The sequence below is a fragment of the Callithrix jacchus genome, chromosome X, assembly GCF_049354715.1.
Source record: "Callithrix jacchus isolate 240 chromosome X, calJac240_pri, whole genome shotgun sequence".
Classification (NCBI taxonomy): domain Eukaryota; kingdom Metazoa; phylum Chordata; class Mammalia; order Primates; family Cebidae; genus Callithrix; species Callithrix jacchus.
Window position 1 is genome coordinate 24,420,061 of NC_133524.1, and position 134,058 is coordinate 24,554,118.

General features: G+C 45.0%; 3 protein-coding genes and 1 long non-coding RNA gene across 6 annotated transcripts; 2 read left to right on the forward strand and 2 right to left on the reverse strand.

The window, feature by feature from the left end:
- Nucleotides 1-17,622: 17,622 nt before the first annotated feature.
- On the reverse strand, nt 17,623-61,373 carry ACOT9 (acyl-CoA thioesterase 9). Of its 2 annotated transcripts, XM_003735703.6 has the most exons (16): nt 61,210-61,373; nt 54,031-54,128; nt 51,794-51,820; nt 50,649-50,694; nt 48,053-48,223; nt 47,764-47,801; nt 37,236-37,319; nt 36,425-36,528; nt 27,080-27,153; nt 22,080-22,147; nt 20,995-21,106; nt 20,124-20,214; nt 19,890-19,975; nt 18,764-18,851; nt 18,464-18,614; nt 17,623-18,080 (listed from the first exon to the last, which is right to left on the reverse strand). In XM_003735703.6, exons 1-16 carry the CDS (start codon nt 61,227-61,229, stop codon nt 17,974-17,976), a joined length of 1,365 nt encoding a protein of 454 aa, XP_003735751.1. In that variant the 5' UTR covers nt 61,230-61,373; the 3' UTR covers nt 17,623-17,973. The 2 variants fall into 2 exon arrangements, with proteins under 2 accessions (XP_003735751.1, XP_008987326.1); XM_008989078.5 differs by lacking the exon at nt 51,794-51,820.
- Nucleotides 61,374-71,219: 9,846 nt separating this feature from the next.
- LOC108589872 (uncharacterized) lies at nt 71,220-83,991 on the reverse strand. Of its 2 annotated transcripts, none has more exons than XR_001909179.4 (3): nt 82,774-83,991; nt 79,768-79,906; nt 71,220-71,339 (listed from the first exon to the last, which is right to left on the reverse strand). It is a non-coding gene; the product is annotated as an uncharacterized LOC108589872 (long non-coding RNA). The 2 variants fall into 2 exon arrangements; XR_001909180.4 differs by having other exon boundaries at nt 79,764-79,906.
- Nucleotides 83,992-96,745: 12,754 nt separating this feature from the next.
- On the forward strand, nt 96,746-96,942 carry LOC144581000 (uncharacterized). The gene has a single exon (XM_078362543.1). It carries the CDS (start codon nt 96,853-96,855, stop codon nt 96,940-96,942), a length of 90 nt encoding a protein of 29 aa, XP_078218669.1. The 5' UTR covers nt 96,746-96,852.
- Nucleotides 96,746-99,796, forward strand: SAT1 (spermidine/spermine N1-acetyltransferase 1). The gene is made up of 6 exons (XM_002762726.6): nt 96,746-96,992; nt 97,270-97,321; nt 97,412-97,495; nt 98,912-99,013; nt 99,107-99,147; nt 99,272-99,796. Exons 1-6 carry the CDS (start codon nt 96,927-96,929, stop codon nt 99,440-99,442), a joined length of 516 nt encoding a protein of 171 aa, XP_002762772.3. The 5' UTR covers nt 96,746-96,926; the 3' UTR covers nt 99,443-99,796.
- The last annotated feature ends 34,262 nt before the right edge of the window (nt 99,797-134,058 follow it).

The following is a 134,058-nucleotide window of genomic DNA, read 5'->3' on the forward strand; positions in this document are numbered from 1 at the left end:
TTGCACCCAGGCAGGCTAATGCTTGTTTCTGAACTCTTAACATTCCACTGGAGGGTATGGCTCACCCTCTCCATACCTTTAAGGGTGATGGTAAAGAACAGGTTGTGAGCACACTCGCCTTCCACGGTAATAGGAACAGCTGACCCCATGGCCCACTGCTCTGTAATAACAGAAAACCTCCCCCTACCCATCTCTTAATTTACATTTTCAACTTGTACCAAATTTATAAGTAACAAGGTACATATTTATATTTAGTTTGACAAAATTTAAATCCTTAAAATATATATAACTGGGCGGACATGGTGGCTCAGGCCTGTAAATCCCAGCACTTTGGGAGGCTGAGGCAGCTGGATCACCTGAGGTCAGGTGCAGTCCTCCTGCCTCAGTCTCCGAAGTCGCTGGGACTACAGGTATGCACCAGCATCTTTTTTTTTTTTTTTTTTTTTTAATAGATGGGGTTTCACCATATTGTTCAGGCTGGTCTTGAACTCCCGACCTCAGGTGATCCACCCACCTTGGCCTCTCCAAAATGGTTGGATTACAGGCGTGAGCCACCATGCCTGGCCTACATCTTCTTAATAGTTTGCATTCTTTGGAGCCTCTCTAGCCTCCTGTTCATTTTAGTATGGTTTACAAGGACAGCTATGTGTAGGTCCACTCAAAAAAAACAGTCACTAATGTTTCATTCAACATTTAGCAACTATTGACCACCTAAACACTTGGCACACATCAATGACCAAATGACAAATATATGCCATCAAGGAGCTCAGTATTTGATTACCAAAGCAGGTGCTCATAGAATAGTAATTTCTTGGTACCCACAAGTAAGTGAATATATACACCCTGACTCACCACTTTTTTGTTTTTAAGACTGAGCCTCACGTTGTCACCCAGGCTGGAGTGCAGTGGCATAATCTTGGCTCACTACAACCTCCACCTCCTGGGTTCCAGTTATTCTCCTGCCTCAGCCTCCCGAGTAGCTGGGATTACAAGCGTGTGCCTCCATGCATGGCTAATTTTTGTATTTTTAGTAGAGACAGGGTTTCACCATCTTGCTCAGGCTGCTGTTGAACTCCTGACCTCAAGTGATCCACCCACCTCAGCCTCCCAAAGTGCTGGGATTACAGTCCTGGGCCATTGCGCCTGGCCTCTCACCACTTTTCATATTAGCTGACTAAATAGCTTCCGAATAAAAGCACCCCTTTTGTCAGTGCCTTTTTTATAAACTATCCCTTCAAAGAGCTGACTTCTGAAAGTCCGTAAGTCCAACTTACAGCTTAAAAATAGTCTCATGTGGCCACTTACAAAGACTGGAAAAAGAGTTGAGAAAGGATATTCCTTGCCCTACTGGAGAGGATAGACCCTGGGCCTAACCAGGAGGCAGCTACTAGAGACCTATTCCCAGAAGATGCTGACCTACCATAATCTAGAGCAGTGCTTCTCAACGGGGAGGAGTGGGGATTTTGCCCGCAAAATACATGGCAGTATCTGGGATGTTTTTAATTGTCAAAACAATACTACTGGCATCTGGTGGGTAGAAGCCAGGGGTGCTGCTAAACATCCTACAATGCACCAGACAGTCCCACAACAAAGAATTATCTGGTTCAAGATGTTGATTGTGGTAATGTTGAGGAAAACCCACTCTAGAGACTAAGGAAAGGAGGAGACCAGTATGGTGTAGTAGCTGCCTGTGCAGCAGGAGGTCAGAACAATGCCACGACAGTAGGCACTTACCCACAATAACAGATCAAGAGATGACCTGCCCGCAAACATTTAAATAATAGTAAATAAGGCCGGGCACAGTGGCGCACACCTGTAATCCCAGCACTTTGGGAGGGCGAAGTAGGTGGATCACCTGAGGTCAGGAGTTCAAGACCAGCCTGGCCAACATGGTGAAACTCTGTCTCTACTAAAAACACAAAAAGTAGCCAGGCCTGGTGGTGGATGCCTATAATCCCAACTGCTGGAGAGGCTGAGGCAGGAGAACTGCTTGAACCCAGGAGGCAGAGGTTGCAGTGAGCAGAGATCATGCTACTGCACTTCAGCCTCAGCAAGAGAGTGAGACTCTGTCTCAAAAAAAAAAAAAAAAAAAAGTAAATAAGGCCGAGTATGGTAGCTCACGCCTGTAATCCCAGCACTTTGGGAGGCTAAGGCGGGCACATTGCCTGAGGTCAGAAGTTCAAGACCAGCCTGACCAACATGGATAAACCCCTTCTCTACTAAAAATACAGAAAAAAAAAAAAAGCTGGGCGTGGTGGCACGTGTCTGTAATCCCAGCTACTCAGGAGGTTGAGGCAGGACAATCGCTTGAACCCAGGAGGCGGAGGTTGCAGTGAGCCAACATCGCTGCCACTTCACTCCAGCCTGGGTGACACAGCAAGACTCCGCCTCAAAAAAAAATGAATAAATAGGTGACCGGCTGGGCACAGTGTCACACACTTGTAATCCCAGCACTTTGGGAGGCTGAGGTGGGTGGATCACCTGAGGTCAGGAGTTAGAGACCAGCCTAACATGGTAAAACCCTGTCTCCACCAAAAATAAAAAAAATTATCTGGGCATGGTGCCAGGCACCTGTAATCCCAGCTACTTGGGAGGCTGAGGCAGGAGAATCGCTTGAACCTGGGAGGCAGAGATTACAGTGAGCCAAGATCATGCCACTGCACTCCAACCTTGATTAAAGAACAAGACTCTCAAAAAAAAAAAAGTTTCATAAAGGTTTCTGTGGTAGGAGGGAATATATATACACATATCTGTGTATTTGTGTATCTATATATTCACATACATATGTAGGGTTGAAAAGCTTTTTACATCTGGGTGCAGTGGCTCATGCCTATAATCCCAGCACTTTGGGAGGCTGAGGCAGAAAGGTCATTTGAGCCCAAGAGTTGAGAACAGCCTGGACAATATGGTCAGACCTTATCTCTACAAAATGTACAAAAATTAGCCAGGTGTGGTGTCCTGTACTTGTAGTCCCAGTTGTTCCTGAGCCTGAGGCAGGAGGATCACTTAAGCACAAAAGGTCAAGCCTTTAGTGAGCTGTGATCGCACCACTGCACTCCAGCCTGGGCAGCAAAACAAGACCCTGTTTTAAAAAAAAAAAAAAAGAAAGAAAGAAAAAGAAAAACTGTTTTTCCTCCGTTCTCACACGACAACAATCAATACAGAAGACTTCTGCGACCGAATGTGTAGGGATGTTCCCCACCAACAGGCAAGTGGATGCCAGCCAGGAATCTTCTGATCCAATTCAATTCTGATGCTGTCCACCTGGATATAGCATCAAATACCACAGGTTGAGGGCTCAGTGCCACAAGACTGTCCCCACTTCAGACACCAGCTCCCAAGTGCAGACCTCTGGAACTTCTGACTGACTGACTTCAATTGGAATTCCCATAACCCACTCTTTTTTTTTTTTTTTTTTGAGATGGAGTTTCGCTCTTGTTACCCAGGCTGGAATGCAATGGTGCGATCTTGGCTCACCGCAACCTCCGCTTCCTGGGTTCAGGCAATTCTCCTGCCTCAGCCTCCTGAGTAGCTGGGATTACAGGTGCCTGGCACCATGCCCAGCTAATTTTTTGTATTTTTAGTAGAGACAGGTTTTCACCATGTTGACCAGGATGGTCTCGATCTCTTGACCTTGTGATCCACCCACCTCGGCCTCCCAAAGTGCTGGGATTACAGGCGTGAGCCACTGCGCCTGTCCCCATAACCCACTCTTTAGGCTCAATTCTTTTGCTAGAACAGCTCACAAAACTCAGGGAAACACCTACTTACATTTGCCAGTTTCTTATAAAGTCTATCTTGAAGGATTCGAATTAACAGCCAGGTGAAGGGGTGCAAGGGTGAAGTGTGGAAAGGTCCTAAGTTCAGGAGCTTCCATTCCCGTAGAGTTGGGGTGCACCACCACCCCAGCACATGGATGAATCCTTGTTCACCTTCCTGTAAGCCTCCACCAGTTCAGCTGCCCAGAAGCTCTCTGTACCTAGTCCTCTTGAGCCTTTTATGGAGACTTCATTGGATAGGCATGATTGAAGCATAGACAACCGTGTCAAAATGTGATTGGTTTGTTTCTCGGCCTTCTGGCCAAGATCAAGTGCAAAATGTGATTGGACAAAAAGGATATGATTTAATGCTAATAGACTGAGTGGGGAATCCTAGCAAGGCCTGTCTGTTCAGATTCCTCTTGGCCTCTCTGTATAGCACTCTGTATCGGCCCTCTCTGGGTAGAGGGCAGGACCCTTTCTAAAACGGGGGTCTTATGACCTACAATCAGACAAGGTAGCTCAGAGCATTTCTTTATGACCAGCTCCAAGATACAAAGGCGGGGGTAGATTATATTTTCAGTGTCTATGCCTGCCTTGGAGAGAAAAAGGAGCAGGTGAAAAGGAAAAGTATGAGAAGGTCAGAGAGAGAGACTGTTTTCCGAGACATGCTTCTGAAACCTACAGCACCCACACGTTAAAAGCAAAGACGGTCCTTTACTTTGATCGCTCTGAAACACTTCCAAAGCCGCTTTAGCAACCAAGGACTAAAGAAAAAATACTTTAACAAAAGATATGCTTATTGTTTAATCACTTAAGAAATAACAAGGGCTATGGGAGTTATAAGCCAGGAACCATGGACAAAAACATATATATATATATATACGCACACACACAGACACTTCTATAGACTATTTTTTTACCTAGCTTCTAAAAAGAAAAGAAAATGTTTATCATAGTTATTATGTATTTAGTTTCAGATAGCAAAGCAATTTTTACCAATCCTATTACTAACATAATTTTAGCATAATATTTTACATTTATGTAAAATGCTAAAAATATATTTTATTTATTTTGAGACAGATTCTTGCTCTGTCACCCAGGCTGGAGTGCAGTGGCATGATCTCAGCTCACTGCAGCCTCCACCTCCCAGGTTCAAGCAATTCTCCTGCCTCAGTCTCCCAAGTACCTGGGATTACAAGCAAGTACCACTCTGGCTAATTTTTCTATTTTTAGTAGAGGCAGGGTTTCACCATGTTGGCCAGGCTGACCTCAAGTGAACAGCCTGCCTTAGCCTCCCAAAGTGCTAGGATTACAGGCATCAGCCACTGTGCACAGCCCAAAAATATATTTTAAAAGAGCCTCCATCCTGAGGCTTAAGCCTACAGTTGTTTGTTTTGAGACGGAGTCTTGCTCTGTTGCCCAGGTTGGAGTGCAATGGCACAGTTTCGACTTACTGACACCTCTGCCTCCCGGCAGAGTGATTCTGCTGCCTCAGCCTCCTGAGTAGCTGAGATTACAAGCAACTGCCACCACACCCAGCTAATTTTTGTATTTTTAGTATAGACGGGGTTTCACCATGTTGGCCAGGCTGGTCTCGATCTCCTCACCTTGTGATTCACCCACCTCAGTCTCCCAAAATGCTGGGATTACAGGCATGAGCCACCATGCCCAGCCTTATAATCTTTTTTATTAACAAATTCAAAAGCCAACTCAAACACCCAAATTCACCTAAATCTTACAGTTGTTCATACAAAAAAAATATTTATTACCTAAATATGTGCAAGGGACTTTGCTAGACAATAGGAATAAAAAGATCTGATGCAATTCCTTCCCTCAAAAAGCCCACAGTCTCATAAGTGAAATAAACATGTAAGAAAAGGAAATATGGCTAGGCACAGTGGCTTACGCCTGAAATCCCAATACTGGGAGGCCAAGGTGGGTGGATCACTTGAGCCCAGGAGTTCAAGATCAGCCTGGGCAACATAGTGAAACTCTGTCTCCACAAAATATTTTAAAATTAGCCAGGCAAAGTGGTGCACACCTGTAGTCCCAGCTACTTTGGAGGCTGAGGCAGGAGGATCACTGGAGCCCGAGGGTGGTTGAGGCTGCAGTGAGCCATGATTGCACCACTGCACTTTAGCCTGAGTGACACAGTGAGACTCTGTCTCAAATAAATAAATTAAATAATAAAAATTTTAAAAAGGAATTGCAATACAGTGGAATAAATGCTAAAAATGCCAGCTCCTCTGGAGGCTCTATGGGGAGCACAAACAACAACAAGAAAAAGCAGGGACGGGATGAGGAAGGTTTCACAGGGAAGAGGAGGTGTATACGCATTTCTCCACTGAAGGCCGTATCACATGCAAGTAGTCCTTACGTAACGAGACAGTACTTATCACCCAATATCAAGAGACCAAGCACTGAATGGTCTTACTGTGTCATGATTATCTACTGGGAAATGGCACATACTTTAGAGTTGATTGGCTAGGGTTAGGGGTCCAATGTGGGGCCAAGGCCAGATGGAAGTTTTAAGATTTGAAGGCCAGGCATGGTGCCTGTGGTCCCAGCTCCTTGGGAGGCTGAAATGGGAGGATCACTTGAGCCCAGGAAGTCCAGGCTGCAGTGAGACATGATCGAGCCACTGCACTCCAGCCTAGGTGACAGAATGAGACCCTGTCTTGAATTAAAAAAAAAAAAAAAAAGAATGGAATCTGTAGTCTTGATTTCATTAACTTCAAGCTCTGGTCTTTTGTGCAGTTCACTCTACTCTGGACTTCAGAAACAGGATTTGCAGGTTGTGTTAGAAAGTACACTGCACTATAACGCAAAGGCCACGAGGTGGCATCCAGCCCATGGAAATCAACAGCGACTTGCTAAGTGTGTGGGGCGTGGGGGGGGGGGAGGGCGGGGGGGGGGAGGGGAGGCGCCTTTCAGGCTAAACTGAAAGAACAATAACAGTCGAACTAACTTTTTTTTTAATTTAATGTATTAACAGGAAAAAACTTAGAAATTCAGGACTATTCAAAAGTAAGCACAGCTTAAGTAGGTATCTTAACTGATACTGGGTGTACTCCTTCCATCCGTGATGGAAGGTCTAACGTTTTAACCCTAACACATGTAGAGGCACATTTTACATTGTGACCCAGTACACACATAGATGTGCATACCATGCACATACATAACGTGTCACACAACACTTAACATTACTATCCATGATGCATTCTGATGGTTTTCTTTTTTTTTTTTGAGACGGAGTTTCGCTCTTGTTACCCAGGCTGGAGTGCAATGGCGCGATCTCGGCTCACCGCAACCTCCGCCTCCCGGGTTCAGGCAATTCTCCTGCCTCAGCCTCCCGAGTAGCTGGGATTACAGGCATGCACCACCATGCCCAGCTAATTTTTTGTATTTTTAGTAGAGACGGGGTTTCACCATGTTGACCCGGATGGTCTCGATCTCTTGACCTCGTGATCTACCCGCCTTGGCCTCCCAAAGTGCTGGGATTACAGGCGTGAGCCACCGCGCCCGGCCGGTTTTTCTTTTTTTAAATGTTCAAGCCCACTCAATTTTATGACCCACTAATTTCAAGTCCATGGTTAGAAAAAAAAATACATATATATACACACACACACACACACACACACTTTTTTTTGAGACAGAGTCTCCCTCTGTTGCCCAGGCTGGAGTGCAGTGGTGTGATCTGGGCTCACTGCAGCCTCTGCCCACCACATTCAAGTGATTCTCCTGCCTCAGCCTCCTGAGTAGCTGGGAGTACAAGCGCACACCACCATGCCCAGCTAATTTTTTGTATTTTTAGTAGAGACAGGGTTTCACCATGTTGATCAGGATGGTCTTGACCTCCTGACCTCATGATCTGCCAGCCTCATCCTCCCAAAGTGATGGGATTACAGGCAGGAGCCACTGTACCTGGCCATATATTGACACATTTTTAAGAAAATATATATTAAACATGTATAAAATCAGGGTACAACAATACCTTATCACATGTAATTTTCATTCTACTACCATTATTGTTTTGCTCATTTGTTTTAGCCATACTCTTCCTTCTATTACAGGTGCACAATTTCTGTGGCACAAAAACCAGAATTTCTTTACCCGTTCTTTGGTTACTATAATCCCATTTCTCTGTGTTATTAATTCCTCCATGCTTCTGGTTTACTTAGTGGTTTTCAGGAGGGCCTGTTTCATTGTGAGGCTCCCTTTTTTTTTTTTTTTTTAGCTTAATTCACAAACCCAATACCTGAATCAAGTGAAGAAAGAACATAGGCCTAAATCAGAAGACTGTGAAATGAGAAAAATGTTCCTTCTTTTACTGCGGAAGAAACAAGACATTAAGAGATCAATCCTTCACCCAACAATTGGAACTAGCTGGTTGCAGAAGCAGGCAAGATTTCATAGGTATAGATGTTCAGGCCAGGACTGCTTCTGGGTCTTTTAGTCCAGAGATGGGTTTGGGGTCTTTTTTTTTTTTTGAGATGGACTTTTGCTCTTGCTGCCCAGGCTGGAGTGCAATGGCCCAATCTTGGCTCACCGCAACCTCTGCCTCCCAGGTTCAAGTGATTCTCCTGCCTCAGCCTCCCCAGTAGCTGGGATTACAGGCATGTGCCACCACACCCAGCTAACTTTTTTGTTTATTTTTAGTAGAAACAGGGTTTCTCCATGTTGGTCAGGCTGGTCTCGCACTCCCGGCCTCAGGTGATCCACCTACCTCAGCCTCCCAAAATGCTGGGATTACAGGCAAGAACCACCGCGCCCCGCCAGGTTTAGGAGTCTTTAGCATATCACTCTGCCTGCCCAGAAACCCATATGCTGGACAAAAAGATGCCATATCTACTTCAGATTGATCCCCTTAAATCAAAATAATCTCATGACACAACAGTTTCATCTAGAAGCAATGTAATTAGCCAAGACCCCCTGAAATCCATTTGTGAACTTGCCTAATGCCTACCAGTTTTTTGAGACAGAATCTTGCTGTGTTGCCCAGGCTTGAGTGTAGAGCATAATGGTGTGATCACAGCTCACTGCAGCCTCAACCTCCTGACAATCCACCCTCCTCTGCCTCCTGAGTAGCTGGGACTAAATGTGCGTGCCACCATACCTGGCTAGTTTTTTCACTTTTTGTGGAAATGGGGTTTTGCCATGTTGGCCAGGAAGTCTTGAACTCCTGGGCTCCAGAGATCCTCCCGCCTCAGCCTCCTAAAGTGCTAGGATTACAGGCATGAGCCATGACATCCAGCTCTAATCCCTACTTTTAACTCTTCTTTTCTGTTTCCCATTTTATAAGTAAATTCATTATTTAGTGCCAACAGAAGAGAAAGAAAACACAAGTCAGTCAGGCATCATGGCTCACGTCTGTAATCTCAGCACTTTGGGAGGTCGAGGTGGGCAGATTACCTGAGGTCAGGAGTTCAAGACCAGCCTGGCCAACATGGTGAGACCATGTCTCTACTAAAACTACAAAAATTAGTCAGGCATGGAGTTAGGCACCTGTAATCCCAGCTACTCGGGAGGCTGAGGTGGAAGAACTGTTTGAACCCAGGGGGCAGAGGTTTCAGTGGTCACGCCACTATACTTCAGCCTGGGTGACAAAGTGAGACTCCATCTCAAAAAAAAAAAAGAAAAGAAAACATAAGTCAATTTAGAGAGTCAATTACAACTGTAGCAAAAGTTTTATTCTTTTTTTGAGATGGAGCTTTTGCTCTTGTTGCCCAGGTGGAGTACAGTGGCACGATCTTGGCTCACTACAACCTCTGCCTCCCAGGTTCAAGCAATTCTCCTGCCTCAGCCTCTCGAGTAGCTGGGATCACAGGCATGCACCACCATGCCCAGCTAATTTTTTTTTTTTTTTTCAGTAGAGACAGGGTTTCGCCATGTTGGACAGGCTGGTTTCAAACTACTGACCTCAAGTGATCCACCCACCTCGGCCTCCCAAAGTGCTGGGATTACAGGTGTGAGCCACCACGCCTGGCCTGCAAAAGTTTTATTCTAAGAGGAAATAAACCAAATGCCCAGAATATTTCAGCCATCATTCATTCTTGTGGTTGAGGCTTGACTACATTCTGATCCATATAAATACATGCCATTAGTTAACACTTTAACAGCTGAGAAAATATGTCAGAAATGTGACAAAGGACCAAAATTCTAGACCCAGCCTTGCCTATCCCACTTATATAGTTACAGATTAGGCTTTAGGAAGTCACTTTCCCTCTCAGGCCTGTTTCCTCATCTGTAAAACATAAGTAATAATAGTACTGATCTCAAAGAATTACTGTAAGGATTAAATGAGAGTATACATTTTAGTGTCATTAGTACTGTGCCTGACACATAGTAAGAATCCAATCAATGTGTGTTACCCACATATAAAAATGATTATGGTTACATCTTTTTTTTTTTTTTTGAGACAGGGTCTCCCTCTGTTGCCAAGGCTGGAGTGCAATGGTGCAATCTTGGCTCACTGCCACCTCTGCCTCCCCAGCTCAAGCAATTCTCTCACCTCAACCTCCCAAGTAGCTGAGACTACAGGCGCATACTACCATGCCCAGCTAATTTTTCTATTTTTTGTAGAGTAAGGGTTTCACCATGTTGCCCAAGCTGGTTTCAAACTCCTGAACTCAAGCAATGCACCAACCTCAGCTCATCCAAGTGCTGAGATTATAGGCGTTTCACCATGTTAGCCAGGCTGCTCTTGAACTCCTGACCTCAAGTTATCCACCCGCCTCGGCCTCCCAATGTAATGGGATTACAGGCATGAGCCACCATGCTCGGCACTTCTTATTATTTTTTTAGAGACAGGGTCTCACTCTGTTGCCCAGGTTGAAATGCAGTAGCACTATCACAACTCATTGCAGCCTCAAACTCCTGGGCTCAAACAATCATCCTGCCTCAGCCTCCCAGGTAGCTGGGACTACAGGCATGTGCCACCACAACTGGCTAATTTTTTATTTTCTGTAGAGATAGGGTCTCACTATGTTGCCAGGCTGGTCTTGAACTCCTGGCCTCAGGCAATCCTCCTTCATCGGCCTCCCAAAGTGCTTAATAGGGATCTCTTAATCACCTCATCGGCGGCCTTTTCCCAGTACTCATCCTTACCACCTTCAGTGACACCAATGATCCCTCCATGAAAATGGCTTTGAAAGGATGGAAGGTGGTGGTGTCAAGACCTGGGAATCTGGCTGCTCTTAGAGTCCTCAAGCCAACATTAAAAAAATCCAAGGCCAGGCGTGGTGGCTCACGCCTGTAATCCCAACACTTTGGGAGGCCCGAGTAGGCGGATCACTTGAGGTTAGGAGTTCAAGACCAGCCTGGCCAACATGGTAAAACCCCATCTTTACTAAAAATACAAAAATTAGCTGCGCGTGGTGGTGGGTGCCTATAATCCAGCTACTTGGGAGGCTGAGGCAGGAAAATCACTTGAACCCAGGAGGCAGAGATTGCAGTGAGCTGAGACTATGCCAATGCACTCCGGCCTGGGCAACAGAGCAAGACTGTCTCATTTTGTCTCAAAATTTAAAAAAATGAAAGAAAGAAATCCAACCAGCCTGGTAGCCAGCCACCTCAGCCACCCCCAGCTGAGGCACCAGATGGCCCAGCCCCAGATGAACTTGCAGATAAACAGAGCTGAGTGACCTCAGCCAATGCCACATGGAACAGAACCTCCCAGGTAAGCCCAGCCCTCCCACAGAATCAAGTATGTCTTTAGAAAGATAAACTGCATGAACTAATTAAAAATAAAGATTAAAATGTTGAAATTCCAGGGGAGATGGGTGAAACTTCATTTCTCCAGGAGTCAAGTGTTTGGCTCCATTCAAAGAGGTGCAAGAAAGCAGACTGGATCAGAGCGAACATGGGTACCAAATGGGACGTGCTGACAGAATATTTGGGTGACCACAGAACCACATGGACATGCCCAACACAGTGTAAAGCATACTAGAATGAAGTAAACTCTTCAAAAGAAACCAGTGATAAGGCCAGGCATGGTGGCTCACACCTGTAATCCCAGAACTTTGGGAGGCCGAGGCGGGTAGATCACGAGGTCAAGAGATTGAGACCATCCTGGTCAACATGGTGAAACCCCATCTCTACTAAAAATACAAAAACTTAGCTGGGCATGGTGGCGTGTGCCTGTAATCCCAGCTTCTCAGGAGGCTGAGGCAGGAGAATTGCCTGAACCCAGGAGGCGGAGGTTGTCATGAGCCGAGATCACTCCATTGCACTCCAGCCTGGGTAACAAGAGCAAAACTCCGTCTCAAAAAAAGAAAAAAAAAAGAAACCAGTGATAAAGACATCATCCTCAAAGACTACACATTGAAGAAGTATGGAGGCAAAAACTAAGAACTTGGTAATAAATGCCTGAAGTAAAACTGGGATCTCAGCAGAGACTATTTAATATAAAACAATGTCCAACTCACAAGAGGAAGATATATGCTAGAAGTTAGCAGTGCTGGTACTGGTTAAAAATTCTCTTTATTTTTTTTTTTCAGATGCTTTCTCACTCTGTCACCCAGGCTGGAGTGCAATGGCACGATCTCAGCTCACTCACTGCAACCTCCGCCTCCAGAGTTCAAGTGATTCTCATGCCTTAGCCTCCCGAGTAGCTGGGATTACAGGCACCCATCATCATATCCAGCTAATTTTTGTATTTATAGTAGAGATGGGATTTTACCATGTTAGCCAGGCTGGTCTTGAACTGACGGCAGATGATCCACCCACCTCAGCCTCCCAAAGTGCTCGGATTACAGGTGTGAGCCACCGTGCCCGGCCAAAAATTCTCCTTTATTCTTTAAGGGAGGACATAACACTAATAATCCAGAACCTAGTGTATATCATTGCTTCATCTCATCTTCTTAAAGTCCTGTATTAAAAACAAAAACCTCTAGGTTTTTTTTTTTTTTTTAAGATAAGAGTCTCAATCTGTCCCCCGAGATCTGCACGATCTCGGCTCACTGCAACCTCCTCCTCCCAGGTTCAAGCGATTCCCCTGCCTCAGCCTCCTGAGTAGCTGGGATTACAAGCACCTGCCACTACGCCCAGCTAATTTTTTTTGTATTTTTAGTATAGACAGGTTTTCACCATGTTGGCCAGGCTGGTCTTGAACACCTGACCTCATAATTCACCTGCCTCCACCTCCCAAAGTGCTGGGGTTACAGGCATGCGCCACCACCCCCAGCCTGACCTCTAGCTCTTATATCTGTGTTGGTAGATGACAGATTTGGGGTGAAGATTCTGGTATCCAAACTTACATATACAATTTAACAAAAAGACAATAAGCAATTTAATTTCAATCTCAGTAGAATTCAAAGAAAGGCAATTAACAAATTCAGTTTTCTTTTCTTTTGGGGGGAGGGGACAGGGTTTCACTTGTTGCTCAGGCTGGAGTGCAGTGGCCCTATCTTGGCTCACTACAGCCTCAAACTCTTGGACTCAAGCGATTCTCCCACTTCAGCCTCCTGAGTAGCTGGAACTACAGGTGTGCACCATCACACTGAGAGGAGTTAGCTAGCTTTTCCTTAGGTAGACGGCAAGGGAAGGGTCCCCAGAGATCCCCCAACCCACAGGTCAGTGCCTCATCCCCACATAACAACATAAAAAGCAGCCTGGGGGGGAAAAAATCAAGCTGCAGGCACCGATAAAGGAACTAGCACAGGGTGGTGGTGTGCCTGGAGACAAGCCCGCAGCTGCACAGATAGAATCTCCAGCCCACTCAGATAAAAATTTGCACAAACCTCCGGCTCACTCTTTGTATCATCAGCGGGCTCCCAGGAAGAGGTTTCTTCTCCTTTTGCAGGCATGAACACGGTGGGCTCCAGTAGGCACTCCTGGACTGGGAGCTCGGTTTCTACTAATCATTTCAGCCCGTTCGGTCTGGGGCCAAGCTTTCACTTCTGAAAGGTCCTGATAGGTCCCGGGTTAAGCTGAGTAGCCCCAGTGAATCACCACTTCAGCTGATTGCTCCCGGGCCAAGCTGAATCGCTTTCTCCAAGACAGCCCGAATACTAAGCAAATTCCTTCCCCTTCAGTCCGCAAAAACCTCCGACCCCAACCTCATAGTGGCAACCCATTCAGGCCCCTCCTCTCCGCTGTAGAGAGCTTTCTTCTTTTGCTTATTAAACTTTCACTTCAACCTCACCCTTTGTGTTCACGCTCCGGAGACAACTCCAGGTACTATCTCAGACAACCAGAGATTGCTACATTTCAGTGCATTGGTGAGACTATACCACCTCGCTAATTTTTGTATTTTTTGTAGAGACAGGTTTTCACCCTGTTGCCCAGGCTGGTCTCGAACTCCTGACCTCAAGTGATCTGCCCACCTTGGTCTCCCAATGTGTTGGAATTACAGGTGTGAGCCACCACATCCAGCAGAATGTCATTTTTCACCTATCAAAATGGCAAAGATATTTTTAAAAGAAAAGATAAAATTTGGCAAAGTTAAGGGAAATTGATGCTAAGTGAATGTGTGAAAGTGTTCTGAAGGCTTACATGAAATACATATTCAAAGCCTTCAACGTCTACCTATTTGACCTAAATACCTCACTTTATATTTTTCCAAAGAAAATAAAGGTCAAATGTTTTAGTGTTTAGGATATTTCCTGCAACATTGTTTATAATAGCAAAAAATAAAATTCTAGAAAAAGCTTCAGTGTATAGCAACAAATGGTTAAATATATAATGTATAATCTTTATAATAGCATGCAGCAGGTCTCTCCTTTTTTTTCCTTTTTTTTTTTTTTTTTTTATGAGATGAAGTTTCGCTCTTGTCCAAGCTGAAGTGCAATGGCATAATCTCGGCTCACTGCAACCTCCACCTCCCAGGTTCAAGTGATTCTCCTGCCTCAGCCTGCCGAGTAGCTGGGATTACAGGCATGCACCACCATGCCCGGCTAATTTTTTTGTGTGTATTTTTAGTTGAAATGGGGTTTCACCATGTTAGGCTGGTCTCGAACTCCTGACCTTAGGTGATCCGCCCACTTCGGCCTTCCCAAAGTGCTGGGATTACAGGCATGAGCCACCATGCCCAGCCTCAGTAGGTCTCTTAACTCCACTTAACACCTTCAGAAAATTCCCCAGGGCCCATCCCTCCCCATTAGTCACCTCCCACCATGTCATAGGTGGATATGCAAAATGCTGTATCGAAGGGCCAGGTAGATCTCAGAATGACATTACGGCATGGAGAGACAAGCTACTACTAGTACAGCACATGCTTGATTCCATGGGTTCAGATGCATGCTTCCAAGAGATAGTTGTGTTTGCTCCTGTGACTATTTCATGCCAGAGGTGCTTATTGACACTGTGATTTAAACATGACATAAACTAATATTAAAAAATTGTTTGAGAAGACAGGGTCTTACTCTGTCACCAAGGCTGGAGTGCAGTGGCATGATTATACCTCACTGCAGATTCAAACTCCTGGACTCAAGCAATCCACTCACCTCAGCCTCCTAACTGGGACTACAGGTGCACACCACCATGGTCCGCTAATTTTTTAACTTTTTGTACAGAGAGGGTCTTGCTATGTTTCACAGGCTGGCCTCAAGCAATCCTCCCACCTCAGTCTCCCAAAGTGCTGGGATTCTATGACCCGCCACTGTGCCTGGCCTAAAATTTTTTTGTTAAAGATGCTTCTCACCAGTCGGGGGCAGTGGCTCACCAGTCTGTAATCACACGACTTTGGGAGGCCAACGTGGGTGGATCACCTGAGGTCCAAAGTTCGAGACCAGCCTGGCCAACATGGTGAAACCTTATCTCTACTAAAACTACAAAAATTAGCCGAGCATGGTGGTGCACACCTTTAATCCTAGGCACTCGGGAGGCTGAGGGAGAATTGCTTGAACCCAGGAGGCAGTGGCTGCAGTGAGCCAAGATTGTGTCACTGCACTCCAGCCAGGGTTACAGAGTGAAACTACATCTCAAAAAAAAAAAGAAAGAAAGAAAGAAAGGCCAGGCGCGGTGGCTCATGCCTGTAATCCCAGCACTTTGGGAGGCTGAGGTGGACGGATCACAAGGTCAGGAGTTCAAGGCCAGTCTGACCAACATGGTAAAACCCCGTCTCTACTAAAAGTACAAAAAAAAAAATTAGCTGGGCATGGTAGTGTGCACCTGTAATCCCAGCTACTCTGGAGGCTGAGGCAGGAGAATCACCCAGGAGGTGGAGGTTGCAGTAAGCAGAGACTGCACCACCGCACTACAGCCTGAGTGACAGAGGCGGACTGTCTCAAAAAAAAAAAAAAAAGCTTTCCACCTAATTCTGAGGCAGAGCCAAGTTTGTGACCACTAATAAAGAACCCACAGTAAACATTACCTCCTTGGGAGCACCTTTTTCAGAGATGATTTTTTTCTTCTATGTAGCCTGTTTTGTATCTTCTGAACTTGATCAAGTTACCTTCCTGTCAAGAAAGAAACGGTCTTGACCTCAAATTAATGGGAATGCCTCCCTTGGGCTTCCTAGGTGACACTGTTTTTAGGTATGACCTCCCTCGCTCTATTCCTTGAAAGCAGTACAGGTACTGGGCAGAGGTGCCCTGGACCCACGCTGCCTGGTTTTGAAACCCAGCATCTCCACGTGTTATATATCAGACCTTGAGTAAGGTACTTAAGCTCTCCGTGCTTCAGTTTCCTGAGTGGCCTAACACTGAGAGGGGCTTACAGAACCTGCCCATTAGTGTTGATTGGAAGAAGTAAAGGTGCTCACACCTGCCAAGTGCTGAGGCTAGGGCCTACCTATCACATGGCAATGCTCCGGAAGCACAAGCGGCTATGATTATTGTGGTTCCTATTTTGTTTAATCAGATATATCCTGCCTAGCCACTAGCAGAATGTGCTTAATAGCTGTCTGGTGAATGAAAGAATGACCAAATGGTCCCGTTTCCTGATCTAGATCATCTCTAAACACTGCCTCATGGTATGGCTTCAGACCTAAAGTTTCCCACAAATCTTTACAGATGCCGTATCTTTTGTTAAATCCCTTCACCCCAACTTTTCATCAACGCTCTGACAACAAATGCTGGGAAACAGGGAAGCAAAGGAATCATGTACAGCTGATGGGATTTCAGACAACATAGAGGAACTGGTTAGGCTTAAAGAATGTCATCCAAATGCCCTGGCAGGAAACCTTGTGTACCGACAGTTCCAATGTGTGTAAGAAAAGAATGCATTCAATGATATAAAAAGGCATTCTGGCTGGGCATGGTGGCTCACACCTGTAATCACAGTACTTTGGGAGGCCAAGGCAGGAGGATCAGCAGGTCAAGCGATGGAGACCATCCTGGCCAACATGGTGAAACCCCATCTCTACTAAAAATACAAAAATTTGCTGGGCATGGTGGCGTGCACCTGTAGTCCCAGCTACTTGGGAGGCTGAGGCAGAATTGCTTGAACCCAGGAGGTGGAGGTTGCAGTGAGCCCAGATCGCAACATTACACTCCAGCCTGGCGACAGAGTGAGACTCGGTCTCAATCAATCAATAAAGGCATTCTGTCCTGAATCTTTTTTTTGGGGGGGGGATGGAGTCTCAGTCTGCCGCCTAGGCTGTAGTGCAGTGGCGTGATCTCAGCTCACTGCAACCTCCACCTCCTGGGTTCAAGAGATTCTCCTGCATCAGCCTCCCAAGTAGGTGGGACTACAGGCACCCACCACCAAGCCCAACTAGTATGTTTGTATTTTTAGTAGAGATGGGGTTTCACCGTGTTAGCCAGGGTGGTCTTGATCTCCTGATCTCGTGATCTGCCCAACTCAGTATCCCAAGGTACTGGGATTACATGTGTGAGCCACTGTGCCTGGCCTCTCAATTTTTTTTTAAGCAGATGGGAGGCAACATGGTAGGTTCATAATTAAAACTGTTTTGGAAGTATTTATTGTTTATTTATTTATTTTTATTTTTATTTTTTTTTTTATTTTTAAGACGGGGTTTCACCATGTTGGTCAGGCTGGTCTTGAACTCCCGACCTCAGGTGATCTGTCAACCTTGGCCTCCAAAGTGCTTGGATTACAGGCGTGAGCCACCATTCCCGGCTGGAAGTATTTATTGTTTAATAGTTCTTTCTCCCCTCAGCCCCATCCAACCACTCTCTCTTTCTGTTCTGATCATCCTAAAGGCTGAATCCATTCTCCTCCTGTATGGAGAATGAGAAGCAATACTAAAACCAATACATATGATCGGGTCTTCATCAGATATCATGTCGCTGCAGGTGGAGTGCCAGTTTCAACACGTGTGGCTTTCCTTGGACTCCAAAAAGTAGTCCTTTCTCAAGGTCACTGGGCCACTCATGGAGCTGAAATGCCGCTGCCCATCTAAGTACAACATGGACTCTGAAACACAAGAAAGAGAACCCTGGAGAAATGTGTAGCACCTTAGAAAACATCCTATCATCATAGAGATATGAGACTACTTGGGAACACTGAGAAAGAATGAGATGCACTGTTGGGCTGAGGGTGCCACATTCCCATGGGAGCAGGCATGACTCCTGGCCCCTTCCTCTGGCTGGATCAGCTTTTGACTACCAGTGGCTGCTTGCCTGCCTGAGAGCCACAGGTATCTTTGGCCTTCAGGGCGGCTGAATCTGAAATGCAAAAACTCCCAAAGACATGCGCTTGGGCTGACAGGCATCGATACACTTCCTACAATTCAAAAGGAGAAAAATGTCCTCAGAAGTTCTTCCCTTTGTTAGGGACAAGCAATAATCACTGCTTACCTCCATATGTTTTGGGGAAAACCAATGGCACTTCTTTTTCTGACATGAAAGTGAAATGGAAGACATTGGTGGTTGTATGAGTTTTCTCCTGCAGAGAGGCCACTTCACTGTGTACTCTGACTTGAATGTAATTATTCTGCGTAAAGCATACCTAACAGATTACAGACACTACAGTCGGTCAACTGCATGAGGAAGGGGAAAAGGCAGTCATAAGAGAAAACAGTAGCTTTTGGACATGAAAACTTCCAGGCTCAAATGGAAAAAAAAAAAGTTGTATTTCATCTCTCATCACACACCTACCTGCGAAGAAAGAAAAAGCAAGGAGCCAACCTCAACGGGTTTCTGAAACATGATGTCATCTACTGCTACCACAAATGGTCGAGAACCACTGTTGGGGGAAAAGACAGAATTGGGGATAAACTGCAAAATTCCGATGACCTCAATTTTTTCCCCTAACAACTAACTGAAGCGAAATAAAAAGAACGAAGAATAAAGTTAGGGAAGAAGGAAATGACCCTACCACTGAGAAACAGTAAAGAGATGCCATTGTGACCACATTAGGACCAAAATAACGATATCTTCTCCCTTCTACATATCATCACTATATTTTCTGAGTGGGTTTTTTCATGTACGAACTTACAAAGTCAGAGCAACACCTACTTTTTTTTTAGACGGAACTTTGCTCTTGTTTCCCAGGCTAGAGTGCAATGGCTTGATCTCAGCTCACCGCAACCTCTGCCTCCTGGGTTCAAGCGATTCTTCTGCCTCAGCCTCCTGAGTAGCTGGGATTACAGGCATGTGCCACCATGCCTGGCTAATTTTGTATTTTTAGTAGAGACAGGGTTTATCCATGCTGGTCAGGCTGTTCTCAAATTCCTGACCTAAGGTGATCTGCCTGCCTCCACCTCCCAAAGTGCAGGGATTACAGATGTGAGCCACCACACCTGGCTGAGAGCAACAACCTTCTAAAATGAAGATCAAACTCAGCTGGTATGAGTGTGGTATTCAATTTAAAAACATAACATAGGCCGGGCATGGTGGCTCACGCCTGTAATCCCAGCACTTTGGGAAGCCAAGGCAGGCGAATCACCTGAGGTCGGGAATTCAAGACCAGGCTGACCAACATGGAGAAATCCCCATCTCTACTAAAAATACAAAATTCACCGGGCATGGTGGTGGGCACCTGTATTCCCAGCTACTTGGGAGGCTGAGGCAGGAGAATCATTTGAACCCTGGAGGCAGAGGTTGTGGTAAGCCTTGATCATACCACTGCGCTCCAGACTGGGCAACAAGAGTGAAACTGTCTCAAAAAAAAAAAAACCATAACATATTCCCACACACACCAAGACTGGTCCAAAATGTTTAAATTCAGTGGGGTGATATAAATTGCTTCTCAGAAGTTAAGGCTGCCTTACATGTAACTCACCCAAAGCTACAAGCAGTAGCCCATGCAAGTTCATATGCTTTCCTCATAAGGAAACCACCAAAGATCCGATTGAAAATGTTCCGCTCCTACAGGACATAAAATAAGTATCAATGAATACAAACTTATGGCCACCTTTGCATACAGAACAGAGGCCAGTTTAAAGGTGTGTCAAATCTTGGACAAATATCATGAATGGAAGCTATCCTATTCAGATTTCTCACTAAATTATAATACCTGAGGGTGGCAAATTTCCAAGCTCTTCAGTTTTGAATTCTCCATCCACACTGCATTAGGGGGCAAAACTCGACTTCGAAAACTTAGAGTCCTGTACAAATGAATATTTGTTAAACCCTGTTAATGCCATGGTTCTGCTGTTGAAAACTAAAAACATTTGTAAGCCACTCCCAATATACTCAGGCAACCATGGCTTTGGAGAAGGCTAAGGTGTAGGCCTGGCACAGTGGCTCATGCCTGGAATCCCAGCACTTTGAGAGGCTGAAGCAGGCAGATCACCTGAGGTGAGGAATTCGAGACCAGCCTGGCCAACATGGTAAAACCCCATCTCTACTAAAAATATTTTTAAAAATAGGCAGGCATGGTGGCAGGCACCTGTAATCCCAACTACTTTGGGGTGGGGGTGCTGCGACAGGAGAATTGCTTGAACCCGGAGGCACAGCTTGCGGTGAGCCGAGATCATGCCACTGCACTCCAGCCTGGGCGACAGAGTGAGACTCTGTCTCAAAAAAAGAAAAAGAAAAAGGCAGGGTGTGGTGGCTCACACCTGTAATCCCAGCACTTTGGGAGGCCGAGGCAGACAGATCACCTGAGGTCAGGAGTTTGAGACCAGACTGACCAATGTGGTGAAACCCCATCTCTACTAAAAATATAAAATTAGCCAGGTGTGGCGGCCCGTGCCTGCAATCCCAGCTACTCCGGAGGCTGAGTCAGGAGAATCGCTTGAAACCCAGAGGCAGAGGTTGCGGTGAGCCGAGATCATGCCACTGTGCTCCGGCCTGGGAAACAAGTGTGCAACTCCATCTCAAAAAAAAAAAAAAAAAGGCTAAGGTTTAAATGTTTTCCCAACACGGAATCTCATCGTCCTTACTTTGGATCCAGTGTGCTGAGAAACATCTCATGGATGGTGGTCCTCTCCTCAGCGCTGGGGGCCATTTTCAGTAACGATGTGGAGCTGAAAGCAATTCTTCTCCCCTTGTTTACTGGAACATGGGAGAATAAGGAGCAATGATCAGGAGGGTCACACTGTAACACAGGGAGCTCTGACGGGGAATGCCTTTTAATCTCATGGAAAATTATACACATATCCAAGAGAAAACTGCAGAGGCCACATAAAACTCCCAGTGAGCCTTTGGTTCCACATGGAAACTACATTGGCTCAGTGTGAGATCACCTGAAATCATCCTGATCCAGAGCCCTGACCTGCAGTTATCCCATCAAGAGGTATTTCTCACTTGACTAAAACAGAGAAAGCAGGCCGGGTGCAGTGGTTCATGCCTGTAATCCCAAGACGTTGGGAGGCTGAGGCAGGAGGATCGTTTGAGTCCAGAGCTCAAAACCAGCCTGGGCAACACAGAGAGACCCCTGTCTCTACAAAAAAAAAAATTTTAATTAGCCAGGCATGGTGGCACGCGGTCCTGGCCAATATGATGAAACCCCACCTCTACTAAAAATACAAAAATTAGCCAGGCATGGTGGCGCATGCCTGTAGTCCTAGCTACTAAGGAGGCTGAGGCAGGAAAATCGCTTGAACCCAGGAGGCAGTGATTGCAGTGAGCTGAGATCATGCCATTGTACTCCAGCCTGAGCGACAGAGCGAGACTCCATCTCAAAGGTCAGGAGTTTGAGATCAGCCTGGCCTACATGAAGAAACACCATCTCTACTAAAAATACAAAAATTAGCTGGGTGTGGTGGTGTACACCTGTAGTCCCAGCTACTTGGAAGGCTGAGGCAGGCAAATTGCTTGAACCCGGGAGGCGGAGGTTGCAGGGAGCCAAGATTGTAGCACTGTACTCCAGGTTGGCAACAGAGCAAGACTCCATCTCACAAAAAAAAAAAAAAAAAAGAAAGACATTTGACTGGTATGAAGAGCCATATAAAATCTTAAGTAATCTGTTCTGCAGTATAATTAATGTGCTTTTAAAATTTATTTCATTATAAACAAAGTAATGTACATTCTCCTTGTCTAAAGAGCTCCTCTTCCTCTGGGCTTTCAGGGATGAGTGGATTTACAAATGCCGGCCTAAAAAGAAGAAAAGAAAAGAATATCATTTAAAATATGCTGCTATCTAATAAAACTTGAAGATGAACAATCACCCACTAGTTATAAAGAATCTGCTTTTCATTTTGGGTAGTGCTTACCCCTGCCTTACATATGAACACTAACAGTTAGGGAAGCCTTATGGTTACAGATAACTGCACACTAGAAAGTTCACATTATAAAGAGGATTCTGGCATTTGCCAAAATGTTTAACCTGATTCTAATCATGAGGAAACGATGAAATATAGGTTATAGAACATTCTACAAGAAAACTGGCTTGGATTTTTGGTCAATTTTTGAAAGACAGCAAACAGCAGAAAGACTTCTAAAGAAGCAGGATAACCAAATGCAATATACAATCCTTGAGGGACTGGATCCGGAATCAGGGAGATAGCTATAAAAGACATTTTAGGGACAACTGGTGAAATTTGAATATGGATCACATATGAAATCATTGTATCACTCTTAAATTTCTCAGATCTAATAAAGGCATTGAGGTTATGTAGAAATACCTGGTTCTTAGGAAATACATGCTGAACTACCGATGGGTGAAGCAGTCTCAAACTCACTTTCCAATGATTCATGAAAAAGATACGTAAATGTGTGTATTTATAGAGAGAGGGCAAGAGAATAACACAAATATAATACAATTTAGGTGAAAGGCATGTTTGTTGCATTATTCTTTCTACTTTTCTGTAAGCATCAAATTTCTTGAAATAATAAGGGAAAAAGGATAATACTTCACTGTGGTAGAATCCAAACATTTGATGAAACAATGGAAACAAAAGAATTGAAACAAGCCAGGCATGGTGGCTCATGCCTATAATCCCAGCACTTTGGGAGGCTAAGGCAGGAAAGATCACCTAAGGTCAGGAGTTCGAGACCAGCCTGGCCAATGTGGTGAAACCCTGTCTCTACTAAAAATACAAAAATTAGCCAGGTGTGGTGGCAGCCACCTGTAATCCCAGCTACCCAGGAGGCTAAGGCAGGAGAATCACTTGAACCCAGGAGGTGGAGGTTGCAGTGAGCCAAGATGGCATCACTGAACTCCAGCCAGGGCAACAAGAGCAAAACTCTGTCTCAAAAACAAAAGGATTGAAACAACAGCTTGGAAACGTGACATGCATTAGCTGGAAGTGAAACTTGTAGCAGTGGCCTCAGTGCTTGATTAGAAGCCCCAGGCCAGTCACTGGCTACAGCAGGTCAGCTGGGGCTGGCAAGAAGGGACAGACTATATGGGTGTTATTCTTCCCTCAGATTACTAAGTGATCAACATACGTTTCTATCTTAACTTGGCTTTCCAAGTCAGCTTTCCATGCAGCAGAAAAGATTTTTCACTGCAGACTCCTAAATCAAGTTTCTAACACAAATGAGATTTTCCACAGGCCCTGATTCTGTCCTGTGCAAAGAGCAATCCCTCCCATCCCAGCTCTACCCCCACAATTACTTTTTCTCAGTTTGGATATCTTGGGTGTAACTGCTGTTAGAAACCATGAATTCAATTTCAGAGAAAAAAGATTATGTAAACTAAGTTGAACTCTATATGGTTAAATCGAACTTGAAATGACCATATAAACTAATGAGGCTTTTTTTGAGGCAGGGTCTTGCTCTGCTGCTCAGGCTGGAGTGCAGTGGTGTAACCTCATCTCACTGTAACCTCCGCTTCCTGGGTTAAAGCAATCTTCCCACCTCAGCCTCCCACATTGTCTGGCACTACAGACGCATGCCCACCACACATGGCTAATTTTTTGTACTTTTAGTAGAGATTTCGCCATGTTGCCCAGGCTGGTGTTGAACTCCCTGGCTCCAGCAATCTGCCCACCTCGGCCTCCCAAAGTGCTGGTATTACAGGGGCAAGCCACCACACCCAGCCCTCATGAGGCTTTTTGTTTATTTAAAATATATCCTAGCCCTGTCCACTGAAAAGGCCTAGAAACAATAACAAACTAGTAACAATGTTCAGTTCCAGTGCCCAGATTTTGTCTAAATACTGTTCCCCCTAAAAGGAACCCCAGAACTACTTGGGGAAACGGTTGACTCCAGGCCTGGGGCAGGAAATATGTAACATGAGCCCAAGACATCTTATGCCAGAGAGCAGGAAGGTAGCAAAGAGATGGGGGAAAGGATGCATGAGCCAGCTGAGAGGAGCCCCCACTGACCAAAGATGGCATACTCGCAGCATCAAGAGAAACAATGGCTGCAATTTATTGAAATGCATGTCATATATTAAAACCATGAATTCATAATGATACTTTCCTGGCAGGACACAGTGGTGCATGCCTGTAACACCAGCACTTTGGAAGGCCGAGGCGAGAGGATTAAGAGCCCAGGATTTTAAGACCAGTCTGACCAACATGGCAAAAACCCCATCTCTACAAAAAATTTAAAAATTAGCTGGGCAGCTACTCAGAAAGCTGAGGCAGGAGAATCACTTGAACTGGGAGGCGGAAGTTGCAGTGAGCTGAGATCGTACCACTGCACTCCAGCCTGGGCAACAAGAGTGAAATTCCACCTCAAAAAAAAAAAAATTAGCTGGGCATGGTGGTACGCATCTGCGGTCCCAGCTACTCAGGAGGCTGAGGCAGGAGGATTGCTTAAGCCTAAGAGGTCCAGGATGCAGTGAGCCATGCTCATGCCACTGCACTCCAGCCTGGACAGCAGAGCAAAACATGTCAAAAAAAAACTGGGGCTGGGCACGGTGACTCATGTCTGTTATCTCAGCACTTTGGAAGGCCTAGGCGGGCAAATCACTTGAGGTCAGGAGTTCAAGATCAGCCTGACCAACATGGTGAAACCTGTCTCTACTAAAAATACAAAACAAATTAGCCGAGCATAGTGGCGCGTGCCTATAGTCCCAGCTACTTGGGAGGCTGAGGCAGGAGAATCTCTTGAACCCAGGAAACAGGCTGCAGTGAGCCGAGATTGCACCACTGCACACCAACCTGGAGAACCAAGCAAGACAGTGTCTCAAACACACACACAGACAGAAAAACAAAAAATGAAATAAAATTTAAAAATATGATACTTTTCTGAAAAGCCAAAAAACTGGGAAAAGTATATCATCACTAGCTAGTGAACCAACTCCTTATTCTGAAAACAAGTAAATAAAAGACAGGAGTGAAGCATGGATCCGAACTCTCCATTTCAAACCCAGTTGCCCTAGTTGTTAGGAGAAAGCTCTTCTTTACAGAACCCCAGCTAACAAATGCGGAAGGAATGACAAAAGTTGAGAATTACTTGAAACCACCTAATGATAATGATCACAGCAATGATCAGCAGTGGACCTTGGAAGCACTGGATAAAGACCGCTGGGAAACTCAGCTATTTGCAGGACGACAAAGTACACCCCTGCAGACTGTTGCTGATAGGAAGAGGAAAAACTGAACTTCACAAAGAGAGATTAGGGTGTCACGGCCTGAACCCACACACCAATCTTAGCATCACTGTGAGTGGGACAACCTTTACCTCCTGATATGATGCAACATGAGATACAACACAAGATATACGACATCACCTATGTAGTACTCTCACCATATATGCTCAATCCAAATCTAATACAAGGATTTAGATCTAACTTCAGGTGACAGAAATTACTAGGGATAGAGAAACAAGACCAACCAACAAACAAACAAACCACCCTGAGAAAGCAATAGGGCAAATCCAGAAAGCGGGACGCTGTTGAGAACTACTGTCCAGCCTCTCAACGAGTGAGGAAGAAACAATAAGGGGACTGTGAAGACGCAACTACTCTGGATTAAAACAGATTTCAGATTGCACAACTTGGCTGGGCGCGGTAGCTCACACCTGTAATCCCAGCACTTTAGGAGGCTGAGGTGGGCAGATCACTTGAGTTCAGGAGTTCAACACCAGCCTAGGCAACATGGTGAAACCCCATCTTTACTAAAAATACAAAAATTAGCTCAGTGTGGTGGTACACGCCTATAATCCCAGCTACTCAGGAGGCTGAGGCAGGAGAATTGCTTGAACCCGGAAGGTGGAGGTTGCAGTGAGCAGAGATGTACCTGGGCAACAAAAGCGAAACTCCATCTAAAAAACATATATATATTCTGTTAAGTAACTACATTACTATTACCTGGCCTAACAAAAATAAGTCCTTAATATATTCTAATATGCAGTTCATATCCAGTTTTCTCCAAATATATTTTGAATGATTTGTTCAAATCAGGATCCAAATATGATCCACACATTACATTTGACTTTTATGTTTGTAAGTCTGTTTTTTTTTTTTTTTTTGGCAACAGCTTTATTGAGGTATAATTCGAATACCACACAATTCATCCGCTGAAAGTGTACAATTTAATAGCTTTTAGTGTATTCACAGAGTTGTGCAATATCTTTTATTTATGAGACAGAATCTTGCTCTGTTACCCAAGATGGAGTGCAGTGGCACGATCTCAGCACACTGCAACCTCTGCCTCCCGGATTCAAGTGATTCTTGTGCCTCAGCCTCCCCAGTAGCTGGGACTATAGACACGTGCCACCACGCCGGGCTAGTTTTTGCATTTTTAGTAGAGACAGGGTTTCACCATGTTGGCCAGGCTGGTCTTGAACTCCTGACCTCAAGTGATCCACCCGCCTCGGCCTCCCAAAGTGCTGGGATGCTGGGATTACAGGCATGAGCCACCACACACAGCCTGAGAATGTTCTCATTTTTTAAAAGATGCCTACACTAAAGTATTTTAGAGTGAAATGTCATTATGTCTGGGATTTGCCTTAAAATATTATAAATTTTCTTTAAACAAAAAACAGATGGAACAAAAATGGCCAGAATGTTTCAATTAAAACTGTTAAGTCCAAGTGATAGGTATATAGACATTGGTTATAGTCTTCTCCCCAGTCTTACGTATCTTTGAAATCCTTTGAAATAAACAATTATGAAAAAATACCAATTACCCTTTATTTTCAGAATCACGAGCCACCATTACAAACGTTGCATCCAAAACAGGACAAAATTCATCATCATGCAACTAAAAAACAAAGGAAAGAAAATGTACATATGAGAAATAGATCTATTGGGAAGACCTACCACAATTCTAACAGACAGTATATATGCTTTGAGAAAGCCTGAACTTAGCCAGGCACAATGGCTCCCACCTGTAATTCCAGCACTTTAGGAGGTAGAGGTGGGAGGATCACTTAAGGCCAGGAATTTGAGACCAGCCTGGACAATATGCCAAAACCCAGTCTCTACTAAATAATACAAATATTAGCAGGGTGTGGAAATGCATGCCTCTAATCCCAGCTGCTCAGGAGACTGAGGCATGAGAATTGCTTGATAGGAGGCCAAGGTTGCAGTGAGCTGAAATCGCAGGTCTCTGTCTAAAAAAAAAAAAAAGAGAGAGAGAGAGAGAGAGAGAGAGAGAAAACCTGAAATTGGAAAAAGAGGAGAAGCATGCTCATTAACCACCATTTGTGGCCAGGCACGGTGGCTCACACCTGTAATCCCAACACTTTGGGAGGCCAAGGCGGGCAGACCACGAGGTCAGGAAACCATCCTGGCCAACATGGTGAAACCCTATCTCTACTAAAAACAGAAGAATTAGCTGGGCCTGGTGGTAGGCGCCTGTATCCCCAGCTACTTGGGATGCTAAGGCGGGAGAATCGCTTGAACCCAGGAGGCAGAGGTTGCAGTGAGCCAAGATCTCACCATTGCATTCCAGTCTCAGTGACAGAGCGAGATTGTCTTAAAACAAAACACCATCTGCTAAGGGCCTACCTTAAGCCAGGCACAGTACTAGGCTCTGGGAATGGCAGGATGACAAAGGAGCCTGTGGCCTAGCAGAGGAGAAAAATACCTCAAAGCCCAAACAGGAGGCTAGGCACAGAGCCCCACACCTATAATCCCAGCATTTTGAGAGGGCAAGATGGGAGGATCACCTGAGACCAGGAGTGTGAGATCAGCCGAGGCAACACAGCGAGACCCAGTCTGTAACTAAAAATTAAAATTAAAAAATTACCCAGGCATGGCCATGCATGCCTGTAGTCCCAGCTAGTTGGAAGGCTGAGGCAGGAGGAACCCTTGAGCCCAGGAGTTCGAGGATACACTGAGCTATGATCACACCCCTGCACTGTAGCCCAGGTGACAGAAAACATCCCATCTCTAAAATAAAACAAAAGAAACAAAACGCAAACAGTACACAGCGTGAGATGGGCAGCCAGCATGGAATTTGGAACTGTGCAATACTGGGACCCAAAGACAAGGTTCACAGAGGGTATCATCAGCATTTAATTTACCTGCTTGCCTCAGAATCTGAGCTTCCTGCAGGGTTTACCTGTCCTCCTGATGGCACGCGTACCCAGGTGGACCTCCCACCATGATCCCAAACACTGGTATCTTCCAGGGACCTGTTTGTCTTTTTCTTCCCCCAGGAAGAGGGTCTCACTCAGTCACCCAGGTTGGAGTACAGCAAGTGGCAAGATCATGTCTCACTGCAGCCTTGACCTCCTAGGCTCAAGCAATCCGCCTACCTCAGCCTCCCAAGTAGCTGAGACCATAGGCATGCACTACCACACCCAGCTCATTTTTGTAGAGATGGGGTTTGGCCATGTTGCCCAGGCTGGTCTTGAACTCTTGAGCTCAAGTAATCTGCTGGCCTCAGCATCTGAAAGTGCTGGGATTACAGGCATGAGCCACCATGCCTGGCCCTTAAGATGTTTCTTTATCCCCTGGAAGTCTGTACTTCCAGGAAAGTCATACCATAAAGTAATCACAGAGCTATTTATAACCTGAAAGTATATTCGGTTCCCTCCTCAACAAACGACATAAGCCTCATCACTACTGCCTACTCAGGCCCTTACCGCCTTCCCTCTCAATTGCAGGAATGGTCTTACCAGTCTCATTATGCCTCTGCCCTATTCAAATCTTTCAACAGTTCCTCCTTTCTTACACCAGCACCTGGGCTAATCCTGTTAGCGCAGCATATAAAGCCCTCCACAACAGAGACCAGGATTCCTCTCCAGTTGTTCACCAAACACTGTGCTCATACCTGCACCTTTTCCTGTAGCCACAGCCAACAACTGAGAGGTCCAGAGATAGAGCAGGCTATTGACTGCCTCCTGTCTATGTGTCTTTACCTGATGCTTTCCTCAGCAGCCTCATTCTTCAGACACTCCTCCCTGCCCCATCCTGATTCCCCAGACCCTCCTCCATTCAGCCCCCTTAATAGAGTCCTCTTGTCCAGGTGTGGCGGCTCATGCCTATAATCCCAGCACTTTGGGAGGCTGAGGCAGGTGGATCACCTGAGATCAGGAGTTTGAGACCAGCCTGACCAACATGGAGAAACCCCATCTCTACTAAAAATACAAAAAGTTAGCCAGGCGTGGCTAATGCCTGTAATCCCAGCTACTCAGGAGGCTGAGGCAGGAGAATTGCTTGAACCCGGGAGGTGGAGGTTGCAGTGAGCCAAGATCACACCATCACACTCCAACCTGGGCAACAAGAGCAAAACTCTGTCTCAAAAAAGGGAAAGAAATAGAGTCCTCTCTTGACAGTGGTTCTCAATGTAAGAGAGGCAGATATCACAATGATAGGGGGGCATTTGAAAAATATAGAGTCGTTTTGGTTGTTACACAACTTGAGGGGCATTACTGTGGAGGGGGGTAACCAGAGAGCTAAATACCTCACAATGCAGGGGACAGGCCTGCAGAACAAAGAATGTTCCCACAAGAAATGCCAAGTGTCCCTGTTGAAAAATACTGCATAACACTATACTGTATCATACTCATTTGTGTTTTTTTTTTCTTTATTCTGCACTGTCTGTTAATTCCTTTAGCCAAACTCATCTGTTAATGTGGCTATCTTCCTACTACACCATGAGCTCCTCGAAGACAAAGACCATTTTCCTTCCATTATATCCCTAGTATAGCACAAAGACTGGCAGCAGATCCCTGATCAACACTTGCTAATGAAGGAGGCAGGTTCGAGGCACTACTAGAATGTAAACTCTAAGAGAATGGAACTCTAACTGTTCTGCTCACTGCTGTATACCTAACACAGGATGGCACTCAATAAATGATTGCTAAATAAATGGATGTCAGGAAGTCAGCTAGGTGACTCAAACCCAGGTCTTTTATTGTTGAGGGGTACAGTCCATAGTGGGAGAGAAAAGACACGTTCACACACGGCTCTGCAGGAGACTAGCAGGTGCCAGGAGAGCGAGTCAGAGGCAGTATTGAGGGAGGGGCCTGGGGAAGGAACAGGTGTTACATGCTGGGAGGATAAGGAAAGCGATCGAGCATGAAGTTATCCTGGAGCACAGGGGGAATGTGGGATAGAGAGCCACAGCACGAGCAAGTCAGGCAAAGGAAAAAGCATAAGGAATTATACACATTCACTCACTCCCAGATGAATATCCCTTATCCAAAATGCTGGGGACCAGAAGTGTTCTGTATTTCAGACTATGTTGGATTTTGGCTGTTTGGATTTGCAGTGTTTGCATTACTTACAGGTTGAACATTCCAAACCCAGCGAGCATTTCCTTTGAGCATCATGATAGTGGTCAAAAAGTCCAATATGGGAGCATTTTGGATTTCAGAATTGCAATGCTCAACCTATATTTAAATTACGGTTTACTATCATGAACAGTCACTAGTGCCAAGCACTAGAATGCAAAGATGAATAGCTCGCTATTCTTCAGATGCTTGACGGCCAGTGGTGAGCATTAAGAAGGTATATAAGGCCGGGCGCGGTGGCTCACGCCTGTAATCCCAGCACTTTGGGAGGCTGAGGTGGGCAGAGCATGAGGTCAAGAGATTGAGACCATCCTGGCCAACATGGTGAAACCCCATGTCTACTAAAAAATACAAAAATTAGCTGGGCATGATGGCACGTGCCTGTAGTCCCAGCTACTCAGGAATCTATGGCAGGAGAATTGCTTGAACCTGGGAGGCGAAGGTTACAGTGAGCCTAGATCACACCACTGAAATCCAGTCTGGCGCCTGGCGACAGAGACTCTGTCTCAAAAAAAAAAAAGAAGGCATATAAATGATAAATGAAAGGGAATATAGTGGGAAAGGTAGGCTGGGCTGGTTTATGAAGCCCCTTGGGCTCCAATTAATCAAAGGAGTTTTTGGGTTTTGTTTGAGACGGGGTCTCATTCTGTCACCCAAGCTGGATTACAGCAACGCGATCTCAGATCACTGCAACCTCCATCTCCTGGCCTCAAGCTATCCTCCCACCTCAGCCTCCCAAGTAGCTGGGATCACAGGCGCACACCACCACAACCGGCTAATTTTTTGTACTTTTTGCAGAGATGGGGTTTCACCATGTTGCTCAGGCTGGTCTTGAACTCCTGAGCTCAGTAGATCCACCTGCCTCGGCCTCCCAAAATGCTGGGATTGCAGCCATGAGCCACTGTGCCTGGCCCAGTCAAAGGAGTTTAGACTTTAATCCAAAGATAATGAATAGTCACTGAAGGTTTTTGAGAAGGGAAGTGACCTGATTCAAGATCAGCTTTGGAAGACTTATGTGGTAAAAATGTGTAACATTAACAGAGAGAGGTCAGGTTAGAGAAAGCCAGATTAATTAAAAGACCATTAAGGCGCTCACACAAGAAGCAGTGTGGACTTGAATAAAACACAGGGCCACAAGGATATGGGGAGAAAGAATTCTGGGGAGTCGCCGTGGGTGATGAGTTTGCAAGACCTGGCAAAAGACTGCATGGGAAAGTGAAAAAGCAAAGCTGTCACAAAGGTTTGGAGCTGGAGGACCCAGGAGGCTGGCAAAGGGGAGAGTGGAAGAGAATCGCGATTGGAGCCATTCAGTTTGGAACGTACTGTTTATTGGAACTTGAAGTAGCAACAGCACATCTAGGTGGAGAAATACAAGAAGCACTCAGAAAAGTGGCTCAAAAGGTCAAAAGCAGAATAAAAATTTGAGGCCACCTCAACAGTATTTATATTAGCATTATAGCCAGGCCGGGAATGGTGGCCCATACCTGTAATCCCAGCACTTTGGGAGGCAGAGGCAGGCAGATCACTTGAGGTCAGGAGTTTGAGACCAGCCTGGCCAACAGGGTGAAACCCCATCTCTACTAAAAATACAAATATTAGCCAGTTGTGGCGGTGTGCAGCTGCAATCCCAGCTACTAGGGAAGCTGAAGCATGAGAATCGCTTGAACCCAGGAGGCAGAAGCTGCTTAAGCCGAGATCATGACACTGCACTCCAGCCTGGGCAACAGAGTGAGACCCTGTCTCAAAAAAAAAAAAAGCATTGCCCATAGTGGTTACTGTGTGATAGACACTACCAAGTACTTCACATGAATGGGTTTTTTTCAAATTTCTCTTACCATATCATATAACACGGTACTCTCATTACCATTTTCTTGTTACATTTGAGAAAACAGAGGCTCAGAGAAGGGGTTTACCCAAAGCCACATGAGTAGGAAGCAGCAGAGTTGGGATTAGAACCTAAATCTATGTAAACCAGAGGCAGAGTGCTTATCCACCCACCACCTCTCTGGAATAAAAAGGATCACTCAAGTCATCCATTATTAGTCAAACAGCCAGCGAATAATGCAAATTTAAAACAGAAGTGTTTACTTGTCTGACACTGATTTCCATTGGTTCTCTCTCAATAATTCTTGTATCTCTTTTTCAACCTATTTCTCCAAGATTCAAATTGTCAAGAGTTCCTAAAAAGCAGGTCCTGTGCCAGGAATCTGCTGTGCATGGCACTGAGGGGACTAGGAATTAACCAAGAATATTTTTATTTATTTATTTATTTTTTAAGACAGAGTCTTGCTCTTTCACCCAGGCTGAAGTGCAGTAGCACGATCTCGGCTCACTGCAACCTCCACCTCCTGGGTTCAAGCGATTCTCCTGCCTCAGCCTCCCAAGTGTCTGGGACTAAACGCACATGCCACCATGTCCAGCTAATATTTTGTACTTTTAGTAGAGACAGGGTTTCACCAGGTTAGCCGGGATGGTCTCAATCTCCTGACCTCATGATCCACCCTCCTCGGCCTCCCAAAGTGCTGGAATTACAGGCATGAGCCACGGCGCCCAGTCACCAAGAATATTTTTTAAAACACTGTAGGCAGGTCATAGCAGCATCCCAGCAATGTTTTGTTTTTAAAACAGTATTACTGGCTGGGCATGGTGGCTCACGCCTGTAAATCCTAGTACTTTGGGAGGCCAGGGCGGGTGGATGGCTTGAGTCCAAGAGTTCAAGACCAGTCTGGGCAACATGGCGAAACCCCGTCTCTACTAAAAACACAAAAATTGTCTGGGCATGGTGACACACATCTGTAGTCCTACCTACAGCATGAGGTTGAAGCATGAGAATCACTTGAACCCTGAGAGGCAGGGGTTGCAGCAAGCTGAGACTGTGCCACTGCACTCCAGCCTGGGTGACAGAGTGAGACTGTCTCAAAAAAACAAACAAAATAAAGCAGTATTACTGTCAGTTACATCAACATGGGAATTGAAGGATTCAATCACTTGCATGTAGTACTGAATTTAAAAATGCCTATTTTGACAAATAACTACCACAGAGTTAGCTTCAGACTCTTTCTGAAAGTGTGAAAGTTTTTCTCACCAAAACGTGAAATGCTTCATCATTCCATAGCAGGGGAAAATGCATCTGAATAATAGGTCTACTGCAGTGGCCCCCAATCTTTCTTGCACCAGGGACCAGTTATGTGGAAGACAATTTTTCCATGGACTGCAGTGGGGTGGGGGGGCGGTGGTTTGGGGATGAAACTGCTCCACCTCAGATCATCAGGCACTAGATTCTCTAAGGAATGTGCAACCTAGATCCCTCATATGTGGACCTCACAAGAGAGTTTGCGCTCCCATGAGAATCTAATGCTGCTGCTGATCTGACAGGAAGCGGAGCTCAGGCGGTAACTCTCACTTGCCCACGGCTCACCTCCTGCTATGCAGCCCAGTATCTGTGGTCTACAGAATACTCTGGCATAACAGAATAAGTCATTCCTAAGTAAGTTTTCCATAATAGGCAGGGCACAGTGGCTCATGCCTGTAATCCCAGCACTTTGGGAGCCCGAGGTAGGTGAATCATGAGGTCAGGAGATCGAGACCATCCTGGCTAACACAGTAAAACCCTGTCTCTACTAAAAATACAAAAAATTAGCCGGGCATGGTGGCACATGCCTGTAGTCCCAGCTACTCAGGAGGCTGAGGCAGAATGGCTTGAGCCCAGGAGGCAGAGGTTGCAGTGAGCCAAGATTGTGCCACTGTACCCAGCCCAGGCAACAGAGCAAGACTCTGCCTCAATAAATAAATAAATAAAAAGCTTTCCACAGTGAAATCTTGGACATAAACCAAATCATTTACTTCTGTGTATGGTACTTTTTCTTGTCAAATTTTTTCATTTGTTTGTAATAGCTATTCTAAGTTTTACTCATTAGATGGGCTGTTCCTAACTACTGTAATAGCCCAAATGACTGTTAAGGGTCCAACTGTGTACCCCCAAAATAGAAATCCTAATACCCATAAATATGAATGCGGCTTTATTTGGAAATCAAGTTGTTGCGGACATAACTAGGTAAGATGAGGTCACGCTGGAGTAGGGTGGGTCCTTAATCCATTATGATTAGCAGCATCCTGACAAGAGACACAGAGACACATGAGAGAACATCACGCGACGCCAGAGGCAGAGACTGAATGAAGTGCTACAGCTGCAAGCCAAGGAACGCCAGGGATTGCCAGCAAACCACCAGAAGCAAGAAACAGACAAGGAAGCCTTCCATCTTACAAATTTTAGAAGGAGCATGACTCTGCTGACACCTCGATTTTGGATTAGTAGCCTCCAAACTGTGAGTCAATACATTTTCTGCTTTTATGCCACCACTTGATGATACTTTGTGGTACCACTGTCCCTTGGAATTCACATGAGATTGGTTCCTAAACTCCCCACCACCACCTGCCAATATCAAAATCCACAAATGCTCAACTCCCCTATATAAAAAGGTGTCATATTTATGTAAGACCTATGCACCTCCTCCTGTATAGTTTAAATCACCTCTGGATTACTTATAATACCTAATATAATATAAATGCCATACATTGTTGTTATAAGGCCAGCCATGGTGGCTCATGCCTATAATCCCAGCACTTTGGGAGGCCAAGACTGGAGGATCACATGAGGCCAGAAGTTCAAGACCAGCCTGGGCAACATGGTGAAACTTCATCTCTATTTCTCTATTTTTAATTTTTTTAAAGATGAGTCTCACTCTTGCCCAGGCTGGAGTACAGTGGCGCAATCTCAGTTTACTGTAACCTCCACCTCCCAGGTTCAAGCAATTCTCATCCCTCAGCCTCCTAAGTAGCTGGGATTACAAGCATGTACCACCTGCCTACTTTTTGTATTTTTTTAATACAAACAAGGTTTCACCATGTTGGCCAGGCTGGTCTTGAACTTCTGGCCTCATGTGATCCTCCCGTCTTGGCCTCCCAAAGTGCTGGGATTATAGGCATGAGCTACCGTGTCTAGCCCTGTCTCTATTTTTTTAAATGGTTATTATACTATATTGTGTTTTATTTGTATTATTTTTCATTGTTTTTTTCCAAACATTTTCAATCCATGGTTGGTTGAATCTGTGGATGTGAAACCCATGGACACAGAGGGCCAACTGCACAGCAGTCCTGGGAAATGAATACACTAATCAATTCCATTCACTCCTCCGATAACACAGACTTCTGTGAAATTCTCCTGGGCAGAAGCAGAAATAAATACCTTAACATGGAGCTGTATATGTTTAGAAAGTAATAAATATTAAACACCAAATAGTAAATTAGGCTTTGCCTACAAGGAGGATATTAATAACCCACCATCTGTATGACACAGATTTCAATTTTTATTTATTTTTTTTGACATGGAGTCTTGCTCTGTCACCCAGACTAGAGTGCAGTGGCATGATCTCAGCTCACTGCAACCTCCGTCTCCTGGGTTCAAGCGATTTTCCTGCCTCAGCCTCCCAAGTAGCTAGGATTACAGGCATCTGCCAACATGCCCAGCTAATTTTTTTATTTTTAGTAGAGACAGGGTTTCACCATCTTGACCATGCTGGTCTCAAACTCCAGACCTCACGATCCACCACCTTGGCCTCCCAAAGTGCTGGGATTACAGGCATGATTTATCGCCTCCGGCCTTCAATTGTTTTTCTAGAAGCAGTGAGTGGCATACCTGTCTACAGATACATAAGTAAATAAGCTTTTCTTGCATGGAGGCTAGCTGGTTTTATTTAAACAGTGGACAATCTTCAGGTGCTTATCTACCTGGAACATTTGCATCTTCACTTCCATGGATGTCTTCCCAACCCAGCTAACATGGCCACTGAACTTAATGTCCTGTTCTGGGCTCAAGCTCTTCTTACACATATCTGCAAAACAGAAGTCAATCAGAGTCCAAATCATACCAAAACTTTTCTGTTCTGTAAATGGACAATTAGAAATTATGGCAAATTCCACTACACTTCTTTTTTGTCTTGAAAACTAAGATAACTTTTTTGACACACAGAAGAAATCTAACTTTTTTGACACACAAAAGAAATTTTTTTTCAAAACTCTGTGTTTTTGAAAATGTAAAGTAAAAAATAAAAATAAAGCTGGAATCATGTAAAACTCTTCCACCTAATTATAATAAATATCTTGGTATATAGCATTCTAGACATTTTCATGTGCATATATACATTAAAATTCCCCATAAAGGGCCGGGCACAGTGGCTCATGCCTGTAACCCCAGCACTTTGGGAGGCAGAGGCGGTTGGATCATCTGAGGTCAGGGGTTCAAGACCAGCCTGGCTGACATGGTGAAACCATGTTTCTACTAAAAATACAAAAATTAGCTGGGTGTGGTGGCACAGCCTGCAATCCCAGCTACTCAGGAGGCTGAGGCAGGAGAATTGCTTGAACCCAGGAGGTGGTGGCTGCAGTGAGCCAAGATCGAGCCATTGCACTCCAGCCTGGGCAATAAGAGCAAAACTCCATCTAAAAAAAAAAGGAAAAAAAAGGAGTACTTCCAGTAATCTCAATAATATCTTGCAATTACTAAGAATTCTAAGTATGCACAGAAAATGATATGACTTACCAATCTTATCCACCAGGGCTGTAACTATCGATAAAGGAGACATCTTGGCTGAATGGATTTTGTTGTGCATGTAACAAATAAGAACTGCAGGAAAACAGGAGAGTACCAAATTTCAAAAAAGGCAGAATTCTTTCCCAACATTTAAAATTTACTCCCTGATTAATTCAAGAAAGATGTTCCGGAAAAAAATAATAAAATAAAATAAAATTTGCTCCCTGAAATCCATGAAGAGTCTTGTCTCGTTTTGAAGACCCAGCCCCCAATATTGCATTGATGATCTTATCCTAGGACCAAAGACTTTTATAAATGGGAGGATTTGGGAGATCCTCCAATCGCCCCCTCAATTTTAAGTTTTGGTGAAGAACACAAAGCCCAAAGCAAGCCCAGAGCCACCAGGTGGCTTGTTATCACTGCACACAGACTCAATGCCCAAATCAGAATAAGGACTCAGCACACAAGTCTGATAGTATCAAACATCTTCAGGAAAGAAAAATCACAAGGACTTGGCTACCTGTTTTGCCCTTGGCTCTGTCCTAATTAATCATGAAACAATTGTTTCACTCAGTGACCCCTCCGTCTTCATAACACCCTTGGCTCCTATACCACACTGTGGTTATCTGTATACTTTCCGTATTTTACCAAGTATTTAGTGTGCCAAGCATGTTCACGCACCTTACAGACATCAACTCAATTAAAGTTGTATAATTATATGTTGACTGGCTCCTAACTTCCCCCATGAGCCATTCAAATTTGTATCACAAACTGTTAGGACGGGATACGTGGCTCAACGAATATTTGTTGAGTAAACATAAATCCTTCCAACTATGCACCTGCTAAAGGAATGATAGGCTAAAGGCAACAAACTGAGGGAAAGATAGGCTAAAGGCAACAAACTCCATTTAAAAGTCTTTGTCCAGAAAAGAAATCAGATGGCTCTGACCTATGACAACAGCAGTAGAAATAAAAAGACTACGAGTTGGCGAACGATCCAAGATGGCCGATCGATAACAGCTCGGGATTGCAGCTCTCAGTCAAAGCACAGAGAACTAGAGGATGCCACACTTTCAGACTAATTCTGGTCGCTCACGGAGCAGAAGATCTCCAGTGGAGGAACTACACGGGTCACCAGCGAGACTCTTGTGGCCAGAGCAGCGGCTTCACCGGCACCTTGGAGCGGCAGCTCTTGGAGCAGAGTAAACAGGGCCAGCTCCCCTTCTGACCAAGGTTTGGAGGACCCACAAGGGTCCCCAGCACGACTCCTGAGACCGGCGCAGGTGCTGTGATGGCACCTCAGCACAGCAGCTCTCGGCACAGAGCAAACGAGACTGGTTCCCCTTCTGACCGAGGTTTGGAGCCCGGGGAAGGCAGAGTCGCCCATCACGGACACAAGAAGGAAGCCAGACAGGAGAATCCTAGGCAGAAAAGCACCATCAGTCTTAACACCGCTATTCTGGCCCTGGGAACTAACAACTTGGATGTCCAATCAAGAGACCTAATCTGAAAATTGGTAATTTCAAAGACGACAGGAGGATAAATTTACAATGACGGGAAGAAACCAGTGTAAAAAGTCTGAGAATACTCAAAATCAGAACGCCTCTCCCTCTAAAGATGATCACAGTTCCACATCAACAATGGAACAAGGCTTGATGGAGAAGGAGCACATCCCAATGACAGAATCACTCTTCAGGGAATGGATAATAAGAAAATTCTGTGAGTTAAAAGAACATCTTGTAGCCCAACGTAAAGAAACTAGGAACTTTGAAAAGAGGTTTGATGAAATCCTATTGAGAATAGACAACTTAGAGAGGAATATAAGTGAATTAATGGAACTGAAGAATACAATACAGGAACTCCGAGAAGTATGCACAGGTTTAAACACTCGAATTGTTCAAGCAGAAGAAAGGATAACAGAGGTCAAAGTCCAACTTAATGAAATAAAATGTGAAGAAAAGATTAGAGATAAAAGGATAAAAAGGAATGAGCAAAGTCTCCAAGAAATGTGGGACTATGTGAAAAGACCAAATTTACGTTTGATAGGTGTACCTGAATGCGACGGAGAGAATGAATCCAAGCTGGAAAATACCCTTCAGGATATTATTCAGGAAAATTTTCCTGAACTAGCAAAGCAGGTCAATATTCAACCCCAGGTAATACAGAGAACACCACAAAGATATTCCTCAAGAAGAGCAACCCCAAGGCACATAATCGTTAGATTCACCAGGGTTGAAACGAAGGAGAAAATACTAAGGGCAGCCAGAGAGAAAGGTCAGGTTACCCACAAAGGCAAGCCTATCAGACTTACAGCAGATCTCTCAGCAGAAACTCTACAAGCCAGAAGAGAGTGGGGGCCAATATTCAACATCCTCAAAGAACAGAACCTTCAGCCCAGAATTTCATATCCAGCCAAACTAAGCTTCACAACTGAAGGAAAAATAAAATCTTTTATGAACAAGCAAGTACTCAGAGATTTTATTACCACCAGGCCTGCTTTACAAGAGCTTCTGAAAGAGGCATTACACACAGAAAGAAACAACCAGTATTAGCCTTACTAAAAATATACCAAAAAGTAAAGAGCACCAACATAAAGAAGAATTTTCATCAACGAATGGATCAAACAGCCAGTTAACATCAAATGGCAGTAACCCTAAATTTAAATTGACTAAATCCCCCAATCAAAAGACACAGCCAAAACCCAACGGCATGTTACATCCAGACCTGTTTCACATGCAAGGATACACAAAGACTCAAAACAAAGGAATGGAGAAAGATTTACCAACCAAATGGAGAGCAAAAATAAATAAATAAATTAATTAAAAGCAGGAGTTGCAATTCTCGTAGCAGATAAAATAGATTTTAAAGCAACAAAGATATAGTGGTAAAAGGATCAGTACAACAACAAGAGCTAACCATCCTAACACCCAGATACATAGAGACTTAGATTCAACGAGACAGAAAATTAATAAGGATATCAAGGACTCGAACTCAGATCCGGAACAAGTAAACTTAATAAATATTTATAGAGCTCTCCACTTCAAATACATAAAATATACATTCTTGTCAATACCACATCATACCTACTCATAGGTTTAAATGAAACATTGATTGGCCATTATTAATACCCATTTTTTTCAGAATAAAGCAATATTTCTGTTCACCCTCCCTCTCTCTCTTCCTCTTCCTTTCTCTCCTTTACTCATTTTTTTTTCCTTCTCTCAAAAAAAGAAATCAACTTGTAAACCTCTAGATCCAGGTCGGCAACGTCTCTCTCATTGCTTGAATTCCTTCCTTCCCTTCCTTCTCTTCCTTCCTTCCCTCCCTCCCTCCCTCCCTCCCCCCTTCCTCCCTTCCTTCCTTCCTTCATCCCTTCCTTCCTCCCTCCCTTCCTCCTTCCCTCCCTTCCTGCCTTCCTGCCTTCCTCCTTCCCTCCCAGAAAAGAAAAAAAAGACTACGAGTTAAGAGGAAGGTAAACCTGACAAGACTTGAATAAACTCAGTTTTTTAGCTTGGATAGGTAAGCATGGTGTACTAGTCACTGAAAAAGAGAACACAGGCCAGGTACAGTGGCTTGCACCTGTAATCCCAACACTTTGAGAGGCCAAGGCAGGAGGATCACTTGAACCTAGGAGTTCAAGACCAGTCCAGGCAACATAGCACAGACTCCATCTGGACCGAAAATACAAAAGTTAGCCAGGTGTGGCGGCACATGCCTGCAGTCCCAGCTACTTGGGAGACAGGTGGGAGGATTGCTTGAGCCCAGGAAGTCAAGGTTGCAGTAAGCCATGATCGTGCCACTACACTCCAGCCTCAACAACAGAGTAAGACCCTGTCTTACAATAAAAAGAGACTACAGGAAGAAAAGAATGGGCCATTTTCAATGTGTTGAATTTGAGGAGCCTATGGCACATCCAGATGAAGGTACTGGGCAGGGCACAGTTGCTCACACCTGTAATCCTAGGGCTTTGGAAAGCCACGGCAGGAGGATCACTTGAGCCCAGGAGTTTGACCACCCTGGGCAACATAGTGAGACTCCTGTCTCTATAAAAAACTTTAAAAATTAGGCCAGGCGTGGCATGGTGGCTCAAGGCTGTAATCCCAGCACTTTGATGAACCGCCTGAGCCCAGGAGTTCCAGACCAGCCCAGACAACATGGTGAGATCCCATCTCCACAGTAAAATACAAAAATTAGCTAGGCATGGTGGCGTGTACCTGTGGTCCCAGCTACTTGAGAGGCTGACGTGGGAGGATGCTTGAGCCCCAGATGTCGAGGATACAGTGAGCTGTAATTGCACCAGTGGACTTCAGCCTGGTGACAGAGCAAGACCCTGTCCCAAAAAAACTAGCCAGGTATGGTGCTGTGTGCCTGTAGTCCCAGCTACTCAAGAGGCTGAGGCAGAAGGAACACTTGAGCACACAAGTTCGAGGTTGCAGTAGGCTATGATTTTACCACTGCACTACAGCCTGGGCAATAGAGCGAGACCATCTCTAAAAGAGAAAAAGAAATCTAGTAGCTAAGAGGAAAAACTGAAACTCAGAAAAGCAGGCCAGGAAACGTAGCTTCATAAGCATTCAGCGTACTGATAGCAACTGACACAGTGGGAGTAGATGAGTTTATAGAGAATGTGCAATGTCTCCTCCAACCTCCTGAGAGAAATAATGAAAAAAAAAAGAGAGAATGGGCAATGCCAACACAAAAAAGGGCAGAAGGGAAGGGTAGAGAAGAGACGGAGAAAAATGTAATATAAATACATTTTTTACCACTGATCTGTGCACTTAAAAATGATAAAGATGGACCAGGCGCAGTGGCTCACACCTGTAATCCCAGCACTTTGAGAGGCCGAGGCAGGCAGATCACCTGAGGTCACAAGTTCAAGACCAGCCTGGCCAAGATGGTGAAACCCATCTCTACTAAAAATACAAAAATTAGCTGGGCATTTTGGCAGGCACCTGTAATCTCAGCTACTCAGAAGACTGAGGCAGGAGAATCACTTGAACTGGAGAGGCAGAAGTTGCAGTGAGCCAAGATCGTGCCACTGCACTCCACCCTGGGCAACAGAGTGAGACTCTGTCTCAAAAAAAAAAAAAAAAAAAAGATAAAGATGGTAAATTTTATATGTATATTTTAACCTCAACTAAAAATAGGGCTGGGTGCAACAGCTGATACCTATAATCCCAGCACTTTGGGAGGCCATGGTGGAAAGATCCCTTGAGTCCAGGAATTTGGGACTGGCCTGGGCAATGTGGCAGACCTTGCCTCTACTAAAAATAAAAAAAAAAAATAGGTCAGGCGTGGTGGCTCATGCCTATAATCATGGCACTTTGGGAGGCCAAGGCAGGTAGATCACAAGGTCAGGAGATCGAGACCATCCTGGCCAACACGGTGAAACCCCATCTCTACTAAAATACAGGCATGGTGGTGCATGCCTGTAGTCCCAGCTACTCAGGAGGCTGAGGCAGGGGAATCACTTGAACCCGGGTGGTGGAGGATGCTGTGAGCCGAGATCGTGCCACTGCACTACAACCTGGGCAACAGAGCAACACTCTGTCTCAAAAAAGAAAAAAAATAGCCAGGCATGGTAGTGTGCACCCATAGTCCCAGCTACTCAGGAGGCTAAGGCAGGAGGACTGCTTGAGTCCAGGAGGTTGAGGCTACAGTGAGCTGTGATCACACTACTGCACTCCAGCCTGGGTGATAGAGTGAGACCCTGTCTCAAAAACTAAATAATTTTAAAAGATTTAACTATTTTCATTGTTAAATTTTAAAATGTCTTAAAATTTAATTAACATGAGCAAATTATAAAATTCAAAAAATAAATAATCATTTTTTGAAAGGACAGAAGACAAAACCCTGGGGATAACCTACATTTAAGGGATCAATAGAAACAGAGGAACCTACAAAGGAGACTGCAAGGTGCAGCCAGCAGAAGGAACTGTCACCAAGGCCCAAAGATGGGCTGGATAATAATCAAAGCCACAGAGGAGTCAGGTCAGCTCTGAAAAGTATCCATTTGATTGTGCTGTAAAGGGGCCAACGGCAAGCTTGGCAAGAGCAGTTTCAATGGCGTGGAGGAGCAGAAGCCGGAACGCAGAAGATCAGCGAATATTTAATAACAGGAAGTTAGCATGTGGAGGCAATGAGAGCAGGTGATTTTCCCAGTTCTTTTAAGAAAGTGAGCTATGAAGTGAGGAAGAAAGTGTGAGGGTGTTTTAAGGAAAGAGAATTTTACTTATTATTTTTTTTTTTTGAGACAGTCTCACTCTATCACCCAGGCTGGAGTGCAGTGGCAAGATCTCAGCTCACTGCAGCCTCCACCTCCTGGGTTCCAGCCATTCTCCTGCCTCAGCCTCCTGAACAGCTGGGACTACAGGCATGCACCACTACACCTGGGTAATTTTTGTTTTTTTTGAGTCAGAATCTCACTCTGTTGCCCAGGCTGGAGCACAGTGGCACGATCTCTGCTCACCGCAACCTCCAATTCCCAGGTGCAAGCGATTCTTGTATCTGAGCCTCCCAAATAGCTGGGATTACAGGCGTGTGCCACCATACCCCACTAATTTTTATAGTTTTAGTAGGGATGGGGTTTCACCATGTCAGCCAGGCTGGTCTCAAACTCCTGACCTCAAGTGAACCACCCGCCTCGGCTTCCCAAAGTGCTGGGATTACAGGTGTGAGCCACTCCACTCGGCCTATTTTTCATTTTAAGATGGAAGAAACTTGAATATGTTTATAACTTGAGGGAAAAGTGAAGTTAAGAAAAGGCTCCGGAAATGAGGGAGAAAGCCAAGTGATAAGGCAGTTCCTTGAGGAAATAGAAGGAACAAAATCAAGTGAACAGGTTACAGGGACTGGCCATCAGCAGGAGTTAATGAGTAAGAAAGAGGGTAATGACAAGGGAGTTTGTCTATATAAGGACACCTAAGCAAACGAAAGTCAACCAGGCTGGAGTGCAGTGATGTGACCACACCCCACTGCAGCCTCGACTTCCTGGGCTGAAGCAATCCTCCCGCCTCAGTCTCCTGAGTAGCTGAACTACCAGCACACGACACCACGCCCAGATAATTTTTTGGTTTTTATAGAGATGGGGACTCACTACATTGCCCAGGCTGGTCTCAAAGTCTTGGCCTCAAGCAATCATCTTGCCTTGGCCTCCCAAATGCAAAGATTACACAGGGTTACAGGTGTGAACCACCATGCCCCGCCAGCCAAGAATCTTTTTTTTTTTTTCTGGAGATAATCTCACTCTGTCGCCCAGGCTGGAGCACAGTGGTACAATCTCAGCTCACTGCAACCTTCGCCTTCCGGGTTCAAGCAATTCTCCTGCTTCAGCCTCCCAGGTAGCTGGGATTACAGGTGTGTACCACCACGCCTGGCTAATTTTTTGCATTTTTAGCAGAGACGGGGTTTCACCATTTTAACTGGGTTTATTTAATCTAGAGAAAAGAAGTTGCTAGGTGTAAGCTTAACAACAAATTTATATTTTAAAAGTTAGGGCTGGGCGTCGTGGCTCACGCCTGTAATCCCAGCACTTTAGAAGGCCGAGGCAGATGGACCACCTGAAGTCAGGAGTTCAAGACCATCATGGCCAATGTGGCGAAACTCCATCTTTACTAAAAATACAAAAATTGGCCAGGCATGGTGGCAGGTGCCTGTAATCCCAGCTATTCAGGAGGCTGAGGCAGGAGAATCGCTTGAACCCAGGAGGCAGAGGTTGCAGTGGGCTGAGATTGTGCCAATGCACTCTAGGCTGGGCGACAAGAATGAGACTCTGTCTCAAAAAAAAGTTAGGGCAGGCGTGGTGGATCACACTTGTAATCCCAGAACTTTGGGAGGCTGAGGCAGGAGGATCCTTCAAGCCCAGGAGTTCAAGACCAACCTGGGCAACATAGGGAGACCCCATCTCTATTAAAAAAATAGTTTTTAAAAAAGACATTAGAGCCTTTCTTAGGACCTCTTCTCAACCATTCAATCCTAATGTCATTAGGTAGGAGCAAGTAAGATAGCCTAGAGTAGGGTGTTGGCGCCCAAGTAGGGTGAGAGGACATCCTTGCAGAGGAGCTGCAAGAGTGATGACACAGCATGTCACAGATTGAGCACAATGAAGAGGGTAAGCCTGTAGTATGGGGTACCAGACCCCAGGTGAGGTGAGGGGAGCATCCATGATGCATGAGGGGTGGTAGTCATAGAAAACTGGTCACATACAGGGGAACTGATTAAATAAGTAAATATTTTAAAGAGAATGAAGCCAGTTGGAGAAGGGAATTACAAATAAGGAAAGGAAGGAAATGAGAACAAACCCCATGGTGGTTGAACTGGAATTGGAGCTATCAGTGTGATACCATCATTTTCATACATACATCTATACAACAAAGATTTAGAAATAACATAGATGGGCCAGGCGCAGTGGCTCACACCTGTAATCCCAGCACTTTGGAAGACCAAGGCGGGCAGATCACGAGGTCAGCAGTTCAAGACCAGCCTGGCCAACATGGTGAAACCCACCTCTACTAAAATTACAAAAATTAGCCAGACATGGTGGCAAGCGCCTGTAATCCCAGCTACTCAGGAGGCTGAGGCAGGAGATTCGCTTGAACCCAGGAGGTGAAGGTTGTGGTGAGCCGAGATCACACCACTGCACTCCAGCCTGGGCAACAGAGCGAGACTCCATCTCAAAAAAAAAAAAAAGAAATAACATAGATGTTAGATCCTCAGAGTAGCCTTTTCAAATAAAGAAAAAAAACATAGATATATGTATACACACATCTATTTCCCAGCTCGTCCATTAAGAGGGTATGAGAGCAATGATACCAAGGAACAATGACCACTCCCAACGCACCTATGTCTACCCCTAAACATCATCCTCCATTTCAAAATATCATTCTCCATTTCAAAAAAGGGCTCCTTGGAGATGTGGCTGAATCTAGGACTAGGGCAGGGAAAGTACAAGATGAGCCTAGAATATCTTATTGTGCTAGCAAGTGCTCAAAGAATAATGGGAACACATCAAAAAAAATCCACACAGAAGCTAGACTGAAGGGACTGGGACACTCCCAGGACAATTTGAACAACAGATAGATGATAGTAACATATCATAGTCCATTCAATAAAACAGGAATTCCTGACTTCATACCGATTTAAAAATAATGAATTGAAAGTCTGATAAAGGTCTCAAAGTTACTTGTCCTCCACCCCATGATGTACTTATTAATTACAAAGGGGAAAAGAGTAATTTTACAGTGAAGAAGAGCGGCACACATCATCATCATCCAGTAAGCAAAGCTGATGTCATCAGTAATGGGACAAATCAAAACCACACACCACTTGATAGGATGCAATAAGAACAGAGCATCCCTTCTGTGACATTCCTGCCAGAGATTCGTAATCCAAAGCTTATCATAAGGAAGCAACACACAGACCCAAATCGAGGGACAATACACAAAAGAACCATGTCAAGGTCACAAAAGCCAAGAAAGGTGAAGTCCTGACATGATAACTAAATCAACATGTGATTCAGAACTGGATCCTTCTGCTATGAAGGACCACTGGCAAAAGCTGAATGGGGCCTGAGGGTTAGACAGTATGACACATCAGTGTTAATTTCCTTTTTTTTTTGAGACGGAGTTTTGCTTGTTACCCAGGCTGGAGTGCAATGGCGCGATCTCGGCTCACTGCAACCTCCACCTCCTGGGTTCAGGCAATTCTCCTGCCTCAGCCTTCCGAGTAGCTGGGATTACAGGCATGTGCCACCATGCCCAGCTAATTTTTTTTTGTATTTTTAGTAGAGACGGGGTTTCACCATGTTGACCAGGATGGTCTCGATCTCTTGACCTTGTGATCCACCCGCCTCGGCGACAGGGTTTCACTCTTGTTGCCCAAGCTGGAATGCAGTGGCGCGATCTCGGCTCACTGCAACCTCCGCCTCCCAAGTTCAAGCTATTCTCCTGCCTCAGCCTCCTGAGTAGCTGGGATTACAGGCACTTGCCACCACATCCAGCTAATTTTTGTAATTTTAGTAGACATGGTTTCACTATGCTGGCTAGACCAGTCTTGAACTCCTGACCTCATGATCCACCCCCTTCAGCCTCCCAAAGTGCTGGGGTTACTGGCGTGAGCCACCGTGCCCGGCCAATTTCCTGATTTTTTATGGTTGTTTTGTGGTTATGTAGAAGAATGCCCTTGTTTGTAGGAAAGACATACTCAAATATTTGGGGGTGATATAGCATAATGTCAGCCACTTATTCTCAGATAATTCAGGGAAGAACAATTCTTTATACTGTATTTGCAACTTTTCTGCAAGTTTAAGACTTTTTTTTAAAAAGTTACTAGAAAGAAAGATTATTCAGACTATATATCCGTGAACTAGGAATCTATATAGGAAAAAAATTATGACAATTCAGAAGTAGTAGATGTCCTTCTTTTTTGTGCACTTTAGAATATCCCCATCTGTGCAGTTAAACAAAAAAGCCCTTTCTAGTCACAGAGTTCAATGTATATCTGTAAGTATCTATTAGAAAGACTAAAATAATACCAGTACCTCCCAAGCTGTCAAGATCCTCAAGAATCCTGCCAAATCTGTGAAATAAAGCAAACTGTGAATTAAACGAAAATCATGTCTCCCTTCGGAAATAAATAACACACTTCAGGGTGATAAAAACATTCTAAAATTGACTGTGGTGATGGCTGTACAACTCTAAAAAATACCAAAACCATGGCGCTATACACTTTAAACAGGTGAATTGTATGGTATGTGAATTATATTTCAAAATTGTTATGGAACAAGGGAATAAAATAAAAACAAATACATAAAAATAGCACTATGTTACCTTACGGTGTTTTGAACAGTCAAATATTTCTCTCGTAATTCAGGCTCACTACCCAAAGGCAAGAGAACTTCAATATAACTGTCCTTCATTCTCCTAGGGGGCAGTCCATCCTGTGATTTGGCCAAGAAACCATGAAGTAACTTTCTTTCTTCCATTGCCTTCACATGGTCTCTGAGAAGAAAGGATGCAGGATTCATAAAACAAGAGCACTTCTAGCCCACAATTCCAGTGGTACACAGGCCAGTAAGATACCATCAAAGGAGGAAAAGGAAGATCTGGACCTACTTTCACCTTCTCATCCTTCCCTCCCTTCCCACCCACTACTTGATGAAACTGATCATTTCTGGTATCATTTCTCAGACTTAAATATGCTTAAGGCTGGGAGTAGTGGCTCACGCCTATAATGCCAGCACTTTGGGAGGCTGAGGCAGGTGGATCATCTGAGGTCAAGAGATCGAGATCAGCCTGGTCAACATGGAAAACTCTGTCTCTACTAAAAATACAAAAAAATGAGCCAGACATGGTGGTGGGCACCTGTAATCCCAGCTACTTGGGAGGCTGAGGCAGAATTGCTTGAACCTAGGAGGCAGAGGTTGCAGTAAGCCAAGATCACACCACTGTACTCCAGCCTGGGCGACAGAGTAAGCCTCTGTCTCAAAAAAAAAAAAGAAAAAAAAAAACTTAAAAGTCATATATATATATATATACATACATACCCAAATGAGGTACATATTCACCCTTATCAAAAATCATACTCAAAGACTCGAATATTTGAAATTAAATTACAAATTCAGAGAGATGGATACAATAGTATATATATGTCTCTAGGCTAAAGAATGGCTTGGCCACTCTACTTCATATTCCCATTTCTCGGATTCTCTGAGCCCCATTTCTCTCTCTCTCTCTGCCTTCAATTTCAGGAGAAACAGAGGAGGGAAAATGGACTATATCCAAAGGAGGTATGGAAGGCAGAACAAAAGGTAAAGAAGAATGGAACATGAAAAGGAGACAGAAAGGGAAGAAAAAGAAGAGAAGATTAAGGCAGAAGAAAAAAGAGAGACAAGGGGATACGGAACAGCAATGTTGACAAGAACATCAGCTAAGATGTCTTTCTAGGTTTAACTTACAAAGAATTATTTCCAGAAATGTTTAGCCTACAAAAAATACAGGAGATAGAGGAATGAGTTAAATGACACCAGTAAATCCAGAATGTGGAACATTCTCAAGACAAATGGCTTGGCCTCCTTAAATCAAGCTCATGGGGGAAGAATGACTGTCCATCAATCTAGATTAGGGGAGACTAAAGAGTCATAACCATCAGATGCAATATGCAATCCTTTATTGAATTTTGATTTTTTTAAAAAGCTATAAAAAACATTTTTGTTAAAAGGAGTAATCTACAGAAAAAAACTAGAAACAGTTTAGGAAATGTGACTATGGATGATTAATGTACTACCAGGGAATTGTCAATTTCATTACATGTGAGAATGTCTCATTTGCTGGAGATACACGAAGGCTGGTTTTATAAAATATTTACTGGAGATGCATGCTGAAGTGTCATAGTGTCTATAATTTACTTAGAAATGGTTCAGTCAGTATGTGTATATTGGCAAATTTGGCAAAATATTAATAAGCATCGAATCCAAGTGGTAGGTACACAGGTATTTATTCTTTCTATTTTTAGTAAATTGAAATTTTTCATATAAAGAATTTAAAAATAGGTTGGGCATGGTGGCTCACGCCTGTAATCCCAGCACTTTGGGAGGCCGAGGCGGGCAGATCACGAGGTCAGGAGATCGAGACCATCCTGGCCATGGTGAAACCCCGTCTCCACTAAAATACAAAAAATTAGCCAGGCGTGGTGGCACATGCCTGTAATCCCAGCTACTCAGGAGGCTGAGGCAGGAGAATCGCTAGAACCTAGGAGGCAGAGGTTGCAGTGAGCTGAGATCACGTTACTGCACTCCAGACTGGCAAAAAGAGCAAGACTCCATCTCAAAAAAAAGAATTTAAAAATACGTCATTAGATAATTTCTACACCAACAATAATCACTCATGTTTTTTTCTATCTCATTTTAGCCTCAAAATTCTGTACACCAACAGGGATATGATCCTATTTTACAACCAGGAAATATTATGAGAAAGAGAAAGACAATATGGGAGACTGAATTCTGAACTGACAAGAAGCAATAAAGGAGTCAAGCTGCATGAAACAGAAACTAAGAGACTTGGGTTCAAGTCCCAAACCCTAACATTTAATCATTCAATCTCTGAGTTTCAGTTTCATGTGTAAAAAAGGAACAGGAACGTATGTCATGAGTATGTCACAAGTTTTGAGAATCAGTGAGGTAATACGCCTAAATGCACTCTGAAAAATGAAAAATGCAGAATATATGTAAATCATATTTTCATGACAATGAGGTGTCATCTGATGAGTATGTTGAAATATTGACCTTTTCCCTCAAGCAAAATACTTTCAACCTATCTCTGAACACAGGGCTCCCCATCCCCACTGTGAGACCATCAACTGAGCCTAAATACAGCCTAGTATAATACCTTGGGGATCTAAAGAATGAATGAAAACAAAGATGCATACCTCCAGTTTGTGGATGCTCCTACTATCTCCCGCAACTTATCTCGAACTGAAACAAAAATAAATAGGTCATTCCATGAAACAAAGAAATATGAGAAACAGATTATAGCAATGAGCTCAAGAACTGTGAAAAGCAATCATGTAGGCAGATTTAAAGATCCACAGATTTCCATTTAATGCCACAACAAACAACACAGGGACAGGATCGAGTCCCTGCTCTCTAAAAACCTGAAACAACTATACTGTCTCCTTAGCGCACAAATGAATACCTTTGTGCCAATCACTAGGATTTGTATAAACAAACAAAAAAGGATAACTTCAATTATTCATTTCATGGGGCTGTATCAGTGTTAGCCCGATGAGAACCACTATGATGGAGATATGAAAAGGATTCCCACCTATCTTCTATTTTTTTCTTTTTAAGACAGAGTCTTGCTCTGTCATCCAGACTGGAGTTCAGTGACACAATCTTGGCTCACTGTAACTTCTGCATCCGGGTTCAAACAATTCTGCTTCAGTCTCCCAAGTAGCTGGGATTACAGGTGCTGCGCCACCACATCCAGCTAAGTTTTGTAGTTTTGTTTTGTTTGAGAAGGAGTTTCGCTCTTGCTGCCCAGCCTGGAGTGCAATAGTGTAATCTTGGCTCACTGCAACCTCTGCTTCCCAGGTTCAAGCGATTCTCCTGCCTCAGCCTCCCAAGTAGCTAGATTATAGGCACACACCACCATGCCCGGCTAATTTTGTATTTTTAGTAGAGACAGAGTTTTACTATGTTGGTCAGGCTGGTCTTGAACTCCTGACCTCAAGTAATACACCTGCTTCGGCCTCCCAAAGTGCTGGGATTACAGGTTTGAGCCACCGCACCTGGCCCCGAACTATCTTCTTATACACAGTATTAGATCAAATTACTTAGTTCAGGGACTAATACTAATATCCAAACCTGAGTCTCATTATACTTCATTTCTCATATTTATAGTCTCCTGGTTGTTAGAAAAGTTTAAGCCAGAAAAATAAAGCAAAGACCTATAGCAAGCTAAGGCAAATAATGCAATTTTAGTTAATGCCACTGCCCAAAAGTGCAAACGTATATTAGCAATTACAAAATTCAAGCACTTAAAAGAAAAGCTGATACTAATTACCACACACACCATGATTCACATGTATAGGTGAACATGCTATATGAATAAAGGGAAAAATAAATTAGAAAACCAGCAATAATTTGAAAGTAAAAAATAACTGTATAGCATTTCAAATACTGTCTTGAGTTCACGTGTTTTTTTCTAGCACTTCAAAATATATATTCCAGTTATAGGAAATTATCTATAGTAATTCTCAGTCCTTCAGTAACAAACTGATCAAAACCAAATATGATTTATTTTAACATGCATTTTTTTTTTTCAGACAGACTTTCACTCTTGTTACCCAGGCTGGAGTGCAATGGCGCGATCTCGGCTCACTGCAACCTCCGCCTCCTGGGTTCAGGCAATTCTTCTGCCTCAGCCTCCCGAGTAGCTGGGATTACAGGCATGCACCACCATGCCCAGCTAATTTTTTGTATTTTTAGTAGAGACGGGGTTTCACCATGTTGACCAGGATGGTCTCGATCTCTTGACCTCGTGATCCACCCGCCTCGGCCTCCCAAAGTGCTGGGATTACAGGCTTGAGCTACCACGCCCGGCCTTTAACATGCTTTTTAACAAGAAACAATGGTTGACTTTTCTATCAAACAATTATGGATACACCATAAATTTGGCATATAATTACAATTAAATCATAGAGAACTGCAAACAACAACCATTAGTACTTTAGTATTATTTCCAATTTTTTCCTCCTAACTTCCTTGAATAAAAGAATAGACAGGGCCGAGGTGGGTGGATCGTAAGGTCAAGAGATCAAGACCAGCCTGGCTAACATGGTGCAATGCCATCTCTACTAAAAATACAAAAATTAGCCTGGCATGGTAGTGGGTACCTGTAATCCCAGCTACTTGAGAGGCTAAGGCAGAGAATCACTTGAACCAGAGAGGCAGAGGCTGCAGTGAGCCAAGATCACGCCACTGCACTCCAGCCTGGAAGACAGAACAAGACTCTGTCTCAAAAAAAAAAAAAAAAATGGGCAGGCCACGCATGGTGCCTTACACCTATAATTCCAGCACTTTGGGAGGCCAAGACAGGCAGATCACTTGAGGCCAGGAGTTCAAGACCAGTCAGGCCAACATAGTGAAACTCAGTCTCCACTAAAAATACAAAACTTAGTCAGGCGTGGTGGCACATGCCTGTAATCTCAGCTACTCAGGAGGCTCAAGCAGGAGAATCTCTTGAACCCCGGAGACAGAGGTTGCACCAAGCCAAGATCCTGCCACTGCACTCCAGCCTGGGTGACAGAACAAGACTCCATCTCGAAAAAAGAAAAAGAATGGACAGAAGGTACCTCAAATAGTACACGGACTACTGATGCTCACTGACATAAAATAATTACTACTAGCTTAGTCAGTGTAAGAAGAAAGGCAAGTAGGCCAGGCGCAATGGCTCACGCCTATAATCCCAGCACTCTGGGAGGCAGAGGTGGGTGAATCACAAGGTTAGGAGTTCGAGACCAGCCTGGCTAACATGGTGAAACCCTGTCTCTACTAAAAATACAAAAAATTAGCTGGGCATAGTGGTGGGTGCCTGTAATCCCAGCTCCTAGGGAGGCTGAGGCAGGAGAACTGCCTGAACCCCGGAGGTGGAGGTGGCGGTGAGCTGAGACTGCGCCATTGCACTCCAGTCCTGGTGACAGAGTGAGACTCCAACTCAAAAAAAAAAAAAAAAAAAAAGAAGAAGAGAGGCAAGTAGTGAGGGCCAAGGAAAAAATTTTAAATTTTATTTACGTATATTTATATATATATATAAAACATAAATTTATTTGGACCCTTTAAAGAAGCCACAATTTTAATTATAATGAATACTCCTAGTTTAATAAAGACAGTCCATAGTTTACATATCATATTGGTAATTGAAATCAACTTTCATTAAACATGGACTAACAGGATCCCTCGAACATAACTATGAACTAGGAGTGTTTACTTGGTACAACTAACAGGCCCATCTCTTTTTTTTCCATTTTTCCATGTCTTCAGAACCTACACACAGGAAGTGGAAATCGCTTAACTAAAAGAGCTCAGTCCCCAAGGCTCCCAGGAACAATAGTTCAAAATCTGGATGTGACTTCTACCCGAAGCTATTAATATTATGCAGCTATCTTGGTCATTTTGTCAAGAAACATTTATGAAAGGTCTACCTTTAATATGCCTCATTTGCTCTAAACTATCATTCTACGGACCTCTCAAATAAAAGTAAAAGAAGGTTTTTCAGCACGTAGACATGAACATAGACACCATGCTTGCCTTCATGAATGTGGAAGATTCCCTGTTTCTTGGGGTTCTGGGGTCCTTGAGTCAGTCCTCTTCCAGGGGTAAGCTGCCCCCTGCCCAAGGCACAAAGCCTATAAAACAAGATAAAACAGAGTAGATTCCATGGCTTATTTGCCAGCAACCCCAAAGACCTACCCTCCTCCCAGAATACCTGCCCATAGCACTCCTTAGTATATATTGTCTTGTAGGAGTTTACAGTCTTTTCACATGTATATGTATATTTGCAATGAGACTATTACATAAAGCATCTCTCCAACTAGAGCAAACATTTCTTGAGAGTAGAGACCAATTAGGTAATTATCTACAAAATAAATAAGAGATGGCAATTAAGTTTAATGGATTTATTATTGGTCTTTCTATTTTATTAGTTTCAGAAGTCCATAATTGATTTGGTAAACGACTGAGCAAACTCATTATGAACTATTTATTCTGTCCTTTATTATCACATTTCCTCAATAAATAAGATAAACCTAATTATAAAGTAAACTTTGAACACTGAATTAGCCTTTTCCAGATGCAAAGAAAGTATTTATTTAACTTACGCAGAAATATTCTAGAGTCCCAACACAATGAAATAAAAGCTATCTACTGGCCACGGTGGCACATGCCTGTAATCCCAGCACTTTGGGAGGCTGAGGAGGGTGGATAGCTTGAGCCCAGGAATTTAAGACCAACCTGGGCAATGTGGCAAAACCCCATCTCTACAAAAAATACAAAAATTAGCCAGGTGTGGTGGCATGCACCTGTGGTCTTAGCTACTCAGAGGCTCAGGTGGGAGGATCACTTGAACCCAGGAGGTCAAGGCTGCAGTGAGCCAAGCCTGCACCACTGCACTCCAGCCTAGGCAACAGAGTGAGATCCTGCTTCAAAAAAAATAAAAAATAAAAGCTATCTACCTAAATATGCCTAACCTACTCTCCCAAAATAAGTTGATTTTGGTTCACTATTGCTTAAATGTTGACTCCTAATCACACAATATTATGTCAGGGGTAGCACACAGACAATACCACAGATTAACAAACTGATCTGCGAGAGCATAGTTGAAGAAGGCAAGGCATTGAATAGATCAAGAACCCACAGGCTGAGCACAGTGGCTCATGCCTGTAATCCAGCACTTTGGGAGGCCAAGGCAGCCGGATCACTTGAGGTCAGGAGTTTGAGACCAGCCTGGCCAACATGGTGAAACCCTACCTGTACTAAAAATACAAAAATTAGCTGGTTGTGATGGTGGGCGCCTGTAATCCCAGCTACTTGGGAGGCTGAGGCAGGAGAATCACTTGAACCCGGGAGATGGAGGTTGCAGTGAGCCAAAAACACGCCACTGCACTCCAGCCTGGGCAACAGAGAGAGACTCTGTATCAAAAGAAACAAACAAACAAAAAAACCCAGATACTGTCACTCATTCTAGTTCAATTTACTAGTAAATTCTTACTACCTAATATGAGAATAAGCGATAACAAAAAAAAGGATATTTTGAGTTTTCTTTAGACACCAAGCTACTATTGATTTCTCTTCTGAATGACAGCAGAGAAAGTCTCTCAGTATTTACACTGTTCTGTAAAATCCACATGCAGTTTTGAAACTGTGCTGCTAGAACAAACCCTTATCCTTTCACCAAGTCAACTCATCTAATTGTACAGAACACAGAAATATGAGCACATGCTCACTGGCTAATTGGACTTCTTAATCACCCAGTCTTTTTTTTCTTTCTTTTTTTTTTTTTTTTTTTGAGACGGAGTTTCACTCTTGTTGCCCAGGCTGGAGTGCAATGCCACTATCTTGGCTCACTGCAACCGCCACCTACTAGCTTCACGCAATTCTCCTGCCCCAGCCTCCCGAGTAGCTGGGATTATAGGTGCACACCACCACACCCAGCTAATGTTTTGTATGTTTAATAGAGATGGGATTTTACTATGTTGGCCAGACTGGTCTTGAACTCCTGACCTCATGATCTGCCCGCCTCGGCCTCCCAAAGTGCTGGGATTACAGGCATGAGCCACCACACGCAGCCTCACCCAGTCATCTAACTTGGTTGCAACACAATCCCTGCTGGTCCACTAAGATCAAAATTCTTGCTAGAGGGTTTGGGATTTTGGATCTCTGTTTACTCTTCAGTCACACAGCTAACAAGTGTCTCTCATATATTTTAGCTTTACTTTTTCACAATAAATATTCCATTCCTGTACTTTTGTATGCAGATTAATATTTGTCTTTTTGTTTTTGGCCATCAAATCTGCATTTTCTCAGAACATGATTTGAATTTTCCAATTTTTTCATTATTTCATTCTGAGTATCTTCTGTAGGTTCATATGCCTTCCTGAAGGAAATAGAGTATGTATTCCTTCATTTTTCCATCTCAGACACAAGTGGCCGAGCACGGTGGCTCACACGTGTAATCCTAACACTTTGGGAGGCTAAGGCGGGTGGATCACCTTAAGTCAAGAGTCTGAGACCAGCCTGGCCAACAAGGTGAAACCATGTCTCTACTAAAAATATAAAAATTAGCCAGGCATGGTGGTGCACACCTGTAGTCACAGCTACTTGGGAGGCTGAGCTAGGAGAATCACTTGAACCCAGAAGGCGAAGGTTGCAGTGAGCCAAAATGGCACCATTGCACTCCAGCCTGGGCAACAGAGTGAGACTCCATCTAAGAAAAAGAAACTAGCATTCTGCAAGTGAATACATCTGGTTTTAAAGAACACACTGGAAAAAGCTAATCCTTTCTATTGCTACCATTAGCTGAAAAAGCAAAAAAAAAAAAAAAATCACACCTCCAACACATTAATAGCAACTATAATACATACGTTAAATATATCCAATATGGCCGGGCGAGGTGGCTCAAGCCTGTAATCCCAGCACTTTGGGAGGCCAAGGCAGGTGGATCACGAGGTCCAGAGACTGAGATCATCCTGGTCAACATGGTGAAACCCCATCTCTACTAAAAATACAAAAAATTAGCTGGGCATGGTGGCACGTGCCTGTAGTCCCGGCTGCTCAGGAGGCTGAGGCAGGAGAATTGCCTGAACCCAGGAGGCAGAGGTTGCGGTGAGCCAAGATCACGCCATTGCACTCTAGCCTGGGTAACAAGAACGAAACTCCATCTCAAAAAAAAAAAAATGTATCCAATATAAGAAATGGGACTCGATTCTGAATGGCTAAATACCTTGAATACGTATCACTAACAGGAGCTATATAACCAGTCTTACATATCTGAATAAATACACATAAACACAGAAACTGTTCTCCTACCCTAGGAAGCAGCATTTTCTGAAGAGGGATGAAAATCATTCCATACTGCCTGTGTGAGGCAATATAGCATAGGGGTTAAGAGCCCAAAGGCTGTGCGCAGTGGCTCACACCTGTAAGTCCAGCACTTTGGGAGGCCAAAGCAGGTGCATCACTTGAGGTCCAGAGTTTGAGACCAGCCTGGCCATCATGGTGAAACCCCATCTCTACCAAAAATATAAAAATTAGCTGGGCATGGTGGCAGGCACTTGCAGTCCCAGCTACCCAGGAGGCTGAAGCAGGAGCATTGCTTCAACCCAGGAGGCAGAGGCTGCAGTGAGCTGACATCGCGTCCCTGCACTCCAGCCTGGGCAACACAGCGAGACTCCATCACACACAAAAAAAAGCCCAATCATGCTGCTTGTCAGCTGAGTGACCTTAGACAAGTTACCTAACCTCCCTGATCCTCAATCTCCTCATCTGCAAAATGGGGATAACAATAGTACGTATCCCATAGGATTGTCAAAAGAATAAAGGAATTAACACATATTAAACCCTGAAGGACATGTCTAGAAGACGTATCTAATATACTGACAAGCCCTAAAAAAACTCTAGCTATTATTATTCTAGAAAATCATGCTTCTCCAAAGTCTCCCCTAAAAATCAAAAAGCAAGAACCAGGCTGGGCACAATGGCTCATGCCTGTAATCCCAGCACTTTGGGAGGCCAACGTGGGAGGATCACTAGAGACCAGCATGGGCAACATATGGGGATTCCAGCTCTACAAAAATATTTTAATATATTAGCCAGGCATAGTGGTGCACACCTGTGGTCCCCACTACTCAGAAGGCTGAGGTGGGAGGATTACTTGCTCCCCAGGAAGGTCGAGGCTGCAGTGAGCCATGATTGCACCACTGCACTTCAAACTGGGTAAAAGAGCAAGATTCTGTCTCAAAAATTTAAAAAAAAGGCCAGGTGTGGTACCTCACGCCTATAATCCCAGCACTTTGGAAAGCCAAGGCCAGCTAATCACCTGATATCAGGAGTTCAAGACCAGCCTGGCCAACATGGTGAAACCAGTCTCTATTAAAAATACAAAAATTAGCTGGGCATGGTGGCAGGCAGCTGTAATCCTAGCTACTTGGGAGGCTGAGGCTGGAGAATCACTTGAAACTAGGAGGTGGAAGTTGCAGCGAGCCAAGATCTGGCCATTGCACTCCAGCCTGGGGAACAAGAGTGAAACTCCATCTCAAAAAAAAAACAGGAAAGAAAGAACCAAAAACTTAGCCTAAGCCGGGCGCTATTGTGGACCACTGCCAAACACAGAATCAAATGAGGGGAGAAAAGAAGGGAATTAATGAATATGGAGAAACAGTTGGGCCAATTTTTTGGGAAAATTCTGGTCCTAGAGCCCCATTCTTTGCATGCCGCCTTAAGAAATTCGGAAATACATTCCTGTGGCACAACAAAGGCATAATTTGAATACTTTAACAACGTTGCTTATACCAATAGCATATTGGTAATAATAAATCTATATCATACTGCTAACATAGTATTTGGGAGTATTTGGGTAACTTTTTTTTTTTTTTGAGACAGAGTCTTACTCTGTCACCCAGGCTGGAGTGCAGTGGTACAATCATGGCTCACTGCAGCCTTGACCTCCCTGGGGTTCAAGTGATCCTCCCATCTCAGCCTCCTGAGTAGCTGGAACCACATCTTGGCTCACTGCAGCCTCCACCTCCTGAGTTCAAGCGATTCTCATGCCTCAGCCTCCCAAGCAGCTGGGATTACAGCTGTGTACCACCATGCCCAGCTAGTTTTTGCATTTTTAATAAAGATGGGGATTCACCATGTTGACCAAACTGGTTTTGAACTCCTGACCTCAAGTGATCCGCCCGCTTCAGCCTTCCAGAGTGCTGGGATTACAGGCATGAGCCACCATCCCTGGCATGTAATGGTAACTTTTCAGTACATTTGGCATCCTATCTACAGATAATCTGATGGAAACTGTGGACCTCAAGCAGGCATGGGGAGAGTTGGAATACAGTTTTGCTCACACACAAAATGGTATATACTATTTCAGGGGGTGCACAGACCCTTTTTGATACCTCCATGTCCCTCTATATTTGAAGATTCTGATTCAAACCAACCTCGTTAAGAAACTGAGGCTGGCCAGGCGCGGTGGCTCATGCCTGTAATCCCAGCACTTTGGGAGGCCAAGGAGGGCAGATCACGAGCTCAAGAGATTGAGACTGTCCTGGCCAACATAAACAAATGTTTTGACTCAGCCCTAAGTCCCAAGCTTAGAGCAGGTGGCAAGGAAGAGTTTTCAGTGCAATAACAGGCAATGCTACTCACATGCCCTTCACTCTGAGGAAATAACATCTATTTAGAGACTACACAAAGTCAAGGGCCTCTAGCAAGTCTAAAAAAGAAGCTATAAAGGTTGCCCACCAGTCAAAGAACCTAATCATCTCAGTCTGTATTCATTTGTGAACTCCTCCTCTCACTAGACACTGACAGATTATATGCTTAAGGTTCAACAGTTTTTTGTTTGTTTGAAACAGGGTCTCATTGTGTCATCCAGGCTGGAGTGCAGGGGCGCGATCTCCACTCACTGCAACCTCCACCATCTGGTTTAAGCTATTCTCCTGACTCAGCCTCCAAAGTAGCTGGGACTACAGACATGTACCACCACGCCCCGCTAATTTTTGTATTTTAGTAGAGACAGGGGTTTCGCCATATTGGCCAGGCTGGCCTCAAGTGATCCATCCACCTCAGCCTCCCAAAGTGCTGGGACTACAGATGTGCACCACCACGCCCGGTCTCAATATAACTTTCAAGAAAGGAACACGGCATTATAAGAGAAAGTACTTGAACAAGACCGCGGAGCTTTGGTAGAAGATTTTTCACATTGCAAGCTAAAAGCCAGCTGCAGCCCCTCTCATAATAACTTTCGGTCTGTCTTCAAATAGTTTAACCAAGGCTTATTTTAAAGCAGGATAAACAAGACAGAAAAAACCCTTACAACTGATAATAAAGTCCTCAGGAACCGTGAGAGAGATCCAGGACCCCCAAGAGAATTGATGGAATCAGTGTGAGTCAAAAGCACTATGAGTCACATCGGGGGACAGACCCACTGTCCCCCGAAGATAACTTCATGAACTGGAGTAGATGTGAGCCCCCTGGGATCCAGCCAGGCAGAAAACTTGGACAGGCTGACATGCTGGAGTGAAAGAGATTAGGAAGAGCCAACACCCTCTGGAGTCTAAGGCCCTCAGGCCTTAACTGTGCCAGCTGGGAAGATTACATACACAAAAAAGGATCCTCCTCACGTGGCCCAACCAAAGCATCCCGCCTCTTATACGGGCTTTGTGGCTCATTAAAGGTAAAGTTCAAATCAGCACCAGTCCTAGACACAGTTCTAACTAAGGTCCTGAGAGCCAAATGGTATCTTGCAATCTCTGCCAATGTTACAACGAACTTAGGTCAGAGCCCAAACAGGTCAAGCATTTAATCCTTAAAATGTTCTCCAAAGGAGGATGAAGGGCTAGAGGTAACGTGGAACTCCAAATACCATCTGACAAGGGGCTACCCCAAAGCGGCTGCCAACCACACCCCTGATGAGCAAGGAGAAAGGAATTTCAGGGAACATCCAACTTCCTCCCTTAAAACTGCTGCTTTGCTTTTAATGTCAACTCAGTGCCAGAAGTCGCCAAAACGGGGGCGAGGTTCTCCCAACCCAAGGCCGGCGGGCCCATGTCCGGCCGGAGTCACAGTGAGCGAGCGCCCCTTATCATCGAGCCCAAACGTCCACGCGTTATTGGTGCCGCCCCGGCTCACTTCTTCCGCCCGGGTTCGCGGAAGAGGGAAGGGGGGCGCCCCAGGCTACCGTCCTGGCAGCCCCTTCCACGCCCCACCACCTACCGCAGTGCTGCCCGCCTCATTGCGTTAGGCTGCTGTGCGCGCGATGGAGAACCGGGCCCAGCGAACTGGTCCGCGGAGGGAAACGGGCAATAAAACGGGCGGGGGCGCGAGCGCGAGCGCGAGCACGAACACCAAAGTGAGCCCCACTCCGCCGACCGCGCCCTGGCTGAGAAACCGCCCAGGCGCCGGACCACTGTGTCCGGGGGCGGGTCCGCAGCGTCCGGGGGTGGGGCCTCGGCGTCCGGGGGCGGGACCGCGCTGTCCTGGGCAGATCCTACCCGTTCATTGGCGGGAGGCTGCAGTCCGCCCCTGCGGAGCTTCCCACTCAATCTGTGCGGGGCGTGTTGCTAGAGCGAGGCCAGCCCATTCTCGGTTGAGTAAACGAATCACGCAGCACCGCCAGGGCGTGACGCCGAGAAGAGGCGCGGCCCTGCCCGGTGGAATTTATCTCCTTTATCCTTGACCCCTGCGCCTTGGCCCCGTATGTTCTTGCCCTTGGTTGCACGTTGGAACCTTCTGGGCAGCTTTACAAAGTACTGATGCTTGGCCGGGCGCGGGGGCTCACGTCTGTAATCTCAGCACTTTGGGAGGCCTCGGCGGGCAGATCACCTGAGGTCAGGAGTTCGAGACCAGCCTGGCCAACATGGCGAAACCCTGTCTCTACTGAAAAATACAAAAATTAGCCGGGCGTGGTGGCAGACGCCTGTAATCCCAGCTACTCAGGAGACAAGCAAGAGAATCGCTTGAACCTGGAAGACGGAGGTTGCGGTGAGCCGAGATCGCACCACTGCAGTACAGTTTGGGTGACAGAAGGAGACTCTGTCTCAAACAAAAAAATACTGATGCTTGACACCCACTGACTGGAGATTCTGGTTTAGTCCTGGGTGCTGTCTGGGCTTTGGGATGATGTCTAAAGATGCCCCCAGGTGATGCTAACGTAACCAAAGGCTAAGAACCACTGACCTAAAGGGAAAAAATTGTTCCTCTTCTCTTTTCGGCCTACCCCTAATGTTTGACATCTTGACCGAGCTAGAGAGGTTCAAGGCCAGAGAGTTTAGGATGATTTCACCCTATGACATAATTCTCCATTTCTTTCAATGAATTCTTATTGAGCTGTTTGCATTGTGCCAGGCACTACTGCAGAGGCTGGGGTTCCAAAAACAAAAAAGGACAAAAATCCCCGCCCTTAAAGGGCTATTGATAAGGAAGCAAAACAAATCAGCAAACAAGTTAGCAAATAACATGATTTCAAATATGGTGAAGCGGTTTAAAGGGGAAATAAGGTAATGGGGATCTTTTGAGAATATATGCAAGTCTTGCTTTGCCTCTAAAGATGGCAATTTTCTAAAAGGCAAGGGCCATATGCTTTTTTGCAGTACCCCATACTTAGTAAAAATGCATTGATTTGAATTAAGCTAGCTTTCTGTTTTGAATCACTTCATGAGTTACACATGGAGCATGGTCTTTGGCTTTCTACCGAATTTTCCCTGCTTTTATCAGTCCCACAGCTGGAAGACTCCCCTTTTAGCCTGCGAGGATCTCTCCTTCATATTTGTTCACCTTGTACCTTTTCAGTGATTGTCTAGTTGGTTTTGTGTCAGCCATACTTCTTTATACTCTACCACACCTAACACAAAGAACAATAAAATACTGTATTGAATTATACTATTTTTGTTCTTCTTTTTACTTGAACTTTTTGTTGAAGCAATAGGAGGCTCAGGGAGAAAGAAATATGCAAAAAAGAGAATTTTTTGTAAATGGTATAATAGGTACAGTTTATAGCTCTTCCTACAATCAAGTCATCTTCCATCAATTTCCAAATTATAAAGACACATTTTCATCAATGTAATAAACAGCATCGATTTTGGCTGGAACAGCTGAAACCAGGGCCTTAATGCCATGCAGATGCCTTCTCTCTATTGCTTATCTTTGCTTCTCCTTTGCATACTGGCTTCATTATTTTTTCTCTCTAAGTAATGGCATTCTCCATATGGCAATAGAAGCTCCTGAACTTTGACCAGGCGCAGTGACTCACGCCTGTAATCCCAGCACTCATTTTGGGAGGCCGAGGCAGGTGGATCACCTGAGGTCAGGAGTTTGAGACCAGCCTGGCCAACATGGTGAAACCCTGTCTCTACTAAAAATACAAAAAATTAGACAGGCATGGTGGTGGGTACCTGTAATCTCAGCTACTCAGGAGGCTGAGGCAGGAGAACTGCTTGAACCCAGGAATTAGAGGTTGCAGTGAGCCAAGATCATGCCATTGCACTCCAGCCTCGGTGACAGAGCAAGACTGTCTAAAAACAAAAAGCTCTCAAACTTTGCATCTTACAGCCACACATGTACAAACTGACCCAAATTTCTACAGCCCAAGTACAAAAAAGTTCTGAGAAGAGAGTCATTGGTCCAGTTGGGGTCAGTTACACACTCCTGGACTAGTCAACTATACCATCGGGGGAAGGAACCCTTGCCCTGACTTACCAGGAATCCCGTCACCTAGACTCATGGCCAGGTACTGGGTCACAATCCACCAACACGGTTATTCCATAAGTAACCACACAGATGGGGATATGGAGCACCTTCTTAGAAAAGGAACATCGAGGCCGGACGCAGTGGCTCACGCCTATAATCCCAGCACTTTGGAAAGCTAAGGTAGGCGGATCACCTGAGATCAGGAGGAGTTCGATACCAGCCTGGCCAAAGTGGTGAGGACGCCCCCCCTACTAAAAACAAAAAATTAGCTGGGCATGGTGGCGCATGCCTGTAATCCCAGCTACTTGGGAGGCTAAGGCAGGAAAATCGCTTGAACCCGGGAGCCAGAGGTTGCAGCGGCCAAGATCAAGCCATTGCACTCCAGCCTGGGTGACAGAGTGAGATTCTGTCTCAAAAAAAAAAGGCATACGGAACAGCCAACCACATAGATGTCCACTACAGATGTTAAAGAGGAAAAAAATGAGCACATCACTTAGCTCATCTACTTTAGTTCTAACTTCAAGGAACCCCTGCTAGACCCAGCCTGCCCAGCATTCATCCACGAGTCTCTAACTATCTCAATTGGCAGCATGCATAAATTTCTTAAAACAGCCGCGGGGCATGGTGGCTCATGCTTGTAATCACAGCACTTTGGGAGGCCAAGGTGGGTGGATCACGAGGTCAACACATTGAGACCATCCTGGCCAACATGGTGAAACGCCATGTCTACTAAAAATACAAATATTAGCCAGGCGTAATGGCATGCACCTGTAATCCCAGCTACTTGGGAGGCTGAGGCAGGAGAATCTCTTGAACCCGGGAGGCAGAGGTCGCAGTGAGCCGAGATCCCACCACTGCACTCCAGCCTGGCAACAGAGCAAGACTCCATCTCAAAAAAAAAAAAAATTCTTAAACAGCTTAGCAACTCTGATTTCTTTGTGTATTGTTGTTGTCATCGTTATTGTCAAGCATAGATGCTCTACCACATTTTGGATAGTGGGGAAGGAAGGGGAAGTGGTCACAAAACCAGATCGGGAAACATACAACAATTGTATAGTAGTGAGAATCACTGATCTTAAGTAACAGATTCTCTGCCCAACCTTGTTGTTTCCTGTTATGTTCCATTAGTTCTATTTCAATATGGTCTCAGGGTAACAGAGATGGTATCAATTGTGTAATTAAAAGTTACCTAATCATGCATTGACAGATACATAAGATATTATTAATGTCATTATTACAAGCAGAACAATAACATCAAATAACAAGGCTGGAAGCAGTATCCCAGCACTTTGGGAGACTGAGGTGGGAGCATTGCTTAAAAACAGGTGGCTCACACCTGTAATCCCAGCATTTTGGGAGCTGTGGTGGGTGGATCACCTGAGGTCAGGAGTTTGAGACCAGTCTGGCCAACATGGTGAAACCCCGTCTCTGCTAAAAATACAAAAAATCAGCCAGGTGTGGTGGCACATGCCTGTAGTCCCAGCTACTCCGGAGACTGAGAAAGGAGAATTGCTTGAACCCTGGAGACGAAGGTTGCAGTGTGCCGAGACTCCTACAGGTAGGAAAGGCAATGTCATACTCAGAGAAAGTATTGATTCCTGTGAGAGCAAATCTCTGGCCCTTCTCAGGTGTGGTGGCTCACACCTGTAATCCCAGCACTTTGGGAGGCTGAGGATGGGTGGATCATGAGGTCAGGAGATCGAGACCATCCTGGCTAACATGGTGAAACTGGTCTCTACTAAAAATACAAACAAATTAACCTGGTGTGGTGGCATGTGCTCGTAGTTCCAGCTACTGAGGAGGCTGAGGCAGGAGAATTGCTTGAACCTGGGAGGCAGAGGTTGCAGTGAGCCAGGATGGTGCCACTGTGCTCTAGCTTGGGTGACAGAGTGAGGCTCCAGCACAAAAAAAAAGTGGTTTCCTGAGATTTCATGTAACACTACCTGATTATCTGACCCCACACTGTCTATCATCATTTGATTGAAGGTGGAAGTGAGGAAAGAAGTGGGATCAAGACATAAAACTACTTCGCTGGACTCAGCAATGATACAAACCTTACATTTCCGAGCTCTAAGGGACCTATTCCTTCCCTCCTCTCCTCATATACAAATATTCTTATAAATTTTTTTACAACTTTTTTAACAATGAGGCTGGGCATGGTGGCTCACACCTATAATCTCAAAAATTGGGAAGGCCAAGTCTGGAGGATCACTTGAGCCCAGCCTGGGCAACATCATGAGACCTTGTGTCTACAAAACATACAAAAATCAGTCAGGCATGGTGGTGCACACCTGTGGTCCCAGCTACTTGAGAGGCTGAGATGGGAGGATCACATGAGCCCAGAAGGTCTAAGCTGCAGTGAATTGTAATAGCATTCCAGCCTCGGTGATAGAGCAAGACAGTATCTCAAAAACCAAACAAACAGGCCAGACACGGTGGCTCACTGTGGGAGGCCAACTCGGGGGAATCACCTGAGGCTGGGAGTTCGAGACCAGCCTGACCAACCTGGAAAAACCCTGTCTCTACTAAAAATAGAAAATTGGCCAGGTGTGGTAGTGCATGCCTGTAATCCCAGCTACTCTGGAGGCTGAGGCAGGAGAATCACTTGAACCCAGGAGGCAGAGATTGCAGTGAGCCGAGATGGTGCCATTGCACTCCAGCCTGGGCCACAAGAGCAAAACTCCATCTCAAAAACAAAACAAAACGAAAACAAACAATGTTTTTAATAAGGAAAATATGACTTAGTGAACTTAAAAGACTTGCCTAAGGCCATAGTGGCAGAGCCAGAACTATAATCCAAGGCCCCTAAAACCCAGCCAAGACATTTTCAGCCCCCTACATCATCTCTCAAGGGCTACAAGTGTACGAAACAGCAATTCACATGGCTAAGCACATGTTATGAGAAAAGAGGACATATTTTCCAATTGGTCAATCAAGCTGCAACTTTTAGAAAAGAAAGCTACAAGGCCAGGAAGGATGGGTCAGGCCGGGCACGATGGCTCAGGCCGGGCACAGTGGCTCATGCCTGTAATACCAGCACTTTGGGAGGCTGAGGCAGGCAGATCACCTGAGGTCGGGAGTTCAAGACTAGCCTGACCAACATGGAGAAACCCCGTCTCTACTAAAAATACAAAATTAGCTGGGCATGGTGGCGCATGCCTGTAATCCCAGCTACTTGGGAAGCTGAGGCAGGAGAATCACTTGAACCCGGGAGGTGGAGGTTGTGGTGAGCCGAAATCATGCCATTGTACTCTAGCCTGGGCAACAAGAGTGAAACTCCATCTCAAAAAAAAAAAAAAAAAAGGCAGTTATATCAAGCAGGGCCAGAGTCAGGACCAGGGTGAGGCAAGAGAGGCATTTGCCTTGAATGCAAAATTTAATTTTTCTAATATTACATTGAAATATTATTTATCTTTATTATTGGTTTTTTTGCACTCCTTTAAATTCATCACTGGGGGTGAGTGTCTCACTTGCCTCTTCCTCATCTCAGCCCTGATTCATGGTTGGATTGACCAGTGAGACCAAAAGCTAAAAGCTTGGACTAACCAAGAGGTCAGAGCTCTTTTTGAGTGACAGCCCTCCTATTCAGCAAACATACAGATTGATCTGATTTCCCTTACCCCTCCCACACACAAAAAAATGGTTGGATTCCATCAGAGCAGAGACTATAGGTCCATATATCACCTCCTACCAGAGTGCCAGCCCCTGATGTGCCTTTCTGTCCTGTTCCAGGGCTTAGATATCTAACTCGTGAACCACTAGGCAAGAAGAAGTCAGAATACAAGAAAAATACTGACAGTTGAAAGCACCAATGTTGGAATCCTCCATTGCTGATGAGTGTATTAGTCCCAAGGCACTAGGGTTAAGGCCTTTTGGTTAAAAGTAATGAATTTTTCAGCAAGGCGCAGTGACTCATGCCTGTAATCCCAGCACTTTGGGAAGCCAAGACCGGCAGATCATGAGGTCAAGAGATCAAGACCATCCTGGCCAACATGGTGAAACCCTGTTTCTACTAAAAATACAAAATTTAGCTGGGCATGGTAGCACACACTTGTAGTCCCAGCTACTCGGGAGGCTGAGGCAGGAGAATCGCTTGAATCCAGGAGGCAGATGTTGCAATGAGCTGAGATGGTACCACTGCATTCCAGCCTGGCGACAGAGCAAGACTCCTTCTCAAAAAAAAAAAAAGTAATAAAATTTTCAAGTGGAAGGTGGTAGGGCTGGTTACACTTGGCTTCAACAAAGTCATAAAAGAATATCACCAGAAGCAACTCTTACTAGGTGGTTTTGTTTTGTGTTTTGTTTTTTGCTTTTTGTTGGAGTTTCGCTCTTGTTGCTCAGGCTGGAGTGGAATGCCACAATCTCGGCTTACTGTAACCTCTGACTCCCAGGTTCAAACAATTCTCCTGCCTCAGCCTCCTGAGTAGCTGGGATTATAGGCACCCACCACCATACCCAGCTAATTTTTATATTTTTAGTAGAGATGGGTTTTACCATGTTGGCCAGGCTGCTCTCGAACTCCTGACCTCAATTGATCCACCCATCTCAGCCTCCCAAAGTGCTGAAATTACAGGTAGTAGCCACCACGACCGGCCACTAGTTGGTGTTTTTAAAAGGGGTTCCGATTGGATCTTCATTGTTGTTTAACATAATTAGTAAAAATCTGCCAGGGTAAAAATTATACGATTGGGCCAGGCGCAGTGGCTCACGCCTGTAATCCCAGCACTTTGGGAGGCCGAGGCGGGTGGATCACTTGAGGTCAGGAGTTTGAGACCAGCCTGGCCAACATGGCGAAACCCCATTTCTACTAAAAATATAAAAAGTAGCCGGGTGTGGTGGTGCACACCTGTAGTCCCAGCTACTTGAGAGGCTAAGGTGGGAAGATCGCTTGAACCCACGAGACAGAGGTTGCAGTGAGCTGAAATCACGCCATTGCACTCCAGCCTGGGCAACAGAAAAAAAAAATTACAGGATTGTAGAATAACAGAATGGCAAATGGACTTAGACATCCATCCACTGCCTTCATTTTGCAGATAAGGAAACATGCAGACTGAGAAAATTCCCTTACCTACTGAACAGTCTAGGGATCCAAGTCATGGAGTGGGGAAGATGGCTGAGAGGAAAACCAGCACTTAGTATTATCCATGGAGCAGAAAGAAATAAGCATCGAGCCATGGCACACGCAAAGCCATCAAGGACAATGTTTATGGTACAAAAGGCTTTCTTAATAAAGCACCAATTTTTTTTATGTCGGAGTCTCGCTCTGTTGCCAGGCTGGAATGCAGAGGCATGATCTCAGCTCACTGCAACCTCTGTGTCCCAGGTTCAAGTGATTCTCCTGCCTCAGCCTCTGGAGAAGCTGGGACTACAGGCGTGTGCCACCACGCCAGGCTAATTTTTGTATTTTTAGTAGAGACAGAGTTTCACCACATTGGCCATGCTGGTCTCGATCTTTAGACTTCGTGATCTGCCAGCCTCGGCCTCCCAAAGTGCTGGAATTACAGGCATGAGCCACCACGCCCATCCTAAAGTACCAATTTTTAACTCCAAATAAACATTTTAAGTCTGTTCACTATGCTCCAGATCCACCACCTTCAGCCTGTCTTTTTCATCTGGATTACTCTTATCAGAGACACCTAACTGATCTACTCCTATTCTCTCTTGCCCTTACCCAAAGCCGGGACTTAAAATGGAAATCTAATCATATGACTCCTCCACCTAAAGCTGACCACTTCAAAGGCTGCCTACTGCTCTTTGAACAAAGAACAGAATGTTCAGCATGGGCCTCTGAGCCCTGATGATCAGGCTCTGGCCCACCTCCCCTCACTTCCAGCACCTTCATCCTCCTCCTCCTCCTTATCCTTCACAACACTCTAGGATTCCACCTGCTCTGTTCCCTCTCAGGAAGCCTCCTCCCTCTTTTGTTTTTTTGAGACAGTCTTGCTCTGTCTCCAAAGCTGGAGATCAGTGGCACAATCTGGGCTCATCGCAACCTCCGCCTCCTGAGTTCAAACAATTCTCCTCCCTCGGCCTTCTTACTAACTGGGATTACAGGCAGGCACCACCACACTCGGCTAATTTTTTGTATTTGTAGTAGAGACGGATTTTCACCATGTTGGCCAGGCTGGTCTCGAACTCCTGACCTCAGGTGATCCACTCACCTCGGCCTCCCAAAGTGCTGGGATTACAGGCATGACCCACCACGCCCGGTCTCAACCAGTTTTAATATGTCACGTTGGGGAAGAAGGGAGAGGAAATGGGATTTTTAGATTTTTACCTCAACATAGTATTTGCGACCAAAACGTGGATGAGGCTGGATACGGTGGCTCAAACCTGTAATCCCAGCACTTTGGGAGGCCAGGGCAGGAGGACTGCTTGAGCCCAGGAGTTTGAGACCAGCCTGGGCAACATGGCAAAACCACACCTGTACAAAAAATACAAAAATTAGCTGGACATGGTGGTGCATGCCTGTAGTCCCAGCTACCTGCAAGGCTGATGTAAGAGGATCACATGACTCCTAGAATTTAGCTTCTGAGATGCCACTCCTCCACATCTTGGGTTTATTCTTTTTTTTCTCTTCGAGTCAGGGTCTCACTCTGTCTCCAGGCTGGAGTGCAGAGGTGCGATCATAGCTCACTGCAGCCTCGAACTCCTGGACTCAAACAATCCTCTCAGCCTCCCATGTAGCTGAGACTGTATGTGCCACCACACCCAGCTAATATTTTATTTTTTTGAAGAGCTGGGGGTCTCACTATGTTGCCCAGACTGGTCTCAATTTCCTGGGCTCAAGCGTTCCTCCCACCTTGGCCTCCCAAAGTGCTGGGATTACAGGTGTGAGCCACCATGTCTGGTCCACGTCTTGGGTTTATATACCTAGATTGTCCTCAGGTTTATGATTCTATACCTGATCTTATTAGAATTCAGTCAATTGTTTTTAATTCTGCATTTCCTCTTTGAATTCTGACCCTGTCTCACAAGGAGTTTGCTCCCTCCCGAATCCCTCTCCTCTCAGCCACTTTTAAGAATCATCTGTAAACCATTTCCATCAATGGCTTTTATTTGGTCAAAAGGTTCATGTAGTTTAAGCAATAGAAAGTAAAGATAATGAATATAAAAATGTTTCTGATGCATTCTATCTTCAAATCTTTGAAAACAGTCAGGCTGAGTGCAGTGGCTCACTGTAATCCCAGAACTTTGGGAGGCTGAGGTGGGCAGATCACTTAAGGTCAGGGGTTCAAGACCAGCCTGGCCAACATGGTGAAAACTCGTCTCCACTAAAAATACAAAAATTAGCCGGGTGTGGTGGTGCATGCCTGTAATCCCAGCTACTTGGGAGGCTGAGGCACGAGAATTGCTTGAACCCAGGAAGTAGAGGTTGCAGTGAGTTGAGATCATGCCACTGCACTCCAGCCTGAGTGACAGAGCAAGTGAGACTCCATCTCAAAAAAAAAAAAAAAAAGGAAAAAGGAAAAAGAAAATAACCAGACCAGTAAAGAGGGGAGGGGACTAAAACAACAAAATAATCAGTAAAGCGAATATACTAATTCAATTCTATTTAATTCATTTATTGAGCACCTACTATATGTCAGGTATTATATTGGGTCCTGAGACAACAAAGATCAAACAGGGAGAGTTCCCAACTTCTGAGAATTCGCCACCTAGAGGGAAAAAGCAGAAATGTAATCAAATACATTGTGATAATTGCTTCAGTGAGTCATGTGCCACATAGTCTACAGGAAGCAGCAAACAATTAATTCCGCCAGGATGGAGTGCTAGAGAAATCTTGGGGAGGAGACAGTATAGTGACCTGGAATGTGACAGAGAGGAAATGACATTTGTGTAAAGAGAAATGAAACTAAATTAGAGAAAAAGAAACTAAATTATCCAAATTGAATTTCCTAGTTTCTTGCTAAACCCTTTATAAGGGGCTAAGAAACTTTTCCAAAAAATTAAAGGTGACATGTTTATTTGTCTTTCTGTCTCGCCTTATGATATATCTAAATACCTAATTAAAATGTCATTTTAATTAAAGGCACTCATGAAAGGTGGCTGGGTACCACTGTATCAATGGCCCAGCTGGCCATCCCCTGGTGGGAGATTTCCCTAAGTGACCTAGCAGGGTTACTATTACTATTACCGCCCCACATGAATCGTGCTGGAGGTGACTAGAGCTGCATGTTCCTCGGCAGAAGCGGGATGCATACGCAGAAGCTCCCTTTTTGTTTCATTTTCAGAGTATCCTAGTTCCACACTCTGTAAGAAGTCACATGCCTCTCAGGATGGTTCCAAGCTGAGCCCAAATCACTGAGGGAGGTTCACTGCTTGCTAACATGAACTTTACTCCTAGATAAACAAGTCCCAAACCATCTTCTCCACATGCCACCAAGGTCAGGTCAGAACATACATTATCAGCTGGGTGCGGTGGCTCACGCTTGTTATCCCAGTACTTTGAGAGGCCAAGGCAGGTGATCACATGAGGTCAGGAGTACGAGACCAGCCTGGCCAAGATGGTGAAACCCCATCTCTACTAAAAATACACAAATTAGCCAGTGTGGTGGCACGAGCCTGTAGTTCCAGCTACTTGGGAGGCTGAAGCATGAGAATCACTTGAACTCAGGAGGTGGAGGTTGCAGTGAGCCGAGATCATGCCACTGTACTCCAGCCTAGTGACAGAGCGAGACTCCATCTTAAAATATAAATAAGTAAATAACTTTTCTGGCTGGGTGCAGCGGCTCACGCCTGTATTCCTAGCACTTTGGGAGGCCAAGGTGGGTGATCATTTGAGGTCAGGAGTTCAAGACCAGCCTGGCCAACATGGTAAAACCCCTTCTCTACTAAAAATACAAAAATTAGCAGGGCATGGTGGCAGGCACCTGTAGTCCCAGCTACTTGAGAGGTGAAGCAGGAGAATCTCTTAAACCTGGGAGGTGGAGGTTGCAGTGAGCTGAGATTGCGCCACTCACTCCAGCCTGTGTGAGAGAGCCAGACTATATCTCAAAAAAATACTTAATTAATTTAAAAAACAGAAGAATGCATTTCATAGTATGACAGATATGAATGTGAGCAGTAGGAAAGGTCTGATTTTTTTTAGAGCTTATACTTTCTGAGGGAGAATCATGATCAGGGCCTCTTTCTTCCCTTCCCATCTTCAACTTACTTGTAGGACCGAAGGCCCAGGAAATCCTTACCCCTTTTCTACTCCCAGCCTATCTCAGCCAGAAGGAACTGGATGACTGACACCCCAGTGAAGGCTAACGATAGGAAGAAATTCAAAGGGCTGGGTTTTCCCTATGCACTGGGAAGAGACAAGTCCCCCAGCTTTCTTTCGGTGTCTGGTGGGAAGTGTGGAGTAGATGTTTTGATCTGTGATCTGTGTTGCTTTGTGTCTATATTTCCTTTCTCCAGTTACAGCATAAAATTTCCCCTAGTATTTTAATGGAAATTTTTTCAACTGGTACACTAGGTTCTCCTGAAAAAAAAAAAAAAAAGCCAGGCACAGTGGCTCACACCTGTAATCCCAGCTGCTTAGAAGGCTGAAGCAGGAGAATCACTTAAACCCAGGAGGCGGTGGTTGCAGTGAGCTGAGACAGTGCCATTGCACTCCAGCCTGGGCAACAGGAATGAAACTCCATCTAAAAAAAAAAAAAAAAAAGCCTCTTTTTTTTTCTCTTCCACTCTCTTCTTTTCTCCTATTTTAAGATAGAGTCTCACTTGGTCACCCAGGCTGGAATGCAGTGGCGCCACTGCGGCTCACTGCAACCTGAGCCTCCTGAGTAGATGGGACTACAGGCGCTGACTATGCCAGCTAATTTTTGTATTTTGTAGTGAAAGTGTTTCACCATGTTGCCCATGGCTTGTCTCAAACTCTGGAGCTCAAGCAATCTGCCTGCCTCAGCCTCCCAAAATGCTGGGATTACAGATGTGAGCCACCACGCCCAGCCAACTTCTCACATTTCGATAACCCACCTCCATCCTTTGGTCAGCCAGAACCTAGCATGTTGTAGGAAAGGACCTGACAAAGATCTCTTTCATAAGGGAGAAGAGAGTCCTACTGATAAAACCAGAAAAGTTTATCCAGAGTCTTGAAGGTTCTGTCTTATTTATTGCTGTAGCTACTATACCTGGCACACTGCCTGATATACTATAATTACATAATAATATAGATTGACCAAATGAATAAATAGCAGTAGTGACAGCTACCACATATTGAGTACTTAGTGCCTAACATGTTAAAAATATAAAATAAGGCCAGGCACGGTGGCTCACGCCTGTAATCCCAGCACTTTGGGAGGCCAAGGTGGGCAGATCACCTGAGGTCAGGAGTTCGAGACCAGCCTGACCAACATAGAGAAACCCCATTTCTACTAAAAATACAAAATTAGCTGGGCGTGGTGGTACATGCCTGTAATCCCAGATAACTCAGGAGGCTGAGGCAGGAGAATCACTTGAACCCAGGAGGCAGACATTGCCTTGAGCTGAGATCACGACATTGCACTCCAGTCTGGGCAACAAGAGCAAAACTTGGTCTCAAAAAAAAAAAAAAGAAAATACATAATAAATAAATGCTGAACAAATGAGGGGTTGAGCGCGGTGGCTCACGCCTGTAATCCCAGCACTTTGGGAGGCTGAGGTGGGTGGATCACTTGAGGTTAGAAGTTCGAGACCAGACTGGCCAACAGGATGAAACCCTGTCTCTAAGAAAAATACAAAAATTAGCCAGGTATAGTGGCACACACCTGTAGTCCCAGCTACTTGGGAGGCTGAGACAAGAAAATCGCTTGAACCCAGGAGGCGGAGGTTGCAGGGAGCCGAGATTGCAACACTGCACTCCTGCCTAGGTGACAGGGCAAGATTCCGTCTCAAAAAAAAATGAGCGAATAGTAGCATGGATTGTATTGTTTATTGAGCACTAATTCCTTAAATAAGCACTATTCTTATTTAATACTCACAACTGTATGAGGTATTACCATTTTGTAGATAAGGAAATTGTGGTTTAGAGACATTAAGTAACTCTCCAGAAAGTTAAAATGGCCAGCAATTGATGGCTAGCACAAATTTACCAAATATTAGGTTGGTGCAAAAGTAATTGCAGTTTTAGCCATGGAAAGTAGCCTATTATCAGATGTGTAATTAGTCGTCTCTGTCCACCAGAGGGCGCACTCCTGCACCCAAGACTTGGCCACAGAAAAACTGATAATGGGGTAGATCTGAAAGTAGGCTCATCACCCTGGTCATTGATAACAGCAATCACTGGTGGAATCAGGAGATTCTGCAGTCACAGGACTCAAATGTGGAAATGAGAAATCATCTGGAAACCTAAATGATCACCAGGCCTCAAAATGTAATATTCAAGTTCCCCTTTCATGTACATATTCAGCATTTTCCAAGCCTTCAGCCAATATTTCTCCCTTTTTGGTTTGTCTCTCCATGGGGACAAACATATTCTACATTTATTTTTACTCTGGTAAATGATAAAGTAATGAATGACAGATGGTTCTAACTTAATTGACAGGCTCCCCACCATATTGCAAACCAAATGACTTGAAAATTGTCATCTCAGAACCCTATGTCTGCATTTTAATTTTCGTAATCTAGGACTCTTTTCTATCTCAAGCCAGTAAATAAGGAAACTGTATTTTCACTTCTTTCCACTGTACTTTGGCAAAAATAGATTCTGGACCTCTTCTTACTATTTTATTGTGTCCTTTCTGGCGAATGTGAGTCTGTCTCATTTATTGGTTACATCCTTACACATGTATCATTCTTACCCATCTCAGTCCTGTCTACCACGGAAACAGTGGATGATGAGAGCAGAGTAATAGGCATGAAATTCAGAACCAGAATGGTGAGCTCATGCTGGGGCTACAGGGACTGTACCGTCTGCAACTGGAGTGGACCATTCCTGCTGTTCTGTCCTTGGTATGACACTGACATAAGACTACAGTAAGACTCAAAGTAAAGATTAGGAAAAAGGGTTGTCAGGTAAATACTTACAAAAATAAAGCTGTATTACTTAGCCAGGAGTGATGGCATGTGCCTGTAGTCCCGGCTACTTGGGAGGCTAAGGCAGAAGATCACTTGTCTCCAGGAGGTCAGGGATGCATTGAGCCATGATCGCATCACTGCACTCCAGCCTGGGCGACAGAGCAAGACCCCATCTCAAAAGATAAATAAATAAACAATAACATGTAAAATTAAAAAATAAAAAACCGGCCAGGCATGATGGCTCACACCTGTAATCCCAGCACTTTGGGAGGCCAAGGTGGCGGATCACCTGAGGTCAGGAGTTCTAGACCAGTCTGGCCAACATGGTGAAACCCCATCTCTATTAAAAATACAAAATTAGCTTGGCATGGTGGTGCATGCCTGTAATCCCAGCTACTCGGGAGGCTGAGGCAAGAGAATCACTTGAACCCAGAAGATAGAGGTTGCAGTGAGCTGAGATTGTGCCATTGCACTCCAGCCTGGGCAAAAAGAGCAAAACTCCATCTCAATAAAAATAAAATAAAGTAAAATAAAAAAAATAAGATAAAAAACCACTCTAAAGATAAAGAGGCACAAACATGATAAAAGAAAAAATTCGCCATAAGAATATTAATATAAAAACTCTGAACTTGCTTGTACCCAATAACATAGTCTCAGTTAAAACTGCATTGATAAATTTGACCTTTTTTTTGAGACAGGGTCTTGCTCCGTTGCTCAGGTTGCAGTGCAGTGGCACTATCACAGCTCACTGCATCCTCAACCTCCTGGAATCAAGGAATCCTCCCACCTCAGCCTGCTGAGTAGCTGGGACCACATGCGTGTACCACCATGCCCAACTAATTTTTTTAATTTTTAGTAGAGACAAAGTCTGTCATGTTGCCTAGGCTGGTCTCAAACTCCTGGACTCAAGGGATCCTCCCACCTCAGCCTCCCAAAGTGCTGAGATTACATGCATGAGCCACTGCATCTGGTCGAACTTGGCTACTTTAAATTGAAAGACTTCCATATGACCAAAGACACTACTGGCAAAAAAAGTATCCTAGCCACAGATTCAGTACACATCTGTAACAAAAAGAGAGGAATAAGAATAATGAATTACATAAAAGGACTACTAAATGAATAAGAAAAAGAAAAATGAGTCAATCAAAAATGGATAAAAGTCAGCCGGGCATGGTGGCTCATGCCTATAATCCCAGCACTTTGGGAGGCCAAAGCAGACAGATCACCTGAGCTCAGGAGTTCAAGACAAGCCTGGCCAACATGGTGAAACCCCATCTCTACTAAAAATACCACAAAAAAAATAGCCAGGTGTAGTGGCAGTCGCTTGTAATCCCAGCTACTCAGGCTGAAGCAGGAGAATCACTTGAATCCAGGAGGTGGAAGTTGCAGTGAGCTAAGATCACACCACTGCACTCCAGCCTGAGTGACAGGGAGACTCCATCTCCAAAAATAAAAAAAAAAAAAGAAAAGAAAAATAAATATAAATGTCCATCAACAGGATTTTTTTTTAACTTTGAATGCTCCAGGGAATGATTTTTAATCCAATTAGTTCATAATACATTGCCAAATCAGTTTCAAGGCCAGTACGCCTTCCTTGGATAGATTTTAAATGCTTGTGATTTAATATTCCTTCTTGTATCCCTTTCACATATGTGAATATGTGTAAACACTCCAAATAAGGAAAAAGCTCACCTGCAAGATTGGTGTCATTAATGTAAAAAGCTGTGTGGCTCTTTGTCTCCCATAGTGGCTCACAGGGTTGAAATGCCTAGCTGAGTTTACCACAGTTCTGATACTGGCCCTCTGATATGCAAGTCTGAAACTTGATTTGTCACTTCACTAAAGGTAAATCTGTGTGTCTAGAAGGACTCACATTAGCCAAGAGACTGATACATGAAATTAGAATATCAATTTATTTTTTTTTATTTGAGACAGGATCTCTCGCTCGGTCACCCAGGCTCAAGTGCAGTGGTGTAGTTACGGCTCACTACATCCTCAAACTCCCAAGCTCAAGCAATCCTCCCACGTTAGCCTCCCAAGTAGTTGGGACTACAGGTGTGCGCCATCATGCCCAGCTAATTTTTTTTTTTTTTTTTGTAGAGATGAGGTCTCCCTATGTGGTCCAGGCTGGTCTTGAACTCCTGGGCTCAAGTGATCCTCACACCTCAGCCTCCTGGGATTACAAGCCTGAGCCACCACACCTGGTCTCCTTTTTTTTTTTTTTTTTTTTTTGAGACAGGATTTCACTCTCTCGCCCAGACTATAGTGCAATGGTGCAATCTTGGTTTACTACAACCTCTGCTTCCTGGGCACAAGTGATTCTCCTGCCTCAGCCTCCCAAGTAGCTGGGATTACAGGCGCACACCACTACTTCCTGGCTAATTTTTGTATTTTTAGTAGAAACAGGGTTTCACCATGTTGGCCGGGCTGGTCTCAAACTCCTGAGCTCAAATCATCCACCAGCCTCAGCCTCCCAAAGTGCTGGGATTATATACGTGACCCACTGCTCCCTGCCTGGCCTCAATTTTTTAATTCATAATGAGATGTGGGTCTGCTTGAGGGCCATAACTAGAAGATTTTTTTCGATTTTGTTGTTGTTGTTGTTGAGACAGAGTCTCACTCTGTCGCCAGGCTCCAGGCTGGAGTGCAGTGGCACAATCTCAGCTCACTGCAACCTCCGCCTCCCAGGTTCAAGCAATTCTCCTGTCTCAGCCTCCCAAGTAGCTGGGACTACAGGTGCGCACCACCACATCCAGCTAATTTTTGTGTTTTTAGTAGAGACGGGGTTTCACCATGTTGGCCAGGATAGTCTCGATCTCTTGACCTCGTGATCCGCCTGCCTCGGCCTCCCAAAGTGCTGGGATTACAGGCTTGAGCCACCATGCCCGGCCGTAACTAGAAGATTTATTGATGAGCGTGAAATGAGTTGCATTCAGCTAAGATACAGTCACAAGAATGTAAGCACCATGATGGTAAAGATTTGTCTGATTTTTCTACTGCTATAATTCCAGAGATTATAATAGTACCTGATACAATAAAAACTCTGGGCCAGGTGTGGTGGCTCACACCTGTAATCCCAGCACTTAGGGAGGCTGAGGTGGGTGGATCATGAGGTCAGGAGATCAAGACCATCCTGGCCAACATGGTGAAACACTGTCTCTACTAAAAAATACAAAAATTAGCCAGGCGTGGTAGTGCATGCCTGTAGTCCCAGCTACTGGGGAGGCTGAGACAGAAGAATCGCTTGAACCCGGGAGGCGGAGGTTGCTGTGAGCCAATCCAGTCTGGCGATAGAGCAAGACTCCATCTCAAAAAAAATCTGTTAAATAAATGAATAAAGACAGAGAGACTGATGTATCTATCTCCACAATATACAGACACCTGTCTCAAGATTCAATGATGGAAGTGCTTGCATCAGGGTATTCTTGTGCCCAGTGCAGTACCAGATTGAGTGGTGCCAATTTTGGCCTTTGAGGTTCTTCTTTTTCTGTGTGCCCAGGACTGAACCTAGTTAACACCTTTAGTTGCCTACCCTAAGCCACTCCCTTATTTTTTTTTTCTTTGAGACAGTTACATTCATGTTGCCCAGGATGGAGTGTAATGGTATGATCTCAGCTCACTGCAACTCCGCCTCCCGAGTTCAAGCGATTCTCTTGCCTCAGCCTCTCGAGTAGCTGGGATTATAGGCGTGCGCTACCATGCCTGGCTAATTTTTTGTATTTTTAGTAGAGACAAGGTTTCACCATGATGGCCAGGCTGGTCTCGAACTCCTGACCTCAGGTGATCCACCTGCCTCAGTGTCCCAAAGTCCTGGGATTATAGGTGTGAGCCACCATGCCCAGCTGCCCCGCTAATTTTTTATGTTTTTAGTAGAGACAGGGTTTCACCATGTTGGCCAGGCTGGTTTTGAACTCCTGACCTCAAGTGATCTGCCCACCTCAGCCTCCCAAAGTGCTAGGATTACAGACATGAGCTATTGTGCCCAGCCACTTCTATAAAAGTTATAAAGCCCATAATTCATGGCTATTATTTTCACCCTAGATAGTTAAATATCTTTTAAAGAAGTTAAAAACAAGAAAAATATATTTTTTATTTACCCACATATTTGCCATTTCTGGTGCTTTTCATTCCTTTGCGTAAATTCAAGCGTCCATCTGGTATAATTTTCCGTCAGTCTGAACAACTTCCTTTAGCATTTCTCGTAGTACAGTTTTAGTGAATTCTTTTGGCTTCAGCTTTCCTGAAATAAAAATCCATTTTTGGATTATGCCTTCATTTTTGGAGAACATTTCACTGGATATAAAATTCTAGGCTGACAGTGTTTTTCTTTCAGCGCTTTAAAGGTGTCATTCCATCACCTCTAGTTTGCATTGCTTTTGATGAGAAACCAGCCATCAGTCTCATCTTTAAAATTTTCTCTTAATCAGCCAGGCGTGGTGGCTCAAACCTGTAATCCCAGCACTTTGGGAGGCTAAGATAAGTGGATCACTTGAGGTCAGGAATTCAAGACCAGCCTGGCCAACATACTGAAACCCTGTCTCTATTAAGAATACAAAAATTAGCCGGGGATGGTGGCACATGCCTGTAGTCCCAGCTCCTCAGGAGGCTGAGGCAAGAGAATCACTTGAGCCTGGGAGGCAGAGGTTGCAGTGAGCCAAGACCATACCACTGCACTCCAGTCTAGGTGACAGAGCGAGACTCGATCTCAAAAAAAAAAAAAAAATCTCTAATCACTGGTTTTCAGAAATTTGATTCTGCAATGCCTTGTGGTTTCCTTTGTGTTTATGTGGCTTGGGATTCACTGGGATTCTTAGGTGTGTTAATTTATAGTCTTCAATAAATTTGGAACATTCCAAATGTAGAACAAGAACTACAAGATTGAGAATTGTGTTTCATTGATATATATTACTGAAGGTAAATAAAGAGTGCTTAGCAACTATTCACACGTCTTTAACAGTTTTTGTTTTTAACCATTGCTTCAGAGTCTAGGTACTGAAAGAAAGTTTGGGAAAATTTAGCAAGCAATAGGTTTCTGACATTCTTTTTAAAAAGGAAAAAAAAATAGAAAGTCTGGGAAATTGTTATGTCTGCTGTCCTGTCCAGATTCTAAGCACTGTAACTGCAAAATTTCCCCCTATCTGGTATCTGTAAAATATGTATAAAAAGAACAAAGGGCCAGACATGGTGGCTCACACCTAGAATCTCAGTACTTTCGGAGGCCAAGTCAGGTGGATCACTTGAGGTCAGGAGTTCGAGATCAGCCTGGCCAACATGGTGAAACCCCATCTCTACTAAAAATACAAAAATTAGCTGGGCATGGTGGCGCATGCCTGTAGTCCCAGCTATTTGGAAGGCTGAGGCAGGAGAACTGCTTGAACCCGAGAGGTGGAGGTTACAGTGAGCCAAGATCCCGCCTCTGCACTCCAGCCTGGGTGACAGAGCAAGACTCCATCTCAAAAAGAAAAAGAAAAAAAAAGAGCAAGGAAGAAAAGTTGTGTGAATTAATATACTCTGAATCATGGCCTTTTGCATGTTTTCTCCTACTTTCATCTTTTCTATAAGCTTGCTTCTTTAAAAAAAAATCTCCAAGTGTCGATTATAGTTGAATGTTATTTAAGTCACAAATAAGTCCACTTCTAAAGTGAGATAGACCTGTAAATAATTTACCCAGGTGATGTATTCTGGATTGACCCTGTTCACATGGTGTCTAGCCAGGCAGACAAAATGCTCCAAGGAACGTGCAACAGGGTACAATATTGATTATTCATACTTTTTTCAAACTGCACATTCATTATTTGTGAGGAAGGTCAATGCTTCATGCCAAAGGTCAGTGAATAAGAGAATGGTCCTGCGTAAGGGCAGGACAAAACAAGCGTAGGGCCCCATTAGGCCACTCCCAGCTATTCTTCCTAATCCAAAAATAGTTGTAATCCTTATATTACCGGGTAGCCAGAAAGGAACAAACCTTTAGAGGGTGCCTATTATATCCTAGGCACTCTACAAAGGGCTTTCATATTTAATATTTACATCATTTAATATTTACAACCCTAGGAGGAGGAAGCTTTTTTTTTGAGACAGAGTCTCACTGTGTCGCCCAGGCTGGAGTACAGTGGTACGATCTCAGCTCACTGCAACCTTCACCTCCCAGGTTCAAGCAATTCTCCTGCCTCAGCCTCCAGAGCAGCTGGGATAACACACATGCACCACACCCAGATAATTTTTGTGTTTTTAGCAGAGATGGGTTTTCACCATATTGGCCAGGCTGGTCACCAACTCCTGACCTCATGATCCACCCGCCTTGGCCTCCCAAAGTGTTGGGATTACAGGTGTGAGCCACCGTGCCCAGCCCAGAAGCTATTATTGTTCACTTTATTTTAACATAACTACACTCAGATTCAAGTACCTTGTCTAAAATCACACAGCCGGTAAATGGCAGCACTCAGATTTGCACCTAAATGTGCCTGGCCTAAAAAAAAAAAAAAAAAATCCCTGCTTTTTCTGTCACACAAGTCCACTTAGCTCCACCTTCTAAAAGGACCTACTGAGACAACTACCCTTTGGCGCCATGCCAAAAGGCTGGCACCACTTGCATGGATGGGAAAACCCACAACCCCTGTCTGAGGTTAAGTATGTATTCTATCTATAAGGGAAGAATATAAATGAAGACGTGGAACATTTTGTTAAAGTGACAGCAAGTTTAGTTTTTTTTGTTTTGTTTTGTTTTGTTTTTGAGACGGAGTCTCGCTCTTTCGCCCAAGCTGGAGTGCAGTGGTGCAATCTTGGTTCACTGCAACCTCCACCTCCCGGGTTCAAGCCATTCTCCTGCCTCAGCCTCCTGAGTAGCTGGGATTACAGGCATGTACCACCACCCGGGTAATTTTTGTATTTTTAGTAGAGACGGTATGTCACCATGTTGACCAGGGTGGTCTTGAACTCCTGACCTCAAGTGATCAGTCCACTTCCACCTCACAAAGTATTGGGATTACAGGCATGAGTCACATCCAGCCATGAAAGCAAGTTTATTAGAAAAGTAAGGAAATAAACAATGGCTACTCCACAAACAGAGCAGCCTGCAGACCATTTTTAAAGTATCGGGACAGCTCTCACCTCTGAAAGAAATGATGGTGTTATGATGACTCAGCTTTACCAAGTAGATTTGCCAACCAATGAGCTCTGCCTCAATCGTCATAGAATCAGGAATCGTCATCTCAGAGTCATTCTGAAATGATTCATCATAGAATTGGGAATCATCCCAGAGTCATTATCAGAGTCTCAGATCATCAGGATTCTAATTCCTATGGCACTTTGCTTGAAGCATTTTATTTTCCTGGCCGGACACCATCTGTTCTCATGAGCAGAAAAATCCTATGGTCTCTGCTATTCTCCTTCTGTGAAGAGGCCTGGATGGAGGCAGCTTCCTGCAGCCTCTCTGGGTGGCAGGGATCTCCTAGCAAGTTGATAGTATCACGAGATCCTTCGAGTGTTACTTTTCCAGCTGGAAACCTCTGTGACCAGTGGTGCCTTTGACTGTTTTGATCTGGCCCCTAGACTCATTCCACTGACATGGGCTAGCAGGCTGTGCTGGGCTCATGCTACCAGCCAGGATTCCACACCTGCCAAGGGTGAGCGGCAAGGGGTGTGTGGGTGAGCGAGCACAGGGTCTAGCCACTGCGCACAGCCAGACACACCAGCTGCTGCAGCTGGGTGGGCAGCTTCAGGCACTGGCAAAGGTGCCGGTTCCGTGCAAGTCCGCAGCTGGATCTGATGAACCACAAGCGGCATCTGCTGTGGGCACTGTGTCTGGACAAGGGGGACGCAGTGGTGCCCAGAAGTTTGAAGATGCCAGAAGCCGCAGAGCTTCAAACAGGGTATCACAGCCCTGGCTCAGGGAGCCCATAGGTCTGGGATCCCAGAAGGGCCTCAGCACTTCTCTCTCTCTCTCTTTCACATCACCTGCAACATGTCAAGTCGGGGTGCGGGGAGAGGGTGTGTCTCAGCCTTGTTTGTTTCACTGCTCTTTCAGTCCCATCATTCAGTGGGTCCTGAGTTCTTGTCCAGCATCCAGGAAGAATGAGGTACACGGACAACTAGAGGGTAAGCAAGGCAGAGAGGAGCCTTATTGAGTGACAGAACAGCTCTCGCGAAACCTGAAGTGGATAGCTCCTTTCCGCAAGCAAGTTGTCCCAGTGAGGGTCCAGCTCTCAACGGAGAGGAGACTCAGAGTAGGTAGCTCCCTTCTGCAGGCTGGTCGTCTTGATGAGTCAAGGAGACCTCAGTTGGGTAGCGCCTTTCCACGGCTGGTCGTCCCAATATCTGCGTGAGTCTGGCTGGGCTCAGAAGGGAGGAAGTGCATGCTGATTGGTCCGTGGGGCGGTCACGGGCGGACCCGGAAAAAGCACCATAAGTTCTCACTCCGGGCCACAGACTTCACGCGGAACTAAAAGCTCGGCCCCCGGGGCTTGACGGTGGGGCTTCACCCGGGACCCACCCCTTTCCGCCCAGGAGCCTGTCTGCCTCCTGCCACCATCAATCATGTCGTCCATCCCGCCCAGGCTGTTCCTGCAGAGGAGTGCCGGCAGGCCTGCACTGAGCTGTCCTCAGCGTCCCCTGCCCCCCCCCGACCAACAGCCTCCCTCCTGCACTTGTCAGTTCCCAAACTCTGAAGGGGGCCGAGGTGGCAGGGGACTGGCATGTCAGCAGCGCCCCCAAGCACAGCACACCTAGCTGGGTCTAGACTCCACTTGGGCGCAGCCACGACTTTGCTCCGCCCCAGAGTGGGCTCCAGGAGCAAGGAGAGGCCAGGCAGCGGGAGCAGACACTTCCAAGGGGGAGGAGGGATTCCCGGCCTCCTACAGCACAGGGATGTCCAGATCCGCAGCTGTGGCTGTATGACTGCAGCCGTGCCTGAAAGCTTGGGGCTCCCGCCCCGCCAACTCAGAAGGGGTTGGGGCTCTGGCCAGCTCCACAGAGCGTGCAGCCCGGGCGGCGCCTCCCCCCGTACAGCCGGCCTCATCGCAGTAGCCGCTCCAGAAGGGCCGCTGCTGCCATCAATTGTTTACTTGTCTTAAAGTGTAGGTGTTCCTGACCCATATTGCAGAGTTCTACTTACGAGTCCCATTATCAGGACTGGGGACTGGAATGCAAAGCAGAGGAGAAATGCTTAGGAAGAGGAAGAGGTCGAGGAGACTGGAACCGTTAAGAGCACTCCCTGTTGTAATTATGTAGCCGGGCGTGGTGGCTCTAATCCCAGCACTTTGGGAGGCCGAGGCAGGTGGATCACCTGAGGATCTCCAACATGGAGAAACCCCGTTTTTACTAAAAAATACAAAGTTAGCCGGGCGTGGTGGCACATGCCTATAATCCCAGCTACTTGGGAGGCTAAGGCAGCAGAATTGCTTGAACCCACGAGGCAGAGGTTGTGGTGAGCTGAGATGGAGTCATTGCACTCCAGCCTGGGCAACAAGAAGGAAACTCCATCTAAAAAAACAAAACAAAACAGGATATGTGCTAGTGAAACTTAATTTGTGAGAAGTGCACTCAAGTGTTTTGCTTGTTTACAGATTTTTGCTTGAATTCCAGCCCTGGGAGAATATTTCAAATAACATCTGGTTTTTGTTTTTTGTTTTTACCATTTCTGCCAGAAGATCTATGAGGGTCATAATTGCACATAATTACACAGTGGTACAGTAAAAGATTTCTTGACTTCAAAGTCAGTAAACCAGCCAGGCTTAGTGGCTCATGCCTGTAAATCCCAGCATTTTGGCAGGCAGAGGCAGGCAGATCACTTGAGGTCAGGAGTTCAAGACCAGCCTGGCCAACATGGCGAAACCCTGTCTCCACTAAAAATACAAAAAATTAGCTGGGGATGGTGGCGTGTGCCTGTAATTCCAGCTACTAAGGAGGCTGAGGCAAGAAAAACACTTGAACCTGGGAGGCAGAAGTTGCTGTGAGCTGAGATGGTGCTACCGTACTCCAGCCTGGCTGACAGAGGAAGACTCCATCTCAGAAAAAAAAGTCTGTACCTAAGCTATGTTTCTGACTCTCTTTCTTTTCTAATGAGGTTGTTTTTGTTTTGTTTTGTTTCATTTTTTCTGAAATGGAGTTTCCGTCTTTTTGACCAGACTGGAGTGCAATGGCACGATCACAACTCACTACAATCTCTGCCTCCCGAGTTCAAGCGATTCTCCTACCTCACCCTCCCGAGTAGCTGGGATTACAGGTATGTGTCACCACGCCTGGCTATTTTTTTGCACTTTTAGTAGAGTCAGGGTTTCTCCATGTTGGTCAGGCTGGTCTCAAACTCCCAACCTCAGGTGATCCACCGACCTTGGCCTCCCAAAAGTCTGGGATTACAGGCGTGAGCCACTGTGCCCAGCCTAGAAGGGAGGCAGAAGTGGGTTGATCACCTGAGGTTGGGAATTCGAGACTAGCATGACCACCATGGTGAAACCCCATCTCTACTAAAAAAATACAAAATTAGCTGGGCGTAGGGGTGGGCACCTGTAATCCCAGCTACTTGGAAGGCTGAGGCAGGAGAATCACTTGAACCCGGGAGGCAGAGGTTGCAGTGAGCTGAGATCGCACCATTGCACTTCAGCTTGGACAACAAGAGTGAAACTCTGTCTCAAAAAAAAAAAATGAAGTTTCTAGTCAACTATCTGCCACTTTCTAGCCGGCGACCTGGGACAAGTACTTCACCTTCTCTGGGCTTCAGTTTTCTTAGGTTTTAGAAGAGGGATTCGGACTACAAAATTACTTTCTATGCTTCTAAGATGACAGAAACCTCAACAGTAGATGATGCAGGGCTTTGAAGAAAATATTTCCAGATTATATTTATCCAGACCAGTTTTATTTAAATGGCTCTCCTTCTTGGAGTACAACAACAAATATTTTCTAATTTAATAGACTCCGGATGAGAAAGCAGGACATATATTTTAAAAAGTAACAATACATGGCAATTAAGACTAAATGAGGCCAGGGCCGGGTGCGGTAGCTCACACCTGTAATCGCAGCACATTGGGAGGCTGAGGCGGGAGGATAACTTGAGGTCAGCAGTTCGAGACCAGCCTGGCCAACTTGGCGAAACCCCAGCTCTACTAAAAATTTAGCCAGGTGTGGTGATGCGTGCCTGTAATCCCAGCTACTCGGGAAGCTGAGGCAGAAGAATCACTTGAACCCAGGAGGTGGAAGTTTCAGTGAGCCAAGATGGCATCACTGTACTCCAGCCTGGGCGCCAAAGCGAGACTCCATCTCAAAAAAAAAAAAAAACTACATGAAATCACATTTGTATAATGTCAGACAAGGAATACCACTCATAGTAAGGACTAAGAAATGCCAGTTGCATATTTTCTTTTCCCTCTGCTGTAGTACCTCCTATAATTAATCTTATAAGGAGACCCTAAAATGTCCTGGACTTCTCTCAGTCCTATGCTTCTGGGTCCACTTTTGGTCTTCTTGCACCCTTCCCCTACCTCCATCATCCTCCCAAAAGGAATGACTCACCCCAACAGCCTCCACCTCCAGAATGAGTTTTCAGGTCATAAGCTCTGTTGTTGCCAGCCAACTATGCCAAACATTCACTCACGCCAAGGCTGGAACAGGGGTCTGTTGCTTGTTCCTCAGGCCAAACAGAGGCTGCTTGGGTGCAATGTACTCTCAGATTTCCTTCTTTGAAGCATCCTCTATTTTCCTGGATTCACTGTTAACATTTAATTGCCAGCTGACAAATGGTACAAAGGTTGGTAAGCTGGATTTTGAACTTTAAAATCTACTGCATGTACCCAGAGGCCACAAAGAAAAGAAGGGATGTCTAATGCTTTGTGCACTAACAGGCAATTATTTACTATGATTTTTTTTTTTTTTTAGACAAGAGTCTCACTCTTTTGTCAGGCTGGAGCGCAATAGAGCGATGGCTCGCCACAACCTCTGCCTCCCAGGTTCAGGCAATTCTGCCTCAGCCTCCTGAGTAGTTGGGACTACAGGTGCATGCTGCCACGCCCAGCTAATTTTTTTGTGTTTTTAGTAGAGACAGGGTTTCACCATGTTGGCCAGGGTGGTCTCGATTTCATGACCTCGTGATCCACCTGCCTCAGCATCCCAAAGTACTGGGATTACAGGTGTGAGTCACCGCGCCCGGTCCTACAATCTACTATGATCTTCCTATTGAGTAATCTCTATATATAGATACAAAGAGCTGATACTTTTTTTTTTTTTTTGAGATGGAGTCACACTCTGTTGCCCAGGTTGGAGTGCAGTGGCAGGTTTCTCACTGCACTGGGTTCAAGCAATTCTCCTGCCTCAGCCTCCCACGTAGCTGGGATTACAGGCACCCTACCATGCTCGGCTAATTTTTGTTCTTGTTTCTGAGATGGAATGTCACTCTGTCACCCAGGCTGGAGTGCAGTGGTACAATCTCGGCTCACTGCACCCTCCACCTCCCAGGTTCAAGGGATTATCCTGCCTCAGCCTCCTGAGTAGCTGCGATTACAGGCACCTGCCACCACACCCAGCTAATTTTTGCAATTTTAGTAGATACAAGGTTTCACTACGTTGGCCAGGCTGGTCTTGAACTGACCTCAAGTGATCCACCCAGCTTGGCCTCCCAAAGTGCTAGGATTACAGGCGTGAGCCACTGCGCCCAGCTGAGAGCTGATACTTTAGGAGGCCTAAGGATGGTTGACTGTACTTTTCAGATATCCTAAGTATTTATGAGGAGTTAAAGCATTGATCTCTGAGCTGAGTGATAGGCAGTAGTCTTCCTTTTAGACACAGTCTCAGGAGAGAAGAGAGGAAGGGCTGCCCAGAATGGAAAGGGCCCACACGGAATGGGTTTCAAATCGTGTATCTCCCCCTCAGTTCTAAATAGACCTGTCCTTTTTCTCCAGAATGCAGAAGGCTGAGGCAGGAGAATTGCTTGAGCCTGGGAGGCAGAGGCTGCAGTGAGCCAAGATCACACCACTGCACTCCAGGCTGGGTGACAGAGCTAGACTCTCTCCAAAAAATAAAAAAAAAAAAATACACAATTCAAAAATGGGTGAAGGAGCCTGAGAACAGTGGCTCATGCCTGTAATCCCAGCACTTTGGGAGGCTGAGGCGGGCAGATCACCTGAGGCCAGGAGTGTGAGACCAGCCTGGCCAACATAGCAAAACCGCATCTCTGTGAAAATACGAATAATTGGCCAGGCAAGGTGGCACATGCCTGTAATCCCAGCACTTTGGAAGGCTGAGGTGGATGGATCACTTGAGGCCAGGAGTTTGAGACCAGCCTGGGCAATATGACAAAACCCCATTTCTACTAAAAATACACAAAAATAAGCTGGGCATGGTGATGCATGCCTGTAAGTCCCAGCTACTCAGGAGGCTGAGGCACAAGAATTGCTTGAACCTGGGCGGTGGAGGTTGCAGTGAGCCAAGATCAAGCCACTGCACTCCAGCCTGGGCCACAGAGCCAGACTCTGTCTCAAAAAAAATACAATGTTAAAAATTTAAGGAAATCCTGTCCCATGAGACAATATGGATGAACCTTGAGGACATTATGCTAAGTGAAATAAGCCAGTCATGGTCGGGCACAGTGGCTCACACCTGTAATCCCAGCACTTTAGGAGGCCGAGGTGGGTGGCTCACCTGAGGTCAGGAGTTGGAGACCAGCCTGACCAATTGGTGAAACCCCATCTCTACTAAAAATACAAAAATTGAGTTGGGGCGTAAGGGCCCTGGGGGTCAGGGTCCAACTCCCTCCAGGGATTAAAAAAAAAAAAAAATTAACCGGGTGGCACATACCTGTAATCTAGCTACTTGGGAGGCTCAGGTATGAGAATCACTTGAATGCAGGAGGTGGAGGTTGCAATGAGCCGAGATCACACCACTGCACTCCAGCCTGGGCAACAGAAATGAGACTGTGTCCAAAAAACACCAAAAAGTGTTCATGGTAGACAGCAGTGGCCCTTGGTCTAACAAAACCAGTCTTAAGTCATAAATATTCATGACTCTATCATGTCCCAGCTTTAACAATGTTGTAACCCTGTTGGCCTCAGGTGTTGTCAACTGTAAAGTTGGAGCTAGCATTACTTATGGCACAAGATGGTTGTAAGGGCCAGGCGTGGCGGCTCACATCTGTCATCCCAGCACTTTGGGAGGCCAAGGCGGGAGGAGTGCTCGAAGCCAGGAGTTCGAGGCTAGCCTAGACAACTTGGCAAGATCCCATCCCTAAAAAAAAATGTTAAAGATTAGCCAGGCGTGGTGTCATGTGCCTATGGTCCTAGCCACTCAGGAGGTTAAGGTGGGAAGATTGCTTGATTCCAGGAGTTGAGATTACAGTGAGCCATGATCACATCATTACCCTCCAGCTTGGACAACAAAGCAAGATCCTGTTTTTAAAAAAAGGTGGGGGCCAGGCGCGGTGGCTCAAGCCCGTAATCCCAGCACTTTGGGAGGCCAAGGCGGGTGGATCACGAGGTCAAGAGATCGGGACCATCCTGGTCAACATGGTGAAACCCCGACTCTACTAAAAATACAAAAAATTAGCTGGGTATGGTGGTGCGTGCCTGTAATCCCAGCTACTCAGGATGCTGAGGCAGGAGAATTGCCTGAACCCAGGAGGCGGAGGTTGCGGTGAGCTGAGATCGCACCATTGCACTCTGGCCTGGGTAACAAGAGCGAAACTCCGTCTCAAAAAAAAAAAAAAAAAAGGTGGGGAGGTCAGGTGCGGTGGCTCATGCCTGTAATCCCAGCACTTTGGGAGGCTGAGGTGGGCAGATCACCTGACGTCAGGAGTCCGAGACCAGCCTGGCCAACATGGTGAAACCATGTCTCTACGAAAAATACAAAAAATTAGCCCAGTGTGGTGATGTGTGCCTGTAATCCCAGCTACTTGGGAGGCTGACGCAGGGGAATTTCGGGAACCCAGGAGGCAGAGGTTGCGGTGAGCTGAGATCGCACCATTGCACTCCAGCCCGGGACACAAAGCGAGACTCCATCTCAAAAAAATAGGACTTGGTGCAGTGGCTCATGCCTGTAATCCGAACACGTTGGGAGGACAAGGTGGGCAGATCACCTGAGGTCAGGAGTTCAAGACCATCCTGGCCAACATGGTGAAACCCCATCTCTACTAAAAATACCAAAAAAAAATTAGCTGGGTATGGCAACACATGCCTATAGTCCCAGCTACTCGGGAGGGTAAGGCAGGAGAATTGCTTAAACCCAGGAGGCAGAGGTTGCAGTGAGCCAAGATCGCACCACTGCACTCCAGCCTGGGGGACAAAGTGAGAAGACTCCCTCTCCAAAAAAAAAAAAAAAAGTAAAATAGGCTGGGCACAGTGGCTCACACCTGTAATCCTAGCACTTTGGGAGGCTGAGGCTGGTGGATCACTTGAGGTCAGGAGTTCAAGACCAGCCTGGGCAATATGGTGAAACCACATCTCTACTAAAAATACAAAAATTAGCCAGGTTTGCTGGCACATACCTATAATCCCAGATACTCAGGAGGCTGAGGCAGGAGAATCACTTGAACCCAGGAGGCGGAGGTTGCAGTGAGCTGAGATCCCACTACTGCACTCCAGCCTGGGTGACAGAGTGAGACTCTCTCTCAAATTAAAAAAATAGTTGTAAGGATCAAATGAGACAATTAAGGCAAACCGCCTAAGCAATGCCTTGGCCGATTCCCTTCCTACTCCTCTCCCCCTACTCAGTTCTCCTCAGTTATAGGAATTCTCTTTCTCTCCAAGGTTAAATTCTGCTATATAAACCAACACATATCTCTAAAAGTAACCTGTATATACCCTGAGGGCTGGTTTCAGAACTTGGTCATCCTTCAAAACTTCCAAGTACCTAGTACAAGACTCAGTAAATATATGTTCATCTGTTGACTCATTAACCAAATAAAATTTTCCAAATGCTAGATAGTTAATCCCGTTTTTGTTTGTTTGTTTGAGACGGAGTCTCGCTCTGTCACCAGGCTGGAGTGCAGTGGTGAGATCTTGGCTCACTGCAACCTCTGACTCCTGGGTTCAAGCAATTCCCCTGCCTCAGCCTCCTGAATAGGTGAGACTACAGGTGCGCACCACCACACCCAGCCAATTTTTTGTATTTTAGTAGAGATGGGGTTTCACCATGTTGGTCAGAGTGGTCTCAATCTCCTGACCTTGTGATCCGCCCACCTCGGCCTCCGAAAGTGCTGGGATTACAGGTATGAGCTACCTCGCCCAGCCTAGTTAATCCCTTTTTGATGCCATTTTTTCCCCCGCTGTTCATGAGCTCTATATGACATTTTAAATATAAATTCCACACTGGGCGTGAGATATCTCATGCCTGTAATCCCAGCACTTTGGGAGGCTAAGGCACGAGAATCCCTTGAGTCCAGGAGTTCAAGACCAGTCTGGGCAACATAGAAAGACTCCCATCTCATTAGCCAGGTATGGTGGCACACACCTGTAATCCTAGCTACTCAGGTGGCTGAGGTGGGAGAATCGCTTGACCCTGGGAGGTGGAGGTTGCCTGGGCGACAGAGGAAGACTCTGTCTCAAAAAAAAGAAAAGACTCCCATCTCTACAAAAAATTTTAAAGATTAGCCAGGCATGGTGGCACATATCTGTGGTCCCAATTACTCAGGAGGTTGAGGTGGGAAGGTCACTTAAGCCCAGTTCAAGGCTGCAGTGAGCTATAAGCATGTCACTGCACTCCAGCCCGGGTGACAGAGCAAGACCTTGTCTCTTAAAAAAAAATAGGCCAGGTGTGGTAGCTCCCACCGTAATCCCAGCACTTTGGGAGGGCAAGGCAGGCAGATCACCTGAGGTTGACAGTTTGAGACCAGCCTGACCAACATGAAGAAACCCCGTCTCTACTAAAAATACAAAATTAGCCAGGTGTGGTGGCACATGCCTGTAATCCCAGCTACTTGGGAGGCTGAGGCAGGAGAATCACTTGAACCCAGGAGGCAGAGTCTGCAATGAGCTGAGATCGTGCCATTGCACTCCAGCCTGAGCAATAAGAATGAAACTCCCCTCCCCAGATCACAAAAAAAAGGAATGAAACTCTGTCTCAAAAAATAATAATTACTATTGTTATTTCTATTATTATATATATTATATATATATATGGCTGGGCGTGGTGGCTCACACCTGTAATTCCAGCACTTTGGGAGGTTGAGGCAGGTGGATCACCTGAGGTCAGGAGTTCGAGACCAGCCTGGCCAAAATGTTGAAACCCCGTCTCTACCAAAAATACAAAATTAGCCAGGCATGGTGACAGGCCCCCAGCTACTTGGGAGGCTGAGGCAGGAGAATCGCTTGAATCCAGGAGCAGAGGTTGCGGTGAGCCGAGATTGCACCACTGTACTCCAATCTGGGCAACAGAGTGATAGAGTGAGACTGTCTCCAAATATATATATATATATATATATATATATATATATATATATATATACACGCACAAATTCCAGTATCAGGAGAGGGTAATGTTGGTTGCATCAATCCACTGATGACAATGGAAAAGCATAATGTGATTCACTGCCATGAAAAACATTCAAATCTCTTAGGGTCTAGGCTTCTTTACATGCACAAACACAGTCACAATAGGCTTTATTTAGCCATCTGTTCTGTTTTGGTTTTTTTGTGAGAGAGAGTCTCGCTCTGTCACCCAGGCTGGAGCGCAATGGCGCAATCGTCACTCACTGCAGCCTCGACCTCCTAGGCTCAAGCGATCCTCCCACCTCAGCCTCCCAAGTATAATAGCTTGGATACAGGCACATGCCACCACACCTGTCTAATTTTTGTATTTTTTGTAGAGACAGGGTCTGCCCATGTTGCCCAGGCTGGTCTCAAACTCCTGGGCTCAAGCGATCCATCCACCTCAGCCTCCCAAAGTGCTGTGTTTACAGGCATGAGCCACAGTGCCTGGCCAGCATGTTTTTCAGAATAAGTTCTTCCTGTCACAAGACCATGAAACTTAAACTGGCCAGGTGCAGTGGCTCAAGCCTGTAATCCGGGCAGTTTGGGAGGCCGAAGTAGGTGGATCACCTGAAGTCAGGAGTGTGAGACCAGCCTGACCAATATGGTGAAACCGTGTCGCTACTAAAAATACAAAACTTAACCAGGTTTGGTGGCTTGCACCTGTAGTCCCAGTTACTCGGGAGGCTGAGGCAGGACAATGGCTTGCACCTGGGAGGTGGAGATTGTAGTGAGCCGAGATCGCACCGCTGCATTCCAACCTGGGAGTTAAAACTATAATGCATTTTAATGAAACACTCAGTATTCTACTAAACTAAGCAACCCAAACAGAAGATGGCTTTGGTTTTGCTTTAGCTACGCAGCGATCACTAGTGCTTAGTCATAGCAGTCTAATTCACTGTTACCAGTAAATGTATAACAAGCTCTCCTAAGTCCTGACATTTGAGACAGAAACAGGAGGAAAAGGCCTTCTGGTCATCCAGGAGGTCTAACCAACACTGACAGGAAAGACTACTCGCTGTAACTTAGGCAACTGAGAATCAAAGTCATTTTGTAAAAATCACTTTGAGAAAGACCTTTGAGTTTCATAAACTCCCAGGGTGACTCACTATTCGTGGAATTCCCCTGGGGCAGGAAGGGTAACAGAATCTACTTCTGCTTTCTTTTCTACATACAGGATATTGCTAGCAAAGGCAGAGAATCACTTGTTGAATGTTAGGGGTGGTCATTTGGCGACAGTCTGATCCCTCCTTCTACAGACTGCAGACACTGCAGGCCCCTTTCATGCTTTTCTTTCTTTCTTTCTTGTTGAGACCGAGTCTCACTCTGTTGCCCAGGCTGGAGTGTGGTGTGAGATCTCGGCTCACTGCAACCTCCACCTCCCAAGTTCAAGCGATTCTCCTGCCTCTGCCTCCTGAGTAGCTGGGATTACGGGCGCGAGCCACCACACATGGCTAATTTTAAATTTTTAGTAGAGACGGGATTTCACCATGTTGGTCAGGTCGGTCTTGAATTCCTGACCTCGTGATCCACCCACCTCTGCCTCCTAAAGTGCTGGGATTACAGGCATGAACGACCATGCCCAACCTCTTTTTATGCTTTTCATCACTGTGAAAATCATCCTCTGACTCATTTCTGAACCCAGGCAGGGCTGCCAAAGCAAGGCCCTCAGCAGGTTCTGTCTGGGAAAGTGGGTTGTAAATGAAATGTCATTCATTCCACAAAGGCTTGAATACTTGCTCCAGGAGGTACAATCTGGGAGTAGCTATCCTCGAATTCCCAAACACTGGTTTCAGAACATTTAAAACTTGTCAAGGGGCCGGCACGGTGGCTCACGCCTGTAATCCCTGCACTTTGGGAGGCTGAGGTGGGCAAATCACGAGGTCAGGAGATCGAGAACACCCTGGCCAACATGGTGAAACCCCGTCTCTACTAAAAATACAAAAATTAGCCAGGTGCGGTGGCGGACACCTGTAGTCGCAGCTACTTTGGAGGCTAAGGCAGGAGAATCACTTGAACCTGGGAGGCAGAGGTTGCAGCGAGCTGAGATCGCACCATTGCACTCCAGCTTGGAGGCAGAGCGAGACTCTGTCTCAAAAAAAAAAAAAAAATTGTCAAGGAATCCAGCTAGTTGTAATCCCAGCACTTTGGAGGCTGAGGTGGGAGGAGCACTTGAGCCCAGGAGTGTGAGACCAGCCTGAGCAAGATGGTGAGACCCTGTCTCTACAAAAAACAAACAAACAAACAAACAAAAAACCGTATCAAGGAATCCAAGGACCTTACTTTTGAAAACTGTAAAAAACGTAAGAATACACAAGCACATATTATTTTAGTCACTAGAGCAATGACATCATCACATATCCTGTAAATGTATAATTATTTCAAAAAAAAGTTAAAGGAAATGAAGCAAGTGGGGATTACAACAACTTTTAACAGCAACTGAAGTTAGAAGACAGATACCAACCACCAATGTGCTGAAAGAGGAAAACTTCTGAACCTCAAAATCTATAAACAGTGAAATAAACCCTTCAAGAATTTTAAGATGGAGGCTGGGTGTGGTGGCTCACACCTGTAATCCCAGCACTTTGGGAGGCAGAGATGGGCAGATCACGTGAAATCAGGAATTGGAGACCAGCCTGACCAACATGGTGAAACACCGTCTCTAAAAAATAAAAAAATTAAAAAAAAGAATTTTAAGATGGGCTGTTCCAAAGGTAGTAAGTTATCTCGATTGTTTATAGTCAGTTACAGATCAAACTCCTTATTTTACTCTCACTACTGCACTTGACTACTGTAATAAAAAAAGAATTTTAAGATAAAGACACATTCAGACAAGCAAAACTGAGAAAGTGTGGCAAAAGCAGATCTTTACTAAAGGAAATTAGGAAGAATGTACCTCAGGCAGAAGGAAAGGTGTCAAGGAAGATCAGAGATTTAAGAAGGTACAAGAAGTACCTTCTTTAAGAAGTAAGAAAAAATATCCTGTTAACTCTAAAAACTACAAGTATAAGGAAAAAAGATTATTGGGAAATCCAAATAACCTACCCTAGGAAATTCTAAAAACCACAAGAATATACAAGCTCACATTCCTTTGGTCATAACAGCAGTGTCATCATTAGACACCGGGTCACCTATGGAAAATTCCATTGCGAGTTGAAGAGGCATATGACGTCTAAAACTAGTTCTGCCACCGAATCTCTAGATCTTGGGATCTGCAGGGCCTCCCGGATCACACTTTGAGAACTGCTGCTTTAATCTTCCTCCCATCTCCTAAGGCCAGGGCTCCTGAGTTTGCTTCCCTGACCCGCCAAGGAGAAAAGAGCAAGGTCAATGGTCGGGGGCCGCAGAGGGAATTCCCCTCCTTTTGCAAGGGTTACTAGAGGACACACGGGCTGCTGGTGAGGTTTCCGGGAAGACTCCACGAAGCGCCACTAGAGGGCGCGACTAGCGAATCCCACAGCGCGCCCGGCCGCCCATGCTGTTGTCCTACGGGTTCACACGGGCTCCCGGAAGAAAGGGTGGTGCCTGGGAGAGGAAGCGGTGCGCCGCGGGGCCGCGACCTCATTGGACGAGAGACCTCCGCCTCACGGCCCAAGGCGGGGCTTCTCGCACTTAAGAGCTGGGCCGGACCAGGGTTCGAGTGCGCAGCTTAGTCGTAAGTCGGCTGAGGTTTTTCCGTCACTCGCCGAGGTTCGCTGGGTCATGGTGCCAGCCTGACTGAGAAGAGAACGCTCCCGGGAGACGAATGAGGAACCACCTCCTCCTACTGTTCAAGTACAGGGGCCTGGTCCGCAAAGGGAAGAAAAGCAAAAGACGAAAATGGCTAAATTCGTGATCCGCCCAGCCACTGCCGCCGACTGCAGTGACATACTGCGGCTGATCAAGGTAGCGGAGAGCCCGAGCTCCCGTCGGGGAGCGTGGGATGGAGATGGCTCCGTTTTCCGGGGTGGGCAAGGATCCACGTCTTGGGGTCTGGGCCGGTGTGAGAGCCCAGCCTGTTCCCTTTTCTGCGCCTGCCTCCCTTCGCCCCATCTCCGGTGCGGCCGCCACCCTGGGCAGGCTGCCACCCCGCCCCACCCGCCCCATTCCCTTCCTCTGAGCTGGCCTGGCCTGAGCCTTATTTTGTTTTCGGCTTCTCTCTCTCCTATGTGCATCCCCCCAGGAGCTGGCTAAATATGAATACATGGAAGAACAAGTAATCTTAACTGAAAAAGGTAATTCAACAGCGGCGGGGTGGGGGAATAGCGTTCGGTGCTTGTCACCTTCGCCGAGGCCATTACCGCCCCTGCTGTCCCTTTTTGCAGATCTGCTAGAAGATGGCTTTGGAGAGCACCCCTTTTACCACTGCCTGGTTGCAGAAGTCCCCAAAGAGCACTGGACTCCAGAAGGTAACCCCTCTCCCCTTCCAACAGACAGAGAGACCGAGTGTTTTGTAAGAAGTAGTGTTGGCTGTGTAGCCCTGACTCCGCAGGCCGAAGTTACTGAGAAGTTGGACAGAAAAAAATAGCAAGTGTTCAAAGTACTGAAGAAAAAAAAAATTAGATACGCTGCACTTGAGAATAATAGGGTAGGGTAAAAGAGTTTAAGTATCAGAGTGCTGTGGAGACTCGGAAGAGTTTAAGTTGCTTAAGTAAGTATCAGAGTGCTGTGAAGACCTGGAAGAGTTAGGTATAATGTCATTTGTTGTAATTCAGTTTCATAAAATGGTTCTTGTTTGACCCTAACGTGACCGTTTTTGTAATTGTGTTAAATCACATTTTTTTCTTTAATTTGTCCCAATCTTCAGGTTACAGTCTCTAGCTTCGCCATGTACATGGCCCTTCCGTGTACATGGATGGGCGGGGAGGTAACTAAAAGATCCTTTACACAATAAAGTAGATGATCATGATAAATGAGGTAAGGTCCTATTATCACACAGTTAAAACACGGTAGATCAGAAACCCACTATGATACTCGCTTCCTGTCTGTTTGCAAAGGAATATAAAATGGCTAGAAAGTTTAATTTGAAACCTTCGCCTCCATTTGGAATAGTAGATACCCGTTAAGAGGGTGTCAGTTGCCTTTTTTTTTCTTGCTGATCCCTGTTGATTGGTCAGAAGACAGCTCAGCTAAAAGGGGAAGTTGTTTGGGTGGGTGCTTTTTTTTCTGACGTCTGTTCCTCAGGCTAGAAGAAATCAGCAGAAAAACAGAAGGGATGAGTACTTTTTAGAGTATGTGGGTGTTACGTAATACCTGTTTCTGGGAAATGCTGCTGCTTCTGACTCAACAAATGGGGAGAGCAAATTGAAAATATGTATATTGGAAGGCAAGTTCTGAAATTAAACATTGTACTTTGGCCTGATGTTCTGACCTTTAAGGAAGCAAGACTTTGTAAACTTACAAATATCGACTATTCTGAACTGCCGTGTAAACCTGACTTATTCCCAAGTCAACATACCAGTATACCAATAGGATGTGAATAATGTGTGTGCAAGTTTAAAACCGTAGCAGTTTTGCTCTGGCAAGTAATGAAAGCTTCCTGAGTGTGAGATCCAGCAGTCTGCAGAGTGGCAAGTCCACAGTTGTAGCCTGACTTCAGTGAGTTCTGATGTGTGCTTTTTGCAAATACATGTTCTCAGAACAGTGAGATCATCCAGCAGTGGCCTGGACTGCACTCATGTAAATCATGAGACAGTCGTGGCTCCTTGTTTCTGTAACACATGCATGTATGTTTTTTAAAATCTATGATAGGCCTCTGATTCTGCAGCTACAACTTTTATGGAATGTTTTCCTTCTCCACATCTCATGTGATACTCTTATTACAGGACACAGCATTGTTGGTTTTGCCATGTACTATTTTACCTATGACCCGTGGATTGGCAAGTTACTGTATCTTGAGGACTTCTTCGTGATGAGTGATTATAGAGGTATGATTGAGTTTGGGGCAGAGGGTCTGAAGAGTTCAGGGCTGTAAATCCTTACAATGACATTTTAAATCGTACTTCTCTTTAACTTTTTAGGCTTTGGCATAGGATCAGAAATTCTGAAGAATCTAAGCAGGGTATGTCGTAGTTTTTGGTTTCCAAATTTGTAAGTTTACTGGATTATTTTAATGATGGAATAAAAATTGGGTCTTGAAAGCAGGCTGAATGTCACAGAGTTTGTATTTTACTCTCTCATGATAGGTTGCAATGAAGTGTCGTTGCAGCAGCATGCACTTCTTGGTAGCAGAGTGGAATGAACCATCCATCAACTTCTACAAAAGAAGAGGTGCTTCTGACCTGTCCAGTGAAGAGGGTTGGAGACTGTTCAAGATTGACAAGGAGTACTTGCTAAAAATGGCAACAGAGGAGTGAGGAGTGCTGGTGTAGATGATGACAACCTCCATTCTATTTTAGAATAAATTCCCAGCTTATCTTGCTTTCTATGCTGTTAGTAGTGAAATAATAGAATGAGCACCCATTCCAAAGCTTTATTACCAGTGGCGTTGTTGCATGTTTGAAATGAGGTCTGTTTAAAATGGCAATCTCAGAGGCAGTTTGGAGAGTCAGATAGTTCTCGAAACTCTTTTGATAAACAACAAGGTGGTGTGATCTTAATATATATGAAAAAACTTCATTCTTGTGAGTCATTTAAATGTGTACAATGTACACACTGGTACTTAGAGTTTCTGTTTTGATTCTTTTTTAATAAACTACTCTTTGATTTAATTGTTTGGTGTAAGCTTTTTTCCTAATTCTTTATTTCGTACATATTTTTCTTGCTGTTGAAGACTAAAATGACCACAAACATCATTGGATAAATAGAATTGCTCAAAATAATGTTTGACCCAATTTAAAGTTTTTATGATCATGTGTTATGCTTGTATTAACAAAGTCTGGATAGAAGCCAGTTGACTATCAAGGTTTTATATGTAGCAACATGTGAAACATGACTGTTTTTTTAAATTGAGACAGAGTCTCCCTCTGTTGCCCAGGCTGGAGTGCAGTGGCACGATCTCGGCTCACTGCAACCTCCGCTTCCCAGATTCAAGCAATTCTCGTGCCTCAGCCTCCTGAGTAGCTGGGGCTACAGATGTGTGCCACCATATCCAGAAAATTTATGTATTTTCAGTAGAGAGAGGGCTTTGCCACGTTGGCCAGGCTGGTCTTGAACTCCTGACCTCAAGTAATCCACCCACCTCAGCCTCCCAAAGTGCTGAAATTACAGGCATGAGCCACCGCACCTGGCAAAACATGACTTTTTACACTGATGACACTGTACACTGCATCTGACAGAACTTTCAAGAGCTGAAAAACCAAGTTAGAAACAGGCCCACAGTGAATAAGCCAATCGTTAAGTAAAATGTGGAGGTGCGATTATGAAACATTGAATATCAAGAAAAAACATCTTGTTACCAAAAACCTCATGCCACACCAAGACTTATTTTAAATAGAGCCAAAGTCTCACTCTTTTGCTCAGGCTGGAGTGCAGTGGTGTTATCACAGCTCACTGTAGCCTTATCTTACTGGTTCATGCAATTTTCCCACCTCAGCCTCCCAAGTAGCTGGGACTGCAGGTGTATGCCACCATGCCCAGCTAATTTTTTTTTTCTTTTTTTTTTATTGCATTTTAGGTTTTGGGGTACATGTGCAGAGCATGCAATACAGTTGAATTTTTTTTTAATAGACACAGGGTCTCACTAAATTGCCTAGGCTGGCCTCAGATTGTCCTGCCTCGGCCTCCCAAAGTGCTGGGATTACAGGTGTGAGCCGTGGCATCTGACCAAGATAATTTTGACAGTAAAGTGGATCACTGAAATAATTGTCTTCTGTGAACTGAAAAAGTACACATTTTTACAGGAAATTTGCAAACAGAAAAGCTCCAGTTGGACACAGGTACAAATCAGACAAATTAGCATCTTATTTGGAGGGTGAATTTGTAGTACTTTGTTAATACAATGGATTTTTAGAGCAGAGAAACAATAGCCCTTAAAACTGCCAGGAGGGAAAGAAGTAAACAAATGCTTTCTAAGGACTGAAATGAAAAAGAAGAGGTAAGAGGAAAAGACCGTTTTCCCCTTAGATATGTGAACTCTTTTCATCATTCATTACATTGGCCCAAATTCCTAAACCAACTAATTTCCACAATAATGAAAACAGTAGTTGATAGGAACCCCTGTAGACTAAGATCCAAGATAAATGTTTTCTTGGATCTTAGGCAAATACCTGAAAACAATGCTCTGTATCTCTCCGTGTTCGCCAGGAAATACTGAGCGCCTTGGTCGAAGGGAATGTTGTCCAGCCATCCTTTGTATCAGTGTCTGTTGTGGCTTCCTAGATTAGAAGGCCACATTATGTAAAAGTGTAACCCTGTTTTATATTTAATACAGGAGGGCTTTGGGGTTTATCGGTGGCTCAGCGAGCATGCCATGAAAACAGGCTCACAAGTCAATCATCAACCAGGGACCTATTAGGCAGGCAAGTAACTACATAAGAGAAACTGGCAAAAATAAAAGGGTAACTAAACACAAAGAGCCTTGTGGGAAAGTAAGATATTTTGCAAACTGTTTTGGAAAGTGAGCCTCTTGGAGGAAAACAACTACATGCTGACTGTGGTTAAATATATTAATAAATTAAATTAACCAAGCAAGTTACAATATAACTCTGTTTTCTCATCTTTCTTAGAGCTTAGCCTTAAAGGCCCAGTATTGTCAAGATAAAGGCTGTTTTTTTTTTTTTTTTTTTGAGTCTTCCCTGTGTCACCCAGGCTGGAGTGCAGTGGTTTGATCTCAGCTCATTGCAACCTCCGCCTCTGAGGTTCAAGCAATTCTCTGCCTCAGCCTCCTGAGTAGCTGAGATTACAGGCACCCACACCATGCCCGGCTCATTTTTGTATTTTTAGGAGAGACAGGGTTTCACCATCTTGGCCAGGCTGGTCTTGAACTTCTGACCTCGTGATCCACCCACCTTGGCCTCCCAAAGTGCTGAGATTACAGGCATAAGCCACTGCGCCCAGACTTTCTTTTTTTTTTTTTTTTTTTGACATGAGTCTCACCCTGTCGCCAGGCTAGAGTGCAGTGGCGCGATCTCGACTCACTGCAACCTCCACTCACTGCAACCTCCACCTCCCGGGTTCAAGCAATTCTCCTGCCTCAGCCTCCTGAGTAGCTAGGACTACAGGTGCCCACCACCATGCCTGGCTAATTTTTTGTATCTTTAGTAGAGACGGGGTTTCACTGTGTTGGCCAGGATGGTCTCGATCTCCTCACCTTGTGATCTGTCTGCCTGAGCTTCCCAAAGTGCTGGGATTACAGGCGTGAGCCACCGCGCCCAGCCGATAAAGGCTTTTATGAAGTTTTTGTATCCACTTTCGAGAAGTCACTTAAGTGTAAAATTTATTTAATTTTTATATTATTTGTTTCTTTATTTAATTTTTTTTCCTTTCTTTTTTTCATATGTTCCACAGAAGGAATTTTTTTTTTTTTTGAGATAAAGTTTCGCTCTTGTTACCCAGGCTGGAGTGCAATGGCGCGATCTCGGCTCACCATAATCTCCGCCTCCTGGATTCAAGCAATTCTCCTGCCTCAGCCTCCCAAGTAGCTGGCACTACAGGTGTGCGCCACCATGCCCAGCTAATTTTTGTATTTTTAGTAGAGACAGGGTTTCACCATGTCGACCAGGATGGTCTCGATCTCTTGACCTCGTGATCCACCTGCCTCGGCCTCCCAAAGTGCTGGGATTATAGGCATGAGCCACCATACCCGGCCTTTATTTTATTTTTTCCTGAGACAGGCTCTCACTCTTGCCCAGGCAGGAGTGCAGTGTGCAATTACAGCTTACTTGCAGCCTCGACCTTCTGGGCTCAAGCAATCCTCCTGCCTCAGCATCCTGAGTAGCTAGACTACAGGAACGCGCCACGACGCCCAGCTTTTTTTGTTTGTTTGTTTGTTTGTTAATTTTTTTTGTAGAGATGAGGTCTCGCTACATCTCCCAGGCTGGTCTCCAACTCCTGGCCTCAAGTGATCCTCCCATCTCAGCCTCCCAAAGTGCTGGGATTACAGGCATGAGCCACCGTGCCCAGCCAAGTGTAATATTTAGAAGCTGAAACACCACAGCATTAGCCCACTGCAAGCTCAACTCAATTACAAAGACACCTCTTTAAAAACTGAACTATAAAGCAAATCTGTAAAGCTTGAAGTCACCAGGCAAGTAAGAAAACATGTTATGGGGAAATTATCGGAAAAGAAACAACAAACAATGATAAACATGAAAAAGGAAAAAAAGAGTCCACATAAGCAACACTCCTGTAAAAATAGCTTTTTTTTGAGACAGAGTCTCACACTGTTGCCGGGTCTAGAGTACAATGGCTCAATCTTGACTCATTGCAACCTCCCCCTCCCAGGTTCATGCAATTCTCCTGCCTCTGCCTCCCAAGAAGCTGGGATTACAGGCGCACACCACTACACCTGGCTAATTGTTTTTGTATTTTTAGTAGAGATGGGATTTCGCTATGTTGGCCAGACTGGTCTCGAACTCCTGACCTGGTGATCCACCCGCCTCAGTCTCCCAAAGTTCTGGGATTACAGGTGTGAGCCACTGCGCCCAGCAAAAAATATCTTTAAAATTACTATTTTACTAAAATATTATGCCTAACAGAATTATTTCAGAGAAATAGTATTTCAGGTCTAAGGACTTACCAATTATTGCATCAGGATATTTTGGGTTTACCGTGTGTGTTAAAAACAATAACTTTCATACCTGTAATCCCAGCAGGGAGGCCGAGGTGGGTAGATCACTGAGGTCAAGAGATTGAGACCATCCTGGCCAACATGGTGAAACCCTATCTCTACTAAAAATACAAAAATTAGCTGGGCATGGTGGTGCATGCCTGTAGTTCCAGCTACTTGGGAGGCTGAGGCAGGAGAATCACTTGAACCCAGGAGGCGAAGATTGCGGTGAGCACCACTACACTCCAGCCTGGTAACAGAGTGAGACTCTGTCTCAAAAAAAAAATAACTTATTTGATAAGTTTATGATGTCACTAAAAGATTTATAAAATCAAAAATTTTTGATGCTATTAAAACAGGAAGTAGCTAGGTTTGTCCATGCATAAGCTTAAGACATCCTGCTACCAATCTGATTACAGGGTTGACAGTGTAGTCGTGGTCATCATCCAGACCAGACCCCAAGATCATCAACCACTTAGATTCCACAGAGTAGTCTTTCTAGGGAAAGAGTCTTTTTTATAGAAATACCGAAGAAACAATCAGAAGAAACCTAATGATTTATTAATGTCTTAGACCCACTCCACCCCTTCCAGTGAGTCTCCTTTCCACTGGGGACCCAGCAGGGCCTAGAATAGATGATGCTTATCATGGTTCATTGAAGCAAGTGGCTGCTCACCAGCAACTGATGGAACTGGCCATGCCCTGGGAAACCAGCCACCTTCTCCTGCTAGGAGTGAAGCAATTTCCTCCCTGATTGTTACAGGCATGACCTTCCTCTGAGCTTGCAGGTGGCCATGTCTGCACCTAGAATTCTGTTTCCTTGACAGGTGCAATCTTTGTTTTTTTGTTTGTTTGTTTTGAGATGGAGTTTCACTTTTGTCACCCAGGCTGGAGTGCAGTGGTGCAATCTCAGCTCACTGCAACCTCCACCTCCCGGGTTCAAGCAATTCTCCTGCCTCAGCCTCCAGAGGAGTGGGGATTACAGGGGTGCACCCCCATGCCTGGCTAATTTTTGTATTTTCAGTAGAGACGGGGTTTCACCATGTTGGCCAGGCTGGTCTCGAACTCCTGACCTCAGGTGATCTGCCTGCTTTGGTCTCCTAAAGTGCTGGGATTACAGGCGTGAGCCACCATGCCAGGCCCTGTTTGTTTTTTGAGTCAAGGTCTCCTTCTGTCACCCAGGCAAGAGCGCAGCGGTGTGATCAGGGTTCACTGCAGCCTCAACTTCCCAAGCTCAAACGATTCTCTCACCTCAGCCTCCTGAGTAGCTGGGCCTACAAGCATGTGTCACCACCCCCAGTTACTTTTTTAAATTATTTTTTGTAGAGACAGGATCTCACCAGGTTGTCTAGGCTGGTGTCGAACTCCTAGCCTCAAGCCATCTTTCCACCTCGGCCTCCCAGCTGCTGGGATTGCAGATGTGAGCCACCACACCCAGCCCATGCCATCTTTGTTTTCTTGCTTTTTCAACATCTCTTTCTGTGGGTTGTCACCTCAGAATGACCTTGTGCTTCATCCTCATCCCTTTGTATTTTCAGTCTGGGCTTCCTCTTAATATTCTCCCAGCACCCTATTTCAGCACATTCTTGTGGCTCACATTTGCCTTGCAAATGTTTCAGTAGCTTCCAGATGGTTTTCAAAATAATGCTACTGGCCAGGTGCAGTGGCTCACGCCTGTAATCCCAGCACTTTGGGAGGCTGAAGCTGGAGGATCACCTGAGGTCAGGAGTTCGAAACCAGCCTGTCAACATGGTGAAACCCCGTCTCTACTAAAAATACAAAAATTAGCCTGGTGTGGTGGCATACACCTGTAATCCCAGCTACTTGGGAGGCTGAGGCTGGATAATCACTTGAACCCGGGAGGTGGAGGTTGCAGTGAGCTGAGATCACACCACTGCATTCCAGCCTGGGCAACAGGGAGAGATTCCGTCTCAAAAAAAAAAAAAAAATTAGCTAGTGATAAAAGCTAACATTTATTAAGCACTAACCAGGAACCAAGCATTCAGTTTAGCACCTTGCACACATTATTATTTCACATAATTCTCACAACCACCGTACGAAATTGGTACAATTACTAGTTTCTTTTTACAACGAGAAACTAAATCTCAGAGAGGTTAAGTCCAAGGCCACACAACTAGACCTGGGAATGAAGCTCCAAACCAATTCTCTTTTTTTTTTGAGACGGAGTTTCGCTCTTGTCACCCAGGCTGGAGTGCAATGGCGTGCTCCAAACCAATTCTCGAACCACTGGGGTACCTGCCCTAGTCTCAGAGGACCTCACAGTCTCTGAAAGAATGGCGTTTCTGTGGGATTCTACTCCAAAGAATAATCAGTATAAGCATTTTCTGGATCATCAAAAGCCATGGTTCATCCAGGTGCAGTGGCTCACTCCTGTAATGCCAGCATTTTGGGAGGCCAAGACGGGCGGATCACAAGGTCAGGAGTTTGAGACCAGCCTGGCCAACATGGTGAAACCCTGTCTCTACTAAAAATACAAAAATTGCCGGGTGTGGTGGTGGGTGCCTGTAATCCCAACTACTCAGGAACCTGAGGCAGGAGAATGGCTTGAACCTGGGAGGCGGAGGTTGCAGTAAGCTGAGATCCCACCATTGTTGCACTCCAGCTTACGCAACAAGAACGAGACTCTGTCTCAAAAAAATTAAAAAAAAAGCAGTGGCTCTCAGTATGGACTACACATTAGGATGGCCTAGAAAGCACCATAAAAATACTAATGCCACACCCTGAGAGAGATTCCTCATTTACTTATATTTTATGCTCATACCAAAGTGATGCCAGGGGCCTGGTGAAGTAGCTCATGCCTGTAATCCCAGCACTTTGAGAGGCTGACGCGGGAGGATCACTTGAGGTCAGGAGTTTGAGACCAGCCTGGCCAACATGGTGAAACCCTGCCTCTACTAAAAATACAAAACTTAACTGGGTGTGGTGGTGTGCGCCTATAAATCCAGCTACTCAGGAGGCTGAGAACTGAGAATTGCTTGAAACTGGGAGGTGGAATTTCCAGTGAGCCGAGATCGTGCTATTGCACTCCAACCTGGGCGACACAGCAAGACTCTGTCTCAAAAAAAAAAAAAAAAAAAAGTGCCAAAAACATCAGCAGTAATACTTGATCAGATTCAGGTTTGAGTTTTTGGCAAGAATATTTCATAGGTGATGTTTTTCCCCTCAAGAGACAAAACATGCCTGGTCGTGTCTGTGCTGCTAGCAGCTGTTAACATCAATACTTACATATGTTGATCAATTAGGAGTGCAAAATGGTGATATTCTATCATGCTTTACTTATGAGCTAGTTCTATAAAGAGAACTTTCAGCCAGGCGCTGTGGCTCACACCTGTAATCCTAGCACTTTGGGAGGCCGAGGCGGGAGGGTCACTTGAGCCCAGGAGTTCAAGACCAGCCTGAGCAACATAGTGAGACCCCCATCTCTATAAAAAATAATAATTATTAAAATAGAGAACTTTCCCCCATCTTACATTTTGTTACCCTGAGATACACAGTTCACCCAGAAGAGGCAGAATAAATGCTTAATTACTCCCTTTACTAGTTTCCAAAAGAATGAATTTAGTGTCCCCAGCATCTTCCAGTTAGGCTTTTTTTTTCCTTTTAAGTAGCATTATTATTATTTAATAATATACAGCCGGGGTTTCACCATGTTGCCCACACTGGTCTTGAACTCCTGAGCTCAAGCTATCCTCTCACCTCAGCCTCCCAAAGTGTTGGAATTCCAGGCATGAGCCACGGTGCCCAGCCTGAAGTATCATAATTAACTCAAAGCCTCTTAGCATTTTCTGTGTCTTAATTACTTGCTATTATTTTTTTTATGGAAGCTCAGATTTCCCTAATTGTCCAGTGAAAGCTTCTTCAAGTTGGCTCCAGAGTTGAGTCTTTTGGACGAGACCCCAGAAACCTTTGTTAACTTCTTCCCTTTTAAGTTTTCCCAAGCTCATCTAGTACATTTCCTCCCCGAGACCTGACATCAATGGCTAGGTAATTCTGAGCTTCAGCGGTTCCCAGGGGAAACTACATTTATTGGGAGCAGGTGTTGTTCACAGTTCTCTGTTTTGATAATGACACAGGCACAGCAGGGAGACCCTTTTAAAGTGGCGCTTAAGAGTGGCTGCATTCACTCCAGGCTTCCCTGAGGACGTGTTCCACCAGCTGTAGGCCAGCATGGTCTTCTTTCACTTCAGTGTTTATACTGCTTTCTTTTATCCAGTGAATCAATAACAACAACAGCAACAAGCGGTTTCAAAATAGCTAAATCCACAACAGCAAATTTCTGCGGAGAGACATGGTCCAGAGGCAGTTTGAGTCTAGTGAACACTTGTCTTGGAGTCAGAGAAAATTGAATTAGATCCTGGCTTTTTTTCATTTATGAGAATAAAAACAAACTTCTTTTATTTCTTTTTATTTATTTATTTGGAGACAGAGTCTTATTCTGTCACCCAGGCTGGAGTTGCAATGGCGCAATCACGGCTCACTGCAACCTCCACCTTCCGGGTTCAAGCAATTCTCCTGCCTCAGCCTCCTGAGTAGCTGGGATTACAGACATGTGCCACCACCCCTGACTAATTTTTTTGTATTTTTAGTAAAGACAGGGTTTCACCTTGTTGGCCAGACTGGTCTCAAACTCCTAACCACAGGTGATCTACCCACCTTGGCCTCCCAAAGTGCTGGCATTACAGGTGTGAGCCACCGTGCCTGGCAGATATACATTATGAATATATTCCATGTGATATATTTATAGTAACCCTACGTGGAACATCTACTATGTGCCAGACACTGTGATTTTATTTCATAAATGACCATAACAATATTGTAGGGTATTCCAGTGGTATGCTAGTAAGTCAGCTGGAGGTGGGGTAGCCTTGATTTGTAGAATTGACTGATTTCCATGGTGTAAATACTTCCACCAAGGGTGTACCAATGGTTTTAGCAACTGGCTGACAAAATTCCTGAATATTTAACAATAGGTTCTCACAAGCCAGTAGGAGCAGCTTGCAGCACACCACTAGATCAGGCCCATCTTATTTTACTGTATTTTATTTCATTGAGACAGGGTCTCATTCTGTCGTCCAGGTGCAATGCAGGGGTGTGATCACAGCTCACTGCAGTCTCAACTTCCGAGGCTCAATTGATCTTCTCACCTTAGTCTCCTGAGTAGCTGAGACTACCGGTGCATACCACCAAACTCCTAGCTAATTTTTGGTTGTTTTTTTTTTTTTTTTTTTTTTTTTTTTTTTTTTTTTTTTTTTTTTGCAGAGACAGGGTCTCATCACATTGCCCAGGCTGGTCTTAAACTCCTGGGTTCAAGTGATCTGCCAGCCTTGCACTCCCAAAGTGCTGGAATGACAGGTGTAAGCCACTGTGACCAGTCCAGGCCCATTTTAAAGATGAGGAAATGGAGGCTCAGAGAGTTTAAGCAACTTGGATTCACTACAGGGGGTGCAGGTCTGGGCTGTCAACCACGTTTGTGCCTTCACAACCCTGTGCTTTTTCTACCACACTGCTGCCACTTTTCTAAGCCGTTGAGCTACACCAGCAATCTCCAAACTTTTTGGCACAAGGATCAATTCATGGAAGACAGTTTTTCCACTGATGGTGGGGATGGTTTTTAGATTAAACTGTTCCACTGCAGATCATCAGGCATTAGATTTTCATAAGGAGCACGCAACCTATTGTGAACCCTCCAATGCACAGTTCACAATAGGCTTCTCTCTCCTATGAGAATCTAATGCCACCACTCACTGATCTGACAGGAGGCTGAGCTCAGGCGATAATGCTGGCTGGTCCACAGCTCACCTCCTGCTGTGTGGCCTGGTTCCTAACAGGCCACACACCAGTGCCACTCTCTGGCCTGGGGACTGGGAACCACTGAACTACACTATTTGACCTCTGACTTATTTATGCTTTTGGCATAACAGTGTGCACAAAAATGTTTACTTCTCTTGACTGTAAACATCCTGGGGGCAGGGACTGTGCCCATAATCTCTGTATCCCCAGGGCCTCATTCCATGCATGGCACATAGTAAACACTTCATAAACATTCATTAAATAAATGGAATAAACCAGTCGTAGTTTTAGGGGGAAACTGAAATAGAAATCAATTCTAATGTCTTTCTTTACCTATAACAGACACCCATTTTGAGAATCACAGTTTAATTGAAAAAAAGAAAGCCAGGCCAGGTGTGGCAGCTCACATAACCCCATAACCCCAGCACTTTGGGAGGCTGAGGAAGGCAGATCATAAGGTCAGGAGTTCAAGACCAGCCTGGCCAACACGGTGAAACCCCATCTCTACTAAAAATGCAAAAATTAGCTGGGTATGGTGGTACGTGTCTGTAATCCCAGCTCCTTGGGAGGCTAAGGCACAAGAATCACTTCAACCCAGGAGGCGGAGGTTGCAATGAGCTGAGATCGTGCCACTGCACTCCAGCTACAGAGCGAGACTCTGTCTCAAAAAAAAAGAAAGCTAATAATTATAGGACACTTTCTACATCCCACATGTTATACATGGATTACATCATTTAATCCTTAAAGCAAAGCCATCGTTTTGTGTATGAGAAAGGTAGAGTATAGAAAGCAAATCAATTTATGTCATACAACCAGAAGGCAATAGGATTGAGATCTGAACTGGGTAGCCAGGTTCCACGTATACCTCACAAACTACAACTCATGGTCTAGTCTCACTAACCATTCACAGTGGCGTTTAGTCATTTAACACTGGTGGTGCTTTAGGGCTAAGACTGTTTCTTTGAAACATGGAAAAGGTCTTGCCTGTGCTTAGATTTGGTGTTGAGCAACAGGGAGAATGCGGGCTTCCTATCCACTGTTCCCTGTCTCAACACGTCTCTGCCAGCTCTGCAAAAAAATTCAACACTTCCACAAAAGACCAGTGAAGGAAATCAAATTGTTTCACCCCACAACATACTCCCTTTGACATATTTCAAGATGGCTATTCAGAAGGGCTGGAAATACAAGAATAGCTGCAAAGCTGTCTTTTGTGGAGCCTTGTATCCGTAGAGAAAATCCGCATTGATGCAGCCCTGCTTTCTCAGAGGCCCTCCCTTGTCCTGATCTAGGAAAGAAGAACTGAGAGTATGATGCTTTTAGAGGACTTTAGAGGCCTGAAAGAGGGCTGCGACCTGTGAGGTGTGACCTACATAATAAGACCCCTTCGCCAGCCAGGCCTCCTCTTCTCCCCCTAAACAGGTTACAAGAGGCCTTCACTTCTGTTTTGCCAGGATCCAAGCCCCATTCTTCCTGTAACCTCAAGATGGTATATAAGCTTCTGTACCTCAAGGGGTGGGGGTTGCAGTAATCACTCTATGATTTCCCTCCGCGAATGTTAATAAGTTGGTATGCCATTTCTTCTACTAATCTGCCTTTTGTCAGTTGATTTTCCAGGGAACTGTCAGAGGGCGAAGGGAAAGATTTCCAGCTTCGAGGGAAGGCAAGGGGTTCAGCAATCATCCTGCTTTGTTTTTTCTTCCTTGAATTACTTATGAGTTTGTTTTGAGACGGGATCTCACTCTGTCACCCAGGCTGGAGTGCAGTGGTGCCATCTCAGCTCACTGCAACCTCTGCCTCCTGGGTCCAAGCAATTCTCCTGCCTCAGCCTCCCAAGTAGCTGGGATTACAGGTGCCTTCCCCCGACACCTAGCTAATTTTTGTATTTTTAGTAGAGATGGAGTTTCACCATGTTGTCCAAGCTGGTCTCAAACTCCTGACCTTAAGTGATCCACCTGACTTGGCCTCCCAAAGTGCTGGGATTAAGGTGTGAGCCACTGTCCCCAGCCAAATTACGTATGAGTTCTGTCACCAGAAACAAAAGTTGGCTCTTCTGTATTTTCCACACAGGCCCCCAAGGAGTTAAAAGACAAAAATCATTTTCCAGTTTCTCTGGCTTCAAGCCTGATTCCCAGACGGGATCCAACACTATGTGCCATCCAAATGCCTGTCAGCAAGACAGTCATTATGTACTCTGGCATATAGTACTGAGGCGGTCTTGGGCAATGTTGTTACAGCATTATGTTATAATTATACCCGGCCTTGTTTCCTGCACATCTCACAGATACTTATACACCAGTGGGGTGTTAGCTGACAATCATTCTGAACAAGCCCAGACAAAGGAGTAATAGCGGTAACCTGAGGAACTTCTGAAGAAATACACAGCTAAGGTCTGAGAATGTTCAGCCAGTTCAATAGCCTCTTACAGGCAAGTCTAATGGCAGGCGGCATTCCTACCTTTTCCTGTTCTTTGACCTTTTTGCCCTCTTTTGTCCTGTCCAGAACAATGTCACTTAACTCCTCTGTATTTCTCCCCTGCCCCTCTTTGCCAAGATGGAGTTTCACTCTTGTTGCCCAGGCTGGAGTGCAATGGTGCCATCTTGACCTCCACCTCCCAGGTTCAAGCGATTGTCCTACCTCAGCTCCCGAGTAGCTGGGATTACAGGTGCCTGCCACCACGCCCAGCTAATTTTTGGTACTTTTAATACAGACTGGGTTTCATGATGTTGACCAAGCTGGTCTTAAACTCCTGACCTCAGGTAATCCACCCGCCTTGGCCTCCCAAAGTGCTGAGATTACAGGTGTGAGCCACCATGCCCAGCCTTTTTTTTTTTTTTTTTTTTGAGACAGGGTCTTGTTCTGTCGCCCAGGCTGGAATACAGTGGCACAAGTACAGATCACTGCAGTCTTGACCTCCCAGGCTCAAGTGATCCTCCTACCTCAGCCTCTGGCGTAGCTGGGATTATAGGCACATGCTACCATATCTGACTAATTTTTGTATTTTTTGTAGAGACGACGTCTCACCATGTTGGCCAGGCTGGTCTTGAACTCCTGGCCTCAGGTGATCCACCTGCCTCAGCCTCCCAAGGTGCTGGGATTACAGGTATGAGCGAGCCACTGTGCCTGGCCAAAAGTTTGTAACACTGGGGGAAATTCTTACAATCCTCCATTACCCCTGACCCCCACTCCAGTACCACCCCACCTTCCAAAAGGGTTCAAAGGCTTAAGGAGCTGAAAGTTGGGGTGCTGTTTGTTAGAACTGCAAGGGAGGGGCCTATCTACCCACTGCCCTCTTGCTCCTCCCCTGAGATGGGAAGAAAGTGCTTGTGTTATGGTCAGGCGCACCCTGGTCTCAGCCAGACTAGATGGAATTCTGGGAAAACGTTCCCACCGAAATTCAGAAAAGTGGTAAGGAGCAAGCTCCTGAGGGAAGAATCTAGGTGGTGGTGGGGGTGTGTGTGTGTGGTTTACATTCCAGTCTGTATTTTAAGAAGTTTCCAAGCTGATTTTAATTAACCTCCAGCTGAAACTTGCTAAACAAGTTTTGCAACCCAGGTTATTATGTTAGTATTTTTCCGGATATATTGTCCTAGGTTTGAATTTCATGACGTTTATTATTCTTTCTAACTGCAACTCAGTGGGGAAAAGCCGAGTGTACCTTTTAAGAGCTAAGTATTTCCTGGTAATGACCTGTAGGAAAGAATGACATTTCCATAACAGTTGGACCAAGAGAAGAAGTGAGAATTTAAAGTTGACATTTGCAAGTGATAAAAGCCAAAACCAAAAGTATTCTTTTAAAGAATATGCCTTTCTTTTAATGAAATATATACAAGTCTTGATTCAGATGATAATTTTCTGAGATTTACCTTTTAAAACAAGCCCTTAGGTTTCTTATGCTCCAACCCCTATGGGCCAGATTCCAAACAACTTGTTTCTTTCAAGTCTACTCTAATGAGGTCTGCCTCCTAGAGACTATTTCTCTCACGAACAAAACAAAACAAAAAAAGAGACACTCTCTCTCTCTGATGGAGTTTTGCTCTTCCTGCCCCGGCTGGAGTTTAATGTTTTGATGGCCGATCTCCACTCCACAACCTTCTGCCTGCTGGGTTCAAGCAATTCTCTACCTCAGCCTCCCAAGTAGCTGGGATTACAAGCGCCTGCCACCATGCCCAGCTAATTTTTGTATTTTCTTAGTACAGATGGGGTTTCACCATGTTGACCAGGCTGGTCTTGAACTCCTGTCCTCAGGTGATCTGCTCACCTTGGCCTCCCCAAGTGCTGGGATTACAGGCATGAGCCACTGCGCCTGACCATGATTATTTTTAATGGGTACCACATGATCTCTCTGGAACTGAGAAGAGCAGACTTTGGGGAAATGAGAAAAGATGTAGTAGGATGCTGCCCCAAAGCCTCCTAGCCTTCAGAATAATCACTTGACATGATCTCTTACATTCTAGGTCATTTATATAAGCTTCTGCCCCAAGCATATAGGAGTCATCTAGTTTAGGGCCATCAAACTGGGAAACATTTACTGCTTGAGGTTTACAAGAGCATTCCAGGGTACTGAGTTTTAAGGAAATTGGGTTCCAAACCTCAACTTCTATATATACTCTTCCCTGGAAATGATCTGCCTGCAAATGCGCCTTAGCTTAAGAGGTCACACTTGGGCCGGTCGCAGAGGCTTATACCTGTAATCCCAGCACTTGGGGAGGCCAAGGTGGGAGGATCCCTTGAGCCCAGGAATTTGAGACCAGCCTGGGCAATATAGTGAGACCTTGTCTCTGAAACAGAAAGAACTTTAATAATAATAAAAGGTCACACTTGGTTCCTCTTGCCTCTCTCCTCTTTCCTAAACACACTTCTTGGTCCGATGGGGTGGCTCATGGCTGCACTCTTTTTATTTCTTTATTTATTTTTCAGACCGAGTCCCTCTTTGTTGCCCAGCCTGGAGTGCAGTGGTGTGATCTCAACTCACTACAACCTCCGCCTCCCAGGTTCAAGTGATTCTCCTGCCTCAGCCTCCCGAGTAGCTGGAATTACAGGCGCCCGCCACCACACCCAGCTAATTTTTGTATTTTTAGTAGAGACAGGGTTTCACCATGTTGGCCAGGCTGGCCTCAAACTCCTGACCTCAGGTGATCCACCTGCCTTGGCCTCCCAAAGTGCTGGGATTACAGGTGTGAGCCACTGTGCCTGACCTCGGCTGTACTCTTAACACTTTGGGAGGCGGAGGTGGGTAGAGGGCTTGAGCCCCGGAGTTCAAGACCAGCCTGGGCAACACAGTGAAACTCCTATCTCTAAAATAAATAAATAAATAAATAAATGCCCTTCTCCTACCTTACTAAAGAAGGGTGTATTCCTAACCCGCCCTAAATGTTAGCAGAGGGTGCTACCCCCAAGGTGTAAAAACCTCTGGGCACCAAAAAAAGAATAATTCAGGAACGTACAGCTCTCAAGGGAAGAGCTCCCTGAGAGTTGAGACCCCTTCTCAGATTGCTTAGGTAGGAGCATGTACTGGGGTTTTATTTCAAGTTCCACAAAGAAAGAAGCTTCTGAGCACGTCAATTCAAAGATTTCTTTCTTGGTGGAGATAAAGGGGATACAATGAACTATGGGTTACAGAGTCTCAGCCGCCAGGCAGCTGGGGGGAAACCATAACTTTCCAGAAAAAGATTATTCAATCATTATATCAGGATAGCTAGCTGATTACCTGGGGAATAGACTAAATTACCTCAGCCCTAAAAGTTCTCTTCTAGATTAAGTTCAGGACAATTTTCTTTCTCAAGACCTGAATAAAGAGAGCTTTGGCTAAAAAAAGAAAGAAGAGAAAAGAAAAAGAAAATGGCAACTTTTACTCCAGGTGACAAACTTTTTTCTTTGAGACAGGGTCTCACTCTGTCACTCAGCCTGGAGTGCAGTCGCCAGATCACGGCTCGCTGCAACCTCAACCTTCCTGGCTCAAGTGATCCTCCCACTTTAGTCTTCTGAGTAGCTGGGACTACAGGTGCATATCACCATGCCTGGCTAATTTTGTTATTCTAATTTTTGTATTTTTTTTCTTTTTAGAGACAGGGTTTCGCCATGTTGCCCGTGGCTGGTCTTTAACTCCTGACCTCAAGTTTTCTGCTCACCTAGCCTCCCAAAGTGCAAGGATTAAAGGCATGAGCCACTGTGCCTGGCCTGCACCATCATTTACGAGTTAGTCTGATTTCACTGATTGGTTTGATAGTAAGGACTGGCTTTGTCATTAGGTTATAGAATGGGCACTTTTCATTAACAGAACAAGCTAAATGAGCTGCGCCAAGATTCTGAAGCAATAGAAATAGATTCTGTTTTTAAAGGAGTTTTGCTCTTGTGGCCCAAGCTGGAGTGCAATGGCATGATCTCGGCTCACTGCAACCTCTGCCTCCGGGGTTCAAGTGATTCTCCTGCCTCAGCATTCCAAGTAGCTGGATTACAGGTGTGTACCACCACACCCAGCTAATTTTTCATATTTTTAGTAGAAACGGGATTCACCATGTTAGGCAGGCTGGTCTTGAACTCCTGATCTCATGATCTGCCCACCTCGGCTTCCCAAAGTGATGGAATTATACTTGTGAGCCACCTCTCCCGGCCTCAAAATTCTTTTAGGGCATATGTGAGCAAAAATGTTTGAACAAAACTGAAACACTATAATCACTGCATTGACATAGGACTCCCATTTCTATTGTTCCTGGGTGGGCATCAGTCAGCATCTGCTTGAACACATTCAATGATGGGGAAATTACTACCTACATGGTAGCTCAAAGCAGCGTTTGAATGTTGTATTTGTCAAAACCTTCAGCCAGCGTGCAGTTGAAAGCTTCCTCTGCTGTTTGCATTCACCCAATCGTGGCCTTAATTCTGCCCTGCTGAAGCAGGAGTACTGCCTCATTCTCTGAACAGGCTTTTGATGATCTGAAGATAGTTAAGTCAGGTATCCAGTCCTTCAATCATTCTTTATTAAATGTAATTTCTTGGCCGGGCACTATTCTTTGAAGATCTCTGATCCCCTGCATCTAATTAACTCCTACCTACTCTTCCTCAACTCTCAACATTTTTTTTTAGATGGAGTCTTGCTCTGTCGCCAAAGCTGGAGTGCAGTGGTGCGATATCGGCTCACTGCAGCCTCCGCCTCCTGGGTTCAGGCAATTCTTCTGCCTCAGCCTCCCGAGTAGCTGGGACCACAAGTGTGCGCCCCCTCGCCCAGCTAATTTTTTTTTGTATTTTTATTATATTACTATTTTCTTTTGAGATGGAGTTTCGCTCGTTTCCCAGGCTGTAGTGCAATGGCACAATCTTGGCTCACTGCAACCTCTGCCTCCCAGGTTCAAGGGATTCTCCTACCTCAGCCTCTCAAGTAGCTGGGATTACAGGCATGCACCACCACGCCTGGCTATTTTGGTTTTTTTTAGTAGAGATGGGGTTTCTCCATGTTGGTCAGGCTGTTCTCGAATTCCTGACCTCAGGTGATCCAACTGCCACGGCCTCCCAAAGTGCTGGGATTATAGGTGTGAGTCACCGCACCCAGCCTTTTTTGTATTTTTAGTAGAGGTGGGGGGTTTCACCATGTTGGCCAGGCTGGTCTCGAACTCCAGACTGTAAGTGATCCTCCCGCCTTGGCCTCCAAAAGTGCTGGGATTACAGGTGTGAGCCACCATGCCCAACCCCTCAGCTCTCAGCTTAATGTCACTTCCTGCAATGTGTCCATTCTACAGAGGGAAAAAGGGAAAGGCAGTGGGTAAAAAAATCACAGCCTTTCCTCATACTGCTTGGTCGTTTTTGTTTTTTAAATTCTGAAGAAAGTCATCGCCAAGCACTTCCACCTACATTTCACTGGCTGAATTGTGTCACCTGGCAACCCCTAGCTGTACAGGAGTCTGGAAATTCTAGTATTTTGCTTTCCAGTTTCTCTAGTAGAAAAAGTCAGGTGTGTAAAGTGAGCAAAGTGATAAAACATATATTCTAAAAAGTAATTTAGGGCTGGGTGCAGTGGCTCATGCCTGTAATTCTAGCACTTTGAGAGGCCAAGGTGGTAGGACTCTTGAGGCCAGGAGTTTGAGACCAGCCTGGGCAACATAGTAAGACTCTGTCTCTACAAAGAATTAAAAAAATAGCTGAGCATGGTGGCACATGCCTGTAGTTCTAGCTACTTGGGAGGCTGAGGCAGGAAGATTCCTTGAGCCCAGGAGTTTGAGGCTACTATTGTGCCACTGCACTTCAACCTGGGTGACAGAGCAAGACCCTGCCTTTAAAACACTAACTAAATAAATGAAAATAAAAATAAAAAGTAGGCCAGGCGCAGTGGCTCATGCCTATAATCCCAGCACTTTGGGTGGCCAAGGTGGGATGATTGCTTAAGCCCAGGAGTTTGAGACCAGCTTTGGCAACATGGCAAGACCTGATCCCAATTTAAAATTGTAAAAACCAATAAAAGTAAAAAGTAATTTGAAAGACTATGAGGTAAACCAAATAATCAACTAACAAAGTAGTTATTTAAAAAACAAAATAAGACTAGGCTTGGTGGCTCACGCCTGTAATTCCAGCACTTTGGGTGGCCAAAGCAGGAGGACTGCCTGAGAGTTCAAGACCAGCCTGCACAACACAGTGGGACCCTGTCTCTACAAAAAATAAAAAATAAAAATAAAAACAAGGCCTCCAAAAACCTTTGACACTGTGTAAAGCTATGCTGTTTTCTAATCGAGTTAAAGGAAAAGCAGTTCACAAAAAATTCAGACTCTAAAGAAATACAGGCCAGAGAACGATCCAAGATGGCCGATCGCTAACATTCCGAGATTGCAGCTCTCAGGGAAGGCGCTGAGAACTAGAGGACGCCACACTTTCAGACAAAGTCTGGTCGCTCACGGAGCAGAAGATCCCCCAGTGGTGGAAACACACGGGTCGCCAGCGTGAATCTCGTGGCCGGCGCAGCGGTTCCGCCCGCACCTCGGCGCGGCAGCTCTCGGAGCAGAATAAACACATTTGGAGAACCTGCACGGGCCCCCAACACAATACCAGAGCCCGGCGCAGCGGCAGTGACGGCACCTCGGCGCGGCAGCGCTCGGCGCAGAGTAAACGGGAAGGGTTCCCCTTCTGACCGAGGTTTGGAGCCCCGGGAAGGCAGAGTCGCCTACTACGGACACAAGAAGGAAGCCAGACAGGAGAATCCTGGGCAGAAAAGCACCATCAGTTTTAACGCCGCTGCTCTGGCCCTGGGAACTAACAACCTGGACGTCCACTCAAGAGACCTAATCTGAAAGTTGGTAATTTCAAAGACGACAGGAGGATAAATTTGCAATGATGGGAAGAAACCAGCGTAAAAAAGCTGAGAATACTCAAAGTCAGAACGCCTCTCCCTCTAAAGATGATCACAGTTCCACATCGACAATGGAACAAGGCTTGATGGAGAACGAGCGCATCCTGATGACAGAATCACTCTTCGAGGAATGGATAATAACAAACTTCGGTGAGTTAAAAGAACATGTTGTAGCCCAACGTAAAGAAACTAGGAACTTTGAAAAGAGGTTTGATGAAATCCTATTGAGAATAGACAACTTAGAGAGGAGTATGAGTGAATTAATGGAACTGAAGAATACAATACAGGAACTCCGAGAAGTATGCACAGGTTTAAACACTCGAATTGTTCAAGCAGAAGGGATATCAGAGGTCAAAGTCCAATTTAATGAAATAAAATGTGAAGAAAAGATTAGAGAAAAAAGGATAAAAAGGAATGATCAAAGTCTCCAAGAAATGTGGGACTATGTGAAAAGACCAAATTTACATTTGATAGGTGTACCTGAATGCGACGGAGAGAATGAATCCAAGCTGGAAAATACCCTTCAGGATATTATTCAGGAAAATTTTCCTGAACTAGCAAAGCAGGTCAATATTCAACCCCAGGTAATACAGAGAACACCACAAAGATATTCCTCAAGAAGAGCAACCCCAAGGCACATAATCGTTAGATTCACCAGGGTTGAAACGAAGGAGAAAATACTAAGGGCAGCCAGAGAGAAAGGTCAGGTTACCCACAAAGGCAAGCCTATCAGACTTACAGCAGATCTCTCAGCAGAAACTCTACAAGCCAGAAGAGAGTGGGGGCCAATATTCAACATCCTCTAAGAACAGAACCTTCAGCCCAGAATTTCATATCCAGCCAAACTAAGCTTCACAACTGAAGGAAAAATAAAATCTTTTATGAACAAGCAAGAACTCAGAGATTTTATTACCACCAGGCCTGCTTTACAAGAGCTTCTGAAAGAGGCATTACACACAGAAAGAAACAACCAGTATTAGCCTTTCTAAAAATACACCATAAAGTAAAGAGCACCAACATAAAGAAGAATTTATACCAACGAATGGATAAAACAGCCGGTCAACATCAAATGGCAGTAACCCTAAATTTAAATTGACTAAATCCCCCAATCAAAAGACACAGCCAAAACCCAATGGCATGTTACATCCAGACCTGTTTCACATGCAAGGATACACAAAGACTCAAAACAAAGGGATGGAGAAAGATTTACCAACCAAATGGAGAGCAAAAATAAATAATAAATAAATAAAAAGCAGGAGTTGCAATTCTCGTATCGGATAAAATAGATTTTAAAGCAACAAAGATACAGTGGTAAAAGGATCAATGCAACAACAAGAGCTAACGATCCTAACACCCAGATACGAGACTTAGATTCAATGAGACAGAAAATTAATAAGGATATCAAGGACTCGAACTCAGATCCGGAACAAGTAAACTTAATAAATATTTATAGAGCTCTCCACTTCAAATACACAAAATATACATTCTTGTCAATACCACATCACACCTACCCATAAGTTTAAATGAAACATTGATTGGCCATTATTATACCCTTTTTTTTCAAAATAAAGCAATATTTCCATTTACTCTCCCTCTTTTTCTTCCTCTTTCTTCCTCTCCTTTACTTATTTTATTTTTTTTCTTTCCTTCTCTCAAAAAAAAAGAAATCAACTTGTAAACCTCTAGATCCAGGTCCGCAATGTCTCTCTCATTGCTTGATTTCCTTCCTTCCCTTCCCTCCCTCCCTCCCTGCTTCCTCCCTTCCTTCCTTCCTTCATCCCTTCCTTCCTCCCTACCGTCCTTCTTCCCTCCCTTCCTGCCTTCCTCCCCCCCCAAAAAAAAAAAAAAAAAAAAAGGAATACAGGCCAGGTGCAGTGGCTCAAGCCTGTAATCCCAGCACTTTGGGAGGTTGAGGCGGGTGGATCACGAGGTCCAGAGATCAAGACCATCCTGGTCAACATGGTGAAACCCCGTCTCTACTAAAAATACAAAAAAAATTAGCTGGGCACGGTGGCGCATGCCTGTAATTCCAGCTACTCGGGAGGCTGAGGCAGGAGAATTGCTTGAACCCAGGAGGCGGAGGTTGCGGTGAGCCAAGATCGCGCCACTGCACTCCAGCCTGTGTAACAAGAGCGAAACTCCGTCTCAAAAAAGAAATACAAAGTAGTATATATGGCCTAATATTACTTTGTTCTTAAAATTTTCCAGTGACTTTTCTTCCCACTTCAAACTCCAACCACCCTATCCCAAAATGTCAAATGTGACTTGCAGGTTTTCTAATCAGCATGTAAGTCAGAAATTCTAAAAATGCATTTTAAATTGTGAATCACACCATTACATGACTGTCTATAGAGCCATTTAATTTTGAAGGCAAGTTAATTTTAAAGATACTTACACACAATGTTCAGTTGATTATGCTTAAGATAGTTTTCTTCTGGTGATTCAGCATGATTCTTTTAAACAAATTACGTACTTTGCTTGCCTTGTGTTACATTGGCAGTTTCATTTCCTGTTAAGAAAACATCAGAACTCAGAGAAACCTTTGCCTTTATTATTCAAGTACTGAAAATAAACAAAAATATAAAATACACATATAGGCTGGGCAAGGTGGCTTACACCTGTAATCCCAGCACTTTGGGAATTCGAGACCAGCCTGGGCAACATGGTAAAACCCCATCTCTACTAAAAATACAAAAATTAGCTGGGTGTGATGGCACACACTTGTAATCCCACTTACTCAGGAGGCTGAGGCAGGAGAATCCCTTGAGCCCAGGAGGCAGAGGTTGTAGTAAGCCGAGATCGTGCCAATGCACTCCAGCCTAGGCAACAGAGTGAGAGTCCATCTCGAAAAGTAAAATAAAACACACACATATATACTTGGGGACAGATATAGTAAATATGTTTTCTGGATGATTTAAAGGTTTAGAAGGGGATTATTTGTTCTAACTGAAAAAAAACCCTTTTAATATGAATTATTTATATTTTGGAAGACTTCTTTTTGAAGCAGTTGTGGCTGATACTAATGGATTCATGTCTAACTTCTTTCATTTTATAAAACAGAATCATATCATCATCACAATCTACACACTCCCCCCTATACTGTTAGTCTGGAGGAAGTCTGGGGTGGTTTCTGGGATAACAGGCCCAATTATCCCAGTATATGTTGCATAGGGCATCCTAACAACTTTTAGGAAAGGTTTTTATTATTAGTGCTTTGTTTTAGAAAAAGTCCAAAGCAAGGCCAGGCATGGTGGTGGCTCATGCTTGTAATCCCAGCACTTTGTGAGGCTGAGGCGGGCAGATTACTTGAGGTGGGGAGTTTGAAACCGGCCTGACCAACATGGAGAAACCTGTCTTTACTAAAAGTACAAAATTAGCCAGGCAGACGTGGTGGCACGTGCTTGTCATCCCACCTACTGGGAAGACTGAGGCAAGAGAATCTCTTGAACCCAGGAGGCAGAGGTTGTGGTGAGCCGAGATCATTGTCATTACACTCTAGCCTGGGCAACAAGAGTGAAACTCTGTCTCAAAAACAAAAAGAAAAAAAAAACTCCAAAGCAAGACATAGTTAAGAGTCCAAAGAATAAGGAAGATGAAGAGAAAGAGAAAGCAGTGAAAAACAGAATCACATGATTTACAAGCAGGACAAGGGGAGCGAGCAGGAAAAAAAACACAGGAGTTGTCAGAAACTGTGGGGAAACTGTGCTGAACAGCAGGGGCTGAGAAATGAGCAACATATTAGCCTTTTTTTTTCTTTTATTTTTTTTTTTTCAAATTTTGAGACGGAGTCTCACTCTGTCACCCAGGCTGGGGTGCAATGGCACTATCTCGGCTCACTGCAACCTCTGCCTCCTGGGTTCAAGCGAATCTCCTTCTTCAGCCTCTCGAGTAGCTGAGATTACAGGCATCAGTCACCTTGCCCAGCTAATTTTTTTGTATTTTAGTAAAGACAGGGTATCACCACGTTGGCCAGGAACTCCTGATGTCAGGTGATCCACCCGCCTCAACCTCCCAAAGTGCCCCGAATTTCCTTTCATTCATTTAGAGAACTCCTCTATTGCTTGCATGGTTTCCTGGTAAAATGATCAGTCCTGCCCCTCTCCAGGACCCTCCCAAGGAGCTGGCTCAGGGCTGGGTAAATTGGGTAAAGCCAGGATTTCATGGCTACCACTATTTCACAATAGTTCACAAGCTGGAGGCTATAGCCTGGGGCTGTTGGCTGTCATCTTCCTTGCCTTGAGGGTGTGCCTGCTACAAAATACAGCTGAAGGGTGGCAGAATACTCTATGCCAAAATATGCCAGCATGATGTAAGGATCACCTCAAGCTAAAGGCACTTGAAAAACAGCAGATGCAAGAAGGGCATTCTAATCTCGCCTTTGCTTCTTGCAAACAAGAAAAAGAAACTCCCATGTGAACATGCCCTCCCTGTACCAGAAAAAAGGTAACATTCTTCACAGCTCAGAGAATCCTGTACAAACATATTTCATGAAACTAATTCTTACCTTCCTTTAACAAACTCCCTACATAATTTACTTTTCCACAATAGCCTCTCTTTGTTCAACCTAACACAAAAGCATGTTGGGTTTGTCACTTCTTTGGGTCTTCATTTCCTTCCCAGGGCTCCTGAGTCACTTAAAACTTACATTAAATTTCTATGCTTTTCTTCTGTTAACCTGCTTTATGTCAATTCATTCTCAGGCCCAGCCAGGACACTAAGAGAAGAGAGCTTTGACTTTCCTACACAGCCAAGACCTGTGGAAATCAGAGCCTGGCACTGACAGAACAGCACAGCAGTTTATGATGTTTCTTTGCAATATTGGCTCACTGCAACCTCGACCTCTTGGGTTCAAACGATCCTCCCATCTCAGCCTCCCTACTATGCCTGGCTAATTTTTGTATTTTTTGTAGAGACAGTGTCTCCCTATGTTGCCCAGGCTGGTATTGAACTCCTGATCTCAAGCAATCTGTCCACCTAGGCCTCCCAAAGTACTGGGACTATAGGTGTGAGCCACCAAGCCTGATCTATTTCTTTTTTTCGGAAATTCCTACTCTGTTCTCAGTCCTTGAATTCCCAGCACAAGACTCTACCCCAGGTCTCAGTGATCAGTCCCACTCAGAACTGTACCCCTTACTTACAGACTGACCCATATTCCTTAATAGATCACATGGCATGGCTTTCCTCCCTGCCTGGGTCCTAAACAGCTTGCTAGCATGTCATGTTATGTCTTTTTCTGCCTCCCACCTTTCACTGCACCCGCAGGCCTGGCATGTAATAGAGTACCAGATAAGACTTGGTAAATTTGATTGATTCTTTTCTTATGATAGAAACTATAATACAGCGAGGATGTTTTTCTTTTCTTTCTTTCTTTTTTTTTTTTTTTTTTTGAGATGGTGTCTTGCTCTGTCATCAGGTTGGAGTGCTGTGGCCCAATCTTCGCTCACTGCAACCTCCGCCTCCTGGGTTCAAGCAATTCTCCTGCCTAGCTCTCTGGAGTAGCTGGGATTACAGGCACGTGCTGCCACATTTTAAATCGAGACAGGGTTTCACCATGTTGGCCAGGATGATCTCAATCTCCTGACCTCATGATCCACCTGCCTCGGCCTCCCAAAGTGCTGGTATTACAGGTGTGAGCCACTGCGCCCTGCTGAAAATGTATTTCTAATACATGATTACATGGGCAGCTACTTGAGGAACAACATTTACTGCACATAACTTACATTATCTCGTTTAATCTGTACATGCAATTTATGAGGTAGATACTCAAGTTTATGACCTTGGAATGTTGAACTGAGTTGTAAACTGAAATGAAAACAAGTACCTCTGATTCCAAATTCTGTGTAAGAAAACGACTGCCCATGGGCAGGCCTGGTGGTTCTCACCTGTAATCCCAGCACTTTAGGAGGCCAAGACGGGCGGATCACCTGACCTCAGGAGTTTGAGACCAACCTGGCCAACATGGTCAAACCCCATCCTACAAAAAATATAAAAATTAGCTGGGCGTGGGCAGGTCCCTGTAATCCCAGCTATTCAGGAGACTGAGGCAGGAGAATCGCTTAAACCCAAGGAGGCGGAGGTCGTAATGAGCTAAGATAGTGGCACTGCACTCCAGCCTGGGTGACATAGCAAGACTCCATCTCAAAAAAAGAAAGAAAAAAATGACTGCCCATAAAGGCTCCTCTTCACCCACTCGCACCAGCTAATAAGCAAACTTGTACCATATCATTATGTCCAGAATCTCAGCGGTAAAGGGCATTCAAGGACAAAGACATGCTAAATAAACTGCGACAAATTCTCCCCTTGAGTTTTGTCAAATCCATTTCCCTAGCAGCAAGACACGTGATTCAGCGTAGGAAAAACTAACCACTGGTACAAACACACATTTGCTTAGAGAGCCTTAGGCCAACCTTAATTACCCTGCCTACAAAGGAGAGGCCTCCACTGAGAGGTGGGAGGAGGGAAAACAAGCTAGTTGTTGGGACTGGAACCTTCCAGAACCACAGCTGTAGCCCTTAACAGGACAGCTGACCTGCGCCTTTCATTTGCTTTGACTTCATATATGAGTTTAATTCCAAAGTTGCAAATAACAGGAAATGAACCACAGCGTTAGCCAGTTAACATCAAAGGTAGAAGACCAGCAGGCAGACTGTTAAAAGAATTAAGAGTAAACATTCTGGTGAGTCATGTTCAGTACTCACTAGAAGGAAAACTGCGTGGGAACCTACAAGTGGATATTCCAAGTAAGAGCCTACCTGGAGCTCTTTGAAACGTGTCAAGTTCTGGCCAAGTGCAGTGGCTTCCGCCTGTCATCCCAGCATTTTGGAAGGTCGAGGCAGGGAGACTGCTTGAGGCCAGGAGTTCGAGACCAGCCTGACCAATATAGTGAAACCCCCATCTCTACTAAAAATACAAAAATTAGCTAAGCCTGGTGGCGCATGCCTGCAATCCCAGGTATTAAGAGGCTGAGACAGGAGAATCACTTGAACCTGGGAGGTGGGAGTTGCAGTGAGCCGACAGAGACTCCATCTCAAAAAAACAAAACAAAAAAAGAGATTGAACCCTTTGTGTGTGTGGGGGGTGTGTATTTTAATAAACAATCAGAGTACTTTGGCATAAAAGTATAGCACAGCAGAACTCAATCAAGATTTTCCTTCAGTCGGGCGCAGTGGCTCACGCTGTAATCACAGCACTGTGGGAGGCCAAGGTGGGTGGATCATGGGGTCAGGAGATCAAGACCAGCCTGGTCAACAGGGTGAAACCCCCATCTCTACTAAAAATACAAAGAATTAGCCGGGCATGGTGGCGCGCACCTGTAATCCCAGCTCCTCTGGAGGCTGAGGCAGGAGAATTGCTTGAGCCTGAGAGGCAGAGGCTATGGTGAGTGGAGATTACGTCATTGCACTCCAGCCTGGGTGACAGAGCAAGACTTCATTTAAAAAAAAAGTTTCCTTCTTAATAGCACCATCTGTCTGAACAAAAGTACACATAATATTAGCAATAAAAATATTTATGTAATGGTGAGCATGCAGGAGCTTTGCTTTCTGTCTAATTTCACTTGTTTAATAATTAAAAAGAGCTCCAAAGGATAGAAAGTAGATTTCTAATTCCTCTTTATCTCTGAGAATTCATTCTAGTAGAAGAAATGAAGTTTGATGAGAAGAGACCAAAAACAGTACAAAGAAGTAAAAAATCATAGATTGAAAATGAAGCTAAATTTTGAAGAGTCTGATCTCAAAATGAAAGGCTCACTGCTAGAAGGTTGCTATAATTTCATTTTGTAATTCAATTTGATACAAATTCTGCTCCACTCATTTTTTCTCATTGTCTGACAAAATATTGGTGTTTCCTTGACGTACACTTTTTTTTTTGAGACAGAGTCTCACTCTGTCGCGCAGACTGAAATGCAGTTACGTGAACTCGACTCACAGCAACCTCAGCCTCCTGGGTTCAAGTGATTCTCCTGTCTCAGCCTCCTGAGTAGCTTGGACTACAGGTGCACACCACCACACCCGGCTAATTTTTGTATTTTTAGTAGAGATGGGGTTTTACTATGTTGGTCAGGCTGGTCTCGAATTCCTGACCTCAGGTGATCTGCCCACCTTGGCCTCCCAAAATGCTAGGATTACAGGTGTGAGCCACTGTACCCAGCCTGACATACACTTCTTAACCAGCAAACAGGTTAAAATGTACATATCTGGCCGGGTGTGGCGGCTCACGCCTGTAATCCCAACACTTTGGGAGGCCAAGGCAGGTAGATCGCAAGGTCAGGAGATAGAGACCATCCTGGCCAACACAGTGAAATCCCGTCTCTACTAAAAATACAAAAATTAGCCGGGTGTCATGGTGTGCACCTGTAGTCCCAGCTACTTGGGAGGCTGAGGCAGGAGAATAGCTTGAACCCAAGAGGCAGAGGTTGCAGTGAGCTGAGATTGTACCACTGCACTACAGCCTGGGTGACAGAGCGAGACTTCGTCTCAAAAAAAAAAAAAATAAAAAAGGGGCCGGGCCCAGTGGCTCACGCCTGTAATCCCAGCACTTTGGGAGGCCAAGGCGAGTAGATCACGAGGTCAAGAGATCGAGACCATCCTGGTCAACATGGTGAAACCCCATCTCTACTAAAAATACAAAAAATTAGCTGGGCATGGGTGGTGCATGCCTTTAATCCCAGCTACTCAGGAGGCTGAGGCAGGAGAATTGCCTGAATGCAGGAGACGGAGGTTGCAGTGAGCCAAGATCGCACCATTGCACTCCAGCCTGGGTAACAAGAGCGAAACTCCGTCTCAAAATAAATAAATAAATAAAAATAGCCTGTAATCCCAGCACTTTGGGAGGCCGAGGTGGGTGGATCACGAGGTCGAGAGATCAAGACCATCCTGGTCAACATGGTGAAAACCCATCTCTACTAAAAATACAAAAAATTAGCTGAGCATGGGTGGTGCATACCTGTAATCCCAGCTACTCAGGAGGCTGAGGCAGGAGAATTGCCTGAACCCAGGAGGCAGAGGTTGCGGTGAGCCGAGATCACGCCATTGCACTCCAGCCTGGGTAACAAGAGCGAAACTCCATCTCAAAAAATAAAAAATAAAAATAAAAATAAAAAAGGAAATCTTGTTACATACTATAACATGGATGAACCTTGAGGACATTATGCTAAGGGAAATAAGCCAGTCACAAAAAGACAAATGCTTTCTGATTCCACTTATGCAAGGTATCTAGAGTAGACAATTTTGTAGACACAGAGTTTAGAATAGTGGTTGCCAGGAGTTGGAGGGAGGGAGAAATGGGGAGTTATTTAATCAGTACAGAGTTTCAGTTTTGCGATATGAAAAAGTTCTGGAGAGCTGTCTCACAATGATTTGCATATAGTTAACCCTACTGAAAGATATACCTTAAAATGGTTAAGATGATATACTTTATGTGTTTTTTACCACATTAAAAAAAAAAAAAACTTGAGGCCAAGTGCAGTGGCTCACACCTGTAATCCCAGCACTTCAGGAGGCCAAGGCAGGTAGATCACCTGAGGTCAGGAGTTTGAGACCAGCGTGACCAACATGGAGAAACCCTGTCTCTACCAAAAATACAAAATTAGCCGGGCATGGTGGTGTATGCCTGTAATCCCAGCAGCTTGGGAGGCTGAGGCAGGAGAATCACTTGAACCCGGGAGGCGGAGGTTGCAGTGAGCCGAGATCGCACCATTGCACTCCAGCCTGGGCGACAAGAGCGAAACTCCTTCTCGAAAAAAAAAAAAAAATCTTGGTTTCAAACATCAGAAACAGAATCTAGGTAACTCAAGAAAAGAAAATTTTGGAAATCTGTATCTGACCACTCACAGAATCTCTGGGAAGATTAAAGATCCAAACTCAGCCAATAAGCCAATAAGAACAAGAAAGACTGGGAATTATGAAATGGGATGTTCCCTTGAAGTCTGAGAGATATGCATGTTCCCTTGGCTGGGAAGCAGCCAGTAATAAATCTCAGGTTTGCAAATACCATGAAAAAAATTCAAAAAGAGGAAACCTGAACTAAAGGATGTCAAATGGTTTAAGCAGCAGGTGCACCCGGCTCTAAATTCTAAATTAGGGATGGGAAGGGACGTGCAATTGCAGATTATGAAACAATGAAAGGCATAGGACGCAATAGTACTCATAAAAGATCTTCCATTGTGATGTAAGTATTTTGATCTAAGTCTAAGTCTGTTCTCTCATTGTATTAAAAAGAAGTCTCTATTTGGCAGGGGCTAAAAACAAAATCTGATTCATATTGAATTTCTTCCCAAAAGTTACACAAAGGGAAGTAATAATGCCAACTGTGAGAATTGAAGTGAAAATCAGATCTCAGTCCAATCAGAACAACCAATGGGAACAATAGACAATAAATGTGACTCTAATGAAATTCATTTCTCAGCTGAAGGCACTGAGCCGATGTTTCTCTTGCTCTATTCTTAGTACTAAATCGAACTTTTTCCCTTTCAGGGAAACAGCTCCCTTCAGTTTGAAACAATAGATATTCACACCGCATTCCATATTTTATGGGTTCTCAGTGCTGGCTAAAGTGTTGTGACCTCCTCTCTTCCCCAACAAGATATGACCCACATTTCCTCTCTTCGAGTGGGGTCAGAGCTGTTTTAAGGACGTGTGTAAACTTGTAGTAAGAGGCCTCAGGAGCAGTACTGATAAAGTGTGGGCAGGTCCAAATTTGGGAAATGTGTAAAACCTGTAAAAATAGTCTTGCAGGTTTAACCCAACTGCAGGGTAAAATGAGAATTTATGACAATGGAAGGCAGAGATGACACCTATACCTATATTCCTTTGTATAATAATTTCTTTCTTTTTTTTTTGGAGATGGAGTCTTGATCTGTTGCCCAGGCTGGAGTGCAGTGGCACAGTCTCTGCTCACCACAACCTCTGCCTCCCAGGTTCAAGCCATTCTCCTGTCTCAGCCTCTCGAGTAGCTGGGATAACAGGTGCCTACCACCACACCCACTGTTTTTAGTAGAGATGGGGTTTCACCATGTTGGCCAGGCTGGTCTTGAACTCCTGACCTCAAGTGATCCCCCCACCCTCGGCCTCCCAAAGTGCTGGGATTACAGGCATGAGCTCCCATGCCTGGCCAGTAATTTCTATCTTCTTATGGAAAATACCTGATTAAACAGGACCTATAGTTGCAAGTGACAGAAACCAACTCAATCTAAGCAAAAAATAAATAAAATAAAAAATAAGGCTGGGCGTGGTAGCTCACGCCTGTAATCACAGCACTTTGGGAGGCTGAGGCAGGCAGATCACAAGGTCAGGAGTTTGAGACAGCCTGACCATTATGGTGAAACCTTGTCTCTACTAAAAATACAAAAATTAGCCGGGCGTGGTGGCCATGCCTGTAATCCCAGCTACTCAGGAGGCTGAGGCAGGAGAATCACTTGAACATAGGAGGCGGAATTTGTAGTGAGCTGAGATCACACCAGTGCACCACTGCACTCCAGCCTGGGTGACAAGAGCAAAACTCTGTCTCAAAAAAAAAAAAAAAAAAAAAAAAAAGGAATGTATTTGGTCCAAACAACTGGAAAGTCATTGGATCTGAATTTGGTCATGATTAGATCCAAGAGTAAACAGTCACCAGGCTCTTGTCATTCCATCCCTTGATTATGGAGGGGAATAAAGGTCAAACTCGCCCAAAGCACATGGAATGTATTTCTCAGTGGAAAGAGGGCTTATCAGATGAAGGGGAAATGAGTTCTGGGAAGACAGACACAGCAAATACCCACTAGACTGTGAGATTTTGAAGATTAAAAACCATGTCTTTTTTTTTTTTTGAGATGGAATCTTGCTCTGTTGCCCAGACTGGAGTGCAGTGGCACAATCTCAGCTCACTACAACCTTCACCTCCCAGGTTCAAGCGAGTCTCCTGCCTCAGCCTCCCAAATAACTGGGATTACAGGCACCGGCCACCACGCTTGGCTATTTTTGCATTTTTTGTAGAGACGGGGTTTCACCATGTTGGCCAGGCTGGTCTTGAACTACTGACCTCTAGTGATCTGCCCCCCCACCAAAGTGTTGGGTTTACAAGCATGAGCCACCGAGCCAGGCTAAAAACCACACCTTAACATTTTATCTCCAGTTCTATGCCTGCCATTTGATGACATTCAGTAAGTGCTGAATAAATAGGGCAAGTATATCTGGTATCTTTATACTGAATATATCAGAACAAGCTGATTCCCTAAATGCAAAGGGAATGAGTGAATGAACTGGATTCCCTAGTGACCATAACCACACCAGCTTTAGGCTGTTGTTGTAAAGGCTTTAGCTGGCTACCAAGTCTCTACTCTCTAATTCTCTCTCAGATTAAAAGAATCCCAGTTTTTCACTTCACATATTGCTTCCCAGCTGAAAGACTACATTTTTCAGATTCCATTGTAGCCAGGTTAAGTTACAGTCAATGAGTAAGCCGAAGTATTGGGTGGAACTTTGGGGAAGTCGTGGAAGGGAGGTGGCTGCCATGTACTCCTTCCTCTCTTATTCTATTCTGCTGCTTGGAACTATGATGTGATGGCTGGAGCTCCAGCAACCATTTTAGAACTTAAAGATGAAGACTATACCCCAGGAATGGCAGTGTGAAAAGCTGAAACAAGCCTGGGTCCCTTATGTCCCTGGAGCTGTCATACTAACCCTGGACTGCTTATGTATAAACTTCTTTTATTTGAGAAATAAATTATGTCTTTTTGCCATGAGTTTTAAGGTTCTACTACTCATATCTGAACCCAATTCTAACTGATAGAGCTGTGGTCACAAAAAACACAGAACTAACGGAGAGGTCTCAGACCTCACAGTCCCTTTCCCCTTCCCCTCCTCAAGGCATCAAACACAGTCTATGAAGAGTCCCTTCCTATGTAACTGTGAAGGCATACTCCCAGCTCCTGACTCCTCTTCCCTGCTTTTAGGAGCCAGTGCAGTGCCATGGTGCTTCCTAAAGATTCCCCTTTCACAATCATGTTGCTTTTCAAAAAACAAAAATAAAAAGATTCCCCTTGCCAGCCAGGTACCGTGGCTCATGCCTGTAATTCCAGTACCTTGGGTGGCTGAGGTGGGTGGATCACCTGAGGTCAGGGGTTCGAGACTAGGCTGGCTAACATGGTGAAACTCCATCTCTACTAAAAAAAAAAAAATAGCTGGGCATGGTGGCAGAGGCCTGTAATCCCAGTTACTTGAGAGGCTGAGGCAGGAGAATTGTTTGTACCTGGGAGGCAGAGGTTGCAGTGAGCCGAGATCCCACCACTGCACTCCAGCCTGAGCAACTGAGCGAGACTCTGTATATATAAAAAAATTCCCTTGCCCATCTACCTCCCTCACTCTAGGCCTGACTTCGTATGGCAAAATTGTCCAACACCCTCTTATGATCTGATTAATTCATAGTAAGATAATGAATGGCTAATACTCCTAACCTGGAGAGATGGGCAGGCACATACACATTCTCCAAGTGTATAATTCAGAATGCATGTTTTTTGTTTGTTTGGTCTTTGGGTTTTGTTTTTTGAGACAGGGTCTTCCTCTGTTGCCCAGGCTGGAGGGTAGTGGCGTGATCTCGACTCATTGCAACTTCCGCCTCCTGGGTTCAAGCAATTCTCCTGCCTCTGTCTCCTGAGTAGATGGAATTACAGGTATGTAATTCCCAGCTAATTTTTTGTATTTTTTGTAAAGATAGGGTTTTACCGTGGTGGCCAGGCTGGTCTTGAACTCCTGACATCCAGGTGATCCACCTGCCCCATCTCCACTGAAAATACAGAAATTAGGCAGACATGCTGGCATGTGCCTGTGGTTCCAGCTACTTGGGAGGCTGAGGCAGGAGAATCACTTGAACCAAGGAGGCAGAGGCTGCAGTGCGCTGATATTGAGTCACTGCACTCCAGCCTGGGAAACAGAACAAGAATCTCTTTCAAAAAAAAAGAAAAAAACAAAAGATTGCAGGCTTAACTTTCAGCCAGAAGGCTCTGAGTAGCACATGATGGAAAAGCTAACTGGTTAACGTCCTGTGCACATGCCTTCTCTCATTTTCATGGAAGTCTCCCAAGGAAGAGAGGAAACCATATAGAAGGCCTCTCTACAGCTTCTTGCAGGGCTGTTTCTGGTGTGGATCTCATAGCTGCTTGGTGATATGCAGAAATGACAGATTATTTAGGAATTGGGCTTTTTACATTTATTTATTCGAGACAGAGTCTTGCTCTGCCACTCAGGCTGGAATGCAGAGGTGTGATCTCGTCTCACTGCAGCCTCTGCTTCTTGGGTTCAAAAGATCCTCCCACCTCGGCATCCTGAGTAGCTAAGATTACAGGTGTGCACCACCACACCTAGCTAATTTTCTTTTTTTTCTGAGACAGAGTTTTGCACTTGTTGCCCCAGGCTGGAGTGCAATGGTGTGATCTCAGGTCACTGGACCCTCCACCTCCCAGGTTTAAGCAATTCTCCTGCCTCAGCCTCCCGAGTAGCTGGGGTAACAGGACTGTGGCACCACGCCTGGCTAGTTTTGTATTTTTTTTTTTTTTGAGACGGAGTTTCACTCTTGTTACCCAGGCTGGAGTGCAATGGCGCGATCTCGGCTCACCACAACCTCTGCCTCTTGGGTTCAGGCAATTCTCCTGCCTCAGCCTCCTGAGTAGGGATTACAGGCACACACCACCATGCCCAGCTAATTTTTGTATTTTTAGTAGAGATAGGGTTTCACCATGTTGACCAGGATGGTCTCGATCTCTTGACCTCGTGATCCACTCGCCTCAGCCTCCCAACGTGCTGGAATTACAGGCTTGAGCCACCGTGCCCGGCAGTTTTGTATTTTTGGTAGAGACAAGGTTTCATCATGTTGGTCAGGCTGGTCTTGAACTCCTGACCTCAAGTGATCCACCTGCCTTGGCCTCCCAAAGTGCTCGGATTACAGGCATGAGACAGCACACCTGGCCAATTTTTTGTATTTTTAGTAGAGATGGGGTTTCACCATGTTGGCCAGGCTGGTCTGGAACTACTGACCTCAATTGATCCACCCGCCTCAGCCTCCCAAAGTGCTGGGATTACAGGCATGAGCCACCCACACCTGGCCTGGTTTGCTTTTTTATGTGGCAAAATTCATATAACATAAAATGT

Coding starts and splice junctions, on each gene's coding strand:
- ACOT9 (XM_003735703.6), bottom strand. CDS start 61,229: ATGAGGCGGGCAGCACTGCG. Junction 18,852..19,889: donor GCTACTGCTTGTAGCTTTGG/GTGAGTTACATG, acceptor TTCCCCCAACAG/TGGTTCTCGACCATTTGTGG. Junction 18,081..18,463: donor TTTCCCCAAAACATATGGAG/GTAAGCAGTGAT, acceptor CTTGTGTTTCAG/AGTCCATGTTGTACTTAGAT.
- LOC144581000 (XM_078362543.1), top strand. CDS start 96,853: ATGAGGAACCACCTCCTCCTACTGTTCAAGTACAGGGGCCTGGTCCGC.
- SAT1 (XM_002762726.6), top strand. CDS start 96,927: ATGGCTAAATTCGTGATCCGCCCAGCCACTGCCGCCGACTGCAGTGAC. Junction 97,496..98,911: donor AGAGCACTGGACTCCAGAAG/GTAACCCCTCTC, acceptor CTCTTATTACAG/GACACAGCATTGTTGGTTTT. Junction 99,014..99,106: donor CGTGATGAGTGATTATAGAG/GTATGATTGAGT, acceptor TTAACTTTTTAG/GCTTTGGCATAGGATCAGAA.